At 35.1% G+C, this 144,179-nt stretch overlaps 1 pseudogene; it reads left to right on the top strand.

Moving 5' to 3' along the window:
* The first annotated feature begins 65,424 nt into the window (after positions 1–65,424).
* LOC130841562 (lysosome-associated membrane glycoprotein 1-like) lies at positions 65,425–122,678 on the top strand (annotated as a pseudogene).
* The last annotated feature ends 21,501 nt before the right edge of the window (positions 122,679–144,179 follow it).

Below are 144,179 nucleotides of genomic sequence, written 5' to 3'. Positions count from 1 at the left end.
ACGCAGATGCACTATAGTGAAAATGTAGAACATCATTATAAAGAAACACATCTGAAGACATATTAGGAAAATGCAGGTTATGTCTAAGGGAATGACTGTCAGACTCTGCAAAAGATCTAATCAGCCATAACTTTGTGACTGAAAATGAGCATATGAAAAATAACATGAAAAGAATAACAAGAAAAAATGTGCTGACCTAGAGTTTTAACTAAAACTAATATTCAGAATATTTTCAGACAAAGACTAAGAAAGATTATTACCTCTGCATGTTCACTGAAAGAATTACTGAAGGATGTGCTTCGGCAAGATAAAAAGTGAACCTAGAGCTTTAGAAGTATCTTTAACTTAAGAACAAGCAACAAAATAAGGCACAATTAAAATTTTTAAAAATCAAGCCAAGTTGTCATTTCTCCTAAATTAAGTTCAACATAATCCCAATAAATATACCAACAGTTTTCATATGAGGCTTTTATAAATTTTACCTAAAATTCACATGCAAACAGAGGGTTAGGATTATCTAACAAAAATTTAAAAAACAAGTTGGGGTGCTTTGCCTTACCACAAGTCAATGCTAATTATAAATCTACAGTAACTGAGATGTATGGTACTGGCACAGTAATTGGCAAATGAAGAAAATAACAGAAAAGAATCCCCAGAAATATATGTCCACATATTAATCTTGATATACAATAGACGTAGCAGTACAGATGGGTAGGGAAAAGACAGAAGACAGACATTTTTAAATGATGGGTAATTGTTTACTTGTTCTAAAACACTCTATTGATAAAAAAAAGTAACTACAAATGATTTCTAGGTTTATTAAAGAGACCTAAATGTGGAGGAGTAAAACTTCTAATATTTTAAAAGGATATATAGGAGAAAATAAGAACTAGACTCACAGCTCAGTCAAAACAATGGCAAAGGACAAGAACAGATAATTCATAGAAGAACAAATAAAAGGGACAATGAATATAAAAGATCTATTATCATAGAAATGGAAATTAATATGAGAGGAAAATTCACACTTATCAGATTGGGAAAATTTTAAACGTGTCAATATCTAGTTGACAAGGACATGAAAAATAGGGGATGCATGCACCATTGTTAGAAGAATAAACTGGTTTAGCAATTCTAAGAACAAGTATGGCAAAATATTACATTATCCACAACCATTTTTTGTTTGACGTATTCAATAATAATCAACACGATAAGTAAAAATACCTCTCTTTAAATCAGAAAATGAATGGACATGACCTATCCTTAAGAACAAATCCATGTGTTGATCATGTCAATTTGAAAATTCTTTATTCATTCCTCATATAGATCTTGAATATTTAATATGTACCTCCTGTCTTTGTTAAAGGCAATGCTGAAGACTTGCCTTTTAATTTTAGTGCCTTATCAACATGAATCATTTCAGATTCAGAAGTGACCTTACCCTAGTTAGAAAACTATCTTTTCATTCTATAGAAAACTGCTTGCTTTTATTATCTGAGCTATGGACTTTGAGCTAATTGGTTTTGAGCTATGAAGCCTTGCTTACTATGGGTTTGTTCATTTCCTTTGTTGTTAATTAGATTTTAATTTATAGATATTCCTTTAGCCCTTTAAGCAAATGGTTAGACTTAAGGGCACCACTCATAGTACCATTATTACATATTACTAGTCAAATATCTATAAAAAGATAAATATGAAACCAAGTGATAGAATATCACAATGTTTTCTAAAAAAATAACATCACCTTACAAGAAGTTGTTTACAAAGTTAAATTTAATTTCTGCCCCCAAAGAAGAATAATACTGATATGTACCTGTGGAAAAGAAAGATTTATCAAAAAAAAAAAAAAAAAACAAACACCAAGCAAACTGATTTATAACGTGCTTATAATTTAAAACTATTTTAAATGTCCTTTTTTTCTTTTATGTAACAACTTGCACAAATATTTGAGATGAAAACAGTGTATAAAAATAATCTTGCACTTAAAATCTTCTCTCAAGTCTAAACTACCAGCCCCCGCTCCCCCCCAAAAAAATCTATTAAAAGACACTGGACAGTCTTCTATGCTAGCACTTTGCCTCTACTAGGTGAATAATACATCATCAACCCTTAACACATTTTTAAAGGAAGCATAAACATTCTACAATCTTTGGCTTACATAAAAATGTTGAAACTTATTCTGCTAGAACAAATTTCTGAAAGTACAGATTTTGTTTTTGTTTTTTTATAGATGTGCATTGTTAACTGCAGTGGATAAGGTCCCATCCCTTCTAGAGAATAATTCTGAAAACAAGAAATGAAATTTTGACAGGAAGTGAAATTTCAAGTACCTTTTAAGGGACTAGGTGATGACGATGATGCTAGAATGACATTCACCTCAGGGTAGCATGTCACATGCTAGGAAGGATGAGCCCTTAAGCCCTGCAGTCTAAGCAGCTGTTCATAAACAAAATAATCTAATTCATTTTTATTTCCTGATTTATCTTTTATTTTTGTACTGCCTATGGTAAAGCTGTACCCAAAAATTTTGACCAGGACCTAACTGTAATCACACACAACATTCAGGGCTGGGGCAGGTCCTAGGTTACTCTAGAGTTAGGGTGTTAAATCAATAAATAGTAAAATATCCTGAGAGCAAAGTAAAATTAAAGAAGTCAGAATTGAAGCTGAGGAGTCTCCATTATTCTTCAGATGGAGAATGTTTCCCTTCATTGTGAAAGAACTAAAATTAAAGGAAATTTCTTTATGTGTATAGACCGAAGACCATCCGCAAAGTAATCAATTTTCAAATACATTAGCATTGAGGGAAAGGAGGACCAAATTATATTTTCTTTATGACCATAATAGGTTGTGACAGAGAGTCTGGACTATGCCAGTATGGGCTTGGTATTCTAACTCTGAAAAGTAATTATAATTACTTTGAAACAATATTTTCATAATGCATTCTATTAAAATTCATGCCTAAGTTATGGAAACACAGGGGCTGCGGCCACAAAGGCCTAGAAAAGTAAGAAGGGCAATCAAGGAGTAAAGAAAAAATTATGCAGAAGATATGAAGGAAATGATGCTTCAGTGAGCACAACACATGTTCAGTGTGACAACCAGGATGGTGTATCTAGTTCAGACTGTCTACTTATCACTGGTCTCTGAGGCTTAGGATACCTCTAGGCTAAGTGTAGGTAATTTCTGTTTTCCCCAGAGAATCTCTCCTAGAATGGATAAGTCTATATTGAGTATGCCTACTGTTTTTCTGAATTTGGTCTAGATTCCTATCACAGGTGCACATGAATTCAATCTATCTTGGGGCTCATACTGGAAACCCTGATGGATTTCCAAGCATGCTTCAAAACTCAAAACGTGCCATTGTAGATAAACAAATCACAATACTCATTAGAGGCTGGGAAACTCTTACTTTTTGTTTTTTATTACAACTGAAAATAAAACCGACATATATTGTCCCATAGGCCCCTTGTAAATTTATCTATATAAAAATGCTGAGAATTTATGCTAAAGTATTTTATTTCTTCATTTTGCATTTAGTTGAAATCTCAGGTAACTTTAGCAAAAGAGGATCCAGTAAGTTATTGTTAAAGAAGGGTTCTACAGCACCAGTAGAGCCATATAAATTCCAATATCTCATTTCAAGAATCAGTTTTTCCAAATATAAATTCATGATATAAAATAAACTAAAAATACCAATATAGGTCTAATAAAACACATAAAGGTAAGTTTCTCAATTTTTATATCATACTTTATAGGATATCTAATGAAAAACTTTTCTAGCCCTAAGTTACCATATTGATGGGCTTCTTAGTTAAAACTCCTGAACTTATTATAAGCTTAATCAGCAACATAGCTTTTAGTTAACACAAAATACATACACATGGTATTGACATTTTTTTTTTAGTACTAAACACTAGTGCTTTATAAGCAACTGAATTATTTAGTCACCTTTTTTTTTTTCTTCCCCAGGGCGGAATATCCTTGGCATTGTGGATTTAACACTGATGAGTCTGACTATTCCTGAGAAAAATAAAAACTCCACTATAGGGGCTTCCTAGGTGGCGCAGTGGTTAAGAATCCGCCTGCCAATGCAGACGCCACGGGTTCGATCCCAGCTCCAGGAAGATCCCACATGCTGCGGAGCAACTAAGCCCGTGTGCCAAAAAAAAAAAAAAAAAAAACTCCACTATATGTACAATATTGATATTTTACTGAGACACATATAAGTCACTTATGCTAGTGAGTGATCCAAGGTGAGCCCTCTAGCATTCTCTTTTTCAAAGCAGCCTAGACCAACCCCTTATTTTTGTGTAGGCAGTGATTCCCCTAACTTGAAGCAAACTTTCCTCCTTTGAAAAACATACACTACCATTCATCTCTCTGCCATCTCTCCAACCTCTGTTACCCCAAAGAGAGCTGATAATGTTGGCAACAGAAAGGTTGACAAAATCTTTTACAATGGAGATGACTCTTGAATCAGAGTAGTGGAAGTCTGGGGTACTTAAAAGCTTTTGCACAGCAAAAGAAACCATAAACGAAATGAAAATACAACACTCATAATGGGAGAAAACATTTGCAAAGTAAGCAACTGACAAGGGATTAATCTCCAAAATATACAAACAGCTCATGCGTCTCTATGTCAAAAAAACCAAACAACCCAATCAAAAAATGGGCAGAAAGTCTAAATAGAGATTCTCCGAAGACAACATACAGATGGCCAAGAGGCACATGAAAAGATGCTCAACATCATTAACTATTAGAGAAATGCAAATCAAAGCTACAATGAGGTATCACCTCACACTGTCATAATGGCCATCAGAATGGTGGAAAGGGTGTGGAGAAAAAGGAGCCCTCTAACAATGTTGGTTGGTGCAGCCACTATGGAGAACAGTACGGAGGTTCCCTAAAAAGCTAAAAATAGAGCTACTGTATGATCCAGCAACCCCTCCCTGGGCATATATCCAGGGAAGACTATACTTCGAAAGGATACATGCACCCCAATGTTAACTGCAACACTATTTCACAATAGCCAGGACATGGAAGCAACCTAAATGTCCATCAACAGAGGAATGGATAAAGAAGATGTGGTACATATATACAGCGGAATATTAATCAGCCATAAAAAAGAATGAAATGATGCCATTGCAACAACATGGATGGATCTAGAGATTATCATATTAAGGGAATTAAGCCAGAGAGAGAAAGACAAATATCATATTATATCACTCGTATGTGGAATCTAATAAAAAATGACACCAATGAACTTATTTACAAAATAGAAACAGACTTGCAGATATCGAAAACAAACTTACAGTTACACAAGGGGAAAGGTGAGGGAAGGGATAAATTAGGAGTTTGAGATTAACACATACACACTAACTATATATAAAATAATAACCAACAAGGACCTGCTGTATAGCACAGGGAATTCAACTCAATATTCTGTAATAACTTACATGGGTAAAGAATCTGAAAAAGAATGAATACATGTATAACTGAATCAATGTGCTGTACATCTGAAACTAACACAACATTGTAAATCAAGTATACTCCAATAAAATTGTTTCAAAAGTGCAAGGTTTTGTTTCTTGAAGTGATTCAACTGCATTATGTTCTCTATAGAAAACAAAAAAACTACAGAACTGTTTTACTAATAAGCACAATGTTCAATACCTCATCCAGTAGGTGTCGGAGGTTTAGCAAAAGTTGAAAGGTGATTATCTTGAAATAAGACAGAGGCCACAAATATCAACTGAATGTTGATGGATGCAGATTTCAGAAGAAACACCAGGTCTTGGGAATCTATCCTCATCCAGTGACAGGTAAGAGAGGTGCTAGCTCAGCCAGGGGACCAACCATAACTGAGTATTAGTTGAACAAAAAACTTTAGGAAGCATTTATATTTCTGTAGCAGAAAGCATGGAAGACCAGATTGTTCCTTCAGCATTTCTACTTGAGAAGAAACAGCTCAACAAGTGAAAAGGAGTAAGAAGAAACAAGTTAGACAAAAAAGTGGTCTCTCGAAGAGAAAACCTGCTGGGCACGAATTACACAGCAACTGTCATCATTTACTTGTTAGAGTTTTCAGTTCAGGTGAGATCATGGTTACAAATTATATGGGGGTGATAGAGTGCTCTGTGTGTGCGTGTGTGTTTTCATGGTAGACTATTTTAATAGCTTTATAAATGATTTGAGTTTACATAATCATTAAGGGTCTGATGGGGTCTCTAACTGTTCGGTTATACTTTACTGCTTTTTATGAGTGGAATTATATGGTTTAGTGGTATTTGCAAATTTGGAGGTTTGCAAAAGTCTCAAGACATATACCTTTGGGCTACTGAGAGTTTGTTTTATATACATGTATAAATAAGCTGTCTCCACATAATTTTATTTATTATGGCTTTACAATTATCACCAAAATGGATATAGCTATAGGTGATTTAATGGGGTGATGCTTTCTCTAGTGTGCCTTGTGCAACACTATATTTGGTTGATGTTTCTAGTAAGATAATGTTTATGCTTTTATTTTTTGATTTGTTTATTCCCCCTTCCTGGCTTTTTTTCCCCCAGACATCATTAATAGGTACTCAAGGTAAAGCAAGATTATTGTACAAGGGTTGAAAAATATTAAGAGACAGCAAATGATCAGTTTCTTAAACAATTTTTCAAACTGACTCCTTTTTTTTTTTTTTTTTTGGCCACACGGCGTGTGGGATCTGAGTTCCCTGACCAGGGATCGAAACTTTGCTCCCTGCTTTGGAAGTGCGGAGTCTTAACCACTGGCCTGCCAGGGAAGTCCCTCTCAGGCTGACTCTAAAGAGACAAAATGGTGTATCTGACTAAAGTAAGGCTCAGAGTTGATCCATCATGCAGCAACAGAACAGGGAAGAGAATAAAGAATGACAGCCTGACACCACTCTATCCACAGGCACAGCAGTGGCGAATCACCAGGGCTGAGGGCAGGAGGTGCCCACTGTACACAAATTGTTTGCCCAGCTTCATCTGAATTGCCCGAGGTGGGTCCTTCTGCAATACCTTGGGGCAATTATAATCAACTCCCTCACAACAGGGGGTAGGCACATTGACTCCAAGACAATGGTGAGATTTAGAAGGGAAAGTCTCAGTTTTGGCACCTGGGAAGAAACTGAACAGAAGAAGAAGCCACCCCATGACACTGTCCTCAACTAGAAAAAATTTTAATACATTTCCAGAGTATCTAATAATATGGTCATTATTGGTCTTCAGAAAAAGAGGGAAAATACCAGCAAAGTATAAAGGAATGATATATAAACAAAAGAAATTTCAATAGGAGCAGCTGAATAAACTATTAGCTTGAAGAGAAAGGATCAGTATGACACCACTGTATTCTTTTATTATATAAATTATACACAGCCATGAAACATACACAAATCGAATCTTGACTGTATTTATCTTTATTATTTTTAAAAATTAATTATTCAAATTTTCAACAGCGGTGGTTAAAACAACAAGGACTTTGGCCACCCAAACTAAGATTTATTTATTACTCTGATAGTGCAAAATATCATAAAAAGGTGCCATGTGGCAATATTTTAATGCTAATCTTAATTATCTTAAAGACCTAAAAAACAGCAATTACTATTAGTGAATATGTATTAAATATGAAGTAAATGTATAGCATTTTATTGAATGCATTAGTAACACTGGTAAGTTATAACTGCAATATTTTCATAGTGTACAAATATTATATATGTATTTTCTTTTTAAATAATGATTCTGTTTTTTTACCTAGACTGAAAAACATAAATATTCATCAGACACCTAACATTTGTCAAGCACTATGCTAAATACTGAGAGCAATCATCTATCTCCTTGTCTATTTTATAATCCCTACTCTGAAGATTTCATTCCATTTGATGAAACATCAAGTATAAAAACATGATAAAATAATTCAACGATGTAAGTCAGAAAATAAATATTGACCAGGCAAGTGGTAAAGAACATTTGTGTTCTAAGTTCAGAGAAGCAAGAATTGACTGGGGTTGGAGAAAGCTGGGAAAGATGTTGCATGGGGGAAAATTAATAGGGAATCCATGTACAGGGAGGAAATGATCAGAGTTATTTTGTGGCTAAAATGAATGCAGGGGAAAGCTAGTAACTCAACCATATTTTAGAAGATGAAAAGGAACAAAAGAAAAATAGAATAGAGAGAATAGTGAATGGTTTATTTATATTATGTGGCCCATAAAGTTGAAGTAAGTTACCCGCTTATGGGGAGTTTCTCAGGTAGTCTTTCTCTAGAGTCAAGTTTGAAACTACACATGTTGTGGGGGAGGTGACTGCAATTTTTGCTTTACAGTGGGATCCCAACTTATGATAATGACATTAAAATGAGAACCAACAGAAGCAAATGACACAAACTCTAATGAGCAGTAGAGCCATGCATGATCTGGTTATCTCCACATTGGTCCAGGGAAGAGTTGAGACCATAATGGGTCAGATCACATCTGTGACGTAAAATGAAAGGAAGAAATAGTGTATAAGGCAAGAAAAATATAATTGAGACAATTAGACATGATCTTTTTATGACACCAATTGAGAGTTTCTTTCTCACAGATACTTTTACCAAATTAATTAGCAGAACCTAATGCAAAACATGGTGAAAAAGACAACTCAGATTTATCTTAATTAGGAACATGAGGCAGTAATTCATATCAGAGTTAAGCTAAGGGTGAGTATAAAGGTTGAAATTCCCAGGAAAGGTGGGTTTTGGATTTTAGGAATGCAAAAAACAGGGAAAGAGAGAGACTGGAGACAAGCTTTGGTTTCTTGCAGTAGGCCCTTAGAAAATTGACAAATCTGGAAATAATTAAAAACCAATGGATTTTAATCACCATGACGGTAAAAATTATCTTCTTCACCATGTGATCTGACAGTTTCTAAACATTCTGTGAAAGACTGACTGATTGCACATTCTAAACAACTGTATCAGTATCTCCAACTTTTAAGCATGACCCAGAGATGATGATAAGTGGTAAAGGTAACTGGTTGCAATTACCACCTCAGTTCAGGCCTAACCCACAGCAGAGCTCTGGACAAGGGACCATCAAAAAGTGACCCTGTTCTGACATGTTTTATACTTGTCTAAATTAAAGGTCAAATATGATATTTCTAACCTTGGTTACAATCTCAGAATAATGCATTTCATGAATAGCAATAGATGTTTAAAAAAGAAGCATTTATCATGCAAGAAAAAGGACAATATTGCTTCAAGAATCAGTCAGTGGTACCTTCTTAATGAGAGGATTTATACTCCATTGTTTTCAGTTTAAATGTCAATGGGTGTACATATAAACATTTGGAAAAACAGGTTTCAATAGATCATGCTATGTAAAGGTCATACAGACCTTGCAAATATTGCTGCCTCTCTCACTCATCTAATCCATTTCTTGAGTTCAAATATCAAATTATATCCCTTTCTGCCACCCAGAATTATGAACTTCTGATAGTCAGTGGATCCAAAAAGTTCCACATTCCGATATTTTTAAAAGCCCATATGAAACCATATGCAGTTAGCATATGTTATATTGTGGTCTGTTCTGTCAACAGCAGCTCTTTGATCAACGATGCACCCTAACTGTTGAATCATCAAAACACTACAGCAGTATTTTACAACTTGAGTTCTGCATAATGTGAAGCAATATGCACGCCTGCCCTCTGTAAATATGAGAGGCAATTTGTTTGGCTCCACATTTTATTTTGCTTTCAGGATTACACTACTCACTACCTTCAACAAAAGCAATATAGTGAGAAATATTGCCTCACAACACCACAGCTCTGTCCATCAATATCAAAAATTCTCAATCTTAACACCAGTGCCAGAAGATGAATCACATTATGGTAATTCAGTAATCGTATACGGACTCACATATTCAAGTGTACTTAAGAGAATACAAAACAAACACAAGTTAGATAAGCAATCAGATTACTGAGGTTTTTGTCAATGATGTTAAAGAGTATGTTAGGAATCACCTAATACAATCCAACCAGTAATAAAAACAGTGGAAGCTCAGAATGTATATGATTAGCTCAAGGTCACACAGGTAGTTGGTACATCCTAGAGGATTCTCTATTCACATTTCTTAATGTCATATCCTTACCATTATACTGTATATGCCATGCTGATATTAACTACCACCAAATCAGCACTAACTGTAGCTTAATAGCTTTAAAAGGACTAAACTGAAGATATTTTGAAAGCTCATCTTGCTGAAGTAGTAAGAGATGAGGTGGGATCCAAGGTAGCCTGAAAGATCAGAGTCTGAACTAGATAACATGCATGTGAGGCTTATGCTGGAGATTTATGAACAAAAGAGGTCAGAAAAATAGGTTTTTAGCAAGGATAGTTTGTTATGAATTTACAGGATAAGGTAGAGAACACCTTGCCTTCAAGGGGGTCCAAATAGAGAACTACCTATAGAAATTAGGCAGAAAAGATAAGGCTCTGTGATGTCTTGAGGTTTGAAAACCTTGTGAGGTTTTCAAAAGAAATGACTCAACTATTATATCAATACTGAACTATACCTTTACAATATTTTTTAGTACTAGTAGTCAAAATTCAGGATTTACTTAGTACAAAGTGTGTTTCAAACACCACTAATGTAATCTGCTGTAACTGAGGAGCCCAAAACTGAGGTTCCATCCAGACTGGCACGTGTTTTATGAGTATATCTGTCAACTTCAGGAAGATTTGTAGGCTTTGGAATTTTGTTAAAACTTTTCTTACCATTATCCTAAGAATATTGCCTTAATAGCAAAGAAGCCAATACTGGGGCTGAATTCTGAGCAGTGTGCTGGCCCCTGGCCTAGGCAGTGAATTCACTAAATGAACTCGAGTGCCTGCTTTCACAGCTTTGACTCACCACAGGTTTGCGCTTTCCTACACAATGGAACTGGAGCGGAGTTTTCATTTGTTTGTTTTTGTTGTCTAAGCAAAAGGCAGTTTCTCATCCTTTCCTGAATATAAAATTCATGCTGAATGGAGTTGTGTAAGTTACATGGCATGAGTAAATCCATATATGGGACAGTTTAGTAAATGTTATTCTTACATGCATTCAAAAATAAACATTTCTAAAACAAGATTTGCTCATATGAAACATCTAATATTAGCAATGCATCCTGGTGAAGAGTCCAGCTTTGGAAGCAGACAGCCTGGGTTTAAACTTCAGCTCTACCAGTGACTAGGTGAGTCATCTGGGTACTTCACTTAAGCTCTTTGAACTTCGGCTCTTCTCATTGGAAAAATGGACTAAGTGTGAGGTTGTTGCAAGGAATAAGTGAATTAGTATTAAGCACAATTCTGGATGTGTTTATTAAATGTCAGCAATTATTTATATACTTAAAATAATGTATATACATGTACCACCAAAAATCCTTTCTGGGACAACCTGAGACATAGTATAACTGTGTCAATACTTATGGTACTTGCAAGTAATGCTAAAGGCAGCTAGAAAGAGGAGAGATTAATGTTGGCATTTTAGTATTTAGAAAGTATTTTTCAAAGAAAAGCGGGGTTGTTCTGGACTGTGGAAGTTGGACAAAAATTGAACCAAATGAAAAACATTCTGATGGTGAATGAAACAGAACCAAAAGTAACTATGAGAATGAGCAAGACAGCCTACATGTTAGCCTCCTACAAAACTGGGAATATATTACAGTAATCACATATCAGTGGAAAAGCATATGGCATGTACTTCATAAATATATATGCTATATGTGCATGCATGCGTATATATGCATATATAGCATTATCAGTAACTTCTTTTTTTTACATTTATGCATGCACTCATTTGTGTGTATATATGTATAGCTATATACAATTTTAACATGTTACTACGTCAGCAAAATCACAATCAAGATAGTGAAATATACCTTGTGTTACCCATTTATAGCCACACCTACCACCTACGTCCATCTCTATAGTTGGCGATCACTAATCCTTTTCCCATGTCTATAATTATGTTACTTCACAAATCTTATATAAAGGGAAACTTTCAGTATGCATTCAGTTGAGATTGGCTTTTTTCATTCAGTATAAATCTACGAGTACTATCCAAGTTTTTGCATATATCAATCATTCATTTGTTTTTATTGCTGGGTAGTGTTTCATGGTACAGATGTACCGCAGTTGTTTTCTTTTTAACCAGTCACATATGGAAGGATATGTGGATAGTTTCCAGGGTTTAGCTGTTATGAATAAGGCTGCTATGAATATTCGTGTACAAGCTTCTCCATGAAAACAAGTTTTCATTTCTTTGGGGTGACTAAGGATACAATTGCTGAGTCATATGCTAAGTCCTTTTTAGTTTTAAAATGAACTGCCTATTTTCCAGGATGGCTATACTATTTTATATTCCCAGCAAATGTATGAGTTATCTAGTTTTTCTGCTTCCTTGTCAGTATTTTTTATCTATTTTCTTATTGTAATCATGTTACACGTATGCAATGACATCTCGCCATGGTTTTAATTTCCATTTCTGTAGTGGCTATTGAATATCTCTCCGTGCACTTATGTACCAGCAAAATAGTTTTAATTAGTGAAATGTTTGGGCCTTTCTTTTGTCCATTTTCTCATTGGATGTTTTTTTATTTTTTAATGTTCAGAGAGTTTTTTATATAGTCTAAATACTAGTCCTTGGTCAGATAAGTGGTTTGCAAATATTTTCTCCTAGTCTATAGCTTGCATTTCATCTTCTTAACAGAGTGTTTTGCTGAGTAAAAGTTTTTAATTTTAATGAGATCCAATTTATCAGATTTTCCTTTCATGGATCGTGACTTGGTGTCAAGACTAAAAACACTTTGCTTAGCCCTAATCTCAAATGTTTTCTTTTTTTTTCTGTAAGTCTTATAGCTTTATATTTTACATTTCAGCCTCTGAGGTTTAGGTTGAGGTATGTTTTTGTTTTGTTTTGTTTTTGGCCTGTGGATACCCAATTGCTATGGCATTATTTATTGAAAAGGCTCTCTTCTCCATCATTGGATTACTCCTTTGTAAAAACTAATAATAATAAATTTGACATATTTGTGTGGATATATTTCTGGGATCCCTATCCTGTTTTACTGACATATGTTTGTCCACCACCAGTAGCATGCTGTCTTGATTACTATTGCTACATAATAAACCTAAACATCAGTAAGAGTGATTTCCTCCAATTTATTCTTCTTTCACAAATTGTCTTGGGTATTCTAGGTTCTTCATCCTTCCATGTAAGTTTTAGAATAAACTTGGGTGTGCGTACAAAAACACTGCTGAGATTTTGATAAGAATTAAGTAATAAATATAGATCAATTTAGAGGAAATGGACATCTTTACTATATTGGGTCTTCTAATCATAAACATGATGTCTCTCCATATATTTAGGTCTTCTTCATTTATTTCAATAGCACTTATTAACTTTCATCATACGGATTCTGTACATGTTTTGTTTTAAACATAAGTATTTCATTTTCTTTGGAGAAATTGTAAATGGTATTATATTTTTATATCTTGGTTTCAACTTGTTCATTGTCACTATACAGAAATGCAATTGATCTTTGCATGTGAGACCTTACTGAACTTATTAGTTATAGGAGTTTTTTTTTTTATTTTTGGTATGATCCTTGGGATATTTAAATACAGTACATCATTTTATATACAGTACATCATTTATGCTGCAAATAGAGATTTCTTTTGCTCTTTTCCAGAATCTATACCTTTTAGTTTTTCTTTCCTTATTGCAGTTGCTGAACTTCCAGTACAATGTTGAATAAGAATACTGAGATCAGAGATACTAGACTTCTTCCTGAATTTGGAGGCAAAGCACTCAGTCTTTTCCTATTAAGTATGATGTTAGCTACAGGTTTTTGGTAAATGTCCTTCACATGGTTGAGGAATATCCCCCTATTCTTAGTATAATCAGAGTTTCACTATGAATGGGTATTGAATTTTGTCAAATGTTTATTTTGTGTCAATTGATATCATCACAGTTTTTCTTGTGTAGACTATGTATTTTGTGGATTACACAAATTTTGGAATACTGAACCAGTTTTATAAGCCCCAAATAAATTGCACTTGGTCATGCTGTACAATCCTTTCTTACATTGTTGGATTACACCTGCAATTATATCATAGAGGGTGCGTGTGTCTAAGTTCATGAAAGATATAGGCCTGTGATTTTATTTTTTGAGGTACCGACTTATTTGGCTTGGGTATCAAGGTAATACTGGCCTCATAAAATGAGTTTGAAGTATTCCTTGCTCTTCTATTTTCTGGAATACATTGTGCAAAATAAGTGTTAGTTCTTTAATGTTTAGTAGAATTGTCCAATGAAACCCTCTCAACCTGGATATTTTTCAAGAGTTTTTAAATTATGGATTTAAATTCTTCAACAGTAATTGGAGTATTCAGATGATCTATTTCATTTTTGTTGAATTTTGGTAGTTTGTGGTTTTTGAGAAATTGTCCCATTTTTGAAGTTGTCACATTTATGAATACAAAGCTGTTCACAGCATTTCCTTATCATCTATTTAATAGTTGCAAAATGTGTAGTAATAACCCTATTTCATTCCTTACATTGGTGATTTGTGTGTTTTTATTTTTGCCAGTCTTTCTAGAGGTGTATCAATTTTAATGATTTCTTTGAAAAACCAGCTTTTTGTTTCACTGATTTTTCTGTATTGTCTCCCTATTTGCAATGCATTAATTTCTTCTCTGATGTTTATCATTTCCTTCCTTCCGCTTATTTTGGGTTTAATTTGCTCTTTTTTTCTAGTTTCTTGAAATAAGAATTTGTATTTTCAAGACAGCACAAGATAATTTTTTTCAGTATACTCAAGATTTAAAAAAATCCTTTATATAAAATAAAATATGTAAGTTAAAATACTTAATTTTCTTTATTAATTGAGGCATAGTTTATACACAATATTATATGAGTTTCAGGCGTACACCATAGTGATTTACAATTTTTAAAGTTTATATTCCATTAATAGTTATAAAAAATTGGCTATATTCCCTGAGCCGTACAATGTATCTTGTAGCTTATTTATTTCATATATAGTAGTTTGTACCTCTTAATTCCCTACCTCTATCTGGCCTCTCCCCACTTCCGTGTCCTGACTGGTTACCACTAATTTAAGAACTTACATTATTGTTTTGAGATGCTGTCTTCCTTTGAAACCTAAGAGATTACTACTCTAAGCTTCTTTAGCATCATTTTAGGGCCACCTTACTTTTTTTTTTTTTTTGCCACACAGTATGTGGAATCTTAGTTTCCCAACCAGGAACTGAACTCATGCCCCCTGCATTGGAAGTGCAGAGTCTTAACCACTGGACCACTAAGGAAGTCCCTCACCTTACATTTTTTTGATATTTTATATTTTTATTTTCACTCAGTTCCCTTAAGAATTCTTCTTTTACTCATGGAAGTTCTATTTTCTCAGTTTCCCTTGAGAATTCTTCTTTTACTCATGGATTATTTAGAAACAAGTTATTTAATCTCACTATGTTTAGAGATTCTTAATTTTCTTTCTGCTACCCCTTTCTAGTTTGACCCCATGATGTTCAGAAAACACAGTGCATATGATTTCAGGTTTTTAAAATATATTGAACTTTCTTTTATGATTCAACATATGGCCCATCTTGGTGAATGTTCCATGAATGCTTGAAAAATAATCTGTACTTTACTGTTGCTGCACAGATTTTTAATAGGTCAATTAGATCCCGTTTGGTTATTCTGTCATTCAGGTCATATATATCTTTCTAAATTTCTGTCAAGTATATCCATCTCTTGCTGACAGTGGGATGTTGAAACCCCCAACTATAACTGTAGATTTATCTATTTCTATTTTCAGCTCTACCTTCTGTTTCATGTATTTTGAGACTGTATGTTTGATGCATACACATTTAGAATCATGATGTCTTTCTGTTGGATTGATTCCTTTCTAAGTATGTAATGTTCTTTTCTGTCTGTGGTAATTTTCTTTTCTCTGAAGTGTACTTTATCTGACATTAATATAAACACTCCTGCTTTTTAAAATTAATGTTTGCATAGTATATATTTTCCATCCCTTTACTTTAAATCTACCTATATCACTGAATTTCAAATAAGTTTCTTCTTAACAGTATACAGTTGGATCATTTGTCTACCTACTCTGTCGATTTTTGTCTTTTGTTATATTTATACCATTTATATTTAAATATATTATTGATATGTTAAATCTCAAGTCTGGCATTTTATTATTTATTTTCTGTTTGTTTCTTCTACTTCTTTCCTCTTTCTCTTTTCTTGCCTTCCTATTGGTTACTTGAATATTTTTTTAAGATTCCATTGCGCTTTCTTTATAGTGCTTTTGAGTCTTTTACTCTGAATATCTAAGTAGTTGAACTGAGTAATACAATATCACAGTTAACTCACGCCAACATATTACCTCTGAGAAAAGTCTTAAAACCATACTTCCATTTAGCCTTAACTTCCCCACTTTAAAAAGTCATTTTCTTATTTACTATATTCTGTTTTAATTTGCATTTCAGTCATCAAATATTACTTATAAAACTCATGCGGAGAATGATAATCTCTTTTATCTACCCATATTTATGCCTCGTCTGTTGTTCCTTCTTCCCCTGATACCTTAAGATTTTTTTCTTTTATCATTTCCTTTGTGTTTGAAGAATTTGCTTTAAGCAATCTTTAAGAGTAGTTTTGCTAGTGATAAATCCTTTTAGTTTTCCTTCATCTGAGAATAACTTTATTTGCCCTGCATTCCTGAAGTAGTTTTGCCGGACCTTTTGAGCACTTGAAAAATGTTGTTCCATTTCCTCCTCACCTCCATGTTTCAGAAGATAAATCACGATCATTCAAATTGATGTTTCACTATATGTAATGTGTCATTTCTCTGGCTGCTTTCCCGCTTTTGTCTTTGTCTTTAGTTTTCATAACTGTAATTATGAAAATGAACTTGTTTGGGTATATTCTATTTTGGGTTTACTCAGCTTGATTATTACATAGGTTTATGTCTTTTACCAAATTGGGGAAATTTTCAGCCATTATTTTTGATAATATTCTTTCACTCCCACTCACTTTCTACCCTCCTTCTGGGATTCCAATGATGCAAGTGATAGATCTTTTGCTATTTTCCCAAAGGTTCTTGAAGCTCTGTTCTTTATTACTATTATTGTTATTCTATATTCTCTCTGTTGTTCAGACTAGGTAGATTTTATTGATATGTCTTCAAGTCCATTGATTTTATTCCCTGTTATCTCTACTCTACTACTGAATCCATACAGCAAATTTGCTTTTTTTATTGTGGCTACTGAATTTTTCAGTTTTATACATTCGATTTTTTTATAACCAAGATTTGCAGAGCTTTTTTATTTTTTTCATTTGCTATGAGAGAAGTTGTATTTTAATGTTTAAGTAGTCGTATGACTCCTGCTTTAAAATCCTTGTCAGGGCTTCCTGGGTGGCGCAGTGGTTAAGAATCCACCTGGCAATGCAGGGGACACGGTTTTGATCCCTGCTCTGGGAAGATCCCACATGCCGCGGAGCAACTAAGCCCGTGCGCCACAACTACTGAGCCTGCACTCTAGAGCCCATGAGCCACAACTACTGAGTCCACGTGCCACAACTACTGAAGCCCACATGCCTAGAGCCCATGCTCTGCAACAAGAGAAGCCACCACAATGAGAAGCCTGTGCACCACAATGAAGAGTAGCCCCTGCTCACAACTAGAGAAAGCCCGCGTGCAGCAACAAAGACCCAGCACAGCCAATAAATAAATAAATTTATAAAACAAAATAATTTAAAAAGATCCTTGTCAGATGATTTCAACATCTAATTTATCTTGGTAATGACATTAGTAGATGTCTTTCCTCGTTCTAGTTGTGGTTTTCTTAAGTATGATGAGTGAGTTCTGATGGTACCCTGGGCATTTTGTCTATTATGTATGGAGGGTGTGGCTCCTATTATAACCTTTGACTTCAGCAGCTATTCACCTAAGGTAGTTTTACTACAAAAGTCCTAATCTACTTTTATGGGCTGTGGTTCCAAGAACAGTTCTATATGCAGAATCTTTATGGTGCTATTTTGACCTGCTTGGTTAACTGGTGATACTAAGGTTCCCAGTGGTATCTAAAGGTACTGCCTGAGAGGGCAGAAGTTCCCCAGGCTGAGGCACCTAGTGCCTCTAGGTGGAGTAGGGGTGTCTCAGGCTAAGGAAGACAAAGGGCTTCTGAGGCTGAAAATGCTTGTTGTGGCAGAATCGCTATAGTGGTACTCTCCAGCTGCTGCAATGTCTCTAGGTAGGACAGGGGAATCTCAGGGCCACCAGGCCAAAAAGACTTCCTTGGCCAAATACCTCTTGTGGTAGATAGGCCTGCAATGCCCCATGGTTGCTCAGGTATCTCTGGGTATGGGAGCAAAGTTCCAGGTCCAAAGGGACAAAGCAGCTTTCTGGGCCAGGTTGCTTGTTGTGGCTGTGTCTTTCTTGTCATTTCTGCCACCCCACCCTGATTGCTCCCTGTGGGAACAGGTAGTCTCAGGCCTGCAGACTTCCATGGGCAGGATAATTGTTGTGGCAAGATCCTTCTGTGTATTGGAAACAGAATACTTCCTGGCTGAGAACTTGTGGGTGCATCCCCCTACCAATATCTTGGGGCTACGCCAGTATCCCTGTGCAGGAAAGGGCAGCCTCAGCCCATAGGAACATACAGGCTTCCTGGACCAGGCCACTTGTGATGGGATCCCTTGACCTGGTACTATGTAGCCACCTAAGTAATTCTTGCAGTGTGTCTCAGGCCTATAGGAGCAAAGCCTTCCCAGATGAGGTCACTTGTTATAGCAAGGTTCCTCTAACTGGTGATGCCAGCTGTGTCCGTGTCTTTAGCAGAGGATGGTAGTATTAAGCGTAGGGGAAAGAGAAGCCCTTCCCTTGGCTGCTTATTGCTATTATGGCTCCTGTTCAGTATACTTTTGCAGTTGTACCTGGCTCACCTGGTATAGTCAGAGGAACTCCTATTCAATCCAGGGGAGCAATGAGCCTATCTGGGCTGCTTTCTGCTACCAGTTGGGGGTTTCAGATGTGCTAGATATGGGTCACCTTATTTTGCTGGATGGAAGTACATAGAAAAACTTGCTGCTATTCGTTTTCCTCCAGTCCTGGAGTCTCAAATCAGTTTGCTTTCTTCTGACCGCCTTTCATGGATCTCTTTTGATTGCTTCTTGTGTTATCTTTAGCATTTATTGTACTTAGCTGGGAAGGTCAGGGAAAAATGAGTCTATGCCGTCCTGCCTAAACTGAAAGTCTCAGTCTTGTTTGAATGTTTTAATGGGTTATTCAGATTACAGTGCTTTTTAAAATACACACAACCTTAAAAGAAAAAGATGTTACAACACCCAAATCTCCATTCAATTATACTATGCTGTGTGCAGGGTAGCTGTTGACTGTCCAATTGCAACTAAATGGCAGCCTTTGAAGTTAACAACAAATAAAGCATCAACTATACCACGTGATAAGTAGAACAAATGCATTTGGTATTTTTTTCATTATATATTTAGCATTTGTGTTAGTAACCGAAATAAAAATAAAGCCAGCAATAAAAATATCTCAGTTCACCGAAATATGTGAAATTTGAAACTTTAAAATGTAGATTCATTTTCCTGTTTAATTTTGTGAAAACATCTGTTAAAACCATGCAAACAGAAAACCCCCACGAGCATGAAGTTGTTGACTAGTCTATGACATGTATGTGTGTGTATATACATTTATTAATCATAAATGTCTAGCTTGAACAAGTTAGGGAGTACAATATGCAGCTACCACAGTGTCTAACAGTTTGAATAAATGTTTTAGTGAAGGTCAAGCCTGCCTATTAAAGAGGAACTCAAACCTGGAGTCAAGTATATTTGGTTTGAATATAAACATATGACAATCCATTTTTTCAACAATTAGAATTTTTTTACTAAAGGAAATAATATATAGTAAATAACTCATGAATTTTAGAAGGATTTATTTACCAAATTCCTCCCAATTAAATTTAGGACAAAAATATTTTTAAATGTTTTAAGATAATTGAATACAAAGTAATTTTTGCTGAACCACTTCTATTTTTTATGTTCGGCATTATATTCAAAGCTTTTTATTATGGCTTACACACACTTTTGTAATTTTGTTGCAATATTTTTATTTACTATTAATACCTTCCCCAATTCAGGCTCAGTTTTTTTTTTTTTTTTAGCCATTCTCCCCAGCTGGCAAATCACAGGCGCTTTTATATAGACTTTGGTTTTCTGTCTCATGTCACTGTGTAAAAAACTCAAAAGCCAAAACTTCCTTGATCATCCCTTTTTTTTTTTTCCCCGCCCTAATGCCTAACACAGAGCATAGCACATAGAAGTTCCCAGTAGATTCTTGTTAAATGTATTGGTATTTGATAAGAAAAAAGGGTAAGTAAAAATAATGAGATGAGTGGTTTTTTCATTTGAGAAACATAGTTTAAATTCAGTGAGGGGTATTAACGATGCTGCATAAATGACTTCCTATTTCCCTGAAGTGTGTAATAAGGCCTTTAAAAAAAGTACTTCATCACATCCTGCTCTTCAAAGCAACATTTGGGACTCTTTTTGGTTCCTAATAAGTGATAAATAACAACAGGATTTTTGGCTTGCAAAAGGACCTAAAAAGGAGAGTTGGCTAAGCTATCAATACATGTTCTTTATAATCAGGCTGATATAATTTTATTTTATTATATCTACAACTTCCACAGGTACATTGTCAATTGCCTGCTTTATTAACTTATGAAGTATATTCTTTAAAAAGGAAGCCACATACAGAACCTTTGATGATGTAACATAATGAACCAGTCATTTTTCTTTTTATCTCCTTATTAAAACCACAGTTTTCAAAGAGTTTAAACTACTTCTTACTTTTTGTGTTATAATGTTGGCGAGCGACAAAAGATGGATTTCATGTTTTATCACTACGTACTGATGTATTCCGAATTCAGTTATATCACAAGTGAAAGAAAAACGTATGTGAAGCCTTTAAAACACATTTTCGCTTGCATAGATTTTGGAAATCAGAGGATCAAAGAACAAAAGTCAGAATTCAGTCAAAATAGTGTGGAACATGGAACACACCAAATGAGAGAAAGATCTGGGAAGGCCTGCCCAGCCCACAGTCTTTCTCCCTTTTCTAAGAGCTGTTCGCCTCTCCCTCTAACAAACCCACATAATTCCCTGGTGCCGTGTTCACACCATGTGACACTGTCTCCCAGCCAAGGCTGAAGGGACCAAGGTTATTAACACGTGACTCAAACTGGAACACACGTGCTCCTCCTGGAGTGTTTTACCTGAGACTCATAAAATGAAAACTTGGGTACTCAGTCATGCTCAATAGCTCACAACTTGGGGAAAGGTCCATGTCTCCACCTTTCCTATAGCCTGATCGTTCAATTTTCCTTCGATTCTACTATGATATAAAACACAATATGCACACACATACACAGCTTGAATAATGAACTGTATTTCATTTGGGTTTCTATCTCTTGGAAAGAAGATATATTATTGATATTCACAACATGGCTTGAAAATTGGGTACATTTCAGGAGAAAAAGATGATACTACTTGAGAAACTGAAGTAAGCAAGGAACAAGGATATTTTCAGCATATTATCATGCTGCAGATATAATTTTTTCCAGAAGGCTGAGAGTATGTCAGTATTGTGTTTCATAGATAACTTTAAAAAAGGAATGTGTAGGACGGAACACTGTAATATCCCTCCGAATTATACTTTTATATCAATAAGAGCTTCTACAAAAATTCTACCCTTTTTACATATAAATTTACAAAATGTAGAAGTCATATAATTTTGTTTATCAATTTAAAACTAAACTAACTGATATAAAACAAGTTCAATTTACTCAATTAGTTCATTATGTCTTTTGACAACCATAAAATTAGGTACAGAAGCCCAGAGAATTATACAAGTACATATGTACACAAATACAAGAAATCCTAATTACTAATAATCTGTCCTAATTCAGTGTTCATAATATAACCATAAAAGAAAGTAATACAGATATATGTTTGAAGATAGTTTTGCTCCCTTATCACTAGGCCTATTCTCCTGTTCTCTTCATAGGTGGCTACCATATATGAATTTTATGTTCATCAATTCAGTTCAACTGTTCTAATTTCACACATATTTCTACATCCATAAACAATACATGACAGTGTATGTGTGTGTGTGTGTGTGTGTGTGTGTGTGTGTGTGAGTGTGTGTCTATGAGACCTTTACAATTTACTGAAGTGCTAGGTGCCCTTTACAGAGCTAACCAGTCACACATCCACGTAGCCCCCCTCACACTGTGGTAGTATTGCTGAGAGAGAGGTTGTTCAGCCTGTGACTACATTTCATAGCCCTTCTCCCATCCAGGTGTGCTTACGGGATTAGTTTCTCCCAGTAGAATGAGTGGAAGTAATCGGTACCAGTTCTGGGTTCGGGATTTTTACAAATCTAACATGTCTTTTCCACTATCTCTTTCCATCCAGTGGCTGAATGCAGAGGATTCTGAGATCAGAGAGGTGGTGGAGCAACAAGGTGGAAGAAGTCTGGATCCTTGCCTCACCATGTACAGGGAGCCACACAATGACATGGACTGCCATGGACTGTGACGTGAGCAAATAATACAAGTCTACTCTGTTAAATCCCTGACATTTTGGGTTTCGTTTGTTACAGTAGCTAGCATTAAAACAACTAATATGCTATCCTATTTCCTAGCATTCTAAACCTTTCCTTTTTTCATTCAACATTATGTATTTGGAATATATCATTACTGTTATGTGTAGACACAATGTAAGGTTTCTCAAAAGCAGCACTACTGACGTTTTGGACTGGAAACTTCTTTGTTGTCGGGGGAGGGACATGTCCTTTACATTGTAGAACGTTTAGCAGCATCCCTGGCCTCTACCCACTAGATGCCAGCAGAATACCCTCTACCTAGTCATTACAATAAAAAAAGAGTCTTCAAACATTGCCAAACGTCCCCTGGGTGGCAAGAGCATGCCCAATTGAGGACCACGAATATGATGCATCATTTTTAGAGGCTCAGTAGTACTTCATCACATGTTTTAGTTATATTTATATTTTCACTATTAAAATATTGCTGCAATGAATATCCTTATGACTGATTTGGAGCTACTACTTTATGCTACTCCTATTAATTACCTAAGAAGAAGCTCTTTTTCTTCAATACCAATAAAAAGGAAAGCATTATATAGTTCTGAAAAGTAAGGGACAGTTAAAAATGGGTGAGTAGAATTTAGAGCACAAAGACAGTGCAAAAAAAAAAGCTGAATTCTACACTGAACATAATTGATTCTTAGTTATTAATTGATGTAATGGATGCTTCTGAGTTAAGAATATCAGCTAAATGGCTCACTACTCACTATCTGGTATTCCTCTATGATTTCTACTTTCTCCAAACCAACCCACTACCATCTAATTCATCTTCATATCCTCAGTGCTCACTGCAAAATGAGGCTACATGTGAGGCTACATTTTTTTTCCCACTATAACTGCCACTACCCTTGCATAAGCCACCTGCAAAAGTACAAAGGCCTCCTAAGGAGACATGTGCTTTCTAGACTATCAGAAAGATGATGAGATGCTTGTCAGCCACTGATGATGATGTGGCCTTGCTGGTTCTGATTTTGAGGACCAGACTGTACTTCCTAGAACTAGACAGACTCTGCCTTGGCTCTTAAGTGTTATGGGTTTCTACCCAACTGAGGGCTCTGATGAGCCTAGAATAAATAGTGTATCTGTCCTTGTCTATGTGGGCATCTAGCTTTTGAAAGACCTTGACTAACTACATTGGAAACTTTATCTGAACTGATTGCATAGTAAGCACAATTTCTTCCAGCCAGTCTGTACCTGACCTGAAAACTCTGCACCTCCTCACTTCTTTCCTTCCCTATGTCTTTCTCATGGCAAACAGCATCAGGGTGGCCCCCTTAAAAGTGTACATCTCATCATTACATCTTTTCAAATTCCAGTGGCTTCCTATTGACCTTCAAATGAAGTTACCACTCTTTCTCAACTGAAAAGTCCCGTCAAACTCTCCTACTTCATTTTACAGCACTTGGTTCAGGCTACTCTCTCAGCTCCACTGCTGAGCAAGTTCACACACTTGCTCAAGCCTGCGGGCCTTTGTATATGCTATTTCTCTGGAGTGAATACCCTCCTCCTTCTTCTCCTCGGCTTCTCGTAGTTCAGAACTTCTCAGTGTGAATGTCACTTTTTCAGAAAGGTCATGAGATCCTGGAGGATTGTAAGCACTTCAATAGTTTGTTGGTTACATTGTTTCATCCTTATATATACAGCAACTATCTCCAATCGTGCCTGTAGCCCCAAAGGGCTCAGTTACTGCAAACACAAGCAAATGGGACCTGAGCTGTAAACAAAACAGCACCCAAAGACTAACGAGAAAGATAGGACTGCGAGGTTTCCGAGTTTGTGTACTGAAGGTCAAACAAGGAAGCCTTTAGGCATGATTCTCTCTATTTTGACCAACCAAGTTATTATTTTTATCTTGCAACAACAAAATATAGTTCTTTATTAAAAAGGCTTTATTGTTGAAAGCGCTGCAGGAAAAAGAAAACCTTTCTACTGCAAGTGCAAATAAAATTTTCTGGGCCCCAGACTCTCATTTTTTCCTTGAAAACAATTGTTTTTATTACATGATTTTTAAAAATAAATGTATAAAAATAAATGTATAAATGTTCTTTCATAGAAGAGGCAGAAGCCATGCTGCAATAAATGGGCAGAAATTATGGGCAGCATTTGGGATTTGAGTAATATTTTTTAAGCCACATAAAACTCAGAATAAGATATTTTTGGAGGTATTTAGTTTAGTTTCACACAAAAGGGCACTACTTATATTCAATACACTTTTAAATTGTACACGTGTTCTATGACATTTGCAATACTAATTTACATGAAAAAACTATTCTAATTTGGTTAACAATAGGAAATTTCTGAGATGGTTTCTCAAGAAAAAGTATGCTTTTCAATATAAGAATAAATTAAAATGAATTCATAACACCAGATATTTTTCTATCTATCTGTCAAAGAACACTCTTTCATTGGCGAATAATCAGGATGTGTATCCCTAAATATAGCATGCCGGATAGCTTTCTATTTCACACCCGAAAGAGTTGCTATGTTATTCTCTGTGACAGTTGTTAATAAAAAAAAGAGTTCACATTAGGCCATTGTTTCCTGGTATGACAGATTTTGGATGTCATCATTTTAGGAATGATTTCTTGAAAACACCAAAACCAAACCAAAAGAAAACCAAAAAACGGCTGACTTACAGAGTGAGTGCCGCTTTTCTGCAGGAGGAATAATGATTTAGGAGGAAATAATTTTTAAATGTGCTCCATGTACTCCAGACAGATATTTTCTACTCCTTACTGAATAACTCCACCTTAAATACGACATGACCAGAATTTCACAACTCGTACATTCCACTTCAAACCTCCTTCTCCACAGGTGTATCCTACCTTCATAAATGGAACTACCCCTTACTAAACCTCTGCTGTCAGATTCTTCAAGGCATACAGGATTTCTCTGTCTCCCTCCCTGTTGTCTCCACCAAGCCTCACCACGTATACATTCTACAACCCAAAAGTTTGTTTTTTTCAACGCCCAATGCCTCTCTTCTAGTCCAAATCACAATGCTTTCATGACTAGACGACGATTATGATCTCGTTAACTGGTCTCTTTGCATTCTTACTCAGCCTGTTGACTCTCCAAACCCCACACAAGTATCCTCCACTCCCAACCAAGTTCCTTTTCCATTTGGGAGTCATAATGAGCTCAAAACAATAAAGATGATCACGTCACTTCGCGTGATTAAACGTATCGGTGGTTCCCTATTTTTCTTTGTATAAAATCCAAAATGACAAACACAAGCTATAAGATACTACATGAAGTAGTCTCTGTTTACCCCCTAAGACCCAGGCAAGTCCATTCATCTTTCCACACTCTAGTCATGCTTGCCTTTGGTTGCTCACATGTACTTGGCTCCTTTACATCAGGTCTTTAGTACTCGTACATTTTATAAACCAGAGAACAGCTTACCACCACTCCAAAGTAATATAAACTAGAAAAGTTCATCCCATGTCTCTACTGCATGATCAATTTTTATCTGCAACTGAATTTATAATCACCACAAACTTTGCATAGGTGAAAGCGTTTGTCTCCTTGGTTAATATGATCACAAAACACTGTAAAGGTGCAAAAGAGGTAATTTGTTTCCTCTTAGATTAAAAATATATTGAAGCCTCTCTTACCCTTGAAAAGGAAAAATGCATCTCAACAAAACAAAGGTTACCTCCTTTTAATATGAAAATGTTTCTTAAACAAGTAGTGTATTTTTACTACATTATTTTGCCATCCATTATTTTCCCATTAATCCCTACAAACTACCTTCTAATTATACTAACGTTCATTGTGAGTTAATTGTTTTGTTCCAAATTAAAAAGTTTTTGATTATTATAAAATAATAATTTCATCAGAAAAGTAAAGTAAAAAGAAAAAACTTACTCCTAATTTTATCATAGAGATACACTCAATTATTTGAACAACATATCCAAAAGATAGTCACGTGGAGTGTCTCTATCTCTATCCTACATTCCTCTTTAATATGTCTTATCCTAAAAAGCAGACTATGAACACTGTTATAGAATTCATTTTCAAAATTCTTCAATAGGTCATAGACACTTTTCTACTTTTACATATAAAAATTCTTCAATATTTTGACTTCAACATTTTGATGGCTGTACAAGTTCCTATTCTATCATTCTGGCATAATTTATTTAGGCATACTTTCATTAGGTACTATTTAGGATGTAAATCATGTACTCATCTATGCAAATTTAAGATGTAAGCCCATTTTAAAATGTAATGCATACAGTCTACATAATCTCTGGTAAATTTATAAGGATTTACCTATTCTTCCAACAAGAATGGAATGAAACTGGTAATCTCTGCTTCATTTACTCATAGTTGAGTGGATAGACAACATTCTGTAACACTTTCCTCACTGTGAAAACAGCCCAGATGCCCAGCTTCTGTAAGATACTCATTAAAGCCCTCTCCTGACTTCTACCTCTGGGCTAAACATATAATATGAATATATTTTCCTTCCTCCACCTGCAACCAATAATACACAGCATTGCTGACATCAAGTATGTCTCCTGCCAAAACTTTTCACATTACTGTTTGCACCAGTAAGTCCATATCCTAGCAGGGAGACAACTGTATTTTAGTATGCAACTGGTAGACAGTTAACACGCCATAGGAAGTGAAGTCAAATTTTTTAAATAGCATATAGCAGGAAGCTTTGGGGGAAGAATCACTAGGATTTGTTCCTGGGCTTTTCTTGATCCATTTTGAGGTAAATTTTGTATATGGTGTGAGCTAAGTGTCCAACTTCATTCTTAGGCATGTGAGTCTCCAGTCATCTATCATCATTTGTTGAAAAGATGATTCTTCTTTACCATTTTCATAATCTTGGCATCTCTCCCTCCACATATAAGAGGAAGGATCTGCACCAGGAGTGGTGGCTCAGATGATTCAGAAGCAGTTACATCTCTACAGCTATGGCCAGGTGGTCATATGGCCACATCCACCTAGAGTAACGCTTCTGTCACTCTGAGCTAGAAAAAGAGGGGAGTGGGTTGCAGCTCAAAGTCGCAGACTCTCAGGGTGAGATTGAGTAGATTTTCTTTAAGAAATTGTTTCTGCATTTGCTGTATGCTATGAAGACAATTTCCAGAGATTGTGTTTCATTACAATTTTCAACAACTATGGTTGTTTCATTGGGAATAGGGTCCATGGAGCTCTTCACACCATACAACATGATTCCAGAAGTGCTTTGGTCTAAGATATTTATTTTTATATTTTACCATGGTTTCTTTTCGTACATACTTGTAAAGTGTGAGGCTCTTCACCACAGCCTTTATGACGGCAGAGGCTATGATGAGGGGCAGAGAGGAAGAAGTAGGGCCAAGACATATATTTGTGTGGGAGGAGAATATTTTTGTGGATTAACTTAAACTTAAATTAAAAATTGCAGTCATATAAATACCATTTACAGGTAAAAAAACTGACATGTATAGTTTGTATTTATAGGCCCTGCTTTTCTTAAATTTATTTTGAAAAAGTATTTAATACTAAATATGGAAATGTTCACTACCAAAAGCATGTGCAGAAAATGTTTCAAAAATTTTATTCACAGCTGATAGTCTTGTAAGTAACATATAGTTTATCTTTGGGGAATATAAATATTTCAGCCCTGTGAAAAGAAAAAAAAAAGAAACAAAGGGTAATAAAGTACGTTAGTGATTTGAAGATTAACTCTTATGACCCTTGGGAATATATTATAGAAATCATTTGAGCAGGGTATACTATTTCAAGTGTATAAACAAAAGGCAAATTCTTGAATTGTTCTGTAAGTTTCTACTTATCGATATTTATTGTAGAAACTCACCAAACATCAAGAATCAAAAAGATGTAAGAGAACACAAAAAAAATTAAACCTATGTTTAATTTTTGGTTTTGAAAATGAGAAATCAATAGGGACTTCAAAATTAAAGTGCTGTGCTGGAGCTGGTTTTTACTGCCTCATGAGAGCTGAGTGTTAAATTTTAAGGAATTCTGCAAGCCTCCTATGAAACATAGTCCTTGTTTAAATTTAATTATATAAACTTACCATTAAATAAATTATACTAAAGAAACTTTAATAAAAAAACTAACACTTCCTAATGATTTTGTTGCATTTTACTGCTATTTATGCTTGTGAGGTTATTTACATCTTTGCGTCTGTATGGTGAAAAGATTATACAATGGTATGCCTACACACATCTCTTCCCAACTCCATACTCAGCAATATCATGTTGATAGTGTGAATCTGGATGTGGTTGTAGTATTTACACTACAGAAATAAGCAACCATTAAAAATCAGAGTTTGTCTTTTCTTTCCAGCTAGCTGGTTACTAAAAATTTCCTAGCACACTACACACATAGAGATATAGGTATAGGTAGTATAGATATAGATTTGCAGGGGGAGATAAATGTAAATATTGATACAGATATATAAATTCAGTTAGCTATACCAGCAAGATAAATGAATGAAAACTGAAAATGTGCCAGCACCTTAAGAATAAAGAAAATGTGATATATACATACAACGGAATATTATGAAGGAAAACCTGATATGTATCTCAACATGGATAAACATGGAGAATATTATGCTAAGTGAAATAAGCCAATTGCAGAAGGGCATATACTGCATGATTCTACTTACATGAGATATTTAAACTAGCCAAACTCAGAGACCCAAAAAGTAGAATGGTGGTTGCCAGGGGATGGGGAGACAGAAATAGGGAGATGCTGTCCAACAGGTATAACGTTTCAGTTAAGAGAGATGAATAAGTTCTAGAGATCTACTATAAAACACTGTGCTTATAGTTAACAATACTGTGCTGTATCTGTAAAATTTCGTTGAGGGAATCTACCCTTTTATATTATCTGCTCTTACCACAATAAAAGGAATAGTAATAATAACAAAGTACATATAAAGTCTTGTTTTAAAGAAATTTAGAAACAAGCACAGAGCCTAACCAGTGAGGATAGTAGTGGCATACAATGAACAGACCCACATATATAGTTGTCTACACAGGGCTGTTGTGAAATCAATTTATTGGACAAACATTTACTAAGTTACTGAATACTTCCTATCATTTTCTGTGCTAAATAGAGCAATGAGTAAAAAATAGTTACTACCACTACAAGGCTCAAATTCCACAAATGGACACAGAATTCTATAAGCCATATGACAAAATCTTTTGTCCATGTCACTTTTTCTCTTTTATAACTTTATTGGCTTCTCCCTTTAGTAATGACTTGTCTTCTATAAAAGGTATTATATATAGATCACATTAAAGTAAGGCTACCCTACGTAAACCACCACAATAGCTAGTGAAGTAAATGTATCATCACAAAATAGGAAAGCTTTTATAAATAAAAAAAGATAAGAGAAAAAGTATGCTGAAAGCCAGTCTACCTGGATATTAACTAATACACTGTAGTAATGTCTGCCACTTGAAATCACTGCCCAAATGAAGCAAACTGAGGAAAAAAAGGTAATTTCTTAAATTCAGAAAACAGAGCAGAAAGAGATCTCAGAAAGTATAACAGTTTTTTTAAAGTGTCAGTTAAATTTCATAACCTCTTCAGAACTATCCATATATTTGAGTTTACGTCTTCTAGGGTACATGGTAGAATGAAGTTAAATAAAGATAAAAACAAAAAAGGCTTTAAAACATAATATGAATTCTAGTTTTATCATCATAGTTGAATACAGGGTATGAGAAGTTTAAAAGGTACCAGATGTTCTGATTTGTCAATTATCCCTACATTTTAGATAGAGAATTTATTTTTTTTGAGAGTCTTCCAGATTGAGCACTTTATTTGACATATAATTTGCCTTACAAAGAAATTATAGCTACATCATAAAGTTAGACCTAATGATTTTTTCAAATGCATAATAATTGGAGAGATTCCATTATTTGGTTTTATATAACACATACATACATATACTGTATATCAAAAGAAGACAAATACTTTTAGTTCTTATTTTTAAGTTATTGGTAAAAAAATCAGTTGATTATTGAGAAAAAATTGAATCTAAAGCTACATAAGCTTGTATTCACTTTAGCTTGATATTAAAAAAAAGTTTTACCAATTCTAACTAGAAGAGGTGGCTGAATAGTGTAATGGTTTGGAGTAACAGCTCTGAAGTTACTGGGATGAAATCACTTGCCGTTATGGGTAATATCTCTATGCCTGTTTTCATCTCTGTATACAGGTGGGGTACATTAATAACATCTACTTCATAAACAGTCTGAACATTTAAAAATTATTATGTGTAATATATAAACAAACCAAAATCATAATACATAACCAGCTGTGGAATATACAGGGGCATTTTAGTTTATTTCATTATCTTTGTTATTTTCTTCAAAATTGCCTTAAATAAGACAATATAAACTGAAAAGGAGTAGACTATAACAGCAGATTGACCTCTTTTGGATGAATCAGTCATATTAATCTTCGTTTATGCTTTGAAATAAAAAGTTTAAGTCTCATTACAGTTTTTAAGTGTTTAAATAATATTAATTTCATGCCATCACAGAAGCTACAAAAGGACAAAATGATTAGCAATAAGCATCTAATGATAAAATGATTGCCACTTTTGTTCACTATTGTTAAGTTCTATTATTGCAACAGGGAAATGCATCCCTGGTGATGTTATATTTCATTTTATCCTAAAACACTAAGATAGAATGGATCACAGAAATTATCTGCGTTTGCTTTACATATCTCAATTCTTACTCAAAATTTACTTGAGTATCTTCTGTTAGGGAAAACAATTTCCTTCTAGGAAGACAACCTTATTGTTAAACATCTTTAATTTCAAAAACCATCAATAAAATTCAAGTCGATTTTTGTTATTTGACTTTTTTGGAGATGAAAAATTTTGGTATCGCATGAGCCAAATGTGGGCTGCAGACACAGTATGTGATTCTGAAAAACATTTCTTAAACATGTTTGCTGATTCAATTGTAATACAATCATTGAAGTTTAGTTTATCAGTAATTTTAGGCTATTGTTTTATAATAATGAATCCCAAAACCCCAGTATCTCAGTTCTTGCTTATGCTATGTGCCCATCACACTACGGCATGGAAGGGCCATATGTTGCAGTCCCCCGGGAGGACAGAGTAGTCACCATCTTGAATGTTGTTGGCAGCTTGGCCTGAGAGAAAAGTGAACATAGTAAAGTATTCAATGGTTCTTAAATCATCTGACCAGAAATGATACAGGTTACTGCCATTCACACTCCATTCATCAAAAACATCATATAGCCAGACCTGTCTTTAAGTAGATGGGCTCATGTTTCCATGTACCAAGGAGGAGAGATAGAAGAGCTGCAAACAGCTATAGTGATCACCATGTTGACCTTATTTATTAGATAGCTACAATTCAACACAATGTGTTTCATAATAGGTACAGAGAATATATAATATTTACCAAACTTTTAATTAATAAAAATTTCAACTTTTGAGATATTTTTCTCTATTTAAATAACAAATCAGTTAAATATTTATAAGCAAAGTCTATAAGTGTTAATTCCAATTTTTTTCTTCCTGACAGCAAATGATCATTACGTTAGTCTACAACTGAAAACCAGAATGAGAGAAAAGAAAAATGACTGACCACATCAGAGAGTTCTAGGTAAAAACCCTGACCTTTTCTCACGTTATCTAGAGGACTTTGCAGAAGAATTTGGATCTGACTAGCCCTAAGTTCCCTCAGGAATATGGGATTGATACCATCTACCTTAAATCGTTTGTTGTAGTGATTAAATGAACTAACGTTTACTTGTATGCATGGCCTACAAAAGCTGCTCTAGGAAAAATTATCTCCTAACCATTTTCCCTTTAGCTTCTTCAAAAAACTTTAATAAGGAGATATAGTTTTTCAAAGAGACCATGAATTGGACTCTTTGATTATAGGGAGGACCTAGTGAGATAAGAGGAGTTAGGCAGTTGCTGTAATTCTCCAAGTTAAGGGCAAGAGTCTCAAAATGAAAAATCTAAGAAAGGTACGGCTGGGGATGGACAGGGAGAGGTAAAGTTGAAAAAGTTTAGATGAATAACTGGATCATATTTTCATAGCCATTTTGACAATTAGTGGATTAGCTGACTGTCATTTTTCACATACAGTTGATCTTTTCCGCTTAACTTTTCCTCCATGTTATTTTTACACTTATATTTTAAATAAATTGTAAAGATATCAAATGTCTCTCTCTGGATTTTGGCTTTCTCCAGTTTCCCCTTAACTTTGATATTTCTGACAATTGTTTAACTGTAATAGCAGTTACACTTAAGTAGAATGTTGCAAATCCTACAGTATTGAAGTGTCTTCTTTTACTTATATTCAGTTCCCAAAGTGCACCAACTGCAGACAGCTAAACAGAGACAGAGAATACTAATCAAAAGAGGAAGAATGGCTTGGTTGTGGTCATGTCTTAACAAGAAACTTCTTTGCCAGAAGAGGTATCTGTTTTGCATGCTACCTAGACATTTCTAGCAGAAACAGCCATTTCATAATGACTGTACATTGCAGATGATTAAAAGTTTTGCAATTTGCTTTTCTTGGTACATAAACTAGATTTGAAACCATCTAGTATTTTATATTTATTGTAAAGCACATGCAAATTAGCACACATAAGCTTTGATCAAACACAACATCCATACCTAGAATACTTTTGCTGCTTTAAAGCCATCCTTTGCAAAAGCTGGAGTTCTTTGTTTTTAATGAGGAAAATATAATTTGAGGAAAGGCATGAAATTATCAAGCATCTATGCCAAAATGACCCAGTAACAAGTTCTGGTTCACCTGCATTTAAAGCCTTCCCGGTTTGCTAATAAGAGAAATTCAAAACAGGTGAAATGCAAACAGAATATTTAAAACTACCTGAGATATCTTGGTTGAGGGAGGATTTGGCGGTAATTACTGTCTATTTACCATTTAACAGCACGAACCTCTATAATCTAATTAGGGGAGGTTGAACGTAATAGCTGCATTGGAGACACCACGTTACAAAATCAAAGATTTCTAAGATGTAGCACTGGTTGCATTACTGTTATGGTTTCAGAGACAATGTCTTATTTGCAGTGAAGAGACCAACTAACAAGGTACAATAAAATAGTATCTATGTGCTCCTTCTCCTTAGGGAATTTGTGTGAAACCAAAGGCAGAATTTGCTAGAAGTAGAAAAGCAGGAGGGTAACATAACCATTATCATCAGAAGCCCAGTATAGCTCAAGACCAGGCACATCTGGCTTTGGGAGAAACATGAGTTTTCCTACCAGGAGTATTACTTGTGGAAATCACGTAGCAGCTCACTTTTCAGGTAACGCCTTAGGAACCTTATCCATTCACTGTTGCATCTCGGTTTTGGAGGAACCTACTGGAAGTTGTACTTGTGAACCCTGCCAATCTTCATCAGGTAGGACGAGGTGCTCCTCTAAATAGCACTTTACAGGTATATTTCTTGGTATAATTTTTCTTCTAAGGAAGATATACCAAGCATAATGACAATGATCTTGTGATTTTTTTTTTTTTACTTCTAAGCACAGCACGTCTTATCCCACTTGGATTTTACAAAATTAAGCTTTAAGGTTTTTTTTTCTTATTATAAGAAGACTTTTATAAAATAACTTAAAAGTATTACAACAAATCTTACCATGTCGGAGATTGTGTTAATACTTTAGAAAATTTTCTTTTAATATTAATTTCTCTATGTAGATTTAAAGAATGAAATATACTGGCTATACTGCCTATATTTTCAGATTGGTATTATGTGATCGATAGTCATCTTACTAAATTTCTTGAAAACATGTTAATTGCATAACATTCTATGGCAATGATATCAAGATTTGTTTAATTGATCCCTTGTGTGCCAACAACTGAGTTGCTGGTTGTTTCTCTTTTTTCCCTATTAAAAAGAACACAACAAAGAACCACCTTATCCATATTATTTAATCATGTCCTTAGGAAAGAGCCTCAGAAGACAAGTTGCTGGGTCAAAGGATTAAATATGCTCTTTCTGCATATTGCCAAACTGCTTTCAAAAACCATTAGACTGATTTATAATCCCACCAAGAAAGGGCATGTCCACCTCACTGACTCCTCTGCTTTATTGACCGTTTCCAATTTGATAGGCAAAAAAAAAAAAATCCCTACTTGCTTTAGTTCTTCTACTAATTGTTTGAACATATGTTCATATTTATGAGGCATATATATAAATTTTTTTGGTGAGCTATTTGTTCTCTTTACTCTTTTGAATTTTTCTATAATGATTCTATTGTATATTTTTACATTACATTGTGTGGGAAATAAAACAAGCCAAAATAAATCAAACACCAAAGTGAATTTCAACTAAGAATCAAGGCTACAAAAACTTGCAGGATCAACTTGATAAAATAAGGCCAACTTTGAAATAGGACACCTAGTTTAACACCATCTTCTGGGGAATCCGAATATGGGATAAGAAGAATTACCAGTGGGTTGTGAAGTTAACTAATATGCTTCTGTAGTATCTGGATATTTATCATTTTAAATTGATTTGTTGTCCTTTGTTCCCTGTCTTTTCAATGCATTTAAAAAACTGTTACCTTTTTTCATTAAATCAGTGAACTCTTCTATAATTTTTATAAATACTAATAAACGTCTTTTGAATCTGTGCATGAATTTTAGAATAATAATTTAAAAATGATATAAAAGATTATATGTTAGATCTGTTCATAAAGGGCACCAAACATAGACAGTAAAATCACTTCTCCAACAATTAGAAATCTATACCTCAGTTAGTAGAAAAAATAATCTAAGATCAGAAGTTCATTTGCATACTCATCTAATTCAGTGCAAGTATACATCCAAGACTTTTCTCTTTTCATTTAATCCTATGTAATGAGAAAATCTCAGTCTCCTAAGTGACATTATGGAGCATTAGTTTCTCTCCCAAGGTGAAAAAGATTAAATCTTAACAAGAATACACCTACTCAACGTCTCTGGGGGATAAGTATATCCTGCCTGAATGTTTGTGCACAGAGGCAAATTGCAGAAGTCTGTGCCCAAATGTAGCTTCTGTAGACTTGAAAAATAGGAAAGGGAATTTAGTGAGGAAGAGAGACAGAGAGGAGCTCTTTCTGGACTACAATACAAACACATTTTCTAAGAACTAGGCCCTGGGGATGATAATCAACCAGCCTGAGCCACACACAATGGATAGGTATTTCTGACTGGCACTTTTTAGCAATGAGGCATGTCATGGAATTGGGATGAGAGAGCTAAAAAAGGCCATAGAGACAAGGATCCAGCTTAAGTTTTCTCCCCATGCAGGAATCTCCTTTACCGCAGCTGTGATGACTGTTCATTGAGCTCCTGCTTAAACGCTTAACATAAGAAACTCTTGCTTTCTACTATATGTTCCATTATTTTAGACTATTTTTAAATGTGTTTACTTATCGATGTCTGAGGGTCCAAAAATGTAAAAGATATGGTTCAAGACTTGGCAGAGTTTCTAGTTTATAAAAGGGGGCAGGAATACACGTGATTTAATATGCCATCTGGTCATAATAGATTTGAAAATTTGAAGATTTAGCTAAAACGAGGAGGAACTAATTGGGCCCAGTATTTGCAACAAGTTTTATAGAGGCAGTGATGTTTGACTGAGAAAAAAGTGGGCGATTATCATAAAGAGAATGCTAGAAGCAGGGCTGCGGCAGGTGGTGGTGGGGGGGCATAGAGGTGGGCTGGCAAATGGTGCAAACACTTGAAGACTCCAGGCATGTTCAGATGGAAGGCGACAGACTCATGGGCCTGGATCAAAGGAATATGGATGCTAGAAAATGAAATGAGGCTGAGAAGTAAGGTGGCACAGTGAAAAGTCTTTATTAGCTCTAAGCCTTAGGGATCTGGACTCTGTCTCTGTGACACTGAGTGCAGAAGCAGTGTAGAGAATATATTAAGAGCACAGACTATGCTGCCAGACGGCCTAAACCCAAACGTGCCATGGACTACCTGGTGACTATCGACAAGGTGCTTAGCCCTTCTGGGCTTCGTTTTACTTAACTGAACAAGGGGGACACTAATAATATTTAGTTCACTGAATTCTTATGGAAATCACCTGATAAAATCTTTGTAAAGTGCTTTACCAAAGTGTCGACTGGAACAGAGAGATTCTACACGATGAGCCTGGAAATCCAGCCGTGGTAAAAAAGATAGAGGAAGACAAAAGGCATGCTTATTCCAACTGTAGACATATTATAGATTAGAAACTTCTTTCTTACAGCAAAACTCAATCTGCTCCTCATCATACAAAGAATTCAATTTCTACTTGCTGATTCTAGTTATACCTTTCACCTAACAGACACATACATAATAAAAATTCCAATGTTATAATGTCTCGTAGATAATACCTGTTTTTTAATTTTGAAAAATATTGAACGATAAAAGATTTTGACATTGAGATCATGGGCAATCTTCAGAAAAATAACAAGATCAGAAATGCTATTGAAAGTAATTATGGTTCAAACACAGCAGGCAACACAAGAGAGCAGAGCCTCTAGTGTCAGGGCAGAAAGCAGTCACAAGCAAAAATTTCAGGAAAGACAAGAACAAAAATCCTTTACAGTTTAAGAATCCCATTTACTTCAACAGTTCTTTCTCCAACAGCCTTTCCTAACTCTGTAACACTCTAGACAGACAGCAAAGTTTTAAAATACAACTACCGTATGATCCAGCAATCCCACTCCTGGGCATATATCCAGGCAAAACTATAATTCGAAAAGATACATCCACCCCTGTATTCATAGCAGCAGTATTTACAATAGCTAAGACATGGCAGCAACCTAAACGTCCATCAACAGAAGAATGGATAAAGAAGATGTGGTGTGTATATACAATGGAATAGTACTCATCCATAAAAAAGAATGAAATAATGCCATTTTCAGCAGCATGGATGGACCCAGAGATTATCATCCTAATTGAAGTAAGTTAGACAAACAAAGACAAATAGATGATATCACTCCTATGTGAAATCTAAAAAAGTGATACAAGTGAACGTATTTGCAAAACAAAAACAGACTTACAGATATTGAAAACAAACTTATGGTTACCAAAGGGGAAATGTGGGGTGAGGGGGAGGGATAAATCAGGAGCTTGGGATGAACACACACACACTACTATAAATAAGACAGATAACCAACAAGGACCTACTATATAGCACAGGGACTCTACTCAATATTCTGTGATACCCTATATGAGAAAAGAACCTGAAAGGGAATGAAAAAGTGTATATGAATAATTGAACCACTTTGCTATGCACCTGAAACTAGCACAATATTGTAAATCAACTACAATCCAGAAAAATTAAAAAAAAATAGAGGCACAACCAAAACCCAAGTCTAAATGTTATCCCGTCCAGAATAAAGTCTGGCCACTACGTTACTAGAAAACACATGGATCAAGTGTATGTTTAAACAGTCATCTCGAGGCTTAGTGTTGAGAGGTGCCCCGGGGGTCACTGTATTTGCATGCAGTGGTAGGCTATTGAAGCTGGCTGGCTTCAGCTCAGCAAATACATCTGCCCACCGTGTCATCTCAACTATATTATAGATTCCTGGAAATTAATGACTAAGATGAATTCTTTATATTGCTGTATGGCACCTAGCACAGTCGTTTGCCTCTGCTGCCTCTGCAGTGGGGACTTGTTTCCACAGGAAGAGGTGCTCAGAGGGTGAAGCCCAGCGGCGCCAGTGTTCCAAGGGTTTTCAGGGACCCTGCTGTCAATATGTTAAAACATAATGAAGTGAGATAAAAGATGTCGGCGAAGTAGAGAGACGTGGAGTGCATCCCTCTCCACAGATGCATTGGGAATGCACGGAAGGACGCAGTCATTCCCACAGAGAACCAGCTGAACACCAGCAGACCGCCTCGGACACCAGAAAGGACTGCGGGGAGCCCGACATAGCCGGTAGGGAGGCATCTACGAGGGCTCAAAGAGGGTGAAGCGGCGGAGCTGTGGCAGACGGGAGAGAGTGAGAAACATACGGAGGGTCCGCCCTGCAGCTCAGTGTTCCCTGACCGAGACATCGATCCGCGGCTGAACAGAGGGTCCGGGAGCGGGAGCGTGGGAACCAGAGAGCTGGTTCAGGGTGAGAAACATTGTTGCCGGTAGGGTGACGGACCGAGAGGACAGGAGGGAGAGGAGAGGAGTGCCCGTCCCTGAGAGCTGCCCAGCCATGATGGTGGCTGGAGGCTGCAGGCTCAAGGGCGGGGGGGAGGAGCCGTGTGCATAGCCTCTCCCTCTCTTTCTCTCTCTCTCTTTCGGCGCCTCTGCAACAGGCAGTGGAGAGACACCTGTGGGCCACCTAAGGCGCTCAGGGATAACAAGCACCCTCAGGCGCTCGGGCGGGGCTAGATTAAAACCCCTTGCAACCCCAGCAGCAGGGAGGCTGCCAAGAGAAAAAAAAAAAAAAAACAGCAGCAACAACAAAAAAAAACCCGAGAGAGACCCAACTCTAAGACTTTCTGTTTACGCCTGAGCCACTGGCGTCCCTCTGCAACAGGCACCTCCAAGCCCGACTGAAACAACAGTGCGCCACTGCTCACTCACTCCCAGGAGAAGGAGCCACTATTGTACCCTCTCCCTCCCCACACACCGACGCTTACAGACGAACAATAAAGGAACCTCTGCTGGTCACAGAATAATGCAAAAAAACCCAAGGCAAGGAGAAGGATACTTACAGCTGAGATGCTAAGGAAACAGAAATAGTAGTATCAATACCTATTGAACTGGTCCATTCTGGGATCAGGTCTGGATTTTTTTTTTCTTTTTCTCTCTCTCTCTTTTTTTCTTTTCTTTATTAAATACGATCTTAGCCCTAAGGGATCTACAACTTTTATAACATAATTTTTTAATGATATTTTTTATTCTTTTTTTTTTTTTTGCCTTTTTATATACTTCTATATCGAGCTAAGTTTTTGGTAGTACGGACAATAAAACTCTCATACTTTCCTTTCATCCCTATCTTTTATACATTTCTATTCCTTTATTTTTATTTGCATATTTCCAACCACATTACGCTCTTCTGTTCCCCTTTCTTCCAGCCATTTTAAGTTTATTTTATCTTAACATACGTATAAGCAACACTATCGGTCTGCTCAGACTCCTTGCTCTATTCTCCAGATGACGCACTGCCTTGGTATTTAATGTTAGGCTTTTGTCTTTATCTTAGTTCTTAGTACAGTTGTCTAATTACATTCTGAGAATCTCCATTCTCTCTGGTGGTACTCTGGCTCTTTTCTATATTTGATCCTAGCTTACAAAATCTCCCTGGATTAATGTTTGTATGTGTAAGGTGTTATTTGTTTGTTTGTTTGCTTTTGCTTTTGTCTCTGATTTGTTCTGTTTCAGTTGTCAATTTCTGTTGGGTTTCTCTTTGAATATCTGATAGCACACTGGGGTTCTGTCAGGTCTTTCTAGAGCCTTATGTCCTAACGGATTCAGTAATTGTGTGTCTTATACATGTATGTGTTTCCTAGACCTAATATTCGTTTAATCCAATACTTGGACATTAGTCTGAGGCTTGGACAGTCTTCTATAAACACCTCTATCGCCAGGACAAGCAACCCCAAAAGTTTAGACAACCATGAGGAAACAAAGAAACACCATGCAGGCAAAGGAGCAGGAAAAAAAACCCACAAGACCAAATAAATGAGGAGGAAATAGGAAAAATGCCTGAAAAAGAATTTAGAGTAATGATAGTAAAAATGATACAAAATCTCGATAACAAAATAGAGAAAGTACAAGAAACAGTTCATAAGAACTCAGAACAACTAACAGCAATGGATAACAAAATAACTGAAATTAAAAATACTCTAGATGCTATAACCAGCAGAATGACTGAGGCAGAAGAACGAATAAGTGAGTTGGAAGATAGAATGGGGGAAATAAATACCACAGAGCAGGAAAAAGAAAAAAGAATAAAAAGATTAGAAGACAGTCTCAGAGACCTCAGTGATAACATTAAGCGTACCAACATTCGCATTATAGGCATCCCAGAAGAAGAAGAAAACAAGAAAGGGTCTGAGAAAATATTTGAAGAGGTGATAGTGGAAAACTTCCCCAACATGGGAAAGGAAATAATTCACCAAGTCCAAGAAGCACAGAGAGTCCCATACAGAATAAACCCAAGGAAAAATACACCAAGACACATATTAATCAAACTAAGGACAATTAAACACAAAGAAAAAATATGAAAAGCAGCAAGAGAAAAGCAACAAACAACACATAAGGGAAAACCCATAAGGATAACAGCTGACCTTTCTACAGAAACTCTGCAGACCAGAAGGGGATGGCAGGATATACTGAAAGTCCTGAAAGAGAGAAACCTACAGCCAAGAATACTCTACCCAGCAAGAATCTCATTCAGATTCAACAGAGAAATCAAAAGCTTTACAGACAAGCAAAAGTTAAGAGAATTCAGCACCACCAAACCAGCCTTACAACAAGTGCTAAAGGAACTTCTCTAAGTAGGAAACACAAGAAAAGGAAAACACCTACAAATACAAACCCAAAACAATTAAGAAAATGGTAATTGGAACACACATGTCAATAATCACTTTAAATGTCAATGGATTAAATGCTCCAACCAAAAGACACAGACTGGCTGAATGGATACAAAAACAAGACCCTTCTATATGCTGCCTACAAGAAACCCACTTCAGACCAAGGGATACATATAGACTGAAAGTGAAGGGATGGAAAAAGATATTCCATGCAAATGGAAGTCAAAAGAAAGCTGGAGTAGCAATACTCATATCAGACACTTTAGACTTTCAAGTAAAGACTATTAAAAGAGACAAGGAAGGACACGACATAATGATCAAGGGATCCATTCAAGAAGAACATATCACAATGGTAAATATCTATGCGCCCAATATAGGAGCACCTCAATACATAAGGCAAATGCTAACAGCTATAAAAGGGGACATCGACAGTAACACAATAATAGTGGGAGACTTGAACACCCCACTTACATCAATGGACAGATCATCCAAACAGAAAATAAATAAAGACACACAAGCTTTAAATGACACATTAGACCATCTCGACTTAATTGATATTTATAGGACATTCCATCCAAAAACGACAGACTACACTTTCTTCTCAAGTGCACACGGAACATTCTCCAGGATAGATCACATCTTGGGTCACAAATCAAACCTCAGCAAATTCAAGAAAATTGAAATCATATCAAGTATCTTCTCAGACCACAACGCCATGAGACTAGATATCAATTACAGGAAAAAAACTGCAAAAAATACACACACATGGAGGCTAAACAATTCACTCCTAAACAACCAAGGAATCACTAAAGAAATCAAAGAGGAAATCAAAAAATATCTAGAAACAAATGACAACAAAAACACAACAACCGAAAACCTATGGGACGCAGCAAAAGCAGTTCTAAGAGGGACGTTTATAGCAATACAGTCCTACCTTAAGAAACAAGAAAATGATCGAATAAACAACCTAACCTTACACCTCAAACAACTAGAGAAAGAAGAACAAAGAAACCCCAAAGTGAGCAGAAGGAAAGAAATCATAAAGATCAGAGCAGAAATAAATGAAAAAGAAAGGAAAGAAACCATAAGAAAAATAAATAAAACTAAAAGCTGGTTCTTTGAGAAGATTAACAAAATTGATAAACCATTAGCCAGACTCATCAAGAAACAAAGGGAGAAGATGCAAATCAACAGAATTAGAAATGAAAAAGGAGAAGTCACAACGGACACCTCAGAAATACAAAACATCATGAGAGACTACTACAAGCAACTCTATGCCAATCAATTGGATAACCTGGAAGAAATGGATACATTCTTCGAAAAATACAATCTTCCAAGACTGAACCAGGAAGAAATAGAAACCATGAACAGACCAATCACAAGTACAGAAATTGAGGCAGTGATTAAAAATCTCCCAACACACAAAAGCCCAAGACCAGATGGGTTCACAGGCGAATTCTATCAAACAATTCGAGAAGAGCTAACACCTATCCTTCTCAAACTCTTCCAAAATATTGCAGAAGGAGGAACACTCCCAAACTCATTCTACGAGGCTACCATCACCCTGATACCAAAACCAGGCAAAGATGTCACAAAAAAAGAAAACTACAGACCAATATCACTGATGAATATAGATGCAAAAATCCTCAACAAAATACTAGCTAACAGACTGCAACAGCACATTAAAAAAATCATACACCACGATCAAGTGGGGTTTATCCCTGGGATGCAAGGATTCTTCAATATACGCAAATCAATCAACGTGATACATCATATCAACAAATGGAAGGATAAAAACCATATGATCATTTCAACAGATGCAGAAAAAGCTTTTGACAAAGTTCAACATCCATTTATGATAAAAGCTCTCCAGAAAATGGGCATAGAAGGAAATTACCTCAACATAATAAAAGCCATATATGAAAAACCAAAAGCCAACATCGTTCTCAATGGGGAAAAACTGGAAGAATTCCCTCTAAGAACAGGAACAAGACAAGGGTGTCCACTCTCACCACTATTATTCAACATAGTTTTGGAAGTTTTAGCCACAGCAATCAGAGAAGAAAAAGAAATAAAAGGAATCCAAATTGGAAAAGAAGAAGTAAAATTGTCACTCTTTGCAGATGACATGATATTATATATAGAAAACCCGAAAGACTCTACCAGAAAACTGCTAGCACTAATTGATGAGTTTAGTAAAGTAGCACGATACAAAATGAATGCACAGAAATCTCTTGCATTCCTATACACTATCAACGGAAGAGCAGAAAGAGAAATTAAGGAAACTCTCCCATTCACCATTGCAACAAAAAGAATCAAATACCTAGGAAGAAACCTGCCTAAGGAGGCAAAAGATCTGTATGCAGAAAACTGTAAGACATTGATGAAAGAAATCAAAGACGACACAAACAGATGGAGGGACATACCATGTTCCTGGATTGGAAGAATCAACATCGTGAAAATGACTGTACTACCCAAAGCAATTTACAGATTCAATGCAATCCTGATCAAATTACCAATGGCATTTTTCACAGAACTAGAACAAGAAATCTTACGATTTGTATGGAAACGCCAAAGACCCCGAATAGCCAAAGCAATCTTGAGAAGGAAAAATGGAGTTGGTGGAATCAGGCTTCCTGACTTCAAACTATACTACAAGGCCATAGTGATCAAGACAGTATGGTACTGGCACAAAAAGAGAAAGGAAGATCAATGGAATAGAATAGAGAACTCAGAAGTAAGCCCAAACACATATGGGCACCTTATCTTTGACAAAGGAGGCACGAGTATACAATGGAAAAAAGACAGCCACTTCAATAAGTGGTGCTGGGAAAATTGGACAGCAACATGGAAAAGAATGAAATTAGAGCACTTCCTAACACCATACACAAAAATAAACTCCAAATGGATTAAAGACCTACATGTAAGGCCAGACACTATAAGACTCCTAGAGGAAAACATAGGCAGAACACTCTATGACATCCATCAAAGCAACATCCTTTTTGACCCACCTCCTAGAATCATGGAAATAAAATCAAGAATAAACAAATGGGACCTCATGAAACTTCAAAGCTTTTGCACAGTGAAAGAAACCATAAACAAGACTAAAAGGCAACCCTTAGAATGGGAAAAAATAATTGCCTATGAAACAACAGACAAAGGATTAACCTCCAAAATATACAAGCAGCTCATGAAGCTTAATACCAAAAAAGCAAATAACCGAATCCACAAATGGGCACAAGACCTAAATAGACATTTCTCCAAAGAAGACATACAGATGGCCAACAAACACATGAAAAGATGCTCAACATCACTCATCATCAGAGAAATGCAAGTCAAAGCCACAATGAGGGATCACCTCACACCCGTCAGAATGGCCATCATCACAAAATCTGGAAACCACAAATGTTGGAGAGGGTGTGGAGAAAAGGGAACTCTCCTGCACTGTTGGTGGGAATGTAAGTTGGTACAGCCACTATGGAAAACAATTTGGAGGTTCCTTAAAAAACTACAAATAGAACTACCATATGATCCAGTCATCCCACTCCTGGGCATATACCCAAAGAAAACCATAATCCCAAAAGAAACATGTACCATAATGTTTATTGCAGCACTATTTACAATAGCCAGGACATGGAAGCAACCTAAATGCCCATCAACAAATGAATGGATACAGAAGATGTGGCATATATATACAATGGAATATTACTCAGCTATAAAAAGGGATGAGATGGAGCTATATGTAATGAGGTGGATAGAACTACAATCTGTCATACAGAGTGAAGTAAGTCAGAAAGAGAAGGACAAATATTGTATGCTAACTCACATATACAGAATCTAAAAATGGTACTGATGAACTCAGTGACAAGAACAAGGATGCAGATACAGAGAATGGACTGGAGAACTCGAGGTATGGGAGGGGGCGGGGGGTGAAGGGGAAACTGAGACGAAGCGAGAGAGTAGCACAGACATATATATACTACCAACTGTAAAATAGTCAGTGGGAAGTTGTTGTATAACAAAGGGAGTCCAACTTGAGGATGGAAGATGCCTTAGAGGACTGGGGCGGGGAGGGTGGCGGGGACTCGAGGGGGGGGAGTCAAGGAAGGGAGGGAATATGGGGATATGTGTATAAAAACAGATGATTGAACCTGGTGTACCCCCCAAAATATAATAAAATAAAAAAAATTAAAAAAAATAAAACAAAAACAGTCATGTCTCTGATACCTCCACTAACCAAGAGTTGATGTTTACTGTCATTTACTGTTAATACGCCATAAATGGCAGAGGCTTTTGACATTTAGTGAACCATTGTTTCTGAAAGTCCCTCTATGCCATACACTGTTCTAAATGCTAAGGCTAAGACTTTAATAGTCTCCGTAGCACAGTGCTCCCCTACACTGCCTTCCTACATGCCTCTTGGCCTCTCCCCAAACTCCTACCCTCGTCTCTGCCCAACCTTGACATTTTCCAGGTGAGTGTCACATTCCAAGGTCACAAACATGTACATCTTCTGATATTTGGAAATGTCTTGAGATTTTAAGTGAAGTAATTCATTCTGGAGTCAATTATGAAGAGTCCTATTTTAAATGAAATAAAACTGGAATTAAAAGGAAAACAGGAATTAAACTCGAATATTTTGAGGCAAAGAGAGTCCTTGTTTATAGAATCATTTTAAAATATTTCTACAAGTTGCTCCTTAAAGGAAAAGGCCAGTATTTCTCGCAGGAAAATTTACAATGATCTGTTTACAGAAGTAGATATTCAAGGCTCTTACCAACTGTGCATCTTCAAAACTTCCAATTTGGAAATGTTTTTCCTGCTATTTTTTTCATTCCATCCTTTCTATAAATGGTGAGTATACTTACAGAAAATTAGTCATAACTATTCCATTACAGGCTCCGTCGTTCCTTAGTACTGGGGAAAAGTTCATGATATGTGAACTTTGGAAATTATAATATTTTATTAGATGCTACAAGGCTATTACATGTAGCTTAGTCTCACAGCAGGGATATCCATACAGTGTGCTATTTGTGAGTAGGACGTCAGCTAGCGCAGACTAATATTAGCTTAAAAGAACTGAGATGTCTCTGATATAAACAAACACTTGGAACCACACAGTCGCTAAACATTTTATAGACAAGAAGAGAAATCTAATAACATTCATCTGGCCTTTGGAAAAGATGCATTTGGGGCATTTTTCATTTTATAAAGGAGAACTGAATTCAAACGTTGTTCATAAGAGAACACTAAAGCTGTAAAAGTACATAAGAAAGCCAAGTCAGACTTTTTAATATTTATATGTTCTTTTAGGGAAATTGTTCTGGTTCCTGCAGATGATTAATAATACCTGCTGTATTTGCATAATTCATGGCTTTAAATAATTAACAGGATGATAATTATATTCATAATTCTTTATCAATTGAAGTTAATAACTTTGGTCTGCTGTAATGTGCTATGTTATTGAACTAAAATCTGTACTTCAAAACAATGCTTCTAGTTAATATTAGCAACACATATTACATAACTAAACCTTTCTTTATATGCCCTAGTCAATTCTGATAAATGAATATATAGTTTAAATCCCTTAATATTCAGTAAGAAGAATAAAGGCATTTTAAAGTCTGGAAATCTGTTTGAATTTAAGTATAATAATCATATCCATACCTCTCCAGATCTATCTATATCTGTCTATACATGATGTATACAGATGCACAGATGTGCATTTCTTTTTTTGCAAAGAGATGATACACGTTTTATTTCAGGACAAGTGGCAGGTAGGAAACAGAACATAATTTTTTATTCAAAAATCATAAGGATGTATTAAGTGTAATAGTTGATATAAAATCTACCAGTAGGTGGATCACTCTGACCTTTTGTGAAAAGGCATATTTACCTCAAGACTTGATCAATTTGCTGAAAAGGAATATTATGTTTTATTATGATGTATGAGATAACTACATAATTATAGTAAAAATCCAAATAATACAGAACTACACAGGAATCCTTCAACTTCCACACTCCCCATTTCTACTCCCACCAAAAATAAAGTTTGGATTTAGTGTGATGTTTTGTTTTATTCATTCATAAGCTATAATGGCCTTGTCCATGACTAGAATTCAAAAGCAAACTATGCTTTAAATTTACAGAAAAATATAATGAAAATTAATATGTGTGTTCCTGAGGGAAAGAAAGCTAAAAGTAAGGCATCTTTTTCTACTCAAAAGATGTATGTGTTAAAACAACAACAATGAAAAGCTTCTACTAATTCAGTCTCCTTTCAAATAGCTTATATTAGACAACATCTTGGATTTTTCTTGGAAACATCAATACTATTAAGAAGATTATTAATAGAAAAATAATTTACTCTGTATAAACTGTATTTTAAAATGTATGGAACCTATTTTAGCTGCCTAATGGTTTTGTAATATTTTTGTTGAACTGACTTCATAAGTACCAAAGTCTTAACTGCTTATTACAAAAGATTAAACATTTTATATCAATGTACAATATTTAAAATAAGTGACCTGCTATAACTACAATAGTCCAGCAGATTGTAGATACTCGGACTCAAATTAACTCTCTTATCAAGAGATTATGCCTAAAAAAATACCAATCATTATTATGTTCTGAAAGAACACATGAGGTCTATAATAACAATGAACCAGTGATTAAATAAATATTTTCCTTCTTCCCAGAGAAGCTCACTTCTTCAAAATTGGATCGCAACACAGAGGATATCACCTAAATTATTCATTTTAATTAAGTCATTTCCCAATTTTTTTCTTAGCAGACACAGTGAATTAAGAAATTACCCACGTAAGTTTTACATCCTAAGTATGCTCTAATTCTATACAAATGGATCATTCTTTCATTCTCTGCCTCCAGATTGGTAAACCACACAAAGTCAAATCTAAAATAAAGATCACAAGTCTAGGTTTATTATTTTAATTTAGTTAATATTTTAATTCAACGATCTCAAATGTTCTAAAAACATTCTAATGTATTTATTACTGTAATATTGACAATATCTGGCATGGAGACTGATGGTAACGAAAGTGGCTTCGCTGCTGTTTCATTCACTAGAAGAAAAGAGTGAAAAGAATTTTGAAGAGTGGCTGACAGATGAATGAAAGAAGCTCTGCTGCTCAAAATTCTGCAAGGGTCACATAGACCAGGTATAAACCTTTATAATTTTATAAATGTACATATATTCACAAATTTATATATACACACACATGTAACACATATATCTATATATACATTTATTATTAATGCATACATATATGCATATGTATACACACAGTTTCATATATACTTAATAGACAAACATATATTATACACATATATAGACATTGATTGATTACTTTCTGTTCCTGCACAGATATTCCTGGGAGGGTTGTAGTCACAGTAATAAAAGTGAGTCATACAAAATGAGAGGTTGGTAAATTGGAGAAAGCTTTGGAGATAATATATTTTAATTACATAAAAATTATCATACTGAAATAGCAAACAGAATGACCGCATGTCTGACTGTTAAACTGAATATTGTATTAAAATAACATATGAGTATTTGAGACAGAATTTTTAATCCTTTTGCATGGTGTTCACAATTCTGTGAATTGCACAGGTAATTTCTTCAAAACATTCCTCGGGAAGAGATACATGGTTCTGCTTATCAATGCCATTAGTTACTGGGCACCCACTCCTATGCATAGGACTCTGTTTTAGACATAGACATATAAAAGAAAAAGATATAAAAAGATAAATACACACACAGAAGACATTTCCAATGTGCCAAATGGTGCAGAGAATTGGAGGTCAAGAGTTTTATCATTCTTGTGGCTAACATAATAAAAACAGAAAGAAGATAATAAGAATAAGATATAAACCAGATGGCTAAGAAAAATAATCAACAGGAAAAACAAAGAAAATCAGTAAGGAAAAAGACAATTTAGGATGAGAAATAATAAGATGAGAAGATGAGGTGAAAAAGAGCAAGTTTTTTCCAGCAAAAGAAAAATTTATTCTTCACAGAACCTATACAACATTTATTTGAGAAACAGAATTGTGTCACTTTACCTTCATGGCACTCCTGCTACTGGTGGTACCATTTTTATACACTGGATTAAAAAATAAAAGTATAGATCATGTATAGTTGGGGGTTTTACTAATGTGTAACTTCACTAACTTCTTAGAAACCAAAATACTGCTAAATACTGCTACATATTGAACCTGGGAAACTTGGATGTCACTGTGGATTTTCAGTACTGCTGGAAGTGTAGACCCTGCACTGAGCAAGTGGTTTGGAAGGAAGGATGATGACTGTATATTGTCAATTCTTGTTATTTGCAGTATTAATACTCTATAAAGTCACTGCAAACACCGAATTCGCGAATATCCAAGGGAAAATACAACGTTATGTTCCTACAAGCCGTTGATCACACCATTTTTTTTTTTTGAATTGATCAATACATAATCTTATTTTACCTGTGTTTCTGTTTACAGATACCTAATTTAATGTATAGTTGATTCCTTAACACTGAATTCCGAGCCAACAGCACTACACCCTGTGACTGAACAAAGCTTATCTAACACAGCTATTTTTTCCGTAAGCCACACCACAGCCTTCCTGTGCTTAGGAAGACTAGACAGTAGTTCACTACCATGCTGGGAGGCTATTTTAAACAACAAAATCAACAACAAAAGGCACAAAAATGTGACAAAAGTGGCACTGAATAGTCCATGAAAAGGACACATTTATAGTATGAGAGCTGACACAAGGAGGCAGTGTCCCCTTGTTTGACCCCAGCTGGGAGTACTTAACTCGGTGACTAGAACTATTCACTACCTGCACACATCTGTGAATGATGGTGAACGTTCCACTCATATTGATATTGGGAGTACAAATATATTTCAACAAGTCAAAAAATTCAAAAATACGGAATTCGTAAATAACGGAATTATCTATATAAGCTTTCCGTGTACTGCTTGACTGGACCCATTTCGTTTTTAGTTGCAAATGATTAATGCTTTTCATCCCTTTTAGTTTTGGTTTTTTGTGCAGAAAACTAAATTATAGACTTACATATATTGTTGACTTTCTCTAATTACCCTTTTGAGTAATCTGAGCAGAGATCAACTGCTGGGGCAAATTGTATCCTGATTCTGTAATATCCAGGCTTTGTCAAGCACTATGGTTCAGAAACACTGTTAGTTAAGGTGTATAGCAATTTCAAGCAAAAGATTTAAGAACTGCTCAATCTACTAAGTAACTAGGATAAGAAAAAAAGTGCAAGATGATGCCAAGAGGCTTCTTGTTACTAACTGAAGAACTATGTTATTAATTTAGTCACATGGAGAACTACTTAAAACTTCAGTGTCTTCTTGTTAAGCAAAGTACATATAAGGAAAATGCAAAGGGATGTAATCAATGCAGCAAATACAAAGCTGAATTTCTAAAACGTGGAGCTTGCAAAGGGACTGTAGAGGCAATTTACTTTGAAATAGATATGAAATCCAAATTTTAATAGCAACTGTCACTTTGTATACCAAAACGTGTTCATCAATGAAATGAAAACCTTAGCTATCCATCTACCTTGATGATGTTTACCATGAATTTCATAATCCCAAGTCAAACCTAATGTATTCTACTCAGAAATTTGTGAGCTGTCACTGGAGGACGATAAATCTGAACGTGGTGTGTGATACACGTGTGCATGTAAGTGTGTGCACTTGTGACTCTGAGTGCATGTGTGTTGTCTTGAAGGTAAGATGTGTAAGTAATAAGACAGGCATTTAAAAAAGTTTGCTGTAAATTACCCAAAGATATACATATGTATATAAACACACATGTCAAATATACACACATTATATATTTTCATATATATACAATACTTATACTCTATTGTATTATTTTTATTTTTTGTACATAATGAAGTATTAGGAACTTAGTGGCTTCCCTGTAGTTCTGAAGGTCAGAAATCTGACACTGGGCTAAAAGCAAGGTGTCACCAGGGTTGTGTTCATTCTGGAGGCTCTAGAAGAGAAGCTATTTCCTTGCCTTTTGCAGCTCCTAAAGGCTGCTGGCCTTCTTTTGGCTTATGGTTCCTTCCCTCCATCTTCAAAGCCAGCAGCATAGCATCTCCCAATCTAGATCATATCACTCTGTGGCTCTGCTCTTCACTCTCACGTCTCCTTCACTAATTCATTTAAGAATCTGTGTTATCTTATTGGGCCCATCCAGAGAATCCAGGATAACCTCTCCATTTCAAAGTCCTTAACTTAACCATATCCATAAAGTCCCCTTTACTATTATGCAGTAAAACATTCAATCAGCAGGCATGGGTTGTTCAAACTCTGCACATTCCAAAAAAAGATCTGGCTCTTGACTGATTTCTGGGAGATGACCTCTAAGCCCTGGGGATATCCTGACTGATATATTTAGCTTTCTCTACCTCAGGCCTTGGGCCACAGTATAGTTTACGCTAACAATGTGATTTAAAGTGTGACCCTTGGGTAATACTGGGTCCGTTTTACTTCTGGAGAAGGTGGAGACTTAGGAACTAAGGTCAGCCACAAGACTGCTCCATACCTACCTTACCAACCCCAATAAACCCTGGAAACCAAGAGGTGGATAAACTTCTGTTGGCACTACTTTGTGTTAGTTGTCACACATCATTGCTGGGAAAGTTACATATTGTCCACATGACTCCTTTGGGATGGAATTACGGGAAGGGCACCTGGTCTCTCCTGGACTCTGTCTTATACACATTTTGCCTTTGTTAATTTTAATATTTGTCCTTTTGCCTTAATAAACTGTGACTAGTTTAACAACTTTTATGAATTCTGTGAGCCCTCCTAGCAGATCACTGAACCTGAGGGTGGACTTGAGGACCCTCAACTACAGCCACAGAAGGTAACATATTAACAGGTTCCTAGGATTAAAACGTGACATCTTTGAGTGGCCATTATTATGCCTACCACACTACACAGACAAATGACTATACTGTACAAACTTCCTCAAGTTCTCTGCCTTTATGAGCAGTTTTGGAAATACTATTAAGAGTTTGGAAAAGTATGTTCCTTTATTCAGTCAAGATTAAGTTTTCCCTAGAGATATTTACCAATCACTTTACATTGTGCTAACTTCTGCAAACTACTCTTTCCTATATATAGAATGAAAATAAAAGACAAAATTAAAAGCAAAAGCATTGTCATGTTATTTTCATGTTAGCTATCCAAAAACGACTATGTAATCAACTTTTTGCCTAGCAGTAAACAATAAAAAACATAATCAGCTTTCATCTATGAGGACAAGAGGTAACCAAGTGAATGAGAAAGCTCAATTAACCACCAGAGACTGCAAAACACCTACTTGAAAAACCAAATACCACCCCAGCCCCCCACATCAATATCTTTAAAGGCAAAGTGAATATTAATGTAAACTTTAAAAAAGATGACATGTCCCTGCTGAGATGTGTGTCTGTCTGTCTGTCTGTCTATAAGTCTATCTGCAACTCTAAAGGAGAAATCGTCCAACTACAAATACTTCTCCCACAAGAATCTTTGCATTTATATAAATCAGATCAAACCTACAAGGTATTATTTCTTTTACCTTCTGAAAAGAGAAAGTATAGCATAAGGTTTATTACACTGTACCTGACTCCAGAGGCAAAACTTAATGCTGAAGAAAGATGATTTATCAGCTTTGTCCTGTAGTTCCGATTTCATGCTTAAAGTTATCATTGTTTGAAACTTTTCAGGAGATATAAGACAAACAGTAATCACAGGATCAGAATATTTGGGAAGTGATGACAAGGAAAGAAAGGGAGCAAAAGATGACACGAAACAATAACCATCATTCCTGTCAGTGTCCCTGATAAGCCAAAAGGGTCCAGTAAAATACGTCCTGTGTGAACTATTACAGACTATAGAAAACCAACCCCCAATGGTACATAACTCAAGGATGGTAAGAAAACTCTCTCTCTCTCTCACTGTAATAACTATTTTAGACAAGAAACCCAGCATGATATCAATGGAAACAATAACACACTTTCATTATGCAGCCTTCAACTGACTGTATCCACTCTTGCACAACCTCAGACAAGTCAGAAGTGTGCAAAGCAATCTGATAACACACTGGGTACGCACGACATTTTAGGCTTTCTTTGTGAGTTTCAACAATGATGTTCCTTTTTTTATTTGGTGAGATGGGTTCAAAGATAATCCTCTAACCAATTAAAATTTCAGTTGCTACAAAAATCAAAGCTACACACCCATGTTCACATGCACACACTTGCATACACACATACACAACCCTGTAAAAGGGGGAAAAACCCTAATGCTGGGCTATTTAAACATTGGGCTACTTTTATAAAAGTAAATCTATGAAAGACCAGTAAGCTTCCATGGAAACTCCAAAATATTTTAAAAATTCAAATGAATTCTATCTTGAGATGCAATCCAGTTTCCATTCATGGTTTTCCTCATTTGTATGTCTTCTGGCATCCTTCACATTCTCAAACAAAATAAAACATTCCTTACATTTAGAAACCTTGCCATGGTACTGTAGAGATGCTTTTTCAGGAAATTTCTCATATGTTCCTGAGCTTTTAACAATTCACTCTTAAATAAGATATTAATACCAAAAAATAATAATAAGACTAGCTTAAAATCATACCTAAGGCACAAATGCCTATCCTTTTTTTTTAAATAAAAGGACATCATGTTGCTTTTTCGTTCAGGCTAACAGTACTTGCTTTTGACTACACACCTGGGCTGTCCAATGGTTTTTACAGTAATTTCAACAAAGCTCCTTTTAGTGACACTGGAAAAAATAACTAATGCATATGTTTTGAGACATTTTATTCTTTCTTCAAGTAGTGCTGAACCTATGAAAAATAAATATTGATACTGATTTGAAGAGGTGAAGAGCTCTAATTGCTCTTAAAGGAGTTATACTGCTCCTTTACAAGAATCCACAATCTAAAAGACTGGCCAAAGGAAGTCTTCAGATTTTAATCATTAAGTGTATTTTATCATAGATAAAATTCTTTCACAGCGCAAATACTATACTATTTTTCTATAACATAAACTAAGAATTTTATCTTCATTTTACTTCAACTCCTATTTTAGGAAATAACAGTTTAAAAAAATTTTTAAATTTATTTTTATTGAGGTAACATTGGTTTATAACACTGTAAATTTCATGTATACAATAGTATGAAAATAGCAGTGTTTTAAGATAGCAACTTTCCCATACAGTAATATTTCCACCAAATATGGCATGGTAAACTAATAATTCCCCTGATTCAGATTCCTAGATACTCTAACAACTTATATCTACAATTTAAGATATGTGCTATTTAACTATACAAAAAATGGATGATTAAAGTAGAACCAGTTTTTACTTCTCGAGTTAAAAATTATATTTTATATCAATCCCCCCTTCCATTAGTCTGTCAGTTTAAATGCATACTAAGTGGCATTTGCAAAATTAATCATCATGTTGTCCAGGCAGACATAGCACTTAATAGAGTCCGCTGTCTCAGTAGGAAAGGAGTCTGCCTGATTTCAGCCAAATTTATTTGATTTAGAGTTGGGTAAATTTGATTAAATATAGAAAAATTTATATCCACAGTTAACTCTCTAGTTGTCTATTTCTTCACAGTCCAGTCCATTACTAATAGTATAAAGATCGCATGGGATTAATAGAGTTACTACAGAAGAGAACTTTTTCCCTTTTCTGATTTCTGTAGGGAAGCATACACATTTTACATTATAAAAGCATTGTCTAGTTTCCAAAACTTTCATTTTGCTTCACATATCTTGGTCTTAATGTGCTGAATAAGTAGAATGATATGGTGCCAGTGCAGCACCTCTCGCTCCATTTAATCAGTACTTTAACAGTAGAGCTATTAGTTAGAACCATAAGAAATTACCATTTTTAGGTCAAATGGTCCAATATCAGCCATTTAATATGGTTCAACCAATACATTTATGTTAGATATATAGATTATGTATATATGAAGCGCTGGATGAACGAATTGACTGGTGTACATATGACTGGATGAATTAAGGAAAACTGTATTGAGAGAAGTAAAGTTCTCTACACAAAATTGTTCTGCTCAAACAACTATTTTATTTTGGCACTTATTTATGCATTTTTTGATTATATGATTTAAAATTTAAAAGTTCAAAAAGTTTTAGAAAGTGTTAGAAACTTTAAAAATAGATACTTAAACATCTAATTCCCCAGTCTTAATGACTACATTCCCTCGAGAAATAGAGAACTGACCTTACTCTCTTCCGAAATCTAATGAGTCTCCCCATAACACTCTCATGTTATCCACAAAACACTCCTAATATGTTATCCCAGTTTGACTTATGATGTGTTATCCAATGACTATTATTTCACAGTGAGGAATATAAAAAAATCAATATCAACGCAACCATAATCAGAAAAAGGGAGCGAAGTACTAAAGACCAGAGTCATTAGCAAATATATGTAGGGATATGACACAACATTCCATGAACTGAGTTGAGTTGAATCTCCCTCCTTACGCACCCACACACACACACAGGATGTGTCTGAAAACGCACAGAGAGGCAGCAAAAAATCCAGGGTCATTCTCACCTTGTTCTGAACTCTCATGAGCTTTATCCCCCGTTCGTTTTCAGCGCTCATCACATTCTATCTGCTATTACAGTTATCCATTATGACGACTCATCATCAGTGCCATCTTCATCATCATCTCTACCATCATCACCATAGACAGAACAGATGTGAATCATAGGGAAGACAAATATCATAAGAAAAGGGGACCTGTACTCAGAAAACTTTTAACCTTTTCCCTCTATCAAAACTGGACAAGTTGACTTAAATGAGTAGATATGTTCAGAACGGTTTCTTTCATCCTTTCAATTTTCCCAGCTAATTACATCATAATACTCCCATTAAGGTGAGGCCATAGCATTGCTTGGAGTCAGTTATAGGTCCTCATTGAACAATAATCTAGAATTGGAAAGGTAAGAAAACACTTATTTCATAGTTTTCCATATGCAAACATAGTGAGCTATAATTTTTGATGAGTGAGTGAGAGATCATTTCAAAGCCTGTATGGAACTAAAAACCATCCAGTATCGTACATGGCAGCATCAGGACCCTCCCTAGCAGCTGTCATGATATTGTACAGAGACATAGAAACAGTCATGCAGGGCAATAATAGAAGCTGTAGTACTCGTTGTTTATAAAATCTCAGTGAACACTTTTCTCCAAGTCAGACTCGAATGAAGAGGGACACGACCTGAACCTGATTATGGTGGCACAATAGATACCATGTGCTGGTGATACTATAAAACTATTTCCTTTATAAATTCTATACCTTTTCCTATACTGATTTGTTTTACTATGACGTTAGGGGCAACAGCTACAAGAGGAGGAGTAAGAGGGTTAGGGGGAAAGGGGTGGAGTGGATATATCCAGTAACAGTCATATATCCTCAGAGTGACTTTTTTTTTAACTCTTTATTGGAATATATTTGCTTTACACTCTTGTACCCGTCTCTGAGGTACACCAAAGTGATATATCCTCAGAGTGACTTTTCTCTCATAACCATTGTAAGCTTCTTGAGGGTAGAAATTATTTTTGGTTAATCTTCCTATTGCTCTTAGTGCTCAGCATAAGACCTATTTAGTATGTACCCAATAAAAACATTAAGTGAATGATGGCTGAAGTAGATAAACATAATGAAATGTGAAAAAAAAAAAGTCAACGAAGAAGATACCGCCATGCTTTATTGAAGAAACAGGAGGGATAAAAATAGCTTTAATGTGTAAACTGATCTAAAGTAAATCAGTGTCCCTATGGTATAATGAGTTATTATCTGCCCCGATGCAGTATGATGGTTGAATTCCTGAGAAATCTTTCAATCGCAAAATGACGCTTGGTGGCTAGACTATCATCTCTAAGAAAATTTAGGCTTTAGTATTATCCCATGTAGTTCCCCCTCCCCACGATGGTCTCAGACATCCTATCTTTATCGGCATGATTTTCACTACAGCGATACTTACGTGTCTCCCCCCCCCTTTAACACCAAGTGTCATGCTAAACCAAGCACAAAGCCCCTTCGTCAAAGCATACGTCCGGCTATGAACTGAGCTTCTTCTTCCCAAAACTAAGGTGCTGTTTACACTGATGCTGGCTTCCACCATAGGCCCATGACAACTGGCACTCAGCAGGTTAGCAAATGAAGTTTCCTGATTACGCAGTTAATTGTTGCTACATTCGATACTGGCTAGGAAAATCTGTGAACAAATTTCTATACTCAGCCTTCCTTGGTATACACAAGCATTACTAATTTAAAGCTACCTGTCAGCTATTTCTTGGTATTGGTTAAGTAGGTAAAGAAACTCATTTCTAGATTGATGACTTAGAGTTGGAAGTAACCATAGATATTTTCTAACGTGATGGCTTTTATTTCAAATTCTAAGGGTTAGGCAGTTATGCCTATAGGGATATAGGGTGGAAGTAGGAGTAGGTGAGGGTTGAGTCAATTTCCTGCCTCACTTTTCATCCAGAATGCCTACATTTTCAATTCATTCCTTTTCTGTTGACCTTTCACATAAAATCTCTTTTAATGAAAGGATTTGGTATATTAAAAAAAAAAAACACTTAAAATCTGATCTAGTCTATTCAGGAGATGGTAAAAAAAAAAATACAGCACGTTTGCTTCCATTCCCACTGCATACACACCGGATATATGTGGCGTTAAATAACAGCACCTTTCCCCACTAGGTCTCGACAAACACAGTCTCAAAGTTTGTCACAGTACTCTTGGAAACTACTATTAAGTAACTATACATGATGTGATGGTTTTTTTTATCCTTCTCATTAACTCCCAAACCAATGTACCATTTGATAATTGTCCTTATAACTTCCCCATACACACTTCTTTGATTAAAAAAGGATAAAAAATTAAATTAGAGGCAAAGTTATTGATAATAAAATATGCTCTCTTGGGTTGGGTTTCCCCAGAAGTAGACCCTGAGAAAAGTGTCTGAGTGGAAATAAATTATTTCAGAGGTGATTCCAGGAAGTACAGTAAAAGAGTGAGACTGAAAAAAGAATGAAGTCAGTACAGTGTGAGTTGATAAGCATGTTATCACTGTGATCGACTGAGGCTCAGTACCACTTGGGACCTCTAGGACACTGAGTTGTCTCACCTGAGAGACACCTCTGTGACACTGTCAACTAGGCCAAAAGCATGTGGAAATCATGAGGCAAAGAATCAAACTGTAGTAAGTTGTAGGCATATACAGGAGTAGTGATTTCCCAGAATAGAGGGGAAGGCACCAAGACCATTGGTTATAGGGGTGTAGTAATTGTTCATATATTCTTACAAGTATGTCACTTTAATTCCTTTCGACTGACTGAAATAAACTTTCAATTCAGTTGAAATGATAGTGTACTCTGAATCAAATTTTCATAAACTTAAATTATTCTTATAATGCCAGCTAATTATTATTATTTAATTACAACATTGTAATTATATTAGAATGAGCGTTAATGCATACAAACGTTCTCAAGCTTCATCGCGGGCTCCATTTTACAATTGAAATATGTTTCTGATAAAAATGAAATCCTTCTTCAATCAATTTAAATATCAGCAAATCCATCTGCTTGCAAAAGCTTTCTATCTGGATTCACGACTGATGTGTCCCATATTGGATGGCATCACATTGGCTGACGCAGTGATGGAGGTCATTGGTCTTATCACCAGTAATTTCACTTTCCCCACATACTTTAGACATTTATTCTCTATCTTGGATACACTAAAGATTGTAAAGATTTTCCCTTGATTCATCTGGGTATAGATGACTATAAAGAAGGCATTATTTTCTCAAAAAGGAAAAGGAAAACAAGCAACGATCTATAACAAGTTCTTTTAATATGCAATTATGGGTTTTGAAAGCATTCCTACCAGAAATCATGGTTATAGTTTTATACTGTCCCCTACCTTTGAACCAACCCATTGTTGTACCCAAGGTCAATGTATTTATCTATAAACTATGCAACAAGTATCACCATGCTTAAAATGTTTTGTAAATGTAGTCACAATATTTTATTTTCTTAAATAAATATTGTAATAAAGTGTATCATCTTATTTGGCTACTATAATGCTACAAATGATTGTTTCATTCCCTAAGAAATTAATACTGTAATGTGCACAATTGAATTCTGTCAGCCTTGATGTGTTTTTTAAATACAGTGTGCTAAATTCCACTATGTATGAAGAGAAGGACTGTATATAATACCAATAAAGGAGTAGAATCTCTAAGAAAAGCACCAAAATAAATAATTAAATATGCACAGCTCCTGGCATGGGGCTTCCTGTCACAGAGAATTGTGACTTTAAAGAAAGGATTAATTTTGAAAGCAATTTCCCATACACTTTATGCATCTTTGAGATTTTTCTCTCCACGAAGATGATTTAAGAGTTTATAAAATAACTAAATACGTTCACTTCTTTATTAATTCTCTAATAGCCCAAAGCTGTGTATTAGAGCAAGCAGGGTGTAAACATCCAATATCATTGGGCACATCCAATGAATTTCTACTCTCTTTGCAGCTGCAGGGAACCTGTGAGATGGCAGACTCCCGATATGTAGACCTGAGATTTAGGCTGTAAAGCAACCACACAATCTCCTCTTGCTGGCATTATATGTCCCCTTCTTTCTAAACTCAAATCCTTTAGAATGTAGTTCTCATTTTCTAGTGAAAACTCAGTGGGGATGGGTGGGAATTAGACATATACTTTTACTTTCAGGCATGCTAGACAGTAACCATGATGCATAGCACAACTGGCTGATAGGTGAAGTTCACTACTTTTTATTAGTGATGAAAAGAGAGAAAAATGAGCACATTTTCACTGTGCTTTACTTTACCAATATGCCTGAATTTGTTTACCTCATAAACTTAACTGCCATTTCACTCCTGCATGATTTTACTTGGTCATCCATTAAATTATTTTTATTATTATCTCAGTGAATAATTTGAATGAATTAAGACCTCAGGGGGAGGCAATGTGTAAATCACAAAGAAAATAACGCTTTAAAGTACTGTGTTCTATGCATTTCTAATACGTAATTACTATACTATAATAACTAAACATCCCAACTTCTACCAGCACAAAATACCCCCAAACTGTAACTTGGCTCAACTTATTTCCATAAACTAAATACACAGGGATCTTGAAAATCTATTATTCATGTACTATAGTTAGTTACATTGGCAGGAAGAAGGATGCAATGCAAATGATACTACCACAGGACTCAAAAGACCATCTTGCTACCTCCAGCTGTGTAAGTCATTACAACCTAAAGTGAAATTTGAGTCACTCTTTCCCGTGGTGCCATGCAAGGGGTAAAGCATGAAAGGAGAAACCACAGACCCCAGGTACCAAAAATATATAAGTAAACAAATAACCCAACAACATAGCACAGAAAGTTAAGTGTTGACACAGGCATGAGGAGAGTGCCATGGGAGTATACATAGCGGTACATGATTTACCCAGAGATGAGGAAGAGGCACCATCTACACTATCTTGGAAGACTATAAGACATGCAACAAGTAAGTATGTGGCAGTAAGAATTGTTTCAGAGTGTGGACTGGGGTTAACATGACCTAGGGCACATGTCAGGGGGGCGTGTTACATTCAGAGAGCTGTTTGTTTGGCTGGGGTAAGGCATTCCGATGGTGGGTGAAAGATGAGAGCTGAGAAGAAGGAATGGAAAAGGTTGTAAAGGATCTTTTCTTCCATACAGCTTATTTGAATTATATCCTGAAACAATGGGGAGCCACCTGTAGATTTAAACGGGGGAGTGACATATTAAATTTGGCTTTTGAGAGAGATGGGTCTAGCAGCTATGTGAGGGGTAAACTCACATAGGGGAGAGGGGAGAGAAGCGAGACCACAGGTAAGCTGGGAAGCTATCGTGGTGTTCAAAGTGAGCTACAAGGATCTGAACTGATGCAGGGAATGGCAGCTGGTACGGAAAGCAGACAGCAGAGCTAAAAGAAATTTAAGATACAAATAGACATGGATCTGAATAAAGAAGAAATAATACTTCTTACCTAGGTTACCTCACATGGTTGTTATATGAGAAAATAAACATGAAAGTGTTCTGTTAATTGTAAAGTTCTCTACCTTTACGGAATTATTTTTTACCAAATGCCTATGAATTAGAGATCTTTGGTTTAAAGCTATTCCCATTATTTTCAGACACAATGAAACGACCATAAATTTAAAAAATATATTGTTTAAATGTGCTTCTCTCACTCCTTAAGAGAAAAATAACATGCTAGGTAATGCATGTGGATTTAAAGTTCTAGCTGTAGACACTAGTGTGTATCTGCTTTGCATGAAGCTAGGGAGGGGTGGCACGGGGAACTCAACTTTGGCCAAGGACGAGAAGCAAGGGACTAGAAACACATTAATTTTTCAGGCATCTACAGAAAAGCTCTTTCATGAACAGGAAGGAGAAATATCTGAAACTAAAATCTAGGTGAGAAGTAATCAGATCCTAGAATAAATCACTAGACAGAATTGAAATCAAAACTCATAATACGTCTGGTCCCTTAACAAGAGAACATTCCGCTACAATCTTGTCCCTGCCTACAAACTTCCCTGTCAGTATGTAGGCTGCATTCTACTAAGAGTTTCACTATTAAGAGTTCAGTTTAGTCAATAAAGTAACTACAGTCAACGACAAAAAAGCACTTCTCTGATTACCACTTTGAAAAAGGACACAAAAATGGAATGATTTAATGAGATTAGAAGACAGAAACATCCCTAAGACCTACAGCAGAAGCACTAAAAGCGGGGAATGCCCTAAATCTCTATTGTTAAATCCGTTTGCTTCCAAGCAGGTAGAGTGGGATCATGAAAAAGTGTGATGTTTGAAATCAGATAAACCTGGTTCAATTTCTAGCTGTCTCACAAGTAGCTTAAACTCACTGAGGCTCAGGTTCTAGATCAATAAAACAGAGATAATAGAACATTTTGGCGGTTGTTCAAAATACTAGCTAAAACAATCCATGAAAATTACCTAATATTGCATCTAGAATGTAAAAAAAAAAAATCCAGTAAATAGTCAATATTATTATATTAGCAAGTATATCCTGTAACCTAAATTTGCTCCTGTTTGATAACAATATTAGAAAATTAACATTCCTACTAATCTGCTATAGAAAAAAATGGACTTTCTTGAATTTGAACCAAGTGTGGAATGAGAAGATAGAAGTAACAGGAATAAATATGAAAAGTTAAATGCAATAATAAAGCTGTGTAAGAGAATAAATAAAATCTAATACCAAAAGAAAAATACAAGTTGAAATTTTGCATGGCCATGCTATAAAGCAGTTGCTTAGTTGGGGATATTTTTGTTCAGAGAATGAATGAGATTAATCATGCATCACTCTGTATTTGCTTTTAGAATAACTATGTCATATGCATTGCATTGCCTGGCCTTCCCAGACAGACAAGGAGTTTCAGTCACCATTTTAGAAGGGACTAAATACGCTCTTTTGTTTGTTCTTTTTTACTTGTAATTTTTATTGGGGTATAGTTGATTTACAATGTTGTGTTAGTTTCAGGTGTACAGCAAAGTGAATCCGTTACACATACACATATATCCACTCTTTTGTAGCTTCTTTTTCCATATAGGCCATTGCAGAGCACTGAGTAGAGTTCCCTGTGCTATACAGTAGGTCCTTATTAGTTATCTATTTTATATATAATAGTATGTATGTGTCAATCCCAATCTTCCAATTTATCTTTCCCCATCCTCCGATAACCGTAAGTTTATTTTCTACATCTATTACTCTATTTCTGTTTTGTAGATAAGTTCATTTGTAGCCTTTTTTTAGATTTGACATATAAGTGATATCATATGATATTTGTAAAGACTCTCCATGTTTTAATAGAGAAAGTCATTACTGTCAGAATTGGGATACTATTTCCAGTTCTATTTCTGGTCTTTCTACTAACTAGAAGAAGTTTTAAGCAAGTGACTATATCTCTATAGGTCTCAGTTTCCTCATCTGTCAAACTAAGAGACTGGACTATATATTCTTTAAGGGTCTCTGGATTGCAAATTCTAGGCTTATATAAAATATATATCCTTACATGTTTGCAATACATATAATGAACCTGTAAAATGGTCATTCCCAGAAAAAAATAAAGAATTCCTACAAGTAAATAAAAATAGATGACATTTCAGTAGAAAAATTAGCATGAGACTAGAACAGGCTCCATAGTAAAGCTAACATCCACATGACCAATAAACATATAAAAGTGTTCTCCAACTCATTAGTCATTAGAAAAAAATGGAAATAAAAACCACAATAAGATACTACAGAACAACAGCCAGATGGCTAAAATTAAACACCGAACTTTCATATACTAATGGTGATTTACTAAGGCTGTTTATTTACCTTAAAAAATTAGGTTTTCTCAAGTAAAGGTGGTACTTGGTTATTCTGTGACCCAGCAATTCCACTTTTTGGTATTCACTTAACAGAGGTGCATGTACACATGTAAAATGTACAAGAATGTTCAGAGTAACATTGTTTTTAGAGCTGCCAAACAGAATCAATCCACATGTTCATTAAGAACAGATGGGGTAAGTGAAATGTGGCATATTCCTACAATGGCATACTACACAGCACTGAAAATGACAGAGCCCCAACTGAAAGCAATAACATTGATGGATCTCATAAAAATAATGTTGAGAAAAATAAGTCAGACACAAAGGAGTACATACTGTATATTCCCAACTAAATAAATTTCAGATATGGACTCTCCTAACCTATGGTGTGTTAGAGGTCAGTATGGTGCTTATCTTTGAGGAAGTACTGAGTCAGAAGGGGTAAGATTGGGGTTTCGGGATACTGGTGCTACTCTTTTTCTTGTTTTGAGTAAGTATTAACTCTGAAAATTCATTAAGAGGCACATTTAATGATGTGTGCACTTTTAAATATTTTTGTTATATTTCAATAAAGAACTCTGGAAAACCAAGCCAGACAGAACTGCTTTTATCTACAAACGAAAATTACTCCAATAATGACTGTGCCTTTAGCCTATACAGATAAATTACTTCAGAAAGTCAGAGATAGAGACAGAAATACAGATATACACACATGCCTGCATGCAAATATACACATCTATATAGGTACAAAGAGGGGGGAGGGAAACAAGAAAGGGAAGAGGTAAGAGGGGAGAAGGGTGAGAGGAAAGAGTGGGAGGAGGGGGCAGGGGGGAGCAAGGAGGGGGAGGGGAAGAAGAGGGGGGAAGGAGGAGAGGAAAGAGGAGGAGGAGGGAGGAAGGAAGGAAGGGGAAGGAGGTGGGAGTGAGAGGGAGAAGGAGACTTTCTAGACAATTCAAATGTTCAGAAAATATCCTGCTTATCTAATCTTCCAAATTAAACTGTAATCCTATGTCTTTTTAAGTTCTTAGAAGTCAGGAGTGAAGCTGAAGACCAATTAGTGTGGGATGCTTTTGAAGTTGAATGAAACTTTCGTGATTATCTCACACAATTACATATTATGGGTGTATGTAGCAATAGGCCTATCATACATAAAGTGTCACCCTTTTAGCCCTCCTATGTAATCTGAGGTCTAATTCTATGATTAATTTAAACACAGGTGAACCATTTTCGGATAGCTTCTAATTAAACATAGATACATACTGAGATAAAACAATATGATAATTTCTCTAAAGATAGCATAGGAAAGAGTTTTCAGGGATAAATGTACATAAACTACCAAGAGAGAGAATTTTTTTCCTAAATCCTCCTGGTCACACTCACGTAGGATTAAAAATGTTCAATCTCATTGTATGAAATTGACTACAGTCTAAACCTATTCCTTCTAGGTTTGATTTCAATGAAAATGAGCAATGGCTTGCAGGCAGACTCCTCCTCCTCCTCCTCCTTAAACTTCAAGTAAGTTACTTTCCCCTTTACTTTGAATTACTAACCATTCTTTCAATGCATTTGCACTCTTTCCCCTCAGCTATCATTTTGCTCTTTGATAGACTTGCCAGTTCTTCCAGATCACTCAGACTAGGAACGCTGGATGCCTGTAGCTCATTCCCTAAGCTGGCTCTTCTATCTAGAGTCACAGCTGCTGCTGTCCTCTGGTAAGCTGTCACTGTAGATATTTTCCTGTCCTCATTCACATAACACACATTCAGCTCTCAATTCCTCGGGGGTCATATTTTAGTCATCTCACTCTAGCACAGAGCCTGACAGTTGGAATTTACCAACAAATATTTGTTGGATGAACGGAAAACAGCAGAAACAACCTGTCACTTCGGGTGGTGGGCTTTGATCCTGTCCTGGATCACCGAACAGAGAAATGGGCTCTGTCTCTTAGAACCACCATGGCCACCAGAGCCCATCTATGCATAGGTCAGCAGCCAAAGGGAGATGAACCTGAGATTCCTACTCACGACATTATTAACATTTCCATAACAGGCAGGCTTTTACTCAATCTCCTCCTTTTCACACTTGTCACAGAACATAAATAAGTCCCACAACTTGCCTAAAACCCATAAAATTTCAGGTTAACATTAGCGTCTTTTTCCATAATCCAGTTTACTGCTGTTGTAATGCATAATTCCACCCATAATATGTCACACAGAGATCTGTGCTAGCAAAATAAGAATATGATGGTCTGCATCATGTTTTATCCTTGGAGCATTGCAGTCAGTTCTAACAATGTTATGACCAGAGCAGATTGATTCTGATAAATATATTTCCCCTACCTGTTCTTCTTAGTTCTTTTTATTCATCTGCAGATTGCCAAGTAATGACAATATTTCTTTGGAAATGGTGATAAGCACCATTTATCCTCAAGTGTATGTGAATACTGATTAATTTCTGTGCACCAGCTAAGCTTCTGGGTCAGCCATCCCCCACTTCCTGTATAAACTTCTGTCCAGAAGCTTATCTCCTATCTTTACTTCCCACAGTACTTTTGTCTAGAACATCTTCTTACCCATTTGCTTATGCCCTGCCGTGCACTTTGGACTATGTAAGTCCAAAGCCAAACAAAGTAAGTTTTTGAAGGCCGGTCATGTTAGACACATACTGGGAATGTCATACTTTTAAAATTGAAGTCAGGTTTCCAAAAGCAGTGTGTATGTTTAATATTTAAAGCAGCCTTGCCTTATTCAGAAACCGCACTTTGTATTGCAATTACTATTTATGGTTCAAAATGGATTCAGTAATAAACAAGGTTTTCTTCCAAAAAATTTATTTTCCAAAATTACCGAAGAAGGTACTGCAACATTATAACTAACTCTATTTTTTCATTTAATTTAAAGACAGTGTGAACAAGTCCTGAAGACATTGTCTTATCTTTTATTAACATCTACACAGAGTGGATTAAATTTCTGGAAAGTTATATCTGCACAGAGAATCTATAAATTTCTCGAGCTCTGAAAATAAAGCATAAAAAGACTTAAATTCTTTAAAACTTGAAGCGCTATGACCAGTGAATAATAAATATTTAATTTGATCTTATAAATATCATCTGAAATGTATTTATTTTCAACTCCCCCAAATCTTATTTTTCCTTCATCGAGTTATGAATTTTCGCTCACTTGCCATTATTTTGTTTTTCTTTTTCATTTGACCCCAACACAATAATATATGAAGACATCAGGATAAATGAAAAACCAACACATGCCTAATGTTGAAACTACAAGTAAGAGCTTCTCCGTAGCACAACCATCTCTCACCTCTGAGAATTACATTTTCCTAAAGGACATATAAATCGCACAAATATTTTATATACTTTTTGCTATGTGATAACATCTTGAATATATACTTTAAATCAAAGGGAAGGGAGAGTCACATGTATCTCCTTTTTAAAGGAATTTAAACACAGTGAGTTCTTATTTTCTAAACTTAAAGAAAAGGAAAAAAAACAGAAAATCAAGTATTTTTAAACATTTGGGGGTTTTTGTTTGATTTTACAATTTTAATAAGAGACACAAAGTAAAACATGTAAAAACACAAAATATTACCCAACACATTCTAAAAAATGCATAATTGTCAAAGAAGCAGTATGTTTGTTATACTTATTACTGGTCTTTAACAGAAATAGATTTAAAAAGAATGTCTTGGAAAGACAGTGTACTTTCATCATTCCCTGAGAAGCTCAGTGAGTATGAGGGATGCCAAGTAGAGCTCAATATTCTTACCCTTGGAATCAAGAAAAAGAAAGTTCTTTAAAAGATCAAGATCTCTGATAGCAATAACAAAAACTAAATTTGCCAAAGGTAGAGCCCTCCTCATCAATTTCAGGCAACAAGCAATCTTTTTCTGCATAGTGAAAAGTAAGCCAACTAAGGGAAAGATCTGTGTGACTGCAATGGGAAGAAACTGACTGGATGGTTGAGAAAAACAATACTTTTTAAGAATTTGTTAAAAACTTTACTTACATGTTGGTTTTTATTTCATTCTGAGATAGATTAAGAGAAAATGAAATTGTTTTCACACACAAAACAGCTCCCTCATGATAATTTCTCACAACTGCCTCTTTTACCTTCCTTCAGCTTTATCCTCTTCATCAGTGAGTCCCCCTCATTGCTCCATATTCCTAAACCAATAGGAAGAATTTCCTTCAGACCCTTAAGCCTTGTATCTGTTACCATAGAGACAGGCATGATAAGATAGCTGCTCAGTAATATCCTCATGGAAATAAAATAAGAATCCTATGGGTTTCATAGGAATTTCCAGTGCTACCAATGAACAGTAATGATATCCCTCCCTAGAAAAAAGGCATGAATTTTAGTTTCACAATCATGGAATTACGGAGATTGTCATTTATGATGGTAAAACCAGAATCTCTTAAATTTATGCTTAGAATCTAATTACAGTTTCTCACGATTCAAAAAAAAAATTTTCCTTGTATCCACATGTTCAGGGAAATAGCTCAGAAATATTTCATTGCTAACTTGTAACTCTAGCATGTCTTATCAACCATTTAATAACTGCCTCGACTGTTGTTTTATAGTGCAGTACCTATATTTTTATTTTGATATTCTTTGATCCCTTTCAGAACATATTTTGATCAAGAACACCCTCATCTATTTAAAAAGGTGTGCACCTCTCTAGATCACTGTAATACAAAAGGCACTTAGAAAGTTTATAGACCTACAAAGAGAGAAAAGGTAGCTACAGGAAGTAATTTCTACTGACTTCACTTGTTTTCCACGGACTTCTGTACTTTCTGTAAGTCTAGCAAAATCACACAGTAATTGAACAGTAAATCAAATAATTTAATCTTAGCAAATAGATAAGTTCAGCAAGATCAATGGGCTCAGGCAAAGCAGATAGTATAGATAAGTCTGTGATTTCAGAGATCTCAAATTTTCTTATAGACATAATAAACATTCCTCTGCAAGTAAAATCTCTTAACCGATTAACTGCCAAAATGGCCCCATCATCAACTCCTAAGCTGTATATCTGAACCACTTTGTAAAGTCTGTAGTGCTCACATATTATGGGTGATCACAACTTCTGTTTATGGTCTTCGGCTGATATTTAATGGTGACCTAGCTTGTTCTAGACATTTGATTCAGTGAGCAAAAAGCAAAGTCCCCTTCCAGACTAGAGATGAGGCCAGCAAACTTTTATTACTAGGAAGGGCCAGATAATAAATATTTTTGGCTTTGTGGTCCCAATGGTCTCTGTCGCCACCACTTAACTGCTGTGTGAGCATGAAAACAGCCAGAGACAATCGGTAAACAGATATGCTGTCTGCCAGTAACACTTTATTAATAGACACTTACAAAATTTTATATAATTTTTACGTCACAAAACATTATTCATCTTTTTAAAAGACCATTTAGAAATACAGAAACCATTGTTAGCTGGCTAAACAGAAAGAAGCATGGCACAAGGGTCATAGTTAGCTGTCTCTGGCATGGAGGGCGCCAATGGAGTACTAGAGACACTCAAAGAAATATCTGAAAGGGGCAATAAGTCTTTCATGCAGTGACCAGACTCAAAGATTCTTAACATTAGAAATTACCTCAGACATCTTCAAATTCTCTTTAATGCAGGAACTCCACTCCCAGCAACGAACACTTCAGGAACAAGAAGTGCAGTCTCTCACAAAGTAGTTACTTCTCTGCGTATACAATTATTGACATAATAGATTTTCCTTCAGTACCAGTGAGGTAGAAATGAGTCTAACCCCACTTCTGCATTGTAGCTCATCTGATATTTGAAATCGGTCTTTTCTTGATTCTTTTTCCTTCAAGCACTCTTCAATTTTTCCCTTTTCTAGAACCTTCAAGGCTCCTCAACTGTTGTAGTGTCTAACATACTTCACCAACCATCCAGACATCTTTTTTCGCTGAACACTTTCTGAGGTGTTCAAGTTCCTCTTAGACCATGGTATGTCTCTAAAACAGTTGCTTCTAAACTTTGTTCTCACTCTCTCTTTTTGTTTCCTTCCAGGAAGGATAAACATCTAACAACATTCACTTGTTTCATTTTGTTTTGATGTCATGTGAAACTGTGACTGATACTGAAATATGGCCAACAAAATCATTGTCTTTTTCAATGAATGACTGCTAAACTTTAACTCTCTCACATACCATACTTGTTGCAATGATTTTTGAACTTCAGTGCAGGATGTTATTTCTCTTAAAATGTTATCTTTCTGGTGTCATCAAATTTTCTAGGTGAATCCTTTGGTACCTAATAATTCAATGCATTTCTTCTCTTTCCCAGTTGGACACGCTATTTTGATCTTTCTTCTTGTTTTGGATATTAATATTTCACAGGCCAAAGGGCCAAAGTCGGAATCACAGGTCACACTACGAGAGGTTAGTTCCAAGTCAGATAGATCCAGTTGGATAGAACAATATCATAGTCCTATGAAAGCCCCCTTTCCTGGTTTACAATGATTCATTAATTAGTAGACCAAGGCAGAATAATTTATCAAGGTAATTAATCTACCAGACATATCAAATGGCATATATTTTTCCATCTTGACTACATCATAAAAATCTTCAAAAAACTCTGTGGTATAATCAAAATAACTAGCCATATCACATACTGTTTCATAGAACCTTGGAGAATTACAGCCTGTATTACCCTTCCCCCCCCCCATTCTATATCATCTCATCTTCCTCAGGAATTCTGTTACTCACAGTGAGGGAAAAATATTGCTTATTTTTTTCTGAAAAAAATATTTCCAACAGGAACAGTTGTTTACTCTCCCCACTTTTCTCCTTTTCCATTTTAGTTTGTTAACTCCAGGACCAATTTAAAATATTGTCGTGGTGCTCTCTTTTTAAACACTGATTTTTTTTTTCAGAAGTATGCATGTATGTGTGCACGCACTTATGTGATTTGTGTTTGCTTTTTCGTTCTTAAAATATAGACAACATGAGAATTGGAGAATAAAAGAAAGGTGCAAGCTTCTCAGGAAAAAAACACCTCAAAGCACATTTCTTAACTGATACTGTCTCCCCCTGCTCCTCTTTCTAGACAAAGAGCAGTACATCTGAAGGTGGGCCCCTCCATCACAAGTGGGAATTCTCACTAGACAATATTATCACTGAAGGAGAACTACAGAACATTTTCGATTTAAAAAAATAATGTTGCTCAATAAGATTTTTACCTAAAAGAAGCAAACAGTTCTATCTTTGCTTTTGTAGTTATAAATGCCTTAGAAAAAACAATCTGGGTTTGTAGAGAATTGAGAGAAACAAAGATTTATACATAAATTTCATATTCTAAAAATATTGAGATATGTATAGTACATTTCATTTGTCCCACCTCTCTTTCACATACTATTTCTATTTTTATGTATTTCTTTAAAATTTTTTTCCCTGAATCTCTTCAGAAAAGACAGAATTGAGCAATTGAAGATTTGGTGGCTTCACATGTTCTCATCACTGCGCATGCCAATCTAGTTCCAGAGCCAGAAAGATCAGTAATAATTTTCAACTCTCACAAATGCATTTATAAATAAAGGGACGCCTGCTCTTCAGGTGTGCGGCCCATAGCCTCTAAGATTTCATTAATAATCAACAGCTGGTGCCACCTAGTGTCTGTCCTCTTCATTCATCAGTGGAATCAAATACAAAGCACTTCCTAATCACAAACGGAGCAGCCTGAACGACAAACAAAAAAAACATGGTCTGGGGAGTCCAGTGGCTGATTTAAATTACACTATCTTCATTGAAAGGAAAACCTTCTTTTTAAAGTAACTATGGTAACAGGAGTGTGAGGCTAGTAGGAAGCTCACATTTTTCTCACAGGAGACAATTCACAAAAGGAGAGTCCTACTAAAGATGTAACGTAAGAGTTTTTCCAGACTTGAACTGTCACTTAAAATGGCTATAAAAAGTTGAGAAAAAAAATTGACAGAAGAGAACTTTGTTTTAAACGCGGGTTTAGATACAGCTGATTTTTCTCAACCAACCAAGAAATAACCCTCTATCATTTAGATGCAAAATTCTGTTAGTCTCTGAGCTCTAAAAGATTAAACAAGTACTGTAACAGACTGTACCAAACACATACAGTACTCAGAAGTATTAACAGGAAATAATGAGGTTGCCTGAATCACATTATTTTCAAAAATGTTTGCAGCTAAAACTATACATCTAGGAAACTATTCTCTTTCCTGTGTATGTATGAATTATGAATTACATATTCAACCACAGTCATGTATGCTTCAAGGTTAAAAAGTATTCATTCAAATCTCTATTTTTCAAAACATAAGTTAGTAATTAATTTGGATGAATCCAAGTAGTATAATTAGCCCATCAGTTTCTAATTATTCACTGATATTTAAATACATGTTGTTTTAAGTCACTCTTTCTAAGAGGAATACGTAATTGAAAAACATGGACTAACGTTCAGGGGAAAAAGTTACATAACAGTCAGTAGTGTTCCTTGACCAGACTGACTGAGATATTACAATTACTACAGAAAGGTAAAGCACATATAAGCAATATGGTGTACACTGGAAGGTCATATTAGATGTTCATACATGATAGTCCATTAACTTGGATCATTTAGCTACTCAGCTTACTGGGGAAACTGGGCAGAGAGCTGAAAGATTCTCTATCATATAGACAGTTAACAATCATGCTTTTCATACTTAGGAAAATATATTTCTGTATTATTTGACATCTGTTCGAAGCAATTACTTGTTAAAAACAGCTTTGAATGTTTTATTTTCTTGCTACCCTAGTGGTGATAAAAATTATTTCAATATGTTCAGTCCAATATATACTCACTGACAGATCCCCATGACAGCGTATGAAGATAGAATATGGAAACGATGGATAGTTTCTACAAAAAGCTTAAATTGTTCCCCTTCCCCCCAAACTTTATTTTTGGAGCCCAATACAGCCTAGGCTCTGCTCCATTTGTTGAAAAGTACTTATAAGTATAATCCACTAACTGTATGGGAAAGAAATATTGCAAAACAGCAAAAGGGTTCTAAAAATTGTACGCAGGCAAGAAAGAATGTGAGACAAAAAACTCATTAAGGTTCCAAAATAATTAAATAAATAAATGCTCCAATTTTCAATAATTTATCATTTCTGTCATTTTTCATTAACAGCTTTCAAAGCCCTATCCGAAACAAGCTGATACAGAGAAATTAAGAGCCGTAATCAAGCGAGAAATGATAGACCAGCTGGGTCGACATCAACTTGGCAAAACGTGAATACAGTTCAATAGCTGAAACAGATGCTAGAGTTGTTGAAAAACCCTGCAGGAGATATTGATGTATTTTCTTCATATAATGCAGAACGACTGAATAAATGTCAAAAGCTAGAAATGAATGAGGAGAAAAGACTGACAGCCAAACTCCTTATAAAACAGAAACCAAGTGTAACAATTTTCAACCTATCCAAACATTCTATACATTCTCATTTTTCTCAGTGTCTGAATATGCCAATAAATCAATCAGTCCTTGTAACTAAATAGCATGTAACTGAGCTGGGGTAGATTTCCCCATAGATTCCCCCCCCCACCCCAACCTCGTCATCATCTACCTGGAGAAACCTAGACTTGAAAAATACTTTATTCTAAAATCTTCTAACACTGATTTCTATCCCAGAAGTGTTTCCCTGAGGTTGGAGTCAAGCACACCCCCCGCAAAATCTAACGCAGCACAAGGAAATTTTAAAATCCATTCTGTAAAAGCAACACTGTTTGCAGAGTTTGAAGAGCTCGGCAACAAACCCCAGCTACCAACAGCTGCTTGTTCAAACATATGCTTTGTCATGGTCAGCTTCTAATTGTATTCATAATGATGTAATAGCTTTAATAATCCTACCTTCCATGCCAGCTGTTTTTCCTGTCACTCCATCATGCCAATAAGTTGGCTGCTGTAACAAATCAAGATAGTGCAAAACAGCATCTTTCTCCTGATTCTGTCATCTTCCTGAAAGCATTCTATTACTGCCGACTGCTGGGAACCAGAAAGTCTATTTGAATTCCAACAGCTCCCCTTTCGCATGATTCAAGTTAGGTTAGGTGGGCATGCCTAACCTGATTCTCTCAGTCATTTATTATGCAGCTGCTACAACGTTGGTGTGGTAACCACTCTGACTATCTGATACGTCAGTCGAACAAAACCTACACCTCGGAGCAAACACATGAGCCAGAGCAGCGTTCTGCATTTAACGAGCATTCTTCCTGCCTAAAAAGCAGGGGATCTGCAAATCTCTTTCAGTATCTATTCGTTCCTCTGTATGGCAAAGCCTCTGGATTAAATTATTTTCCTAACTATACCAAGAGTAGAGTTCCTTTGCCACACATCACATTATTCGCACGGAAATTTTGGCTAATTTTCACTTCTCTTCACAGCCTTTAAAGGGTAAAAACTCTCTCTTCTGATCGTACTTTTGAAATAAGGATGCTGTGTGCTCAGTTCCACATCTCTGCCTTAATATAAAATATAGCATGCACTTTCTCAAATGGAATTTGTCTCTTCCAAGCCTATGGAAATTTTTCTAAGAAGAGGAATATTTTCAAGAAAATATTTATTTTGCACATTGGAGACATTTTAAGTTTGGTACTCTGTATATGTCTCCTAAGAGTGGACTTTATACTTGATATTTTGACTTAAGAGGAGTGCTTTCTTTACAAGTAAGAAATTAGCTCTCTTACATAATTTTTTTACCAAGTGAATAAGTGTCATTTTAGGAAAATGCATTTTGTATTTTAAAAATACCATTTACGAATCAATATTTTAAAAAAATTACCACTGCTATCATCTCTACAGTATTAATTTCATCTAAAATTTCTAAGTATGCCTCTCTCGGAGGGTTAATGTTTATAGTTTGAAATGATGAAACAGGAAAATTGAACTGTTTTCATAAGAAAAATATTTCAAAAGGGAGAAGTGATAAAATCTTATGTTTCCTTTCAATCATCTACCCAATATTCAGTTTAGTAACCCCTACAAAAAGTAAACAGCTTGTTGGGTCACTACACTATGAAACTATAAGCAATACTTCACTCAGCACGTGTGAGATGTGCCAATGTCACTGCTCTGAAATACTGTTTCCCTGGGTGGGGGGGGGGGGTGCATGTGTGTGTGTGTGCACGCATGCGCACGTGTATACATTTTAGCTATACTACCTCCGTTTTAATTTTCATGTAACAAACACAAATAATCCCTACATATTAAGACATGCAATAATGAGTAACTTAGTTTATTATGTTTAATTTATAAATGCCAGGGGAAAAAAAACTCAGAAAGACAAACTGAGTCCATTTGAGGCCAACAAAGTTCCTCTAATATATATATTATCCCACATAACAATTCTGAAAATAGTAGTTTATCGATTGCTGTTAATTTACAAAGAAATGACTTTTGTGCTGAGCATACCTATCTTAGGTGTTATGAACAGCATAAATAAATACCATATAGTTTTGTTTCTACCCTTAGCCTCTGTGTATCTCTCCAGCTTCAACTCTTGCCTCCTCTTCTTCCCTTCACATTCTGTTCCAGCCACAATGAACTTCTTTTTGTCCCTTTATAACACGGTACCCCTTACTGTCTCAGAGATATTGCATGTTCTGTTTCATCTTTCCAGAAGCCACCTCACTTTTGATCACTTACCTTCCATCCCATATTCAGGTATCAGCTTGAAACATAGTTTGCTGTCAGCATTTTTCTTCCCCTAGATACAATTACATTCCCCTGCTATGCAACTTTATAGCACCTTGTACTTCTTTTGTCTTCATTATAATAATGGCAAATACTTATATAGCAAAAGGTGGTAGGCACTACTCGCACACATGCAACATATAGATCTATGTATATCTATCACTACCATATTGATACTCATTCAATCCTCATACGGAACCTGAGGGTGCCTATTATTATAGGCCTTTTATACATAAGGGAACTGAGGCTCTGAAAAGTTAAATAATTGGCCAAAGTCACATGACTTTATTTAACTTTGTATTTCCTGGTATACTATTAGTTCTTGAAATCCTAATGCCAGTGCATTATCTGGAAAATATTATTTTTCACTCATCCTCCTGTGGAACCTGCTAATGCACAACGCACTGTAGTGAGTGCTGGTCACATGGACATGGTGATGGTCAAAATGGATGTGAATCGTATTTTCATGGAACTTATGGACGAAGGCAAGAGGTCCAAGGATCCACACATAGAATTCAGACATCTACTAACTTGGATGAGAGACATATTACATCTATATTTTAACCAGCCTCTAGCATTATTTTCATTTGTGTTTGTATGCTATAAACCACAGTAGTATAAGCAGTACCTGTGCTTTTTTCTTGAATAAAAATCACAAAATGTTCACATCATGTTATAGATGCTTCAGATATCTCACAGTATTCTTTTACATTCATCCTTACTTTGAAATTATAGTTATCATTAATTCCACCACTATATTGTGTTACTTAACATGTTAATAGGAAGTATGTATATTATACCACAACTTTTAAAATATTTAGAAAACTTTGATTACAACTGGTTTCTGTCACAGTCTTAAATATTTTGTGTACTTAAATATAATTTATATAATCTTAACCAACTGTCAAAGGCCTTAAGATGTTTGGGCTTTAATATGATCCCAGCAATTCTGGGCATATATACAGATAAAACTCTAACTCAAGAAGATAATACACCCCTATGTTCATGGCAGCACTATTCACAATAGCCAAGACATGGAAACAACCTAAATGTCCACAACAGATGAATGGACAAAGATGTGATATATTATATACAATGGAATACTACTTGGCCATAAAAAAGAATGAAATAATGCCATTTGCAGCAACATGGATGACCCTACAGATTATCATACTAAGTGAAGTAAGTCAGAAAGAGAAATACAAACACCATATGATATCAATTATACGTGGAATCTAAAATATGACACAAATGAACATACCTACGAAACAGAAAGAGACTCACAGACATAGAGAACAGACTTGTGGTTGTCAAAGGTGGAGGGAGAGATGGAGTGGGAGTTTGGGGCTAGCTGATGCAAACTATTATATATAGAATGGATAAACAACAAGGTCCCATTGTACAGCACAGGGAAATACATTCACTATCCTGTAACAAACCATAATGGAAAATAATATGAAAATGAATATAATATATATGTGTGTGTGTGTGTATAACTGAATCATTTTGCTGTACAGCAGAAATTAATATATTGTAAAAAAATTATTATTCAAAAAATTAAAAAACTAAATCTTAAATTTATATATAAAAAAAGATGTTAGGGCTTTAAGCTTCACCAGGTATCAATGCTAGAACCCTTGGCTTAGAGGATGGGAGAATATAGCATACTGATTAGTAACATTATCTCCAATATGTGACAGCCTGGCTTCAAATCACATATCCATGGTTTAGTGTTGATGTGCTGTAGGGCAAGTTATCTTCAATTTACTCTTTCATAAAATAGGAATAATAATTGGTCTTTTGCATTCTTGCTGGGAGGATTGAATAGGAGAATGATTGTAAAATACATAGTATAACACCTCACATTTTTTAAACTTTTAATGACTGTTACGTATTATTAGTGGAAAGGCCAGATACAAAGCTATCATGACAAATGGTGAAAGAGATACAAAGTATTTACAAAGATTCTTAGAAAACGAACTGGAACTCTCCTACACTATCAATGGAAATGTAAAATGGTAAAAACCATTTTGGAAACCAGTTTGGCAATTTGTTAAAAAAGTAAACATATACAGACTTTAAGAGCCATCCTTTCCAGTCAGAGAAAAATGGAAGCATACGCCCATAAAAAAAAAAAAACAAAAAACCTGTACATGAGTATCCATAGCAGCTATATTTAAAGCAGCCCCAACTGGAAACAATCCACATATTCATCATTATGTGAATGGATAAGCAAACCATGGTATATCTACACAACAGAATACTACTTTGCCATGGAAAGGATTAGTCTACTGATACGTGTGTGACCATGAATGAAGCGCAAAAGAAGCGTGCTAACAGAAAGAAGCCAAACAAAAAGAGTATGTACTGTATGATTTCACTGATACAAAACTCTAGAAAATGCAAATCAATCTGTAGTGACGGGAAGAACTTCAGTGGTTGCACAGGGAAAGTACAGATGGGGGACAGGGAAGAGGTGTTATAAAAAGTCATGAGTAAACTTGTAAAATGATGTATATGTCTACTATCTTGATTGTGGTGATGGTTTCATGGAAACAGATATATAAACAGATAGATAAAAACATATCAAGTTGTACATTTTAAATATGTACACTTTATCAAATATCAACTACACCTCAATAACTATTAAACTATTACAAACCTCCATTTTATCAGACTTAAGATCAAATTAATTTAATTAAAAACTTGAAGTAGGACTTCCTAGGTGGCGCAGTGGTTAAGAATCCACCTGCCAATGTAGGGGACACAGGTTTGATCCCTGCTCCAGGAAGATCCCACATGCCGTGGAGCAACTAAGCCTGCGCGCCACAGCTATTGAGATTGTGCTCTAGAGCTGGTGAGCAACAACTACTGAGCCCATGTGCCACAACTACTGAAGCCCACATACCTAGAGCCCATGCTCAGCAACAAGAGAAGCCACAGTAATGAGGAGCCCACGCACCACTACAAAGAGGAGCCCCTGCTGGCCGCAACTAGAGAAAGCCCGTGTGCAGCAATGAAGACCCAATGCAGCCAATAAAAACAAACAAAAACAAACAAAAACTTGAAGTAACACACCACTTCCTTAAAAAAAAATTAATCTACAAAATGCCATAATAAAGAATGTATGTTCTAAATAATTCTATCAACTACATGTAATAATCCTGATAACCCCAAGAAAGTAATTTCCCCCACCATCTGCTATTTATTGCTCTTAAGGTTGAACAACATGAAAACTGACTTATGTGCAATAACAGAGAAGAATTTTGTCCTATTGAACATACACAATTTTGTTGATTTATTGTGAGCATACAAACCAGTAAAATAAACAAACTGTTAGGCCGGTACAAAATGATAAGCTGCATAACATCTAAGGTATTGATCAATATTTGCTTGTTGCCATGTAATTCCATGTTACATAAAACCTTGGAGGAAGTTTCCTTTGTTAAGTAATGATTAAAGATTAAAGGACTTGATTTTGTAAGTTATCCTCATTTGATAGCAAAGGATATCATATCAAACTCAATGAGTATTTTGAGTGGAAGATGTCTAAGTAAAAGCCAGTTTGAATCTACGTGACAGTAGACTAAAAACAATAGAACACATTCCCAGGTAAAGTTTTCCCACATGCTATATTACAAGTGTTGAGGTGGTTGAAATTTTAGCCAGATCACTGAACTTTCAAAAATTATTACCTCAGTAAAGTTACAGTGCATCAAGGAAAAGAAGAAAATCTTATCTTCATAATTTGAATCTAACACTGTTCTCCTCCCCAGTCTAGATCAACCAAAATATATAAAGATGCTGAAGAGAGACAGACAGACACAGCAGCAGCAGCTGATCATATCACTGTCTCTAGTCTCTCCGGTGGCTTCTTGTCACCCTTAGAACAAAAGCCCTTATTATACATGTGTGAAAATGACTTTCTCCTCTCTTCTCCCAAGCTACTCTCTATCCTTTTCCTTATTTTTATCTAATCACACTGGTCTTACTTCTCTGCAAACATTCCAAGATTATTCCAACCTTGGAACATTTTTATTGGCTGATTCTTCCTACTAGGAACATCTTTCCACAGATATTACAAAGTTCACTCCTCTTCATCCAGGTCTCTTTCGAAATGTCCCCTCAACAGAAAGCCCTTTCTGGACTTCTCTCTCTAAAGGAACACTTCCTTGACCTTAATCTCTCTGTGTTTCTTTTATCCTGTTTTTACTTTTAAAAATAACACTTATATTACCATCTGGCATCAAATTATTGATTTCAAACATTCATTCAAATATTTATTAAGCACTTACTTTATGCTTGACACTTTTCTGTGTGTTTGGAATATTACTGGCCTCAGAGTTTGTAGTGTTGTGGAAAAGAGATATTGGACACAATCAAAGGTATGATTTGAGAAAAGTGTGATGAGTGCTACAGGCATAAATAGAATAGTTTTGGAAGCATATGATTAAAGGACTAATCTTATAAAATACTTCTTAAATATGGAGCTAAAGGATAAGTGGTAATTATATGGGTCAAGGGATAAAGGTGGAAAGTATTATAGACAGAGAGAATAAGGCACAAAACCATTCAAAAACTGAAAAAAAAAAAACCCACATGATGACTGGAGTACAGTGAATGACAGGGAGAGTAAAACCTGATGACCAGAATGAGGGTATCAAGATAGGCAGGGTTAAGATCATGTGGGCCTCATTGTCAGCCACATTAAAGACCCTGGAGTATATCTTAGAAAGAATGGAAAGCCACTGAAAGGTATTAAGTAAGTGAATTACATGGTAACACTGTATGTCAAATGTATAAATCAGAATGTATTGGGATTAAAATGGGATGGGGGATAATTCCAGAGGTATGGAGGCTTGTTAAGAGGTAATTTCAGCATATCAGGCAAGGTCACTTGAGTATATCTGCTAGCAAAAAAGACAGAAAGAAGTAATAAGCTTTTATAGATATTTAAAACGGAGAACTGAAAGAACATAATGATTGATTGGAAACTGAAGGCTCAGGAATATGAAGGAGTAAACATTTACTTCCACATTTTCAACTTGAGCAATTAAGAGAATGATGGCAGTATTTCCTGGAAAAGCCAGGTTGGAAAATGATGATCGCTTGAGTTTTGTGTCTGTTAAGTTTGATAAACTTGGGAGATACTCAAGCAAAAACATGAAGGAGGACACAGTTAGATGTTAGGGTCTAAATTTCAGAAACATAAACATTTTAGATGTGCCATCATTTGATAATAAATGAAGCCATCGATTTGAACAAAACTTGGATATGGAGCAAGCCAAGAAAAGAGACAAGAGCTTAGGATGGCACACTAGGGTACTTTACCAATTAATGACTGGATGAGAAAGAAGACTTATCAAGATATTGAGAAGGAATGTCCAGAGAAAAAGAGGAAGAGGGAAAAAACACACGGACCATGACACTCTTAAAGATAGTGATAGGGAGTTGAAAGAAAGAAGAAATTAACAACTGGGTCAAATATATTTAAGAGGTGCAATGAGAAGACGACTAAGAAGTTCTGGGTTTAGGAACATAACTAATATTGTGAGCTGAATGTGAACAATTTCACAGGAGTGGTAAAATAGAAGACAAGTTAGAACAGGTTGAAGAGTGAGTGGACCAATGTGGGAAGAGAGTTAAAGGAGCCTTTGCAGGCAAGATATATATTTTTCTACTTTACGGTTTATTTTCCTGACAATATACAAACCTAGTTATATTAAATACACCTAACATTCCTACACAATTTTCAAAACTTGAAGTAGCATCAATGACTAGGAATGCTGACTGACTGGTAGGGAAGATCAGATTGAATTTTTTCTTATCCAGTTTATTACCCACACTTCCCCCACACATCCTTACTCCCATACTCACTGGAGCTGCAGTATCCCTTCCTCTTTATTGGCATGTTGTACCAGTTACTTAAAGAGAAATTTAAATACCCATTAAGATTGTTGATTTCTCAGAGTCTCCACATAATTGTCAATTTTGCTTCATTCATTTTGAAGGTGACTCCAAGCTCTATTTGTCTATACATCCATGATGATTTGACCCATTTTATCATTACAAAATTCCTTTCTCTCTCATAACGCCTCTTGCTTGCAAGTCTCCCTTATCTGATATTAATATCACCATATCAATATTCTTTTGGTTCATGTTTGTATGTATCTTGCAACCTATCAGTGTCATTAAAATTAAAGTGGTTTTCTTCTGAACTGGCTGTTCTGGCTGTTTTTCCTCAGTACGACAAATTTTGTCTTTTAACCAGTGTTTAATATGCAGTCTATCATCCTGGTATTTTCTTTTTGTCCTATTTTTTGATTTATTTCTCTACTCTACCTTTTTTGCTATTGTTAATTACTGAACTTCTACATATGGTCGATACTACACCATTCATTGCTTTTATTGTTACTTTAGACAATTATCTTTTATATTTACCCAGTTTTTTTTTTTACCATTATTGAAGAAGTTTATTCATTTTTTCAGGTCTGTTTTTTTCTATCCAGAACAATTTTTCTTCAGCCTGAAGAACATCCTTTAGAATTTACACTAGTGTAGAACTCCTGGTGATAAATTATCTCACCTTTTGGATGACTGAGACCATCTTTATTTGACCTCCATTGTTTTTCTTACAACTTTCTGTTTTGAATGATTGTATATTCACATGCAGCTTTAAGAAATCATACCACATACTCATTACCCAGTTTTCCTTAGTGGTAACATCTTGTATACCTATAGTACAATATCACAAACAGGAAACTGACAGTTAGACCATCTTATTTAGATGTCAATAGTTTTACGTGTACTTCCCTTCCTCCCTGCTTCCTTCCTTCTATGTATTTTGTTCAAGGACATTTTATCACATGGGTACGTCATGTGACCATTACCACAGTCAAGATACAAAACAGTTTCATCACAAGAATCTCTCATGGTACCCTTTTATTGCCAAAGCCACCTCTCTTCTAATTTCTGGCTTCTAAAGAGTTACCAAAATAAGATAAATGGAAAAAAAGGAAGGGAAAAATAAAGATAAGGCACAAATAAGTGATATTGAAAACCACAGAGACAATCAATGTAACAAAAAGACAATTCTTTGAAAAAGGAAACAAATTTGCAAATTTTTGACAATAGTGACAAAGATAAACAGAGAAAAGACACAAATCATCAATATTAGGAATGGAACAGGGGATATCACTATAAATCTCAAAGTCATTGAAAGGATACTTAGAGAACACTAATAATAATTTCATGCTCATAAATTCCACAACTTAAAACAAATGGAACAATTCCTTGAACACCAGAAGCTGTAAAAACTCAACCAAGATGAAACTGATAACATGAATAGTCCTGCGGACAATAAAAAAAAATCAAACGTATAATTAAAAAGCTATAGGAAAAGTAATCTCCATGCCTGAATGATTTTATTGTAGAAACGTACCAAGCATTTAAAGAATTAACACCAATTTTAAACACTCTCTTCAAGAAAATAAAAGAGGAGGGATTATTTCCCAACTCATTTTATTAGGCCAGTATTACCTTGACATTCAAAACTAGAAAAAAAAAAAGCAGGGGAAAAAACCTATAAACCAATATCCCTCATGAAGGAGAGAAGCATTAATTCTTTTTTTTTTAATTGGAGTATAGTTGCTTTACAATGTTGTGTTAGTTTCTGCTGCACAGCAAAGGGAATCAGCTATACATATACATATATCCCCCTCCTTTTTTGGATTTCCTTCCCATTTAGGTCATCACAGAGCATTGGGTAAATTTCCCTGTGCTATACAGCAGGTTCTCATTAGCTATCTATTTTATACATAGTAGTGTATATATGTCAATCCCAATCTCCCAATTCATCCCACCCCTCCTTTCCCCCCTGGGTGTCCATACATTTGTTCTCTATGTCTGTGTCTCTATTTCTGCTTTACAAATAGGTTCATCTGTGTCATTTTTCTAGATTCCACATATATGCGTTAATATATGATATTTTTCTCTTTCTGACTTCACTCTGTATGACAGTCTCTAGGTCCATCCATGTCTCTGCAAATGGCACAATTTAGCAGAAGCATTAATTCTTAACAAAATTTAGCCAATAGAATTCAGCAATATATAAAATGGATTACATACCATTATCATTGAAATGATTATAAATTCACAAGAAGTTACAAGGATAATTCAGAGATGTTCCCTGTACCCATTACCTAGTTTCCCCAAAAGTTACTTCTTAAATATAGTACAGTTTCAAAACCAAGAAATGAACATTGGTACAAGGTGTATATATTTTTCTGTCATTTTACCATGTTGTGTGCATTTGTGTAACCACCACTGCAACCCAGATACAAAATCTCCATCATCACAAAAATCTATTCACTACCCCTTTGTAGCCACACCCACAGCCTCTCCACAAAATCTCTAACCACTGGTAACCATTAAATTGTTTTTCATCTCTATAATTTTGTTATTTCTATAATGTAATATAAATAAAATCAGATTATTTAACTATTTGAGGTTGGCTTTTTTCCTCACTCGGCATAATGTTCTAGCTCCATCCAACTTATATTAATCAATAATTCATTACTTTTTATTGCTAAATAGTATTCCATGCTATTCATATACACATTTTGTTTAAATGTTCATGTAATATAGAACATTTTGTTTTTTTCCAGTCTTTGGCTATTAGAAATAAAAGTGCTATGAACAATAACATACAGATACTTTTCTGTGAACACATAATTTCATTTCTTGGGATTAACGCCCAAGAGAGAACTTGCTAGATCACAGAACGTTTGACTATACACACATACATATATATATATTTCAAAGAAACTACCAAAGTATTTTCCAAAGTTGCTGTACTACTTTGCATTTCCACCAGTATGTATGAGAGATCCACTTTCTCCATATCCTGTGTCAGCATTTGGTACTGTAATTAATATATATATTTAGCTCTTCTGATAAGATGTAGTGATACCTCATTAAGGTCTTAATATGCATTTTTCTGATGCTTAGCGATGTTGAACACGTAGAGTTTTTCACATGCTTATTTACCATCCATATATCGTCTTCAGTAAAATGTTGCTTCATTCCTTTTGCCCATTTAAAAAACTGGATTGTTTGTTTTTCCTGTTTTCAGATTTCTTTATATATTCTGGCTAAGAGTATTTTGTTTTAAATTCAGATATGTGGTTTGCACATATTTTCTTCATGTCTGGAGTTTGTATTTTCATCCTCATAATAGAGCCTTTCACAGAGCCAATCTGTTTCATATTTGATATTCTCATTTATCAATTTTTAAAAATTTTATAAATCATGCTTTTCATGGCAATGAAAATAAAAACTCTTCAATGAGCTCTTCAACAAGCTCTAGGTCCCAAATAATTTCTCCCATGTTTTAAGTTTTACAGTTCATACATTTTTTACTTAAATATATGATTCACTTTGAAGTAATTAGTTAATAAACTGTGAGTTTTAGTTCAAGTTTTTCTTTTTTTCTTTTTCTTTTTTCTTTTTTTCTGGCCCATAGATATCCTGTTGCTATAGCACCATTTGTTGGAAAAACCATACTACTTCACTGAGTTTCTTTGACAATTCTGTCAAAAATAAGTTGGCCATACTTGTATGGACTTCTTTTCATTCTCTTCTCTATCCTTCCACAAACACCAAACAATCTTGATTAGCAACACCATGTAATAAATATTCACGTGTAGTGATTCCTCCCATTTTATTATTTAAGATTGTTTTAGCAGTGAGTGTATTTCATGTATATTGTCAAATTTATGAGTGTATAGTTTTTAACAGTATTCCGCCTTCATCCTACTGATGTTTTCAGGATCTTTAGTGATATTCTTCATATTGGTTATTTGCATTTTTATTGTCAGTCTTGCTAGAGATTTACCAGTTTTAAATTTATTTATTTATTTATTTATTTATTTATTTATTGGCTGTGTTGAGTCTTCATTGCTGCACATAGGCTTTCTCTAGTTGTGGTGAGTGGGGGCTACTCTTCATTGTGGCGCGCAGGCTTCTCATTGCGATGGCCTCTCTTGTTGCAGAGCACGGGCTCCAGGCACGTGGGCTTCAGTAGTTGCGGCACATGGGCTCAACAGTTGTGGCTCATGGGCTCTAGATTGCAGGCTCAATAGTTGTGGTGCACGGGCTTAGTTGCTCCGTGGCATGTGGTATCTTCCTGGGGCAAGGATTGAACCCGTGTCCCCTGCATTTGCAGGCAGATTCTTACCCACTGTGCCACCTAGGAAGTCCCGAAGTTTACCAGTTTTATTGATTTATTCATTTGGAATGATTATTTGTTGCATTGATTTCCTCTTTTCATTTTCATTGTTTTCTACTCCTATATTTATATTTCTTTCCTTCTATTTGTTTTGAGCTTACAATGTTATTCTTTTTTCTAGTTTCTTGATGTAGGAGTTTAGATTGATTTGAGACTTTTCTAATGTATTCCTTTAATGCTATAAATTTCTCCTACAGCACAGCTTTAGCTGAACTACAAAATTTTACATTTAATTACATTTAATTTAAAATTATCATTTTCACTCAATTCAATGTATTTTTAAAAACTTTTGTAACTCCTTTCGGACTCATGGATTACATAAGTGTCTCATTAGTTTCAAAGTGTTTAGAGATTTTCCTATTATCTTTTTGATACATACATCTAGTTTGATTAGAGAACACATTGTATATGATTTCAATTTTTAAAAAATTGCTGTTTGTTTTATAACCCAAGATAAGGTCTGCACCTTGGTATCTGTTTCATGGGCCCTTAAAAAGATTGTATATTCTGCTGTTGGTAAGTGTTCTATAAATATTTACTATTTCCTGTTAAGTTCCTCTGTATCCTTGGTGATTTTCTGTCTAGTTGATCTCTCGATTATTGAAATTGGAATTTAAAGTCTTCAACTATAACTGTGGATGTGTCTATTACTCCCTCCAATTCTATCAGTTTTTATTTCACATATTTTGCAGCTCTGTTCTTGGGTGCAAATACATTTAGAATTGATACTGCTTCTTGGTGTACTGAACCTTTTGTCATTATGGAAAAGTCATGTCTATCTCTTACATTTTTTTTTTGTTTGAAAGTCTACCTAATACTAATTTAGCCACTCCTGTTTTCTTTACATTAGTGTATACAAGTATACATTTTTTATCACTTTACTTCAGCCTACCTTTATCACTATAGTTTAAGCGACTTCATATAGGTAGCATATTGGTGGATCATCTTTTCTTGATCCACTCTGCCAGTATCTGTATTATAATTATTTTACTTTGACCATCTACATTTAAGGTAATTATAAATATGTTATGGCTTAAGTCTGCCAATTTATTACTTTTGATTGGTTTTTCTGGTTCTGTTCCTATGTTTTACTTTTCTTGACTTCCTTTGGGCTACTTGAAAAATTTTTAGGATTCTTTTCTTTTATACATCTTTATTGAAGTATAATTGCTTTACAACGTTGTGCTAGTTTCTGCTGTACAACAAAGTGAATCAGCTATATGTATACATATATCCCCATATCCCCTCCCTCTTGAGCCTCCCTCCCACCCTTGCTATCCCACCCCTCTAGGTCATCACAAAGGACCAAGCTTATCTCCCTGTGCATGCATCAGCTTCCCACTAGCCATCTATTTTACATTTGGTAGTGTATATATGTCAGTGCTACTCTCTCACTACGTCCCAGCCTCCCCTTCCCCCTTGGGCCCTCTAGTCTGTTCTTTACATCTGCGTCTTTATTCCTGCTCTGCCACTAGGTTCATCAGTACCATTTTTCTAGATTCCATATATATGAGTTAGCATACGGTATTTGCTTTTCTCTTTCTGACTTACTTCACTCTGTATGACAGTCTCTAGGTCCATCCACCTCACTACAAATAACAATTTAATCCTTTTAGGATTCTTTATTATAGTATTTTTTAGGACATCACTCTGTATAGTACATTTACTGGTTACTTTAGGTAATACAATATACATACATAGCTTTTCACAATCTACTGATTTTGCTCTTTTACTACTTCAAGTAAAGCATAAGTATTTTACTTCCGTTTAAGTCCCTTTACCCTCCAAACTTTGAAAATATAATTATCTGAACTAGTTCCTCCATAAGCACCATATTAGGTGGTGGTACAACTTTTGCTTCAACAATAAAACATGATTTAATAAGCTCATGGGAAGGTGAGTCTATTATACTTATCCTTATTTTTATTCATTTCAATGTTCTTTCCATTTTGAGGTTCCAAGCCTTTTTTTTTCCTGTTATTTCCTTTCTGCTTAGACAACTTCCTTCAGTCACTCTTTAAGGGCAGGATTGCTAACAACAAATTAGCTTAGTTTTCTTTCATCTGAGAATGTTTTTCTGTCCCTTTAATTCCTTAAGCAATTTCTTCCTGGTCATGGATATCTCGTCTATTTGAATCTTCACGTGTTGGGTCCTATTTATAATTTTGTGTTCCTGTCATATACTTAGTGCTAAATCAGTATTCACAGTATGAATTAATGTTCTTTCACTTTACCCATGTAATCACTGCTTTAATCAAGGTTCTGATCATCTTTCTTCTGTATAAATTCTTTCTTCCTGGTTTGTCCAAATTAAGTACTAGAACATCCATTCTTTAATTCCCCTGTAAATATTGCTGTTTATACATTAGTCAAATAGGTATCTGTTGAACACTTATGATATACTTTAACACTTAGAGGGTTAGTTTTGCAGTAAAATAAAAAAAAACTTGTGCCTTTATATTATTACACTGTAGCCAAGAAGGAAGTAAAGAAACATGAAATAGTTTATTAATAATAGATAGCAACATATACTTAAGTTCCAAAATCACAGGGGCTGCTTCTTCACTTTAAAGGCCTCGTTATATAAGAAATCCATTTTAAATTTCCACCTGCATATCCTATGGTCAGTATTACTATAAGAGTACAATGCACATGAGAAGGCTATTTTATCTAAATCAAAGTTCATTCTCATTATAATTTTATGAAACTTCCAAAATCAATGAGCTAAGGAAGATACATGTTCTTTTGAGTCCCAAGATTCGTTTAAGATATAAAATATGATGCCCAAATGTCACAACTAGTTAATAAAACCAACAAACCAAAACCCCACAGATCCTGGCTTCTAATCTTTTTTGTTCCTTCTATCCAATCATCGCTTTATCATCCTATTTCTCAGCCAATCTCCTTCATTCCTCTGAAGTAAATCTGGTTAAAAGCGCTTCCTCTAATCATTGTAAGAAGTAAAATTTATAAAATTGTTACTCTAAGTTTGTATATAATATTGTCACATCTTACGGAATTTGATGAATGTATTTACAATTCTCCCCAAATTGTGTCCAGAGCTAATTTTTTTCCCTATTACTTTCTCCCTTTATTTCTCTCTTACTAATTGGAAGAGAAGGCAACACTCCCTTCCCATTTGGAATTCCAATACTTTCCATCCCACTAATAGCTCTGCCATTTGCTATATCACATTCTGCCCTAATTAAGTGGATCACCAAGAGTAACATCCTCTTGCTTTATGTGGTCAGTGCATTATCAACTGCTCTGCTGCCTGAGTCTTGCATGAGATCCTAGAGGCAAGACTTTTTCCTCCCAGGCATCCACCCTCTCTTCTGCTTTTTTTTTTTTTTTCTTTAAGAGGCCATTATATAGGTTTTCCCCTTCCTGGCTGTACCACTAAGCATCTTCAAAGTTGGTCCAGTGTTGATTTGTTTTCTCTGACAGTTCCAGGCTGAGAACGCTTACACTCCAAACTTAACAGGCATTATTCTTTTACTTATACCTGGCTCTGTGCCCTCCAGTGTAATAACTCTCCTAACTAGTTATTTCCACTAATAGTGGGGAGACTGTTGAGCCGCATATAACATTACTCCTAGGTAATATCAGCCAAGGTATTTGTAGGCATTCTTCTGGAAATGAAGTGATCACCCATCTTTTTTCAAACCTGAGAAATGAGTCCAAGGCTGGCAACTCAAATTTTATAAACATGAGTAGTAATGCCATTGTAGGCTAGGCACGTGTCAGAAATGGGCCTTTTAAGAATCTTTGAAATCACACTATGCATATAACACCAATTCTGCCAACATTTTGGACTACCCTGCATTAAAAAGGGCAATTTATTTTGACTGACAATCATTTTTAAGCTTGAAATCTCTTAATAAGTAATCCAAAAATCTCTGGTAAATATTTAATTGCTTTATATCTCAAATATTGGCTTATTAATTAAATCTGAATAAAAATGCCATATTAAAGGCATTTATTCTTTGCAAATGCTTAATAAAAAGTTTCCTAACCATCACACTTTCCCTAATACACGATAACAACATCGTAATCTATCCTAGGTTCACAGTAAGCACTTTTATGTTTCGCGTTGAACCTATATATTCAAGTATCATATGGGAACAAAGAGCAGCTGGGGATCACAATCACATGTCACTTACATGAAAACAATTGACTTTTTCCTAACATTTCAATATTTCAAAGAAGCTCAAAATGCTAACATGAAAAGACATGTATGCGTTTTGGTAGAAGAGATCTTTCAGTTCTTTCTTTCACACTTTCTTGGAATTGAAAAGAGCCCTTTTGTAATAGAGAATGGCAATTCCGGTCAAAGAAATAATAATAACCGCAAATAAAGCAGCAAATTTACCACTAGCCATAAGCACTGTTCACTTAGCAGATCTTACCTTTTATTTAATAGATAACATTTATAAATGACAAAATTGCCCTTACTTTCAGATCACTGATAAAAATTATAGTCATTATATACAACACAGCATATAATTTTGACCAAGAGGGAATTCCTCTTGTGTATATTTTCAGTGGTTGTACTAACTCTAGACTATTATTTCTGTTTTCGATGATAAATGAAAATATCAGATACCCCAAATCTTTTTTGCAACCTACAGCCATTAGTTTATTGGAGCAAGCTTTACAATTGTGCACTGGGTCATTTACCTGCAGACAATTTACTTTTTGGGTTCACTGCTGCTTCTCTTTGTCCCTTCCCTTCTTCCTTTGAGCTGAGTTGTTAATGATTCATGAAAGGAAGAAAAGTAAAAATTTGCAGGGAAATAAGTTAATGCAATAACATTTGTGTTTTCTTCCAAATGCTCAAAGTGATAGCCTGTATATGCTTCCTGAAATCTAAAGTAGCATCTCACAAACAAAAGACACTTTTAATCCCTCTTCACAAATGACAGATTTTTTCCTCCCTCTTTTTGTTTTTAAATAATCACAAAGATAACACATGTTGGAGAATAAGCTAAGAGAGATTGGCCAAAAACCTGACAAAATATATGAAAAAAATGTCTATATGGACCACATCCTTTAGCTAAAATCCAGACTAAGTGAAAAGACCACCTTTCATTTTGCCTTATAAATATGTTCGGCATTTAAATTCATAAGATTTCTTACCAATGTGAAACTGTGGACATCATTCCCTATCAAAAGTAAAAGTGTTACTTCTATGAGGCAGCCAATTTGTTTTTCATAACAGTGATGTATGTGACAAATCAGACATTTGTTTTCCATTTTAAAAAGTCAGAGTCTGGATACTCAGCTTCAATTGTTTTGTTGTAGGTACCACAAAATATATGCCTCTTGTATTTTTGGAAGGACATAGGCCCAGTGACAGCACAATAACTCCATGCATGGCTTAGCTACCCACAAGCAGAGACGGCTCCATCTAGTCATTGAGTAACAGATCCTTTTGTGCCAAGAATTTGCTCTTTAAACATAGAATCAAAGGATGTTATAAAAAATGAGGGACTAAGCTTTTACATCATTTTGCTACATAAAGATAGAATCAGAGGATATTAAAAAAAAGAAGGAACTGACCTTTCAGATCATCTCTTTCAGACCTTTCTATTTATGGATGAGAAAACTAAGGCTATAAAGAAAAGGACAGCCCACAATAAAGAGTTAGTAACTGTGCTGAGACAAAAACTCTGAATGCCAGTCCAACGCTCTTTACCCTTTTAGGAGCTTCTAAAGGCCGTGATCCTTTAAGGAACCGGGTGGCTCCAGTTTTCTGCACTGTCTCACTGCACGCCTTTTAAAATAGTCCCTGTGTAAATAAACTCTACTCAAAGTACTCTGAGTGTGCTCTCTGTTTTCTATGATGACCCTACAGATACACTATTTCTTAGTCATAATACAAACTTTCTGAGCCTCGATTTTTCATCTGTAGAAAAAGAGCTGATGAAAGTACAGACCTCACAGAAATGAGATGAAAATTGAATGAGATAATGTATGCAAATCACTTAAAGTGCCTGACACATAGTAAGCACTTAATTAATGTTAATTACCACCAGTGTGTGTACTAGGTCTTATTCTTCTCCATAAGTAAAGGTGAATAAGGAATTTTGATATCTAGCACACTGAGGAGATAGAATGTTGTGGGAATCTCAGTAGCTACTTGAGAAAATTATCCTATTATGCATTTACCAATTTTAATGAATAGATACAGAGGATCTAATTTTAATGTATCCCCATCTATTACACCTAAATGTTCCCCAAATGAAAACTATTACTAATCCAAAAATCTCATATTTCCATTTTCTATCTTGTATCATAAGTGAGATCATAACTTAAAGATCCGTAGCTCACATTTGATAAATATTTTTAGAAACAATCAAGTTTCTTAAGGGACACAAATAGGCATCACAGGATTCTGAGGCTAAGCAATACCATCAATGTGATCACTTATCATCATACAACTGATATATACCAGGGGAATTAAAATATTTTAATCGTAATACGAAATAAACTTTCTTTTGCATTATTTAGAGGTTTAACATGGACTACGTATATATGTACTAAATTCAGTTCTTTCCTGAGATTCAAATAACTATTTAAGGGAGCGCTTTTCATTCAGTCAAAGGTTCACGTAAATATAGCAGAGTTGGTTTACATTTCGTTTACCTGAAACTTTTAACGATGATTTAGAACATGTAAATTTGCTCCCTATTTGTTCAGTGAACCTTTAAAAGCAGAAAGAAACAGGTCCTCAGGAGCACAGTGGTTCCCTTAGGGTGAAGCAGAGCTAGAATATGAGTGTAAAGTAACTTCCAGTTAGAGAAGAGTGGCATGAAAATAATATGATTAATTTAATTTAGCTTTTATCAGCATCTCTGGCAGACTGCTTACAGGATGCCCAGGGATGAAATAACATTGGTGTCTGCTGGTCATATGCTGGAATCTTGGCAGACAGTCAGGGCACTGCTTATACAGACCTTAACAATACACAGTTTTTACTTCTTTTCTTGTTTTCTTAAGCACTAGTTTTTTAATTTTTCTCTATACCCAATTGGAAGATAATTGTTAATAAGAATTTTTTTTTTAGATTTTCACATATTTGATTCTCGCCAAGGCCTCACAAAGTAGTTGTAAAATGTTAACAATCTATTTTAAATTCTTTAATCTTATGGAAAAACAGCATGGAATTTTGAGCAAGTATCACCCTCATTAAGAATCAGGGGAAAATCTACTCTAAGTTTCCAAAATAAATGTTAAAGCCATTAATATCAAGACCCCAATGATAATGAATTTCACTTTAAAGAAGAGACATCAGGAATATTTTAGAGAACTATCAGGACAAAACTAGACAAGTTCAGGGTTAAAAAAGACGAGTCACAAGGTGACAGGTAATGCTCAGAATTTCCGTAACAAAGTTGTTAACCTTAAATTGTTGAAAATGCCTTATATTCCTGCTGGATATGATTTTTTTCATCCAAAGGTTTAAATGGGTTTTTTGGGGGGGATGTTGCATGAGAAAGAGGAGACAGATACAGCATTTACCATATGTCTCTAGGTAGCAAGATATTTTGGAATATGTCAGACAGATATGAGCTCAGCTGAGCTCTTACAAGAATATTACTATGGATTAAGTGTTTAGGGTTTCCAAGTTCAGTTCCCTTATTTCTATTAGATGATACAAATCCATTTCCAGGGCTGTTGTAAGTATGCATTTATTTAACATTTATTCATCCATTTTAAAATATTTCGTTTCTTATGTGGCAAGCTCTGCTCTAAGTACTATGGATTCAGTAGTAGAAAACAACCGTTTCAAATCGTGGGAGCTTATAATCCATGGAAGGTAGATACCAACACACATCAAAATAATGTGTGATAAGTGCTATGAGAAGGTAAATACAGAAGCCATGATCACATGTAGCAGATGGAAGCAGGGAAAAGCGAAGACTATTAGGTGATCCGTATAAAAAGATTTTGCAAGAAACCAGTAACTATGCTGTATCAAAGAAGTGGATAGGAAGTCATCTGGTAAACATACCAAAATCGTTAAGACAGAAGCAGCAACGTTAGCCAAGTCATGCATGTTTGGGGATCTACAAAATATTGAATACTCAATATTTAAAAATATTGAACCAGGTCTTAGGGTAAGATGAGATTGGAAAAGTAACAGACAAAATATCTTTAATGGTATAAACACCAGGCTAATGACTTTGGACTTCAGTCTGTATGTCGTGTTTACGGTATGCCAAGGAGAACTTAAAATCACAGCACAGAGAATATGGTATCTCTTCCTAGAGCATTAACTTACTAGAAGGTATATAAAAATCTGCAAGAGACACACTGAAGAATATTACATGATATTCACATGACTTATAAAGAAAAAATGAAGCAGATAAATTTCTGACTGCTGGTAGCAACTTCAGCATCCAAATTTATTCACCTCTATAATTAGGAGATTTTAGGAATAGTTATTTGCTCGTTTATTGTCAGGGAATCATGGAAAATTTTACCCAAGCAATGTCATGCTCACAATACCTAGCAAGACTGCAATTTACCAACATAAAGAGGTTAATTTCCTACCAAATTTTCTTAGTAAAAATTTAGATTTTAATGTTCATTTTTATAACTAAGAAATTACTTTTAGTCTCACTCCATGTATATATAAAGTGACACACACAAGAGATAAATCTATGTTTCAGTAGTTGTATCTGGCAGAATTTTTGGCATTCATATATCTGCCAAGGAATGATGGGTCAGGTCAACAGCTCATAGTTATATTCCTAGAGAGGAAATCTGCATCCTTGGCTTCAAATGAGAAGATACTCTGTTACCTAATAAGGGATGTTTAAGTTAACTTCAAGGCAGCAGTAGATAGATAGATAAACAGATAAGGAGACAAAGTAAATAAATAAAAGTTTTTTCAGAAAGATTCATTTCCTTAAATGTGTTATAACTTAAAATTATCACTTGACTGAAAATAACAGGAACTATTTAGTGTGGTAAATCTAATGAATGCAGATGCCTTTTGAATAGTCTGATTTCTTCAAGCCTCTAAGAGAAGACAAGGAGGAGATATAAGATCAAGCTGTGACAGCCAACCTCTCCAGATGTCTATGTAACGCCAAGAAATCCAGGAGTGCATCTTTCAGCTTGTTCTACTAGAATTTGAAATGCCATATAAGCATTCAAGGGCTAGATATATAGCTTGCCTTCAGAGGACACTGAGCTGGAACTACTATGGACAGTATCTCAAAGGGTTTTCGTCTATATTCTCACACACACACACACACACACACACACACACACACACACACATTTCTTTTAATCACGTGGTATTGATTTAGCTTTCATTATTTGTTATAAAATTAAAATAACTAGATACTGGAATTAAAGAAAATGGGCTTTTTCCAAACAAAATCTATTTATTCGTCAAAGTATTAAAACTAATAAATATAATGGGTATAGTTAAATACTCACCATTTTGGCTTTTTGAGAGAATACAATTATTTTACAGGCCTTTCATGGGAATATTGTTTTCATGAAATACATTTATGTTTATAGTTGTGGATCTATGTTTGTAGCAAGACAAATTTTTATATGGACTCTAACAGGGTATATGCATATACGTGGAGTAAGATACAGTTTGCAAATAGCCTGGTTGTTTTTTTCCCTAGTTTCTTTTTTTTTGCTCCACAAAAGTTCCTTTCCTTGTTGCACTAGTGTCATTCATCAAATCAAATTTGGCCTCTGAGTTACAAAAGTCTTTTGAAACCCATAGCACAGAAAATCTTGAGAACCAAGTGATTTTATTTTCAAGAGCCAGGTATTTTACAACACAATAAGCCTAAGTCTGGACAGAAAATGTATATGCTAAATGACAGATTTGAAACAGATAAAGAAGACTCAGACTATGCTATCTTCATAGGTTAGATAAAGGTTGTGGGAGCTGAACAAAGAGTTCCTGAGAAGAAGCCTGGTATCATTTCATCGCAGAATGATGAATACACCACACAGATTTGGGGGGATCTGAGAGCAGAGAATTGTCATTCACTCTCTGGGTGAACTCCAAGAAAGAAGCAGGTTTCACAGTAATTTTTTCATTCCTGCCTGGCACAATATTTGTGGAATATAATGATGGTAGGGCACATATAAAGGAAGAGTGCCTGAGAGGAAAGAGCATCTATGGCCACAGAGAACATCCCTAAATTTTTTGTGCCATTAAAGGGGGTGGTGCAGAAATGTGTAAGAGAAGATTCATTTTCCCCATCAACAAAGTGGCATTACAGTAAGGTCCCCATCTCTGTTACCCTCCCCCATAACCCATGGCCAACCCCGGGGGATAACAGAAGGCCAAACAAATAAATGAATTATTGCAGTTCACCTGGAAGTGACTAGATTAAATCTTCTGTCAGGTGAAAGGAAAGGACCTTGAAATAGAGACTGTTACATTATAGAAACATTTCTTTGGCATAAGTGGTTTGTTGCTCTAGCGAATTTGGCTATACATACAGATAAAAACTTGAAGAAACACAGTGGTTGTTCCAATCTTCCCTTTGCTCCAGCAATTGCCTAAGCTATACTTCTTTATAAAAATTCTCTTCCTTCTTGCTTGACCCTATCAAAACTCCTATTCACCTCTGCTCAGGAGCATCTACTGTGAAGTGACTATAATAATATGATGAAAGTGATTCACACCAATTTACGGTAAGGCTGAATCTGAGGTGAAAGATAAGGAGAATAGTGGATTTCAGAGCAGTGGCTCTACATACTTTGGATGTCCAACTGAAAATATATGTAACCAAAGTTGCAGTTTATAGTCTCTTTTGTTTGCCATACCCATGCCCACACTCAGGGGATATAAAGAATCATGCTGCCTTCAACTTTCCAAATGGCTCTCATCTCATACAAAACAGTTATTGCTTCATAAATTTGAATTAGAATTATGTATGCTGGATATGTATAACATTATGCTATAATCTATCAAACACATGATTATTCCCCGAGATAAAAAAAGGAAAAAATACACCTACTATCTTAAAATCATTCCCCAGGTACAGATGGGTGATTTGAATATATGAGTATCTGAGATGTCATCTTCTTATCTGTAAAGAAAGAATAGTAAGAATAATAATACCTGCTTACATAGGTTTTTTTTGGAGGATTAAATCAGATCAAGTTAGAAAAACAAATTCAAAAATTTTCGTTCTCTACCCATGGACATGTCTGTCTCAAGCTTAGAAATGTCAAATCTATTTACATTTTTAATGGAATGGATATACAAATAGGATAAAGAGAAATAAGGATTGTACAGTGTCTATACATTGTGAGAAACTAGCTATAGCCTGTGATACATGTGATTTTGATTATGTAAATTCCTATGTGAGAAGAGGTAGATTGTTAAAATATAGCCAAGAAGAGCAATTTAAGAAATGTGAAGGATATTCAGAGGATCTGAAAAATAAGAAGAAATAAAGAAAGTCTTTGGACTTTCAAGGTGTGTATTTATATTGATTTTTCTATCACGCAAAAAAAATACCATCAAAGTACTCAACTTATGACAGATTAGAAATCAGTCCTTGTTTTGATTTTGTGAAGCATTGTTTCCTTTCTGCCCATCCCAGGCCCAGAATCTGGAGAACGATGGGCCATCACTTCGGTACTTCATTCCAAAATTTCTCTAGAACTCAGTCAGAAAATGGCTGAATGAAGTAATTAATAGTAAAAGCTGTAAACTTGCAGGTATTTCAAGAAGAAACATAATCCTGCATTCATGACTTGCTTTTCCATATTCTCCTTCATCTTCTCCCATCATCTCAGATGTTGGGGATACTTTAAAGTTTACAAACACTGTGCAATACTGGGGAAAAAAAAAAAAACATGGATATGGAAGTTAAAACTCTGGCTCCAGCATTTTGTAGCTCTATTATCTTGGTGAGTTATATTCCTACGCTTACTGTCAATTTCCTAAAATGGAAAATGGAAAAAATAATACTTCATATGGTTGTTGTAACGATAAATATAGCTTTTAATTTACTATCAGGAACAGAATGGATGATCAGGTTTTTTGAAATGAATGTGTTGGAAGAATAAACTGTATTAACTGAAATTTATTTGGCGTTTGTCACATAATAGGACTCCATAAATGTTAATGAAATAAATGGAAGAATGAATGAACATATGAGTAAAATAACAAACAAACACAGAGGAAGGTTACCAGTGATATGCCATGGGGTTCTCTCTTTGGCCAATTTTTGTTCTTGCCTCACTTGCTTATACAGGAGAGAAGCCATGCTCAGGCTATAGGCGTTCAGAACTTCTTTGTAACCGTATATGTGGTTTTTAAGCTGCTAAACTTTACTAAGAACATCTTAGATTCTTTTGATCATGACTGTTTTATAATGTCTTTCATATGATGTTCTAAAATATTTCACTGAATTTTATTTACTATTTTATATGTATTCCTTAAATATGGAACTGACTACAATTAAAATTAAGGAAAATTCCCAACAAAAATGACTACTTTACTCAAGGTTTACAAGTTTTACTAGGTCTGCACGTTTACTCAAGGTTTACAAGTGCTGTACATAGTTAACTCTTGTCTCACACATTAAGACAAAAATGATAAATATTTTTATTATAAATATAAGAGATGTGCATATAGGGGACACTCATCTAATATCAATTTTAAGGCAAGTCTTAGTGCCTTACTATGTATATGAAATGTCCTATTGTGAAACATGCATAATATTAAGGAAGGCTGTATCTGTGGAGAATAGTTTTTTCACAGCTATCATGAGATTAATGTGTCTGTGGAAAGATTGTAGAAAAGGAGACATTCTATCACTGTCTTCTAGAACAAATATGTAGGTAAAGAGAATATACTAATCATAATAAGCACTGTATTGTTACCAAAAGAATCCATGTTTCCTTAATTAAAAGTTTCCTAAAGTGCATATATTCTTTTAAAGGTAGCTCCAGTATTAAAACAGCCATCACTTCCACATTGGATCTGTTCTCAATGCTGTGCCTGAGGCATCTGCCAAAACTTACACAGAGTTAACAGCTGTCACAGAAAGCTGAGGACTTGGGGAGCCCACAGCACCAGAGATTCCACCTTTTAGATGGAATGCCTAATCAGGCCAGGGCATATGACTTAAATATCTGTGGGTCAGAGAGGAACATCTGTGTCTGTGAGTGTGGGGGTGAGGGTGTAGGAGGGTGTACACATGCACACATACACTTTGCTAGTCAGGAAGCATTTGATTGACAATTATTGTCACAATTAACTTTGCTATGCGCCTTTGAATATATACTTTAAATTGAAAAAAGTTTCCAGTGTCCTAAAGTAATGTACGAAGCTATGGAATACTATCCTTACAGCTAAGTTGGGGCTGCGTAAGAAAGAAACCTATTATAAGACTCATATCTTGGTCATAGAAGGAGCTGGTTTTCCAATTTAGAAAATAAGCTCACATGTTGGGCAACTAAAATGACATGGTCACTAAAGCACAGACATAGATGCCAAGAATCTAGTTAGCAAGTTGACATATTGCATCATACACAATTCATAAATTAAGTTTTTCATTATTTTAAATACCAGGTTGACTAAAGTTGAAAGTTCCATTATGTTAACTCTTATACTCACAGCATTTAGATCTGCAAGTAACTTTGGTGGTTATCCCCAATATCTGCTCTATATTTTCTTCTGCTCATTCATTCATCTTAGAAGCAAAACAACTGTTCTCTTAGTTTCTAAAATTCATGGTAATAATTCAGTATTCAATAACTAAAAAATTTCTTGCTACAAACACTGCAAGCAACCTAAGTATTCATCAACACATGAATGGATAAAGAAGATATGGGGTGTGTGTGTATAAACACACAATGGAACATTACTTCGATATAGAAAAGAATGAAATTCTGCCATTTGCAGCTGCATGGATGGACCCAGAGGTTAATCATACTTAGCAAAATAAGTCAGAGAAAGACAAATGCTCTGTTATCACTTACGTGTGAAATCTAAAAATAAATAAATAAATAAAACAAATGGACGAATATAACAAAACAGACTCATAGAGAACAAACTAGTGGTTACCAGCGGGGAGAGGGAACGGGGACTGGACAAGATAGGGGTAGGAGACTAAGAAATACAAACTACTACTACATGCAAGTAAGAAACAAGGATACATTGAATGGCACAGGGAAATATTGCCATTATTTTGTAATAACGTAAAATGGAATCTACAAAAATCGTGAATCACTATGTTGTACACCTGAAACTAATATGGTAAATCCACTATACTCCAATAAAAAAAAAAAACCTATCTTTTCCCCTAAAGCCTATTAAAAACGAGAATAATACTTTCCTCAAGTTGATGCTTAGAAATTTTAATTCTTCAAAAATATTTAATAATTCAAACTTCAGAAGGTCATGATATATAAACCTGATATAGCAGCTGGCATGCAACAGATAGCAAAAACTTAATGTTAATTTAATTTTTTAAACTGAAGCAATACTGGTTTACAACATTATATAAGTTTCATGTGTACACCACTGTATTTCTACTGCTGTATATACTACAGCATGCTCACCACCAAAAATTTAGTTTCTATCTGTCACCCTACAGGTGACCTCCTTTACCCATATTTCCCTCCCCCCATTTCCCGTCTGGTAACCACTACTCTGTTCTCTGTATTTGAAAAACTTGATATTTATTGTTCATTTTGTTTACTGCTTAAAATCTCTTACTTCATATATAAAAACAAAAAATAGAGAAGTTTAAAGACTTATGGTAGTGACACTTCATAAACAAATTCAAGACTAGAAGCAAGATATCCTGGCTCTCAATTCAGCGCTCCTTCCAAAACCCCACAACTCCTTTCTAAGACACCTTCAGGAATAAGAACATTGAACCCTCAAGAAACAAAAAGCTAGTTACTGAAGTAATTTCATTAAGGAAGTAATAATTCATTTCATACAATCTGGAGACATTAAATTTAAGGTTTCCAAAGTTACAGTAAGCCATATGTTAGGTGGCAACATATATGAGTAATAACACACAGCTTGTCATTAACACCACCAGCATTTCAAAGGGCCCTGAGAAAGTGGACAATCTGGTGGTTTAAGTAAGGGTTTTCATTTTCCTACAAAAGGAACTGTGTCCTCCTCTCCTAAATTAAGTCAGATATTGCTCCTTCCCCCGCATGACTGCAGTGTCCAATTTGCTTGGTTGTCCAACAATTAACTGACTGAAGGAAGGAAAAACATGGAAAAATGTGGAAGGAAAGAGAAGCAGCTGTATAAGACTAATTATTATATTCAGTAGTCCTACAGAGGTCATAACCAGATCATCCCACCAACTATAAGAAAAAATGCTTTACCTTTCCTAGTCTATCAAAAAGGGTTCTGCTGTATCTATGAAGCTTTTAAAAATAAGTCATTTGAGAGATGTGAGAGAGCTGTGTATTACATGCAGAATAAGCCAAAAAAGTTGTGAAAATACATAGAAAATCAGAGTGGTATTCTGAGTGTATTTTGAAGTTAAGCCCCCCAAATGGGTTTGGTAACTCCTAAAGTATTCCCCCATCGCCTCCTCCATCCCTAGTCCCCACACCACCCAGATCATCTGGGAAGCAAATAACAAATTAATACCATCTGCACTAGAGAACAACTACATTATGGCTACACAGCCTTTTGTGAGATGACCCAGGAACTTAACTGCCATAAGTACCAAACAACTGATTCAGAGTTGGAAGCTGCGTGCATGGTGGCTCAAGAAGGAATCCCACATGGAAATATGAGGGAGGGAAACATGACTGCCAGGCCCGCCACGTCAGCCAAACTGGCCTCAGCAGTCACTTCGGTGGCACACATTGCATCCAGAGTATTTCCATAACTGAACTGTTTTTCTTCAAATATGAGCAAAGAAAATTCAGGCACGGGGATGGGCCCACAAGTCATCTTTGCCCTAAGTTATAGTCATGTGCACTCAAATGACATCACAAATGGATGCAGCACTGTCACAAAGTCATGTAAGGACACAGCTAAATGGCACATTATTTTAAGCACAGATCTGTTGGCAAGTGCTCAAAGAAGAATACCATTTACGATAGTACCCTACACTAGGTATAAAAAATTCTCTTGCCAACACAATGAGCGCAATCAAGAATAAACATGCCCACGCATAAGGATTCTTCACAGAGAAAAGCTCCTATATTTTAGATTCTATATTTTGATAATTTATGACAGATCTCAAGATGGCTCCTGTCCAAAGAATCGCACATTTTGAGCCAATATCACTATTAATCTATTTCAGAAGAACAACATACAAGCTGATATTATAACCCTAACTTTATGAGTAAAAGTTACAATTACTTTTTCCATATTTATATTAGGTTAGGCCTCTAGTTTGAGGGTTTCCCTCACCATGCACGGAGTAACAGGGCTGTAATGAGCTTTAGTTCTAGTCTGGGGAATCCTGTTATTTTTGTCCTGGGCAACTCCTAAAAAAAGTTGTGCCAAGATCGCAGCTGTTTTGGATGAAACATTTACAATTGGAGAAAGATCAAAGTCAACACCTTGAATGGAGCCCAGAAACTGATTGATAACTAATCTGGATATAATTCACAGGTGTTACATGCTCGGTGCTTTTGGCCCTTCCATCTGTTCTGCATCACTCTGATTTTGAATTGTTAGCGCTGCAGTCAGTTCATGCAAATCCAATATTTCCAACTGGACCCTGGGATCATATGACCAAACTCTCTGGCTTAAATAATCAAGACCAACGTGTTTAGGGAATGTATGATCAAGTGGCTATATGTGCCTAGCAATAGACACAAACTCCCTTAGCCTTTTAATTTTCATAATGGAAAGAATTTAGGACATCCTATATGCAGCATTAAGTTTCAATCATGGTATCACAGAGCCTTGCACAGGGATATACTCTATGTCTACTAACTGGTATTTTATGCTGTGTTTGAACCTAGGCCTAATTCCAAAGCTTAAGCAACATCAAATTTCAGAAAATAAAGATAAAATGATACTATTGCTGCACTTAAGGGTTCAGCGTCAATGTAGGACAATGTGGAAAAAAAGCACATATATTCATACCTATCTAATATATGCAAAATAAAAGGTAATTGCTAATGTAGCCCATCAAACAGAGATCATGGTGATTCAGAGGAAAGAGAAAGGCCATAACATCAGTCTGGGCAAGGTGCGAGGAAGATAGATTTCATGTAAGAGGTTGCATTTATCATGGACTTAAATAAGGGATGATCATTTTAAAAAGTTTGTAAAAGAAAAAACTCTGAAAATGTACTCTGAGAGAAGAACACAAATATACATACAAACCCTGAAATATTAACCTATTACAGTGCACTGCAGAGGTGTGGATGTAATTCATTTCAAACAGAACAGAGAAAGTTTCAGGAATAGTCCAGAGACATAACATTGGAAGCTCATTTTGATGTCAAGATACTAAATACCAAAGCAAGATAATTTTATTTAATACTACAGGCAATAGGGAGTTATTGAAGTTTGCTGAGCAGAAGGTTGACACTAATAGATCTACTCTTTGGAAAGACAATTTCAATTCCAGTGAATATAATCAACATGAATGGAAGATTACTCAGGAAAGTATCAATGTGACTATATAAGAGGCTTTGAAAGATACTGAGGATATAATACAGGTTGATGACATTGGTTATGGTGAGGAAGGAAGAAGATAGGGCAATATTAAGGCAGATTCTATGGATTTTGCAAGTGAATTGGAGGCTGCAAGCAGAGATGTAGGGAAATTAAGATATGAAGGGGTTCCATGGGCCACCATCTCTAATCTTGACACATCATTGAGCACTAAGCATTACTTCTTCTGATTACAATAATGATTAACTCTGTCATATCTCACAGAAATTCTGAAGTAGATGAAGCTCCATGAGAAAGAAAGGAGGGAGGAAAGAAGTACCTTCCATCTCTCTTCCCTCAAACACACATACTACTTTTTAGGCTGTTGGAGAGACATAGACACTGACAAACTGTCAAGGAACAAAAATAAATAAATAAAAGGCATATTGTTATGATACAATTTTCAAGTAGTTATAATGGTTACAAGAGAACTCATAACCAAAAATGTCTGCAAATAAGATTTTGGAAATACACAAAGAGATTATAACGTATATTCCCAGTAACATGACATCGTGCACATGGTCAATGTGAATAAAAAATGTTAGATGAAGATGACAACTGAATTGTCATCATGTGAGTTATACCAAAATGTTATGAAAATTATGTTTGATGACACTAGAAGAAATATGTAAACATTATATATGTCATAAATTACACATACTGCCCCAATAGTCTTCAATGCATCCTAACATCTGCACCTACATGCCTCTCTTTATTTCTCTAATGGTGAAATAATAATTGTGCTTTTACCAGAAAGACAGTCATGAATAAAAACTTATTTTGGTGAAAGATGCTAAGTTCAGTTTTGGCTAGATTTTCATGAATTACTTGGGAAGACTAGAAGAAACTACCACTAGGAAACATGAGGATGGAGTGGTAAAAGATTTCAGACATTTCAACTAATTCATAGAGAAAAGTGGATTAAGTCACTGTTTAAGATTGAAAAATGAAGGAAGAAGAATTCACAGGCCACAACATTTGGTTGAAAAGATGTAAGACTTGACACTGGGTTCAGAGTAAAAGCTCCTGGAGATCATTTTGAATATTGGTTCCATCATTCTTGATCTTGATTCTATAATTCTTGTTATCAAATATGCCTGAATTTGCCTCATGTGATTTGGTGGCAAAAACATAATTCCAAGCAGGTTCTGATGGACGTGATACAATACAGCCTGGCTGTTTAGAAAATCCTCCTTGATTAAAGCAGTGATCAGGAGGAAATCATGCAAAAGAGCCCATGTCCTGACTCAACAGTTACAGGGTAACACTTACTGGCATCTTTTCAGTTCTAAAACTAAATGATTGTCACACATGCACAAACAAACCTCAGTCCGGCAATTAAAGTTCTACATATACCAGTGGTTCACAGTTAACAGCCTAATGAGTGGAATATCAATACTTAAAACGTGCAAGTCACAAATAAGACAGGGATACATAATTCAAGTAGTGATCCTGAAATGAAAACCAAGGATCCTCAATTGTATGTATAGACTCTTTTTAACCTCAAAAGATTTAATATCACTTAAAGGAATAGGGTTGGAGGTAAAGTATATATGGGAAACCAAAAGCAGCTCTGCATAAACAAGAATACTGGAGGCCATGGTGGCAAGAGAAATATGACAACTTGTGGACAAAAGAATCGTCTGGATTGTGAGGAAGAAGAGGGAGTTAAAGGGACATTCTTCCATTTAATCACTCATTTATTTATTCAATGTATATTTACTGAATACATCTTAAGCGCCAGAGACTGTTTTAGCACTGTGGGTATAGCAGTGGACAAAAATTTCATACTCTGGAGAAGCTTTCATTGGGGGGTAGGGAGCCATATTGCAAATAAAAGTATGAGAGCCAAGCAGAGAGAGCTATGTTAGAAGGGTCAGGGAAAGTCTGAGTGGGGAATGATCTAAACGAAATGGGTGGAAGTCATACACAGATCTGTGGAGGGAGGAAGGTGATCATTCTAGACAAAAAAAAAAAAAAAAAAATCAGTACAAAGGTCCTGAGGTAGGCATATGATTTTGTATAGTCAGACAAAAACATCAATAAGGCCAATGGACTTAGAGGAGAGTGAGTCAAGAGGAAAATGGTGGGAGATGAGGTAGAACAAGAAGTCAAAGGCCAGATAAGGTAAGCTTCACAGGCCATGATTAAGAATCTGAACTTTGTTTTAAGCCTGACAAGAAGCTATTAGACAGACGTAAACTGATGTATGTTTTAAAAGAATCTCTCTGGCTGCTATGTGGTAACAGGCTAAAGAGGGGTAAAGTTAGAAGCAATAAAACAAGTTAGGAGGCTACTGCAATTGCCCAAGTGAGTATGATGGGAGACTGGACTAGGATGAGATAATACGCGAGACATTTAAGAAGAATGGTTCTCAAAGTGTGGTTCCTGGACCAGCAGCACCTGGTAACTGGTTACAAATGCAACATCTCCAGTCCTGCATCGCCTAGTAACTCAGAGGCTCTGGGAGTGAGACCCATCAGTCCCTGTGTTAATACACCCTGCAGGTGCATTGGATTGGATGCAAGTTTGAACATTAGTGCCTTAGAAGTAAAGGCTCACCTAATTCCATTATGGATTCTGAAGAATTTCAGCACTTATGTGTCTCTAAGTAAATTAAATTATAAATACTTGTGAAAAGTAAAAAAAATTTCTACCTTAGAAGTCAGGAATTTGTTTATTCAATGAAAACATTTGGAGCAATGTGAAATGGTTTTAAAAGTTCAAGTATGGGATGTGTCAATCCAAGTATACATTGTGTTAGTACCTAAGGATTGAATTTCTTCCTCTAAATTCAGGTCACATTCTGATTCATTTCTAATACAGTAGCAGGCTACTTAGTACAAGCTTTAATTTAAATTGCCAACACTCTTTCAAGAAACAAAAATATAGCTGAATTTAATGATCTCATTATCAGTGATAAACAATTACTTTGCAGATTTTTAGAAAAGCTACATCTGCAATTTTTTAAGACACTTGTTTTACCAGTGATGGGCATCTACATTAACAAAAACTGAAAACCCCAAATCAACATGAGTTGTACATAATGAATGGGTGTCACAGTCTACAATGTAAAATTGAGAAGTGCCTAAAAACCTGAATATTTTGAGTTGCTATTTTGGGCTGAAAGCATAATTAGTCACAACAGAGACTTGAAAGCAAGAAGATTCTAGGAAGCTAACTACCAAAAATAAATCCATTGGGGAAAGCCTCTCTGATTTGATGGTCTGCATTTCTATTTGTGATTACATTTAAAATATATTTCAGAGAATCAGTTTGCTGGAAGCAGAAATTTGAAGGAACAGAATTAAAAATGATTAACCTTGAAAAAAAATTTAAAACATACACACATACATGTGCATTTATGTATCTGTATATCTCTATATATGCATATATACCCATAAAAATGACTATAGCTATATATGAGAAAAATTCTCCAACTTTCAAGCCTAGTTCACTAGGGACTTTTTTTTAAACTGAAAAAAATAACACATACCACGTAATGACTAAAGACCATTTTAAAATTCATCAAATCGTATTGAGAATTGAGGCCAAGTGTATTAGATGTCCACTGAAGACAGAATAAAATTGGACTAACATAGAGGCATGTATTTAAAGCCACGAGGCATCCAAGACAGCCAAATGGTGACTTTCATAAAAACTGCAATGAATATTCTAAGCAAGAATGTCTGACCACATAGCATGTTCAGAGCTGAGGACACATGCCAAGGGGCTTAAGCTGTTAGGGCAGTTTTGCTCCATAGTTATATTACACAGAATATAATACTGCTATAAGTGCTGGATATTCAATGTACAGCATGATAAGTATAGTTAACAATACTGTTATTGTATACATGAAGTTGGCTAACACAGTTGATCTTACATTCTCATCATACAAAAACTTTCTGACTATGCAAGGTGATGGATATGTTAATTAGCTTGTGTGTGGTAATCATTTCACAATGTATATGTATATATCAAAACATCAAGTTGAATACCTTTAATGTAGGTAATTTTTATTTGTCAATTAAACCTCAATAAATCTGGAAAAAATAAACATTTCTACCACCTAAAAAAATACAGTACTCCTCACTGAAGTGCAAGACATTGGGATTAAATTACAACCCCAATGGATAGGGGACACTATTGTCATATACTCCACTAAATTTACACTCAAACTATTGGCAACCCGTCAGGACAAGAAGCTCACAGGAATAGGAAGGCTAGTTTTGCATTATATTCGTGTGGCAGAAGATAGTGTTCAAAAGGTAGGATGGACTCTCTTGATCACTCTGGTGATACGTATTAACAGTGCACCCAGAAGCCAGGGCAACAGACTCAATGGCATAGGTGTTTCTGTTCACACATATAAGTTATTAATTTAAAAAATTTTTACAATTTTTAGAGATTACTTTCCACTTAGTTATTACAAAATTATTGGTTATATTCCCCATGTTGTACAATACATCCTTGAGCCTACCTTATACCCAATCGTTTGTACCTCCTCCTCCCCCATCCCTATAATGCCCCCCCCCCACTGGTAACCACTATTATTCTCTATATCTGTGAGTCTGCTTTATTGTTATATTTACTATTTAGTTGTATTTTTTAGAGTCCACATATAAGTGATATCATGAAGTATTTATCTTTCTTTCTCTGACTTAGCATAATGCCCTCCAAGTCCACTCATGTTACAAATTGCAAAATTTCATTCTTTTTTTTATGGCTGAGTAGTATTCCATTGTATATATATACCACATCGTCTTTATCCATTCACCTGTTGATGGACAATTAAGTTGCTTCCATGTCTTGGTAACTGTAAATAACGCTGCTATGAACATTGAGGTGCGCATACCTTTTTGAATTAGTGTTTTCATTTTTTTCAGATACATGTCCAGGAGTGGAACTGCTGGGTCATATGGTAGTTCTATTTTTAGTTTTTTGAGAAACCTCCATACTGTTTTCCACAGTGGATGCACCACTTTACATTCCCACCAACAGTGTACAAGGGTTCCTTTTTCTCCACATACTTGCCAACCTTTGTTATTTGTAGACTTTTTGATGACAGCCATTCTGACAGCTGCAAGGTATTGTCTCATTGTGGTTTTTATTTGCATTTTCCTGATGATTAGTGACATTAAGCATCTTTTCATGTGCCTATTGGCCATCTGCATTTCTTCTTTGGAAAAATGTCTATTCAGTTCTACTGCTCATTTTTTAAATTGGGCTCTTTTTTTTATGTCAAGTTGTATGAGTTGTTTATATATGTTGGATATTAATCCCTTATTCGTCATATCATTTGCAAATATTTCCTCCCATTCAATAGGTCATCATTTCATTTTGTCAATGGTTTCCTTTGTTGTGCACAAGCTTTTACAAACATATAATTCAATTTTCCCAAGAAAGAACTAAAAGTCAGACAAACACAATAGCTACATGAATTCCATAGTTTGACCTTTCTTTCTGGTCTTATTGTCTATTACCTCCTTACACTGCTACTGTTCACCGTCATTTATACTTTTATGAGTCTCCTGTATTTTTCATTTGCAAACATGGTCTCAAGACAGGTTCTCAATGCACAGGAGGGTCCAGAATAGAAGGAAAAGGGCTGACATAAGAAGTTATGCTTAACCTATCTGCAATCAATAGCAAATTACCATCAAAAGTGGACCCCCTCATGGCATGGCCACTTATGATATTGTTTTCCAGCAGAAAAAAAAATGCTGGAGAACCTCTAGGACCCAAATGATTTACCACCTTCAATTTCTCAAAGAAGTTGCCATACTTCATCCTGATTTTGAATTGCTTTTCTGAAAGAACTTTGAAAATTCTCCATAATATACCAAATTAAATATAAACAGTCTGTTCTGGAATTTTACATGTTACATTAGCTTTAGCTTATTTCAATATTTTATATGTGGGGATATATTCATATTGATATTTATATCTCATTCTCTACTCAAACTTTATTGACCACCATTTACTGAACATACTCAGAGCTCTGAACTCTCTCTCCATTCATGCTTCTCATGTGATTAATAACAGTATTATGAATATGTTTTGTCCAAAGCCTTGCGTTCAATATGTAAAGGAATTTAAAGGGAAGGAAATAACATTAAATAATGGCTAAGGATCACATGGGAGTGATATTATAAAAACACTGTTTAAAATGGATTAAAATACTTATTTTAGAGATAAGGAAATTCAGATTCAAACAGGTTACTTACCAATATGTCACTAGTTACTGGTCCATGGTCACACACTTAGAAAGTATTAGAATCAAGATTTGTTATTAGGTCTGAGACTGAAGCCTCTGGATTCTTCCTCTTCTCCATGCTGCCTATCTTATTTAAAATAGTATGTGGTTATATACTCCAAAGTCTCAAGAGCAACGACTATCCCTATTGCTTTTGGTCAGCCTATCCACCTAGCACACTACCTGGCACATAATACAGATACAACTATTTTCTGTAATTTAGCTGAAGATAAATATACTTAAGGAATTTGGTATCTTGCAAAGTACAACTAGTAGGTGAGTGACAACAATAAAAAAGAGCACATGTTAAATGTCAAGAGAAATGCAAACAGTCCATTAAAGGAACAGAGAGGAAGTCTGAAATTAATTCTAACTTGGGGAATAGATCACACAGATACGGGGTGGTGCTGATACCCCATTTAGATGGACTTTTACCAGCTCCAGGCATCCATACCTCAGTTCCTACACATGTTGCTGTGAAAGTTCCCTTCTGCAACATTCTTAGGTTTGTTCTTGGGCAATGGAGGAGGAGAGCTAGAAGTGCTAGGATGTTTTACATGCCCGCCTTCGTGGGAGGCCCCTAGCCAATGAATGAATGATGTGAGAGAATGAAAGTCCAGTTCCTTTACTTCAAGAAGAGATTCTCAAGTATAAATTGCACCCATCCAGGTTCTCACGGCATCAGGCCGAGTCTGGAACTTCATCAGAAAGTATACACTTTTTGGTTTCTTCTCTTTCTCTATCTACATTGCCCAGGTTTGTTACTGAAGGTAGACAGAATAGTGAGCGTAGAAAAATACAGATCATTTTTGCTAAGGAAGCAGAAGGCTAATGTGTATGTTGCCTAGTTTTTAGTGGTAAATAAGGTCAGAAAGAAGGGTAAAGAGATGGTATTTCGATTTTGAAGCAGCTTTAAGAGGCAACGAGGTCTTTCTTTAGTAGATAAAGGGAAGCTATTGGAGGTCCCCATCCACCGGCCATGAATCAAGTGAATAGTTCTCTGTATTTCTGCCTCTCTACTTTTTGTTCAGCAACGTTCCAATTGTCCTTCAAGATCGTTTGCCATTTTTCTGTATGATACTTTAGTTCTCTTGATTCCACAAATCTACAGGCATATTTCTTTTTCTACTCAGTCATTTGTGTGCACTCCTTTCATATAAAGATCTTTGCCTTTTTTTTTTATAATGCCTTATATTCTTCTGCCCTTTCTCATTGTAGACGTAAGTTTCCTCACTGTAGAGTCATTTTCCAATGACTGTATCCCTGAAACTTTTGCCACTGCCTCCTCCATAGAACACTCGGTATTTGCTAAATTGGACTGAAAACTGAATATGAACCCGTAGACTTCATCACACATCACTTTTTTCCACTTTAGCACAGCCTTTGACAGGAGTAGGAGAGCAGATGCTCAGAAATCATTCAGTCTCTCCACATTCTCAAAACCATGTAGGATCTATTTGGGTATTCTTCTGAATGGCAAGGTTGTTCAATCGATGGCTATCTGAATACCCTCTAAAATCTACAATCCTGTGAAGGAAGGGAGAGGGGAGAAGCAGGGAAATAGGAGAGAATATTTCACTATTCTTTTCACTGTTAGACAAATAAGCTAATTGGGGTTCTTCTCTAGTTAAAACACTGATTAAAAATAAGAGTAAAATAAATCAAGTATGACTAGTTTTTAATTATCTGTAATATAACAGAAATGGTCTTGTTATTTGCAAAGTCTCCAAAAACTGGTCAGTAAATTATTAGGTGATAAATTGTGAGAAAAATCCCATGTAATTGCATTTAGATAATAAGTCAACTCAACATTGAAGTGACTACTTAGGGGTGTTAGAAGCATACTTTTCTTAAATCATGCCACTGAAAGAGTACATTCTACTATGTTTCTTTTGCATAGGAAAAAGTTTGTCGTCACTTTGGTAGTGACTATTATAAGAAACATGTACCAGTTTAAAATGACACTTTAAATAGATTTAATACTTTTTATCTTTTTTCTCCTTTCTTGATTACTCTTCTGCCCTGCTATATTATTTTTTATGCTAGGAAATTTAAACGTCATCTATAAAATTTTAAAAGAACACATTTTAGAAACAAGTGTATCCATCTCAGTAACGAGGCATGTAATATGTGAATTTGAAATCATCAGCATTTTTGCCCTGGTGACAAAGTTCAATGAAATATATAATGTTGATGATTGATCCCAACGGCTCTTATTATTTCCTTTTTTATATGCTTTCATGTTAAAATTTCGCTGAAAAATTATTTTAGTCTTGGCACAAATATATTCTTCATGAGGCCTTCTCTGCAAGAGATGCATGGTATGATCAAACAGTCCCTGTGCTCTTTTATATATCCCAGCTTTTGTGCAGTTATGATGGCATCATGTGACTAGTCGTGTTCAAGGGACTGTGAACAGTTGTGATATTTGTCATTCCAGGCTTAGACTATTAAGAGTTGTTGAACCTCTTTTATTCCTCTTTTACTCCTGTGATGAGTTTTGGGACTAAATACAATAGTTCTGTAACTAGAAGATGGAGGAGTGCTACCCAAAATATAATCAGATAAATAATACTTGATTGTAGTAACCTAGTGAGTTTCAATGTGTTGTATGTTTTGGTAGTTAGCATTACTTATCTTAAATAACACCCATTCACTGACAACTTTATTTAGAATGGACATCATCACTTTTCAGACCACCTATCCCCCTTTTCTGGTTGATTTTCTTTGTATCACCATCTAACATATAATACTATAAATATCACTTATTTATTTCACTTTAAATAAACCTCAATTGCATCAAAAGCTCCATAAAATGATTTTCATTTCAATTTAGTGTGCTGATGTGTCTCTAGTGACTTGAACCACACCTAGAACACAGTAGACACTTCACAGTTTTGCCACTTGAAGAAGTTACATAATTTCTAAAGCCTCAATTATGCTTCTTACCCTACAGTTATGAAAACGCAATAAGAACATATGTAAAACTTGAAGTCTCACACTCAATATACATTTTATATATGAAACAACAAAAGACCTTAAATAGCCAAAGCAATCCTGACAAAGAATGAAGCTGGAGGCATCACATTTCCCAATTTTAAACTATATCACAAAGCTATAGTAATCAAAAAAGCATGGTGCTTGCATAAAAACAGACACACAGACTGATGGAACAGAATCAAGATCCCAGAAACAAACCTATGCATAAATAGTCAACTAATATCTGATAAGGGAGCCAGTAAAACTCAGTGAAGAAAGGAAACTCTTCAATAAAGGGTTCTGGGAAAACTAGATACATAGAAAAGAATAAAACTGAACCCCTATCTTATACCATTCACAAATATTAACTCAAAATGGATAAAGAACTTAAAGGTAAAATCAGAAGCCATGAAACTCCAGAAGAAAACATAGGGAAAAAACCTCCTTCTCAATGGTGTTAGCAACTATTTTTTAGATAAGACACTAAAAGCACAAGCAACAAAAGCAAAAAATCAGTAAGCAAGACTATATTAAACTAAAAAGCTTATGCACAGTAAAAAAAAAAAAAAGTAAACAAAATGAAAAAGCAACCTACAAAATGAGAGAAAACATTTGCAAACCACATGTCTATTAAATAGTTTATATCCAACATATATAAGGAAGCTATACAATTCAATAGCAAAAATAATAATAATAATCCAAATTAAAAAGAGGGACAGGACCTTAGTAGACATTTTTCCAAAGAAGATATTGAAATGGCCAACAGGGATATGAAAGGTGCTTGACATTAATAACAATCGGGAAAATGTAATCAGGGAATGTAAACTGGTGCAGTCACAATGGAAAACAGTATGAAGGGTCCCGAAAATACTAAAAATAGAACTACCACATGTCCCAGTAATTCCACTTCTGGGTATATATCCAAAGGAAATGAAATCACTGTCTTGAAGAGGTATGTGCACCCCATTGTTCACTATAGCATTATTCACAATAGTCAAGACGTGGAAACAACCCAAGAATCCATCAACAGATGAATAGGTAAAGAAAATCTGATTATATATAAATATTATTCAGCCATAAAAAAGAAGGGAATCCTACTACTTGTGACAAAACTTAGGGCATCACTAAGAGAAATAAGTCAGAGAGAAAGAAAAAAATACTGTATGATCTCACTTAAGTATGGAATCGATAAACACTGAACTCATAGAAACAGAGTAGAATGGTGGTTGTTAGGGGTGCGGGTGGGTGGGTGGGAGAGTGGGGAAAAAGGATGAAAGCCATCCAAGTGTACAAAGTTCCAGTTATTAGAGGAACAAGTTGTGGGAAAGTAATGTACAGCACAATGATGATAGTTAGCAACACGGTATGGTATATTCAAAAGATGCTAAGACAGTAGAACTTAAAAGTTCTCACCACACACACACAAAATGTAACGACGTGAAGTGTTGGATGTGCTAACTTTATTGTGGTAATCATTTCACAATGTATACAAATATCAAATCATTACATTGTATACCTTAAACGTACACAATCTTATGTGTCAATTATATCTCAATAAAGCTAGGGAAAAAATATTATGAATTCCCCCTTTAAGGAAACCTCATCACCTAGCTATGGAGTAAGTTCTACCATGAATTTTCTCAAGATTATCTGTGAAGAAATTTTGATCTATACACCATGACAACTGAAACCTATCTTATAAATAGCACTCACCACTTTCTATCAAGACACACACATATATATGGCTATATGCAAGTATACACATATACAGGATATCAATACATACTATATATATTTATAAATATATGAAATATGAAATATATTTATAAATGTATTTACAAATATTTAAAATATATGTGAGAAAAAAAATCTCACGTTTTCTAGGTTTCACCTAATGAGCCTGGGATTTCAATCCCCAATGGTGTTGAACAAAGAAATGTAAATACCTGTTGAATAAATATTTGCCTTTCTCTTTTTCAGGTAAAATTGACGGGGGTATAGGTAAAGAAAAAGTAGATACTGTGACAAGTATTGCTCGGAGTCCAACTTACATACACTACAGTTATTGCTGTTCATTTGGTACATCAAATGCAAGCAGCATTTTGCCGCTTTTTAGCAGATGTCACTGCCTATCAAAAGATTTTTCTTGAAGAGTGACTCAACCTAAAAAGAAAATCAAAGTAATTCAACATTATCTGTGGTGACACCAAAACCCATTCCTTTATGCTAAAACATTCTGTGAGAATATTTTTCTACCTCAAAAAGTTTCTTCCAGACTGTACACTAATAACAGTAATATATTTTAACAAAAAATTAGTTAATAAGGAGAAAATGCCAACAAAGTAAAATAAAATTACTAAGCAGAATGCTGCTTGAAGAGGTTCTGAACTTCCAAACAGAAATAAACTTTCTAAATTTGCTCAGAGAAAACAAGTGTGCAGATATATAAATACATTTTATTTTTGAACTTTTACATATTTAACAAATTTCAAGGCAGGAAACTCTACATAAAATAAAAATAAACCAAACATTTATGAGTCATACATTTTATTTTCTGAAATGTCTCAAGCTTCACATTGGTATTTACAGTTTATTTCAGGAGAGAAGTTAGTGCTTTACTTTTAATTAACCATGGATGAAGAGTGTGGGAATACAAAACAATAGGAATAAATGAAAAAGTGTCTGAGAAGAGACTGTTCGATGGACTTTCAGTAAAGATGTATAGGTGGGGAGGAACATATCTTAAACAACGAGCAATCACTTCCCTAGAAGGTGACCATAGATAAAAACAGCTGAGGATCAAATCTGAGACCTAAATATGTAAATAGTATTTCTCAAGGTTAACTACATCTTCCAGTAATGATTTTATGACCTCACTGTCACCCACAATAGAAGTCAAAGAGAAAGATTTTACTATTCTTTTAGTAATGGAATTCCAAATAATTTTTCCTAAACCATTCTTCTACCATGAAGAGGAGGGACACTGAAAATGCAACAGCCCATGTAAAACTGATTCTTATAAATTGAGATATAATTGAAATATAACATTTAATATTAGTTACAAGTTGCAACATAATGCTTTGCTGTTTACATAACATATCACTGATTTTTATAAGGCTATTGACTTACTTTGTTTTACCTGCTAAGTGTTTTGAAAGGCAATGGAACACTAGAAATCGAATACCAGCCAGGCTAAAGTATTCATGTGCCCTAGATTTTCTGTAAAAGTATTGTAGTGCCTAATTTCTGATTTAGACACTGTTCCCTCCCTTGTGATAAATGCTAAAATCAAAACCACAAAACACCAAATCTCATAGATAAGCTTCAGTACTCCTAAGAAAAACAGAGTTGGGCAAACAAAAAAAAAAAAGTAAAATTATGTAAACCCTTATCCTTTGTGTATGCTTTAAAAACTAAAGCACATAAAGTCAATTTGCTGAATAAAGAAAAAACAAATTTTGTTGTACCCTTTGCAACACGTGCTTCAGTAGCACTTAAGATGCCCAAGAGCTCTCTATCTTCATTTTGAGCATGGTCATTAAAATTTAAAACTATTTCTTCTAAGTACATTTTTCTCCTTGTCAAATTGGCAGTTTTTACCCCAATTTCATCTCTATCCCAGTTCTCAGACATGGAGTGGACCCACCCACGTCAGTTCTAGCAATTCTCATAGGATTATATGCATTAAAATAATTACATCAATAAACAAAATATTAGTGTTAGGGGCATAGGAGTAAGAAAAGATGTCAAGGTCCATTGCTTTTTGTGATACACGAAATGACATGGTGACTATTTTTTATTGTGCTATTCAAAATAAGTTGCTACAAAGGTAAACTCAGTTTGAAATTTACACAGTTAAAAATAGTATAAAAAACCGATTTCAGGTATTCTATGATTTGCACTGTGGTAATTTCTCTTCAATGCATCATTAACATATTGTACCACCACAACATATCTTAGTTAACTCAGGCAGGAGACATGAATGGAGAGAGACACAGAGTGAGAAGGAGAGCACCCTGCATTGTGCTGTTAAGCACTCCCGCCCTCTATTACATATGTCCATTTCCCCCAAAGGAACCAGAAAAAAAGAACTGTAGCTTCTTTGGGGATATTAGCCCTCAGCCCCTGTCTTATCTCACCTGCTTCTATGAGTGTGAACCTCTTGCCATGCCATAATATGGGGTACTTTAAGGATTTTTAAGCATAATTTTAGCTGTCCTAGTTTTCCACCATACTCTCTGACTTTCAAATCTAATTTCTGCTTAAGTATGGACTCCAGTGTACTTTCCACTCAAAGAATGCAATTGAGCATTTTAGCAATAAAATTGACATGTACAATTTCATTGTCTACTGGTACTACAGTGTAGTATCACAATTTTCTAATCAATAAAACAGACAAAAAGTGGCCTCAAATTATTCTTCTGAGGACAGAATGAGATAATATATGTTAAGGACCTGGTGCAATGCCCAACTCATAACTCGAAAACAAAAATTTGGAGTTAATATTATCTGCAAGTTTTACATTTCTTTTCCTATTGTCTAGAACAGCGCTGCATTGCTACACAAGTAGAGGAAGTTTGCCTAACATAAAGGAACTCGCTAAGTAGGTTATAGCTTTCATGTTCATTTGCCACAAGCTGGTATAGAAGTCAGAATATTATTTCCCATAATATATTACCAGTTGTCATGAATCACATTCATAGAAGGTCTACTATGCTTTAGTCTCCATAGTAAGAGCTTTATATGTCATTTGTTTAATCTTCACAGTAGCTGTACAAATAACTTATTGCTATTTTATAGACAAAGCAGAGATGCAGAGAGTTTTAGTAGTACATCTAAGGCCAGAATTAAGTAGTGACTGAGGTATGTCTGATTTTAAAACCAGTGCTTTGTTTATAGTTAGCTTACAATAGTTGATTAAACACACAATAGCACAGAGAGTAATTACGCATCATCTTGGGTTCATGTCAGTAATTCCTGGTATCCTCTATCCGTATTATTATTTGTAACATAAAATGCATTTTGTTGTGTTGAAAACAAAATATGGCAGTGCTGCTGAAACATGGCTTCCATTTCTGTATTTCCCAGACTGACTCATTTGTGATTTAATAGGTATTTCCTCAGAAAGAAAAAAAGTATGCCATGCCGCATTAAAAAAAATAAACAAAAAAACTCATAACAGATTCTTGTACCCACTTCTCGTATCCACTTCAAAGAGCCTATATGCATTTGGTTCTTCTTATCACTTCAGCAAAAACTAATCAGAGTCAAAGAAATGACTCTGAATGTCATGGTGTAGCTTCAATAAATATTATGTGGATTAAAATAATCATAAATTTCCATTTTCCTGGAAGTTAGTGTAAATGGTATGTTCTGAAACCAAAGATGTCTTACGTGGGAGGCAGTAGTGGTCCCCCCATTACTTCCACCTTTCCTCCTTCCAGGACCACAGCACATACAACGATCCCACTCAGTTGAAGTTAGGGTAGACTGCATAATTTGCTTTGATCAACAAAATGCAAACGAAGTTTTATGTTTATCATTCTCCATCTTGTCCTTCCTCTGGTACTCAGGGAAGTACATGTCAGTTCTGGGGTGCATCCCTAACTCTTCACGTGGAGGACAGCTGCTTCTCCTGTTGCTAAGAGCCATACAGACTTGACGTGAAGGAGGAAAAAAATGCTCTCTTGCAATACTAAAATTTGTTTGTTTGTAATTTTTACATAACTGATACACTTGACATAACAGGATAGCACATCAGCACTGGGAAATGTATTTCACTGTTATGTAGGAACTGAAAACTTTCAAGAAAACATTGAGCAATGACAAAAATTGGCATGCATAATCATGTTTCCATACAGATATTCACTGATTACAGTTTGTTCACAAGTTAGACTCTAAATTATGGTAAAAATATTGGGAATATATTAAATATTATACTCTAACAATATTGTAACTATGTGAATCATATGTTTTCCTAGTTCCCCCACATCCTTAAAATATTTAATGGATTTTTGCAATTTTAAATTTGGTATAACAAGTTCTCTCAAGTCTGTTATAAAGATTTAAAATCAAGAGAGGACTCTGAGAAATATTATAAATACACACACGTGTGTGTATGTGTTTGTGTGTGTATGGAAATATATATGTAAATTATTTATCAAAGGAAAATACTCTGATTATGAGTTTCTTATTAAGCTTATTACAATGAAAAATAACATTAACAGAAACCAGACAAATATTGGGTCAAGATAACTTGTTAACCTCTAGCTCTTTCTGTATAAACTTCATCACCTTAATTGACAAAAAGTAAATAAAAATAAACTACAGTAAAACAAAATGCACAGTGAATTTTAGATTCTGAATACTCACAAATTTGAACATTTAAAAGTCATTTTATGGTAGCATATGAGTAATGAACACTTTCATTTATAAGGATCACGTATCAATACACTGAACTCTTTAAAAATTTTTTCTATCAACACTCAAACTACAAATAACTTTAAATCCTAACTCATCAATATATGGAGAAAGAAGGGAAAATATTCATAATGAAATAAAGCTAGTACCTGCTAGGTAACCCTGTAATAGGTTCTCGATGATTATTTTTCTCAGACTAATGATGTGATGACCTCTCCTAACACATTCTACAAAAAAAATCATTTGCTATAGAAAGACATCATTGACTTGCTTCAACTGCTGCCACGTAAGAATTAACTATGTTATGACGGTCCTATCATGTACACCAAAGGAAACAACCCATTTCTTGTCATGCACTTGATTTCACTGCTTGAGAAAACTTCAGATAATTACTTCAGCCTTCAAAAATCCTTCATGACTGCATTACCAAATGAAAGAATTCCATTTCAAATGTCAGAATATATTTTAACATGCAACATTTGGTTAGTGAAATTTTTTTCCAACACTTGTAATGCAACTAATTTAGAAGTTTAAGTTAATTAAATATGAATGAAAAATTTCCATTCAAAATACCATTGAACAAAGCTCAGATATTTTACTGTATTTCTTAAATGTTACATGTTATTGGGTTGATCTTTGTATTTGGTGCAAAGAATAATGACTTTTGTTCAATTCTTATGTTCATTCCTTTTTAGAACAGTTTATTTGGTAAATAAATGAGACTATATATATCATAAAGTATCATGAAACCATAAGACAAGCTCATTTTTTGCCACATGACTGATTCTTTAATAACTTGACCCAGGAATAGCTACTAGGAATTACTGTGAGATGAGAGAACTATTTCCCTATTTTTCCCTAATATGGCCAAGGATTCCTTGGGCGGCTACCCTTCCTCCCCCCCCCCCCCAATTTGGTCCATTTTCTAAATGAGAAGTACTTAGTTACCATGGCAACAAGCTCTATATAAATAGGTCTATAGAACACCTAGCTTAGCTAGCATTTGCTAATAAGCATCAAATGAATAACAAAAGCAATATTCAGGCAGTCATATTTAAGAAAGGAAAATATGTATTCCAAAACATATTCTACAAAGCCACACAAATGTGGAATGTAATTCAAGTGCAAATCAACATGAAGTATTAAATTGAACATTAATTCTAAGTAAATCAGAGCCTTGTTTCCGTCTGCTATTATTTTTAGGTCCCCATAAATAAAAAGAACAGGACTGTACATCCTTGGAGGACACATATGGGATAGATTTAAAACCATGGATGTCGATATCTGCTTACATCACTAAATCAATGAACATATTAAAAAGAAAATAAAGCAGTATTTTATACTGAAACACAGCTCTACCTCTCAACTGTGGAAACAATTTTTAATTGCAAAATCAAAAGACAATAATTTGCAAAATATCTTTGAAAAGAAACCAGAGCTACTTCAAATCAGCCTATGTTTTGGTGTGTCAAATCTTTGGAGTATTACTTATGTGATGAATACAATGAACCACCAAGACCTTTCTTCAAGGAAGGACATTTTGCCGCAGCTTTCATCTGTCCTCCACTTCAGGGAATGCCTCTACTGTAAAGAGATACATTTTTCATGGTTGTACCCTTCTTGGGTCAGTCCGAAGCCAATGACTGATGAAAGCAGGAATGTAAAGTACTGGCCTTTTAGGCCCAGTGTGCATTGATTCTGGCTCTCCAGAGATCCCTCGTGGTGAGAGCTGAGGCCCAGCATCACAAACAATTGGACTTCTCCTGCTTCCTTCTCTTCCCTCATACAGGGTTTTTTTCGCCAGGCCATCCCTTTACTATTACGCAAACTAAAATCTCCATCAGAGTTACCTTCTGGAAGAACTAAGGAAATTAAGAGAAGCATTATAAGGCACTTGCAGGAACAATGACATCACTGCCAATGATTATTTTAAAAGGCAAAATAGAACATTTAAAATTTTCAGTAGTTGGCATTGCCAAATATTAGGTTATGACCCTAAAGGAAAACCTCACCCATTCAGCCACACTGGGGTAGAACAGTTATCTAAGTCTGAAAGCTGAAAAATAGTAACAAAACCACCACGAGAGGGGGCTCACGTAATGGTGTTCACAGGGTAGGCAAAGCAGTCTGTGTCACCAAGGTCTCTATCTTGATCCGCAGGGCCCAAGCAACAGGGCGTATCTCAGTTTTGCTGGCATGTTTCTTGCCTGCTATATCCTAACTCCTGGATTAGTGGTCTTTTTGCCTATTTCCTAAGTTCCAAATGTAGGCAGAGACACCAGAGATACTGGCAGATGCTGGAGGTGCAGTTGAAACCCACCTGGGCCTCGTGTTCCACCCCTCCTGCCCCTGGCAGCCCTGGGTGGCGTTTGGAGGAGGCAACTGCCCCTGCTGCAGCTTTCAGGATTGAGGCACAGTACATCTTCAGTGTTTATGATGAAAAGCAGTTACTGAGTATCTTGCACAACGGATGACTTCTCAAGCTGCCTTCTTGAGGAACTATCACACAAAAGCAATGATAAAAATGGGAACTTTAATCTACCATCTGATGCAGAAGTACTGAATAGCAGTCATTGTGGTTAAGAGAAAGCTTCTGACACGAGTACAGTGATTGCTTTTGAAGGATATACACTGACCTTCAATTCCGTAAGGAATGCAACACCTTACAGTGTCCAACTGTTCAGTTTTGGTTATAACTTGTCAGACACAACTATTTCTCCCAATGCAAGGGCAAAAGGAATGAAGACTGTGGAATCTATGCCTGACATTAAGGCAGACGTAGATGAAAAAGAGACACATGTCAGAGGCAACCAGATATACACAAATAATGTAACTATTAAACTATGTGAAGCAACTATTCAGGAATACCCTTCAAATAATTTCAACAAGGAAGAACTATTCTGTAAGCAAGAAGAGACTTTCCCAATAACAGCCCAAGGCCCAAGCCCACCAATTCCCCAGAAAGTCCATCTGCTTAGAAGTACACTATGTATGGCACAAATGGAACTGGTCTGCTTTAGCACGGACTGACAAATGATTATCACCTATAAGAAAAGCTATAAGGCAGTTGTGACAAGAGCATTTAATATTACTCCAAATAAAGCCACTGAGCTATAATTCTCATTTAGTGACACTGGAACTCAGCGAAACTGACTCCTATTGTCTTCAGTTTTGGAATGGATGCAAGTTCTAGCCTGTTATTCCCACAAGGAATCCAGTTACATCCAACTCTATATGGCATCAGAAATTCCACTTTTAAAGTTTCCAATAGCTCACTGAGAGTCTTTCAAGCCACCACTGGAAATTTCCCTAAGTGCAATCCTGAGGAAAATGTTCAAGTCACAAATGCACCTTCAGTCAACATTTTCTAAGTTTGGATGCGTCCGGGCTTTCAAGTTTGAAGGTAATAAGTTTGGATCTGTTGAAAAATGCTACTGCAATGAAAATACCATGCTGTGTTCTGTTGCCCTTGGGGGTGCCCTTTCAGGAACTGCCCTCTTTGCTCTACTTATCTCATTGGCAGGAACAGAAGTCACGATGGGCATCAGACAGTTTAGCATTTGAAATTTCTCTCCACCACTGTATATCAACAGCAATCGCAAGAGGTTATATTCATTTTCCCTGAGTTAAATTGGTATTGAAACGGAGATGTACTTTCTTGTATACTTTTTTTTTAACCAAGTCTGCTTTATCGAATATGAAGTTCATCTTGCAACATTTACTATACACGAAAGGTTAACTGTGGAAATAGTGGTGTTAGTGTTGCTAACTGCTTAAATATTAACATTTACCAGAGTAGAACTCTAAGGTAAGGGTAAGAGTGCTTTTCTAAATTGGCATTGGCTCCTCTATCATTTCATGTTTTTAAGATCCTGGTGTTTGCTTTCTTCACTCTCTATTCTGATTGCAGCCTTATAAAGTCAAAGTCTTGGGTTTTAACACTTAAAACTGATGAAGGATTGTTAACGGCTATACTGACACAATTAAGAGATTCAAAACAATGGAGGAAAGAAATATCTAAAACAAAAGTATTCCAAAACATGAAAATTCCAAATGCTTAAGTTTAAAAATCAGGACAGGCATGGCTTATATAGGGATGAACAGCACAAAATTCAAGCATTACAGGGTAAACTGGACTTATCCTTTGGCAATTTTATGTTCTGTCACTTAAAAACTGGTACTTTTAAAAAATACTAAAAAAAAATGGGTACTATTTTTAGTTACTATGCATTGTGTAAAGTGATTTTCATTCTTCTGTTTCAAATTCAGGGTGATCCTGTTTCTGTACTTGTATATAATATGGGTTTCATTGTACTGATTTGTCCACTTAAAGCTAGGTTGTGACCATACACTTAAAGGATCAGTTCCTATGCAATTCATTGTTTGTAACAATGCTGACAAAATTCTCCTGCTTGTTTGTCTGGAAACCACAACAACAACCAATGTCAGTTATCATTGATCTATGAGCCAGGCACTATACAGTGAGATTTGCATCTATTATCTTGAGTTATTTATTTGTACTCTAAATATGCTTCTTACCATTTTAGAGAGAAAGAGTAACTTATGTGAGGGTGAGTCAAAAATAATCCACACTCTGGCTGTAGAATTTATTTTAATTAAATTTTAGAAAAGACAAATACATCATTTTTGGACACAATCTCCTTGCTTTTCAATGCATTTTGTCCATCTGTCAACAAGCTTTCATATTCGCTTATTAAAAAAATGCTTTAGGCTGAGCTGCGAGTCACAAATGCACTACTGTTTTCACTTCTTCATCAGAAGTGAATCTTCATCCTCGAAGGGCTGCTGTCAGGGGACCAAACAGATGAAAGTCCCATGGAGCAAGATCCGGACTATACAGAGAATGCTTTAACACCTCAAAATGAAGTTTTTGCAGAGTGTCGACAGTGTGGGGCAGAAGTACGCGGACGTACACCCCCTCAGACCACAAAAAATGAATCACTGCACGCTGCTCTTCTTTCATGCAAATCACAAGTGGGGCATCCATATTTGCTCGCACTGTAGTTACAAATGAACTGATGTAACACGTTCACACCCGCACAGCAGTGACTGGGGAGACAGTAGCCTTGAACGGAAAGCACTGATAAGACAGTGTGGCCAACAGAAGTTTTAACATAACCAGAGTGCGGATAATTTTTGACTCACCTCTGTACATAGTTATAAGATGAACTGAGATTGAATTCCTATCTTATTGCCTTTAATGTTCAATATGTAGGTTTCTGCCACTCTGTACACTGCCAATTTTGGCATGAGGAAAAAAATTAAAATAAATATATTTCTATTCTTTCCTATATATACCTAATTGTTCCTAGGTTATTACAGTTTCTCTTTTCTTGGTCTGCCACAGGACTGGTTTCTCAGAGTAAAAATACCCCTGTTAAGCCCCTGCTAAGAAAAAGTCCATGACAGACACCTCCTACTGCTCCATCATCCACAGGACCATTTCTGCTCATCTACAGAATCTTTCCTCTTTGCCATGTGCCTCAGGCCCTCCACTTCAGGAGCATTTTCCTAGGCATTCTGAGCATTGTATGTCTTACTGTCCCGCTGATTGAACTCTGGCTCGCTGCCTATTTAACATCCCTCTCCTCCTCCAAATATCTTCTTTCTAGTGGAAGCAGAAATGGTATGAGAGCAAAGCAAGAGGCCCCGATGACACGTATGTCCCAAAAAGCTACAGGATTTTCTGTGCGACAGTCAACAAGTAATGCAGAAAAAAAAAAAAAGGTTTTTTTTTTTTGTTGTTGTTAAAAAAGAGGCCTTTTAAAACTAAAACTGATGTCAACTTCATTTTCATTTTATTACTCATCAAGGTCCATTCTTCAGACTATGTAAGCTGAAGAACTATGCCACTTAGGACCCTTCACTAATGCATTATGAAGGCAAAGCTAATTAATGATACAAGTGCTTATTCTAAGCCTGCCTGCCTACCTATCAATTGATATATCATCTTTTTCTCTCATTTTTTTTTCTGTAATACTCCACTTTTAGGGGCAATGGTGGCAAACAGAGTTGAGATATCAGACTAGTATTTGTGGTAATAATTGATTTTGTCATTGAAGGATGGTTTATTTCATGTCTAAAATTTACTAGTACACAATTGAGTTCTCTATTTCTAAGTAAGTCAGACAGAGAAACAGAAATATGGTATGATATCACTTATATGGGGAATCTAAAAAAATGATACAAATGAACTTATTTACAAAACAGAAACAGACTCACAGGCTTAGAATTATGGTTTACCAGGGGGAAGGGTGGGGAAGAGGGATAGTTAGGGAGTTTGGGATTGACTGTGCACACTGCTATATTTAAAAATGAATAACCAACAAGGACCTACTGTATAGCACAGGGAACTCTGCTCATTATTATGTAATGACCTAAAGAGGAAAATGATTTGAAAAAGAATAGATACATGTTTAGATATAACTGAATTACTTTGCTGTACACCTGAAACTAACACAACATTGTTAATAAACTAGACTTCAATATAAAATAAAAAGTTAAAAAAACTGCAAAAAAACCAACAAAATTTTACCTTCAAAAAAAAGTTGATTTAAAAGCTTCTGAGTAACAAGGCAAAAGAGAAAGAAATCACTTGCATGAAGGGATAGATTTTTTCATCTTACAGTGCTTTAAAAAAACACAACTTGGAAAGAGACATGAAGATAAGCACAGGTCTTTTTAACAAATTGTGCTGGGAAAATGATATTCACATGCAAAAGAGGGAAATTGGACCCTTATTATACATCATATACAAAAATTAACTGAAAATTGATCAGACATAAATGTAAGCGTGAAAACCCATAAAACTTATTAGAAAATAGGGGGAAAGCTTCACGACATTGGATTTAGCAATGATTTTTGAAAATGACACCAAAAACACAAGTAACAACAGAAAAAATAAATTGAGTCAAAATTAGAATGTTTATTCATCAAACAACACTATCAACAAAGTGAAAAGGTAACCCACACAATGGGAGAAAATACTTGCAAATCATCTATCAAATAATTTTAAAAATACTCCGATGACTCAACAAAAACAAAAAACAAGCAAACAGCACAATTTGAAAATGTGCAAAGGGCTTGAAGATGTTTCTCCAAAGAAAATATACTGATAGCCAATAAGAACATGAAAAGCTATTCAACATCACTAATTATTTAAAAAGTGAAAATCAAAGCCACAATCAAATGCCACTTCACACCCTGTAAGATGGTTAGGAGGATGGATGGGTGTGTGTATATATACATATATATATACATATATATATATATATATATATGTATCTCAAGTGCTGACAAGGCTGTGAAGAAATTGGAACCCTTGTACCCTGATGGTAGGAATGTAAAATGGTATACACATGTGCACAACAGTATGGTAGTTCCCCCAAAAAATTAAACCTAGAAATTAACATATGATTCAGCAATTTCACTTTTAGAGATACACCTAAAGAAACTGAAAGCAAAAACTTGAACAGATATTTCAATGCTCTTGTTCCTAGCAGTATTATTCACAAAAGCCAAAAGGTATCCATCAATGGATGAATGGATAAACAAAAAGTGGTATACACAAACAATGGAATATTATTCAGCCTTAAAAGGAAGACAATTCTGAAATATAACATGGATGAACCTCAAAGCATTACGCTAACAAATAAGCCAGTCGCAAAAAGACAAACATTGTATGATTCTGCTTATATGAAGCACCTAAAGTACTCCAGTATATATGGACAGAAAGTAAAATGGTGGTTGCCAGGATCTAGGGGAGGGTGTAAAGGGAAATTATTGTTTAATGGGTAGAGTTTTAGTTTGGTAAGATGCAAAGGTCTGGAGATGAATGGTGATTATAGTTTATTTAATGTATTTATGTCACTGAATATTTACTTAAAAATGATCAAAATAGCAAATTTTATATTATGTATATTTTACCATAATAAAAAGATAAACATAAAATTGATATTTAAATACTAAAATATTATATTTTTAAATACCTGGCCCATATATGAAGAAGTAAAGCACTGGAATATACAGTACTTTGGATGACTTTAAAGCCAAGATTAGCGTAAGTCAACTGACACTGAAATGTTATAATTTAACAACATTTGGACATGTATCAAGATATAATTACATATACATAGATAGATAACACTAATAGTTAACAGCAAACATAATCATTCAGCAATAAGTCAAAAATTTTCTTTTGAGTGGTAATGAGATTTGTAATGGGTGCCAGTCTCATTTTCCTGCTGAGACACAAATGCACGATGTAGAAAATTAATGAACTTGATCTCCAAAATCATAAAAATCAGTGTACAGGTAGGGAATCAGCACAGAATGTAAGAGAAAAAAGAGGAAGACATGGGAATAAGGAGGAAAAAGCAAAAAAGAGAGAGGAAGGATGGAGAGAGGGAGAGAGAGAGAGAGAAGAGTAAGACGGCACAGCGTCAAGTTACTGATATATATGTTTTCGCATCGCAACTAAAGTCCTTTGACTCTTTCCTTGAGGGCAAATTTTTTTCATCTGCTGTTGTAGTTCATCAATCTAAAATTGCAATAGTGCTCACAAATCAATTCTGATGATATCAATGTTTTGTGACACCTTAATTTAATCAGATCACCGTAATTAAATTTTCCAAGTCATTAAATCACCTTTTACGAAGTATATTACTTTTATTTCAATTATTAATTCAATTTAATGAACATTTCAAGCTCTCTTTCCTGTATCTTTCCCTAAGCTATCATATGTGCTTCCTTACACCTCACCACTCCTTTTTAATTTTCAAAGAGCAACAGATTCAGGACATACTGCAGTAAACAAATAAGTGGAGTTCAACACATCTTGAAATGTGTCCGGGAAGAATGATCATATTAATGGGATAGATTTTAGAAAATATTTAAGACTAGAATATACATGGATATACAACGCCAACAATAAAGAACATAGATGTTACTTCTGGCTTCATGCATTCTGACTGACAATGAAACTAAAATTTAATATTTTGAATTTCAAATGTCAAAAGAGGAAGAACACGATAGGGAAGAAGAAGCAGAAACAGCAGGGATTGTTGCCACCATGCCCATAAGATTTACAAGAAAAAATTAGCGATTTTCCAAAGATAATCACAGAATGACGAAGGTACTTTTAAAGGTAACACCAAATCCAGAAAGCATAAAAATATTGATATATTCAGATATATAAACTATAGCATTTTGTAGGACAAAATCCACCATAAGCAAAGCCAAAAGATGAAGTGGAAAAATTCTATTTTCAGGAATGTAAATTCCTACAACCACTATGAAAACAATATGGAAGTTCCTCAAAAAATTAAAAAGAGAACAACCATACGATGCAGTAATTACACTTCTGGGTATTTTTCCAAAGAAAATGAAAACACTAATTTGAAAAGATACATGCACATCTATGTTCACTACAATATTATTTACAATAGCCAAAAGAAGCAACCTAAGTGTCCATCAATAGATGAATGGATAAAGAAGATGTGGTACATGTATACAACAGAATACTACTTAGCCATAAAAAAAATAAATATCGCCATCTGCGACAGCATGGATGGACCTAGAGGGTATTATGCTAAGTGCAATAAGCCAGACAGGGAAAGACAAACACCATATGATTTCACTTATATATGGAATCTATAAAACAAAACAAATGAACAAATATAACCAAATAAGAACAGAGGAGGTGGATGCCAGAGGGGAGGGGAGTAGGGGGATCTGGAAAATACGTGAATGGAATTAAGAGGCATAAACTTCAGTTATAAAACACATAAGTAATAAGGATGTAATGTACAGCATAAGGAATATAGTCAATAATATTGTAATAACTGTATGGTAACATGATAACTAGACTTATTGAGGTGATCATTTCATAATGTATAAAAAAACTAAATCGCTATGTGGTACACCTGAAACTAATACTGTATGCCAATTACCCCTCAGTAAAAATTACATTTTTAACTCACTTGTGGTGAATTTATAATTTTCCCCCATAGCCAGTATGGCCCTATTCTGTAGTTTTAGTTTTACTGTACAAGGCTGCTAACCTCAAGGCTTTATTTCCCAGATTCCTGAGCACTGAGGTACGGCCTTAATCAAAGTTCTGGCCAACAGGGTTTGACTGATAGTGAGGCATATGACTTTTGAATCTGCCCTTTAAAAAAAAAACTGTGGGTAGGCTCCACTGGACCTCTGCATTCTTCTTAATATCTGGGGATAGGATAAGAACTAGAGCTGTCACCTTGGGCCCATATGTGGAAGCCATGGGTTGATCTGTGGACTCTGTCTCTAGCAGAATCATGAGAGCAAAAAAATACTGCTACTTTATTTAATCTAAACTGTATTTTGGAGTATTTTTGATACAGTAATGTAAGCTGTCTCCTAATAACACATTATTTCACAAAGTGATAATTTCCCTATTATATAAATATCTCCTTGAACAACAACAACAAGAAAAACCCATAGGATTACACCATAGAAAACTTAGAAAAGAAAATGTTTCCCAGGAAAGGAAATAAAAATAGGTCTTTAACATATGAAGAGTTGCTAAAACCCTTAAATCTCATAAAAATAAGGAATGAAAATTGAGCTTCTATTAAAAGGGCATTTTCAACTACCAAACTGGCAAGGATCTGAAAGCTTGGTGACATGCTATGCTCATGAGCAGAAGGATAAAAAGGCCCTCTCATGTATTACTGATTGAAGTATGAAATGCATACACACACTTTTTGAACTAGTAAATTCACTTCTATGAATTCATCGTATAGATATACATGTAGAAATGTGAAATGGTGTAAGTAAAAGGTAATTTATTCCATCATTGTTTGTATTAGCAAAAGATCAGAAGTGACCTAAATATCCATTGGTAAGAGATTGTTTAAATAAATTATGCTATGTTTAGACAATGCAATGCAGTACTGTCATAAAAAAGATTGAAGGAATTCCTCGTGGACTGATATGGAATTATCTCCAAGATACATTTTAAGTGAAAAAAAAAGTACAGAACAGTATATATAATATAGTCTAGCATTCATGTAAAATAAGGAAAACTATTCAATATTAATTTAATTTAATTATATAGTCAGAAGACTTCTATATTGGTAAAAGAATAGGGAAGAAACTGGTAACCTTGTCTACCCGAGGATAGGAACTAGATGGTCGACAGGAATGGAAGGAGCCATATCAACCATTTGTAACTTTATTTTTTTAAAACATGTTGCTATATTATTTATTTAAAAATTTTTTAAAATTATAAAAGTAATATCATTCTATTAATTTTTTTTCTATTTTTAATATAATCCATGGAACAAACACGAATATATTCCAAATATGTCAATAAGAATGTTGTTTTCCTCTGTGAAGTAAGCTACTTACTGGCCCAATATGCGACAAAAGTAAAGCAATAAGAATGAACGATATTCCTAACACACTGCTTTAAACACATTAAAATGGGAAAGATATGTTTTATAACTTTTGAGAAACAAATGACTTTTCCAAGCATAAAGAGAACGAGAGTAAATATTGGGAAACATCTTGCAGAAAAACCCGAACAAACTTTCTGGCCAACCCAAGACATGAAAATACACATCAACTATTTGTCTTCTAAGCTTTCTCATGCTTATGTTACAATTCTGGCATGTAGTCGTGTTTTCACGACTTTACTTCAGTGCAAGTAAATGCTATGAGTTGAAGGTTAGATTTATTCTATCCTATCTCTAAAGAATCAGCTAAGCCACATGAAGAATATTTAAAATTTTAAATAGCTCTGTAACAAATGACATAACTTTGTCTTTGGGTAATCTAGAAAGTTCTCCAAATTATGTATACAGGTTGTTTAATGTTGAATGTCTACAAAGTATGCAATAACAGAACTATGCTACATCTCAACAAGGAGATGGAATGGGGATAAGTGCATCCTATAATATAATAAGGCAAAATTATAATAGCTTATGATGTTTCTCCATTTAAATGTCTTCAGTTGCAAAGGCCAATAAATTAAACTCTTGCTAGCAATGCAATATCTCAGGCTCCGCTGGTAACCTACTGAATCTGAAATTCTGGGAGTATGACCCAGAATTCTTTGTTTTAACAAGCCCTCCTGGTGACTGTGGTTTGAGAACTACTGTTTTAATTTAATAGTAGGAATCAATATGAAATATCACCATGTCAATATTATTTTTGGCTTCAGGCCAAAAGAAATCAACATATACTTTAAAAACTATTGCCAAAGTTTAAATATGTGGTATACATTTACATTACATATCTATAATATATATTACATAGACTACTTATATATGGTTTTCAAATATTTTTATTTTTTATGTATGCCAACTTCTTTTATCACATCACACTAATAGGAAGTATTAATGAAGACACACTGACCTCTCATGAAAAATATCCAGTAAGCCTATATGCACCTATACTGATATTTCTACTACATCATTTTTATTAGTAACACACACTCTCCCTTAAGTTACCCTGTTTTGCATATTGTTCAAAGTCTTATGGCGAATAAGAGCCGTGAAGGTGCAATAAGGCATTCAAGAGACTAGAGACTTTCAAAAAGTAACTCCATGTTTGAAACCCACACAGTTACATCTCACACCTGTTTTCTTGCTGCTGATGATTATAATAATAATAATTATAACTTAATACATCCCACAATACATAAATCTGAAAAAAATTACAGGAACTATAACCCAGTAATAGCCTTAAAGATAATGTGTGTATGTCATAACTTCTATGACAACGTTTTAGTTACTACAATTTCAGCCTCTACAGTAATAGTTCTTTTACTGAAAAGGGATTTCAGCCATTTCCTCACAAATCCCAAACAAGTATTCTCTCTAGTTTGCTGGTACTTCAGTGAAGATGGAAAATAGATAACATTTAGCACTTAAGAAGATCAGATTGGGGGGCACAATTGAAAGTGACACTCACTGCCTACAATGATAAACAACATTAAGGACCACAGCTTCACCTAAAACCAAGTGTGTGTTCTTGCAGATGTCTAAGAGGTATAATATAAGCGTTGATCCTTCTCCTTTCTCTTGAGAGATTCTTCAAGTTATGGCAGTATCAGTGGCTACCCTCTTTCCTTCCTGTCTAAAAGACTGGCAAGATCAGATGCTAACTTCAGAATGGTGTTTGTTTTCAAATAAAAACTAAAAATCAAATGTTACAATTCACTTAAAGGGAATGCTATGTGATATGAATAGTTTTGTTAGTAAGCTTAGTATAATATCAGTAAATATAGGGGAGCATAAATCAGTAATTTCCACCTTAACCTTTCTATTACTCCCTCTTATTGTAGTGGTATGTGTTGTATTATAACTGGCCTACAAGAGATAATAAAATTGTCAAAACAAAACATACTAAAATCCATCTATAGAACAGTCATCGCTCAGGAATCATGAGGAAGATTAGTTTCAGGACTCCCTTCAGACACCAAAATCTGCTTATGTTCAAGTCCCTTATAGAAAATAGTGTAATATTTGCATATAAGCTATGTACAACCTCTTCTATACTTTAAACCATCTCTAGATTACTTACATCTAATTTGATGTAAATGCAATGTAAATACTTGTAAATACAATGTAAATACAATGTAAATGTTATGTAAATAGTTGCTGGTACATGGAAAATTCAAGCTTTGCTTTTTGGAACTTTCTGGAAATTTTTTCCAATATATTTGACCTAGAGTTGGTTGAATCAGCAGATTCAGAGCCTGCAAATATGGAAGACAAACTGTATGAAAGAATAAAATAGATATAACAGCCAAGGCATGGAAGCAACCTAAATGCCAATCAACGATGAATGGATAAAGATGTAATATTGATATACACACACACACACACACACACACACACACACAAGTACGATACATACAATGCGATACTACTCAGCCACAAAAAGAATGAAATAATGCCATTTGCAGCAACATGAATGGACCTAGAAATGATCATACCAAGTAAGTCAGAGAAAGACAAACACCATATGATATCACTTTTATGTGGAATCTAACATATAATAGAAATGAACATATTTATAAAACAGAAATAGACTTACAGGTATAGAAAACAAAGTTATGGTTAGCAAAGGGGAAAGGGGGTGAGAGGGATAAATTAGGAGTTTGGGATTAGCAGATATAGACTACTATATATAAAATAAACAACAAGGGCCTACTGTACAGCACAGGGAACTGTATTCAATATCCTGTAACAAACCATAATGGAAAAGAATATGAAAAAGTATATGTGTATATATACATGGATATGTATAACTGAATCACTTTGCTGAACCCTAGAAACTAACACATAAATCATTATACTTCAATTAAAAAAGAGAATAGAGAAAAAGCAATAAAGATAGTACCATAAAGTAGCAGGAATTGGATAATAATCTTTGAAGACACACGAATTTTTAATATATTTCTCAGAATGTATGTAACCTCACTTGGGAGACAGTGTGGTGTAGAGAAAGAATGGACACTGCAGAATCTTATCATCTGCTAGCTGTGAGGCCTTATACAATTCAATTAATCTTTACACCTTCAGATTTCCGTAGCCACAAAATAGGGATATTAGCTAATTTATGTCTGCTCTAAGAATTAGAGATTTTGTGTAGTAGCACACGTGGTCATATGTATTTGTCTGGAATATACAGGCTTGAAAATGTACAGTTTGTTCAGTCAGTAGCAGCTAACACTATGGTCATAATCATTGTGATTTATTGTCTGTATGAAGAGACCCCTGCCCGTTAATGCATTAACGTTCTTACCTGTCTTCACTCTCTACAGTGCTCCCTAATCCCTACAAAACACACTTATTTTTTGAGACGTTGAAAGCTGCCAATATTTAAAGAAAGGTTTGTTGCCTCTGTCTGCTCTCCTCTCAGTCTTCTTTTGTAGACATACATATACTATATTCAAGTAATCCTACCTGATTGCAATTTGTCTTTTTTTTTTTTTTTTTTTTGACTCCGGGGGTAGATATCATGGGACCTAAAGTTTGTACAATTTTGGTGGTCATGTTTCAAAAGGGGTATACAAATTTTGAATATGAAATTATATAAATATTTATAATGCAAAAGGAAATCACAAGTTTGAAAAAGCTGACATGCATCATAAAAAACAAAATCTAGAAATAATATTTTTGTTAATTCACTGCTTGAAAAATCTCTATACTGTCTTTCTTAGAATTTTGTCTGCATATTCTTATCCTCTTTTCACATGACAAGAAACTTCTACCCTTTTCTAGAGATAACAACATGAGCATTCAGTCTTTCCTCTACCTCAGTGATTTTTTTTTTCTAACAGACGATATAAAATTTGTTTTTCTATCTTTGAAATTCATACTAGTAATGTTATTTAAAGTTCAGGACTTTTGTCAAATTTGAGATACCTCTTTTAAATGAACTGTAAGATTTCAGTGTATATCACGTATTTTTGTTCCATAAGTGATCCTAAATTCTCTTTTAATTGATGAGGCTTATTAACCATTTTGCTGGCAATGCCTCACTGTGGTGGCAAAAGTCCTATATTATCTTTGTTGATGTCAGCATTTTCAGTCAAATTGGCAAGCAATTTAAGCAGAATTCAAAATAATTCATAAAATTCACTACCTTCCATTGATCAATTCATGAGACATATACGAGAACCTATTCATTATCTCTTCCTGCATATAAATTTCTATTTTAATTTATAATGTGAGTTTCTGACTTTTTGTTATATTATTTTGTTATTTCTTGATATCAAAATTATTTCTATGGAGTACATTGACATTTCCTTAAATTTTCTCTCATTCCTTTAATAAAAATTTTAAGATGACAAAAGAAGATACACTTCGTGTATTCCAAGTCTGGAACCTATTGCTTTATTCTTATCAAGACTTTCCAAAATAAATCTTCAAATTACAGGTAAAATGACATATTCCCAGCTCTACTACTCTTTAGCCACATCCCCAACATATGCATAGTTCTTCAGTATGATTGGTAGTATGCATGTGTTCAGGAGGATTCATAATTCATAAACAGTCATATTAATAATATATTACAATATCTTACTTTTGCATCTTTAACAAACACTTATAAGCAAAAGACATTTTGCTAACGGAACCTTCCATTACTTAATGTTTGAGAATTTATGTTGGGACTCATTTCTTTTTCTTATTCATGTGAATTATCTTTTGCTTCTATATGTTTGGTTGGTGACATAAAGTTTCAACCGGAATCAGAGTAATATGTTTAAACAAAAGGATACTTGCTAAAACAACAAATAAGCTTCCTATCAACTACATCTAGCTCTGAGCTGTTAGTCATAGACTTCTCCCAAATGTTTCCCGATTCATCTTTGCTGCAATCAACACAAGCCTTGTATTAAAGCTCTGAGAGGAGCCAGGAATTGAATCAAAGTTCATTGCCCTATTGATAGCACACAGAAGTCAAGTCTAGCTTGATTGTTGATTTACCCGATTTCTTACTGTCACAGATCTTGGAGCGGGGGCTCACATAGGGAGAGGGATGTCCTTAATACTCAGTGTGGGGACAGTATGTCTCTGAAACTATGCTTGGCTGCAGTTCAAGCAATGTGGAAAGCTGTGATTGGCTGCAGATGTAGCTACTCTAGCATTTGACACAAGGAGATGATGGGAATGTAAGATCTAACAAAGAAATAAATCACTCAGGAAATAATATATTCTTGTTCCTTAATACCTGCTAAGTTAACTTTCCAATCTCTCTCATATTTGGACCAGGGCCATGTCATACATACTTAAAACAAGGGGCAAGATGGATGTGCCATCCTGGAATTCAGTATAAAAAATGTCAAAAATTTACATGTGTAAATGTATGTGTATGTGTGGGTGGGGCAGGGGATGTGAGAGTGGAATGAGGCAGTGAGGGAGAAGGGGAGGGAAGGAGATGGAGAGATAGAAAGAGGAAGTTAAAGAAATAGTAATGAAATTAAGGAAAAAGGACAGAGAAAGAAGGATTTCAAACTGGCTTTCTGGTATCACCATATCATTCAACAATGCCATCTCCAATTTTTCCAAAACTCTCTAGAAACATCTGTCTTTTCCACATCATCTGCCACTGCCTTAACTGATACTTCCATTATTTTGCTTTCACTGTTAGAAAAATGTAATAACAAATAACCTTGCTCTGAGTTTTTTTCCATCATCTGAATCAAGCTATAATATTGCCATAAACTTGAACTTTCTAAAACACAAATGTGTTTACATTACTCCTCTTCTAAATTTATTCAACTTATTCCTACCAATTTAAAAATAAAAAACAAAAATTCTAGAACTTTCATGTCCTTACCTTTACATGAGCCTCAATTAATGTAGAACATATGAGGTGGGTAGGTATAGGTACCTAAGGATTTTAACTGTGATCAAGTACTTGTTTTACTTAGGGACATATATAGAAGTGGTGTAAAATTGTTAGGAAAACATAAATATATATTTGGATACTCTCAATATTTTAGACATAAAAATCAGAACAATAAAAATAAGTTATTTAAGCTTCCACTGGCAGAAGATATTTATCCGTACAATGTAAGGGAGGAAATGAGCACAAATGAAACAAGAATACAGTATGTGAAAAACATCAATAAGGAGAAGCAAATCAAATTTAACAAAAGAAAAGCTGACAATTCATGTTATATGGCTAGTATGCAACCTTAATTCCAGAACACTTTAAGGATATTAAAACAAAGGAAAATTGTAGACTAACTTCAGCCATAAACATAGAAATAATATCTTAGTTAAAGATATTCAATGACAATATTTAAGAAACACATTTTCAAGTAGAGTTTTCCTCAGGAATGCAATAATAAAATCTATAGTTTCAAAGTTAGGAAATGTATAAATGTAATTCTCCACATTAGATTTTAAAGGAAAAATATAACTATATCAATATAACTCTAATAATTTGAATCAAGGAGAATTTAAAATTTGATAAATAGTTACATACCAAAATCTACAGCAAGAATCACGTTTCATGAACAAACTTAAGATACATTCCCTTTAAAATCAGAAACAAATCAAGGATGATACTTACCATTATTTTTTTAATACAGTACTATGTTCCTGACCATTGATATAAGACAAGAAAAAAACTCTAAGGATTAGAAGAATCTGTGAGTCTTGTACATTACAATAATAATATGTGGTCAGACTCCAAAAACTTTGCTACTAGGAGTTACGTTATGCTTAGATAAAAATATAAGATTAATTTCTAAGATGTATTTTGAACAGTAGCTGAGATCAGGAGAAATATCAGGCAATAGCTGGAGTGGAGAAAAGAAAATGTTTGCTTTTATTTGTCCTGGAATTTCTTGTACTGTGATGGCAATTATTTGGGATGGGATTGGGAGGAGAGAGACAGAGAGAGATTGGGAATGAATTACACCAAAGGTGAAGGCATATGGACACCTCACTGAGAGGAGATAAGCATGCAGATAGTTTGGTATATGTGTCATTATGTTGTGAGAAGCCCAAGATAAATATACAGACCATGTGTAGGTGCTCTGGTTGACAGGCACAGATGTGTTTTCAGCTGACAGACAGCACCAGGTATCAACCATGTGAGTGAACCATCATGGACATTGAGCCCACTCCAGTCTTCATATGTCTCCAGCCCCAGTCACTAGTTTTTTCCCCCCTTTTAAAATTATTTTTAAACCACTATGTGGATTGCCAAACTACCACAGCTCCCTTCAAGTTTGGAAACAAGTTAGAAATTGGAGGAGGGTGGTGGAGTAGACATGTTTCAGATTTCAGAGTCAAATCCAGTTTCAGAATTAACTTATAAAACTCTGAAAGCTGTCTAATAGTGGAAAGGCTGATTCTGTTAAATGCTGAATGGTCCAATTAGAGGGCAATTAGCCATCCTTTCCAATACCCTTTTGGCACCCAAAAGCACAGGTCTTTCTTTCTTTTTTTTTTTTTTTTTTGAATTTTTTTCATCTTTATTGGAGTACAATTGCTTTACAATATTGTGTCAGTCTCTTCTGTACAACAAAGTGAATCAGCCATATGCATACATATATTCCCATATCCCCTCCCCCCCACCCTCCCCATCCCACCCCTCTAGGTCTTCAAAAGCACCGAGCTAATCTCACTGTGTTCTGCAGTAGCTTCCCACTAGCTATCTGTTTTACACTTGGTAGTATATGTATGTCAATGCTACTCTCTCACTTTGTCCCATCTTCCCCTTCCCCACCCCCATATCCTCAAGTCCATTCTCTACGTCTGCATCTCTATTCCTAGTGCAAGCATATTATTACCTTCTGGGGTCAGCACATATATCTGTTTAGCTAGGTGTCCAGAATCACTGAGTAACCAAGGAAAAGCATGTGGGCCAAAAGCAGTCAGCTGTCACAGCTCATACACCAGTAGCCAGGGAATGAGAGCCATCCAGAATCCAGTATCAGAGGTAGAAGACACGAGTTATATCATTTTATACAGGGTTTCCTTTTCCGGTGTTACATTTTTAAGAGACAGGTTTAATGAGATATAATTCATAAGCCATAAAACACCCATTTAAAATGTACAATTCAATTCAATCATTTTTAATATAATCAGAGTTTCATAACAATCACCACTATCTAATTTTAGAACACTTTCATCAACCCACAAATAAGCCTTATACCCATTAGTTATTACTCCCCACTTCTCCTCCACTCTAAGTTTTAGGAAACTACAAATTTACTTTCTGTCCCTATAGATTTACCTATTGTGAACATTTCATAGAAACAGAATTACACAATATGTGGGTTGTTTTGTGATTAATCTTTCATTTAGCATAATATTTAAAAAATATTCATTTATTTATTTTGGCTGCAACAGGTCTTAGTTGCGGCATGCAGACTCCTTAGTTGTGGCATGTGGACTCCTTAGATGCTGCATGAAGACTCTCAGTTGTGGCATGCATGTGAGATCTAGTTCCCCAAGGATCGAACCCAGGCCCCCTGCATTGGGAGCATGGAGTCTTACCCACTGGACCACCAGGGAAGTCCAGCATAATGTTTTCAATATTCATCTGCCTTGTAGCATGTAACAATACTTCATTCCTTACTATGACTGAATAATATTCCATTTTATGCATATACCACATTTTGTTCAAGCAATCATCAAATGAAGGACATCTGGATTGTTTCCATGCTTTTGCTATTGCAAATACACTGCTATAAATGTTTTTGTGTAAGTTTCGATTTGAATACCTGTTTTCAATTTTTTTTTGTTTTATCTCTATGAGTAGAATGGTAATTCTATGTTTACCGTTATTTCAATGTCCCCTAGACTTTGGAGGAACTGCCAAACTGTTTCCCACCATGTGTAACTGGTACAGTATCTCATTTCCACTATCAATTGTTATCATTTGTCTTTTTTGTCATAGACAAATATAGGGTGTGTGAAGTGTGGTATTTCATGGGTACCAAAGTGTGTCCCTAATTAATTACCAAGTTGAGCATCATTTCATATACTTATTGGCTCTTTGTATATCTTCTCTGGAAAAATACGTATTCACATCATTTGTCATTTTAAATTGGATTCGTAATTTTTACAATTGTAGAGTTCTAAAAATGTTTTATATGGTATAGATACAAATCCCGTATTATATACATGAATTGCAAATATTTTTTTCCAATTCTTTTAACTAACTTGATAGTGACTTTTTAAGCACATAACTTTTTACTTATTCTCTCTTCTGTTGCTTTTGCATTTGGTGTCACATCTAAGGAAGCATTTCCTAACCTAACCCATGAAGATTCACTGTAATGTTTCCTTGTATGTGTTTATAGTTCTTATATTTTGTTACATTGTCTTTTTAGAATTAATCTTTTGCATACAGTGTGAGGTAGGGTTCAAAATTCATTATTTTGTATGTGGATATCCAGTTGTCCCAGCAGCATTAATTGAAAATTATCTCCCTATTCAATTATCTTGGCACCTTTGTCAAAATCAACTGACCAAAATGTAAGGGCTTATTTCGGAACTCTCAGTTCAGTTCCAAGGACATATATGTCTATACTTATGCCAGTGCCACAATCTCTTAATTACTATAGCTTTATTGTAAGTTTTGAAAGTAGGACATGTGAGTCCCCCCAATTTGTTATTTTTCAAAGATTTTTTGATTACTCTTTATCCCACACAATTTCACATTAATTTTAGGATCAGCTTGTCACTTCCTGAAAAAAAAAATGAAGCTGAGATTTTGATAAACATTGCATTGAATCTGTAGATTGCTTTGGGGGATACTGCCATCGTCACAATAATAAGTCTTCTGATACAAGAACGTGAGATGCCTTTCCATTTATTTAGATCTTTATTTTTTCTCAGCAATGTTTTATAGTATTTAGTATACAAGTCTTCCACTCATGGTTAAACTTATTATTAAGTATTATATTCTTTTTGAAGATAATGTAAACAGAGCTGTTGTCCATAATTTCATTTTCAACTTGTTCACTGTTTTTAGAAATACAATGTTTGGTGTATACTGATCTTTTGACCTGCAACTTTGAAGTCATTTATTAATTCTAATAGGTTTTTAGTGGCTTCTTTGGATTTTTTATATACAGTATATCATCTGCAAATAGAGTCTTACTTCTTTTTTTCTAATCTTGGCACTTGTTTTTTGTTTTCTTGTCAAATAACTCTGGCTAGAAAGTCTAGCAAAAAGTTAGACATGATATCTGCTCATGCCACTTCTATTTGCTGATGATAATGGTGAAGCATTCGGCCTTTCACCATTAAGTATGTTGTTAGGTATGCTTGTTTCTTAGATGTCTTTTATCATTTTGAGGAAATTCCCCCCATTCCAAGTTCATCAAGTATTTTTACTGTGAAATGGTGTTGAGTTTTATCAAAGCCTTCTCTGTGTCTATTGAGATAATCATGTATTTTTTCTCCTTTATTCTACTGATATAATGTATTGTACTGACTGATTTCTGGGTTTTAAAACATTTGCATTCCTGAGATAAATCCTACTTGGTCATCACATACACATAATAAGCACGCATGCACGCGCACGCGCGCATACACACACACAGATATTTTTGGTTCTTTTCCAAACATTGTTGGAGTCAGTTTGTTAGTATTTTGTTGTTCAGGAGTTTTACATCTACATGGCCTATAGTTTTCTTTTCTAGTGATGTCTTTGCCTGATTTTGGTATCAGGATAATTCCAGACTCACAATGTGAGTTGGGAAGTATTCCCACCGCTTCTGTTTTTTGGAAGAGTTCCTAAGGGATTAGAATTATTTTTTCTCAAAGTATCTAGTAGAATTTACCAGTGAAGATATCTGGTCCTGGGCTTTTCCTTATGTGTAGGTTATTTAATTATTAAATTCAATTTTTCACTTGTGTAGCACATTATCTTTCTCCTGTTGAGTCAGATCCAGCTGTTTTATTAACAAATTTGTCCCTTTTATCAGTGTTATATTTGTTTGCAAATGCTTGTTCATAGTATTACCTAGTGACATTACTTTTCTAAAATTTATGGTGATGTCCCCTCTTTCATTCCTGATTTTAATATTTGAGTCTTCTTTTTTGTTAGTCTAGCAAAGGTTTTGCCAATTTTACTGATCTTTTTCAAGAACAAATTTGGTTTTCCTGATTTTCCTGTATTTTATTTCTACTGTATACTTCATATACATCCACTATAGTCTCAATTATATCTTTCCTTATACTTCCTTTAGATTTAGACTACTATTATTTTCCCTTCTTCTTAATGTGGAATATCAGCTTTTGATATGAAATCTTCTTTAGTGTAGGTGTTCACAGACATGTTTTCCTTCAAGTACTGTATTAGCTTAATTTCTTATGTTTTGCTTTAATTTTTGTTCTCAAAATTTTTTTCTAATATTCCTTGGAATTATTTCTTTGATCCACTGGTAATTTAAGTGTGTGTTGTTTAATTTCCACATACTTTTGATTTTCCCCAATTTTTTTTATTATTCATTTCTAATTTAATTCTTTTGTGGTCAGAGAACATTTTGTATTAAATCATTTTGATCTTTATAAATTTTTGAAGCTTATATTATGTTCTGACATATTGTCTATCACAGCAAACATTCCTTATTTTTTAAAAAATGTCTATTCTGTAGTTTTGGTGCTTAGTGTTTTATAAATGTGTATTATGTAGAATTAGTTTATACTCTTTATTAATTTTTATTTTTTATTGAAATATAGTTCCTTTACAATGTTTCAGGTGTACAGTAACTTCATTCAGATTCTTTTCCATTATAGGTTATTACAAGATATTGAATATAGTTCCCTGTGCTATACAATAGGTGCTGGTTGGTTATCTATTTTATATATAGTAGTCTGTATCTGCTAATCCGAAACTCCTAATTTATACCCCCCACCCCCACCCTCTTACCCCTTTGGTAACCATAAGTTTGTTTTCTATGTCTGTGAGTCTATTTCTATTTTATAAGAAAGCTCATTTGTATCATTTTTTTTAGATTCCACATATCAGTGATATCATACAATATCTGTCTGACAACTTCACTTAGTATGATCATTTCTAGGTCCATCCATGATGCTACAAATGTCATTATTTCATTATTTTTTATGGCTGAGTAATATTTCATTGTATATATATATATATTCATCTGTTGGTGGACATTTAGGTTGCTTCCATGTCTTTGCTATTGTAAACAGTGCTGCTATGAACACTGGGGTGTATGCAACTTTTTGAGTTAGAGTTTCCTCCAGATACATGCCCAGGAGTGGGATTGCTGGATTATGTGGTAGCTCTATTTTTAGTTTTTTTTAAGGAACCTCCATACTGTTCTCCATAATGGCTGCACCAATGTACATTTCCAACAACATTGTAGGAGTGTTTCTTTTTCTCCACACCCTCTCCAGCATTTATTATTTGTAGACTTTTTGATGATGGCCATTCTGACCAGTGTGAGGTGATACCTCTTTGTGGTTTTGATTTGCATTTCTCTAATAATTAGCAATGCTGAACATCCTTTCATGTACTTTTTGGCCATTTGTGTGTTTTCTCTGGAGAAATGTTTATTTAGGTCTTCTGCCCATTTTTTTTGTTTGGGTTGTTTACTTTTTTGATATTGAACTGTATGAGCTGTTTGTATATGTGGGAGATTAATGCCTTGCTGGTTGCATCATTTGCAAATATTTTCTCCCATTCTGTAAGTTGTCTTTTTGTTTTGTTTATGGTTTTGTTTGCTGTGCAAAAACATTTAAGTTTAATTAGGTCCCATTTCTTTTTCTTTTGTTTCCATTATTCTAGGAGACATATCTCAGCAATGTTTTCCTGGATCTGTTTCAAAGAGTGTCCTGCCCAAGTTTTCCTCTAGGAGTTTTATACTGTCTGGTCTTACATGTAGGTCTTCAGTCTATTTTGAGTTTATTTTTGTATCTGGTGTTAGAGAGTGTTATTTCATTCTTTTACATGTACCTGTTTAGTCTCCTCAGCAGCACTTATTAAAGAGACTGTCATTTCTCCATTGTATATTCTTGCTCCCTCTGTTATAGATTAATTGATCACAGATGCATGGATTTATTTCTGGGCATTTTATCCTGTTCCATTGATCTATGTGTATGTTTTTGTGCCACTACCATACTGTTTTGATTACTGTAGCTTTGTAGAATAGTCTGAAGTCAGAGAGCCTGATTCTTCCAGCTCCAACTTCTTTCTCAAGATTGTTTTGGCTATTTGGGGTCTCTTGTGTTTCCAAATTAAAATTTTTTTTTGTTATAGTTCTGTGAAAAATGCCATTGGTGACTTGATAAGGATTGTGCTGAATCTGTAGATTCCCTTGGATAGTATGGTCATTTTAACAAATTGATTCTTCCATTCTAAGAACATGGTATATCTTTCCATCTATCTGTGTGGTTTTTAATTTCTTTCATCAGTGCCTTATAGTTCTCAGAGTACAAGTGTTTTGGCCCTTAGGTACGTTTATTCTTAGGTATATTATTTTCTGATGTCATGGTAAATGGGATCGTTTCCTTTATCCTCTCTTTATTCTCATTGATCTGCTG

The sequence above is a fragment of the Hippopotamus amphibius genome, chromosome X, assembly GCF_030028045.1.
Source record: "Hippopotamus amphibius kiboko isolate mHipAmp2 chromosome X, mHipAmp2.hap2, whole genome shotgun sequence".
NCBI lineage: Eukaryota > Metazoa > Chordata > Mammalia > Artiodactyla > Hippopotamidae > Hippopotamus > Hippopotamus amphibius.
This window is presented reverse-complemented; position numbering and strand designations above follow the sequence as displayed.